Consider the following 122,634-nt stretch of genomic DNA (forward strand, 5'->3'; position numbering starts at 1 on the left):
AAAAAAAATTAGCCGGGCTTGGTGGCCTGTGCCTGTAATCCCAGCTACTCAAGAGGCTGAGGCAGGAGAATGGCTTGAACCTGGGAGGCTGAGGTTGCAGTGAGCCAAGATTGCACCACTGCACTGCAGTCTGGGAGACAGAGTGAGACTCCTTCTCAAAAAGAAAAGAAAAGAAAAGAAAAAGAATAGATTCGAAAGGAGTTCAAATACATTTGTGGACCAAAGATTCATGATGGTGCCCAGGTGCGGTGGCTCACACCTGTGATCCTAGCACTTTGGGAGGCCGAGGGGGGCACATTGCCCGAGCTCAGGAGTTTGAGACCAACCTGGGCAACACGGTGAAACCCCATCTCTACTAAAATACAAAAAAAAAAAAAAAAAGAATTAGCCAGGTGTGGCAGCATGCGCCTGTAGTCCCAGCTACTCGGGAGGCTGAGGCAGGAGAATTGCTTGAACCCCTAGGCAGAGGTTGGAGTGAGCTGAGATTGTGCCACTGCACTCCAGCCTGGCGAGGGAGACTCCATCTCAAAAAAAAAAAAAAAAGAGAGATTAATGATGGCCAATTAGAAGAATTGGTCAGTTGGAGGTTAAATGTCCAGCCTTTTGGAATTCACAGCCTTTCTCGATTCACAGCCTTTCTCAGAAAGGAAACGTTTGACTGATTGGAGAATAAAACAAGTGTGGTATTGCGGGATCTGGCCAGCAGCCTGCAATGCAATGGGGCTCTCTCTTCGTTCCCAGTCGGATCAGCAGGTTGAGAAATAATAGACACACACAAGATAGTGAAAGCTGGGTCCAGGGGGGTCACCACCTTCTGATCCCATGATGCCGCCAATGAACTGGATATACCAGCATTTATTATTAAGTTTAGTGAGGGCGGGAGTAGGTTAGTGAGAGATTTAGGGTCCTTTGATTATGAGGTGAGAGAGTCACATGGGGATGAAGTAATTCTTTAACGTAACATCTGTATGCAGAAGTACAGTATACAGAGATAAGAATTTACAATATAGTGTGTGCATCAGTAATTTCTAACAGAGCCTTAAAACAGAAACAGTCTTTCCATAACCTATGATTAGCAAGATATTAATCAGCAGTAACAGTTGCAGCTAAAGCTGGTTACAAACAATCCATAGAAACAGGACGTGAAGCTAGACAACCTGTTAGACCAGAAATTCTCAGAAGGGAGTATGCCTTAACCCCAAAGAGGCCTAGAAGAGCTGTGGCAAGATGAGGGTGTTTATAGCCTATCTTATCCATATGAACAGATGCCCCTCATGCATCCGTTTATAGGCTCTCCACAAGGGTCGCATTCCATTCCCAGAGCTATGAACATCTGTTTTTCTGGGATAGGAATCTTGGTGATGTGAAACCTCCCTGACTGCACATCATTCATAGGCTCTCTGCAGGGGGAGGTACATCACCCGCTGTTGGCTCATTCTGGCAGTCCAACCTGGCATTTTCTTTACACAATCCTGCATGCAACTTTGTATTTATAATAATCAGGAGCATTTCATCTTTTATTCCACAGCAATAGTTTCAGGGGGTCTCCCTACAGTGTGGCAGTTTTACTGTTCTAATTATAAAAAGTATCAAACACATAGGCCAGGAGTGGTGGCTCATGCCTGTAATCCCAACACTTTGGGAGGCCAAGGTGGCGGATCACTTGAGGCCACGAGTTTGAGACCAGCCTGGCCAATATGGCGAAACCCTCGCTCTACTAAAAATAGAAAAATTAACCTGGCATGGTGGTGTGTGCCTGTAGTCCCAGCTACTCAGGAGGCCGAGGCAGGAGAATCACTTGAACCCAGGAGGCAGAAGTTGCAGTGAGCCCAGATGGTGCCACTGCACTCAAGCCTGGGTGACTGAGCGAGACCCTGTCTCAAAAAACCAAAACAAAACAAAACAAAAACCCACAAAACAAAAAACAGTAAACATTATTTCTTTTCTTTATTATCATTTTTTTCGTAATAGGATCTCCTTCTGTTGCCCAGGCTGGAGTGCCATGGCGCTATCATGGCTCACTGCAACCTCCGTGTCCTGGGCTCAAGCAATCCTCCTGCCTCCATCTCCCAAATAGCTGGGACTACAGATATGGGTGGACACTAGGCCTGGCTAATTTGCTTTCTTTGTTATTTTTTGTTTGTTTGTAGACATGGGGTTGGGGGAAGGGGTGTCTCACTATGTTGCCCATGTTGGTCTTGAACTCCTGGCCTCTAGCAATCTTCCCAAAGTGCTGGGATTACAGGTGTGAGCCCCGCTCCCAGCCTATTTTTGATACTTTTTTCTTTAAAATTTTTTTTCCACTTTCTGCAACTTCAGTTACATATTTTTAATAAAAATTAGATCATAGCATATGCATTGTTTTGTAATCTATTCTTAATAATCATGAATATTTTTCTATCCAAAAAAATAATAATAATCACTTAAGACATAAGGAAACTCTAGATGATACCTTAGGGATGAGGGAAAGTACCCAAAGATTACAGTGGGAAGGCGTTCATATCTCAAGTATAGAAAGCCTTTAGAGAGCATGGGCAGTGCAAAGTGGGGGGTTTACGGAGGAAGCAGCAGCTCTGTATAGACCTCCTGGGCCACAGGTGGGCTTCACAGAGGGGCTTGCAAAAGGATCAACTTCTAGGGTATGATTCTCTGGCCCACAGGCAGCTATATGCAGGCAAGGTGGGAATTTTAGTTTCTCTGTCTAGAAGGCAGTGGACAGGTTATAAACAGGTCAAGGCTACAAAGTCACAGGGAGATCACTTTCTGGGTTGTGACTGAGGTAGGCTCTACCAGATGTTCTCATACCCAAGGCTGACTAGAGACAAACATGAGGTATACAGAATAAGATGTAATCCCAGCATTTGGGGAAGCCAAGGTGGGCATATCACTTGAGGCCAGGAGTTCGAGACCAGCCTGGGCAGCATGGTGAAACCTCATATCTACTAAAAATACAAAAATTAGCCAGGGTGGTGGCACGCACCTGTAATCCCAGCTACTTGGGAGGCTGAGGTATGAATTGCTGCAATGAGCTGACATTGCACTGCTGCATTCCAGCTTGGATGGCAGAGTGAGATGCTGTCTCAAGAAAAAAAAAAAAAAAAAAGAAGTGGTAAAGTCAACTAGATAAAATATATACCCACAAACAAATTTTCTGGGGTTTCCTACTAGATAAAATCCAAGTTCCACATCAAGACTCAACTAAACAGTCATTTTCTCTGTGATTTGGACACTGATTGCTGCAGCAAGTTTGAATAAAGAGTGAGTTTTCTTCCTTTGGTAGGCCAATGGCCCAGTGGATTGTTGCTTGTGTGCTTTTGGTTAAAGAAACCACCAGTGACTTAAGGGGACTTTAGAAACTGATGGAAGACAGCATTTATTTTTATGTATTTGTTTTATTTTATTTTATTTTTGAGACAGAGTCTTGCTCTGTTGCCCAGGTTATAGTGCAATGGTGCCATCTTGGCTTACTGCAACCTCCACCTCCTAGGTTCAATCAATTCTCCTGCCTCAGCCTCCTGAGTAGCTGGGATTACAGCCGCCTGCCACCACGCCCATCTAATTTTTGTATTTTTAGTAGAGACAGGTTTCACCATCTTGACCAGCCTGGTCTCGAACTCCTGACCTCGAGATCTGCCTGCCTCAGCCTCCCAAAGTGCTGGGATTATAGGAGTGAGCCACTGCACCTGGCCCGGAAGAGAGCATTAAACTAACTGTAGAGTCAATTACAGGATTTCATGACAAGCAGCTGGAGTCCCTAGAGAAAACAAACAGAACCATAGAGCAGAGGCCTTCAGAATGTGGTAGTTACCCCCGAACATCCTGGAAGACTATCCAGATGCACTTGCACTTTCTTTTTTTTCCTCTCTCTCTCTGTTTTTTTTTGGCAATGGAGTCTCACTCTGTCGTCCAGGCTGGAGTGCAGTGGCACTATCTCGGCTCACTGCAACCTCTGCCTCCCAGGTTCGAGCGATTCTCCTGCCTCAGCCTCCCGAGTAGCTGGGATTACAGGCATGCACCACCATACCTGGCTAATTTTTGTGTTTTTCATAGAGATGGTTTCACCATGTTGACCAGGCTGATCTTGAACTCCTGAGCTCAGGTGATCTGCCTGCCTGGATCAGCCAAACTGTTGGGATTGCAGGCGTGAGCCACCACACCTGGACAGCTCTTGCAGTTTCAAGGATATGGATTTCCACATTTCAGCTTCCATTTTACTCTTCCCTGAAACTAGTTGGCTTGGGAACAAGTTTGACTATGCAATGGTCCTCCTTCTATTTCTCCTTCTATATTTCACAAGAGAAAAATATACCTTTCTGGCATCCTAATTCAAACTACGGCTCATTGCTCCAGGGTGGTAAAAATCTCTTTGAACTTAAGAGAAGGATATATAAACATATTTGTTTCGGGGAAAACTTTTTAAAAAGTAAGGCATTTTTGTCCACTGACAGGTGAATGGATAAACAAAATGTGACATATACACACAAAGCAATATTTTTCAGCCCAAAAACAGAAGGAAATTCTCGCAACATGGATGAACATTGGCTAAGAGCGATAAGCTGGTAACGAAAAGACAAACATTGCATTATTTCCCTGACATAAAGTACTTAGAGCAGTCAAAATCACAGTCAGAAAGTAGAATGGTGGTTGCCAGGGGCTAGAGAGAGGAGAGAATGAGGAGTTATTGTTTATTGGTACAGAGTTTCAGTTTTGCAAGATGAAGAGTTTGAAGACGAATGATAGTGATGGTTGCACAGGAATGTGAACATACTTAATATCATTGAACTATACATCCCCAAAAAATGGTTCAAATAGTACAAAGGGAAAAAAAGTAGTCAAGGCTTTCTAAACCCAAGAGGTTCTTGTCTAATATGCATTTCTTTTTTTTTTTTCAGACAGAGTCTCGTTCTGTCGCCCAGGCTGGAGTGCAGTGGCAGGATCTTACTCACTGCAACCTCTGTCTCCTGGGTTCAAGCTATTCTCCTGCCTCAGCCTCCCGAGTAACTAGGTTCACAGACATGTGCCATCACACCTGGCTTTTGTATTTTTAGTAGAGACAAAGTTTCATCACGTAGGCCAGGCTGGTCTTAGAATTCCTGACCTCAGCTGATCTAGGGCTCCTAAAGTGCTGGGATTACGGGCATAAGCCACTGTGCCTGACCTCTAATACACATTTATATCAAGGGCTTTAGAAATAGATACTTGAAGGCCAGGCACGGTGGCTCATGCCTGTGATCCCAGCACTTTGGGAGGCCAAAGGGGGCAGATCACCTAAGGTCAGGAGTTCGAGACCAGCCTGGCCAACATGGTGAAACCCCATCCCTACTAAAAAGGTGAAAAAAAACAGCTGGGCCAGGCGCGGTGGCTCACGCCTGTAATCCCAGCACTTTGGGAGGCCGAGGCAGGTGGATCACGAGGTCAAGAGATCGAGACCATCCTGGCTAACAAGGTGAAACCCCGTCTCTACTAAAAACACAAAAAAATTAGCCAGGTGTGGTGGCAGGTGCCTGTAATCCCAGCTACTCAGGAGGCTGAGGCAGGAGAATGGCGTGAACCCAGGAGGCGGAGCTTGCAGTGAGTCAAGATCCTGCCACTGCACTCCAACCTGGGCAACAGAGCAAGACTCCATCTCAAAAAAAAAAAAAAAAAATTAGCTGGGTGTGGTGGCAGGCACATGTAATCCCAGCTACTCTGGAGGTTGAGGCAGGAGAATCACTTGAACCCAGGAGGTGGAGGTTACAGAGAGCCAAGATAGCACCATTGCACTCCAGCCTGGACAACAAAAGTGAAACTCCATCTCAAAAACAACAACAAAAAAGATACTTGAAAGCCTGTATTGAGATGCTCTAGAATCACAACAGCTGAAGCAGTATGAATGATTTAAAACGTAAATGCCAGGTCAGGTGCAGTGGCTCATGTGAGTAACAGCACTTTGGAGGCTGAGGCGGGCAGACAGCTTGTTGGGGACCAGCCTGGGCAACATGGTGAAACCACATCTCTACAAAACCATACAAAAATTAGCTGGGCGTGGTGGGGCATGCCTGTAGTCTCAGCTGCGTGAGAGGCTGAGTCACGAGAATCTCTTGAACCCAGGAGGCGGAGGGTATGGTGAGCTGAGATCGTGCCATTGCACTCCAGCCAGGGCAACAAGAGCAAAACTCCGTCTCAAAAATGAATAAAACAAAATAAAATAAAAAGAGAAAACTTTACACAACGTTTTTTCCCCGTGGGACAGGGTCATTTCTCTGTCATTTTTCATCCTGTCGTCCAGGATGGAGTGCAGAGGCCTGATCTCGGCTCATTGCCACCTCTGCTTCCCCACTTCAAGCGATTCTCCTGCCTCAGCCTCCCAAGTAGCTGGGTTTACAAGCATGGCCACCATACCTGGCTAATTTTTGTATTTTTAGTAGAGATGGGGTTTCACCATGCTGGCCAGGCTGGTCTTGTACTCCTGACCTCAAGTGATCCACCCACCTTGGCCTTCCAAAGTGCTGGAATTACAGGCATGAGTCACCATACCAGGCAGGAACTTTATACAGCATTTTAAAGATTTTCTGTGCTTTTTAAAAAATGTCAAATAAAATGAAGTATTTACTCCAATTGCAGTCAAACTTTGATTAATTCCATCTTGTAAAAGTTGAATATTTTCTATTTCTTATTTTTTCTTTTTTCAAATTATTTTTCATTTCTTATTAATTTTTTATTTTCTTTTTAAAAATTATTTTATTTCTTACTGATTTTTAAAAACCCCTTTTTAAATTTACATTGAAAAAGTTGGCCGGGCATGGTGGCTCACACCTGTAATCCCAACACTTTGGGAGGCCGGGCAGGTGGATCACGAGATCAGGAGTGCCAGACCAGCCCGGCCAATATGGTGAAACCCCTCTGTACTAAAAATACAAAAATTAGCCGGGTGCGGTGGTGCACACCTGTAGCCCCAGCTACTTCGGAGGTTGAGGCAGGAGAATCGCTTGAATCCGGGAGGCGGAGGTTACAGTGAGCCAAGATCGCGCCACTGCACTCCAGCCTAGGTGACAGAGTGAGACTCCGTCTCAAAAAAATAAAAATAAATAAATAAATATAAATAAAAGTTTCTGGCCAGGTGCCATGGCCAACATAGCGAAACTCCGTCTCTACTAAAAATACAAAAAATTAGGCGGGCATAGTGGCGGGCGTCTGTAATCCCAGCTACCCAGAAGGCTGAGGCAGGAGAATTGCTTGAACCCAGGAGGCAGAGGTTGCAGTGAGCCAAGATTGCGCCGTTGCACTCCAGCCTGGGTGACAAGAGCGAAATTCTGCCTCAAAAAAAAAAAAAAAAGAAAGAAAGAAAAGAAAAAGTTTCTGTGGCAGGGCACAGTGGCTCATGCCTACAATCCCAACACTTTGGGAGGCTGAGGAGGGAGAATCACTTGAGTCTAGGAGTTTTGAGACCAGCCTGGGTAACATAGTAAGACCTCCCCATGTATTTAAAAAAAAAAAAAAGAAAGAAAGAAAAGAAAAAAGAAAAGAAAAAGCTAGGCATGGTGTCCGCACCTGTAGTAACAGCTACTCGAGATGCTGAGGTGGGAGGATCGCTTGAGCCCTGGTAGCAGAGGTTGCAGTGAGCCGAGATTGCTCCTCCCTGACTCAAAACAAAATTAAATTAAAAAAACATTTAGGCCGGGCGCTGTGGCTCAAGCCTGTAATCCCAGCACTTTGGGAGGCCGAGACGGGCGGATCACGAGGTCAGGAGATCGAGACCATCCTGGCTAACACGGTGAAACCCCGTCTCTACTAAAAAATACAAAAAACTAGCCGGGCGAGGTGGCGGGCGCCTGTAGTCCCAGCTACTCGGGAGGCTGAGGCAGGAGAATGGCGTGAACCTGGGAGGCGGAGCTTGAAGTGAGCTGAGATCCGGCCACTGCACTCCAGCCTGGGCAACAGAGCGAGACTCCGTCTCAAAAAAAAAAACAAAAACAAAAAACAAAAAACAAAAGCATTTAATTGAAAGAGAAAAGTTTCTCTGTCAATTTTTTTCTTTTTTCTTTCTTTTCTTTTTTTCTTTTTTTTTTTTTCTTTTTCTGTCTTGTGATGGAGTCTTGTTCTGTTGCCCAGGCTGGAGTGCAGTGGCGCAATCTTGGCTTACTGCAACCTCTCCCTCCCAGGTTCAAGCAGTTCTCTGTCTCGGCCTCCGGAGTAGCTAGGACTACAGGCACACGCCACCACGTCCTGCTAATTTTTGTATTTTTAGTAGAGACGAGGTTTCACCATGTTGGCCAGGAAGGTCTCGATCTCTTGACCTTGTGATGCACCCGCCTCGGCCTTCCAAAGTGCTGGGATTATAGACGTGCACCACCCCGCCCGGCCTCTTTTTCTTTTTTGAGACAGAGTCTCGCTCTGTAGTCCAGGCTGGAATGAAGTGGCACGTCTCGGCTCACTGCAACCTCCGCCTCCCGAGTTCAAGTGATTCTCCAGCCTTAGCCTCCCCAGTAGCTGGGATTACAGGTGCCGGCCACCACGCCCAGCTAATCTTTGTATTTTTTTTTTTTTTTTTTTTTTGAGACGGAGTCTCGCTCTGTCGCCCAGGCTGGAGTGCAGTGGCCGGATCTCAGCTCACTGCAAGCTCCGCCTCCCGGGTTTATGCCATTCTCCTGCCTCAGCCTCCCGAGTAGCTGGGACTACAGGCGCCTGCCACCTCGCCCGGCTAGTTTTTTTGTATTTTTAGTAGAGACGGGGTTTCACCATGTTAGCCAGGATGGTCTCGATCTCCTGACCTTGTGATCCGCCCGTCTCGGCCTCCCAAAGTGCTGGGATTACAGGCTTGAGCCACCGCGCCCGGCCCATCTTTGTATTTTTTAGTAGAGACGGGGTTTCGCCTTGATGGCCAGGCTGGTCTTAAACTCCTGACCTCAGGTGATCCGCCCACCTCGGCCTCCCAGATTGCTGGGATTACAGGTGTGAGTCACTGTGCCCAACCAACACACACACACATATATATGTGTGGTGTGTGTGTGTGTGTGTATATATATATATATAATTTATATATATTGCTGGGTTGCCCATGCTGGTCTCAAACTCCTGAGCTCAAGCGACCTGCCCGCCTCGGCCTCTCGGATGCTGAGGTTACAGGCGTGAGCCACCGCGCCCCGCCCTACCTCATCTTCTTAAGACAGGGTCACGGATTGCCCTGGAGGGTTAGAAACTTCGAGACTTTTGTAGCATCAGTAAAGGCCGCGGCCAGCCTCTTCGCGGCATGGGCGTGGCTCGCAGCGACTTCCCAGCCTGGGGTTCCGCTTCGGCTCGCAGACACTGTGTGCCCGCCAGTAGTGGTAGGTTTCCAACAGCTATTGCTGGCTCTTCCTCTTGCGGCCTTTTCTTGAAACGGATTCTTCTTTCCGGGAACAGAAAGCGCCAGCCATGCAGCCTCGGCAAGGAAAGGCCACGCGGAGAGCTTCCGAGGCCGGAGCCACTGTCCCCGAGGCTTCCGCGCGGAGTGCCAGGGGGGCCCGGACGGACCGCAACGAGTCTCCGGCTGCCCCCGAAGCCGCCCTGCCCGAGGCGGGAAAGTTCGGCCCCGCCAGGAAGTCGGGATCCGGGCAGAAGAAGAGCCCCCCGGACACCCAGGAGCGGTCGCCAGTCCGCGCAACTGGGGCCCGCGCTAAAAAGGCCCCTCAGCGCGCCCAGGACGCGCGGCCCTCTGACTCCACCAGCGCCGCTGGGGCGGAGGGGCTGGAGCCTCCTGCGGCTCGGGAACCGGCTCTTTCCAGGGCTGGTTCTCGCCGCCAGAGGGGCGCGCGCTGCTCTTCGAAGCCAAGACCCCCGCCCGGGCCCCGGGATGTGCCCAACCCCGGCCTGCCGGTCTCGGTCCCCATTCTGGTACAGAGGGATGCGGCGCCTGGGGCCAGGAAGCTCCGGGCGGTTTTGGAGAAGTTAAGGCTCAGCCACCAGGACATCTCCAAGGCGGCGAAGGTGGTGAATGGGGTAGTGGGCCACCTGCTGCGCAGATTGAAGTGCGAGCCCGAGTTCGGAGGCGTCGAGCAGCTGCACACCGGGAGCTACTACGAGCACGTGAAGGTGAGCCGCTTGGCGCCCGCCCGCAGGGCCCCGATGCTCAGCCTTCCCGAATCCGCAGTTCGCAGTCCCTACCTCCCCCGGGTCGCGCCCCTCACTTCCCTTCGGAAGTGACTTAGACTCTTGCATGTTTTTCGGTAGCCTGTTCTAAGTAAAACGACAAACCGTTCGTTTACTCATCTACACATCCAACGATCAGACAGCCAACCGGTACTGATTACTGGGTAATTTCAAGACAGTGTTCCCGGGGTAATTCAAATGTAGCGGTTTATTCATGCAAGCCGACATGTATCGAGTTTCCGTAACAGGGCGGTGTTTGATGGTGTGGACCTGAGGTCCCAAGTGAGATATTGACTTGCATAATTTGAAGTGGTCTGTTAAAAATTCCACGTAGACTTTTTCCTATGAGAAAGACCTCTTACTCCATAGAAAAAATACCTTCAATTTCTCTCCCCCTCTTCCTCCCTGCCCTCTCCTGCTGTCCCGTCTATCCCCAATTTCTTATACAGAAATCTTGGGAAGCTCACAGTGTAATGTTAAACAAACAAATACGAATATTCCCTACAGATACTAAAAACTATGCTTTCTAGATACACATTCCGTATAATTGCTTAGACGTGTGTATTACACAGCTCCATTTGTTTGTGGGTGATTGAGTCATTAATCATTTCTGTGTAAATCGAAAGTTTAGAAGCAAGTTCCTGACTGGAGCGTGTTTCCTGCCCAGCAACAGATTTCTTTCTTTTTCTTTCTTTTTTTGAGACGGAGTTTCGCTCTTATTATCCAGGCTGGAGTGCAGTGGAGTGATCTTGGCTCACTGCAACCTCCGCCTCCCAGGTTCAAGCGATTCTCCTGCCTCAGCCTCCTGAGTAGCTGGGATTACAGGCATGAGCCTCCACGCCTGGCTAATTTTGTATTTTTAATAGAGATGGGCTTTCTCCATGTTGGTCAGGCTGGTCTCGAACTCCCGACCTCAGGTGATCCGCCAGCCTTGGCCTCCCAAAGTGCTGGGAGTACAGGTGTGAGCCACCGTGCCCGACTTCTTTTCTATTATTTTCTTTTCTCTTCTTTTCTATTTTCTTCTCTTTCCCTCCCTCCCTCCCTTCCATCCTTTCTCTTTCGTTCTTTCTTTTCTTTCTTCTTTTTCTTTTTTTGACAGAGTTTCACGCTTGTTGCCCAGTCTGTAGTGCAGTGGTGCCATCTAGGTTTCACTGGCACCTCTGGCTCCCGGGTTCAAGCGATTATCCTGCTTCAGCCTCCCAAGTAGCAGGGATTACAGGCACCTGCCACCACTTCCGGATAATTTTTGTATTTTTAGTAGAGACGGGGTTTCACCATGTTAGCCAGGCTGGTCTCAAACTCTGACCTCAGATGATCCACCCGCCTCGGACTCCCCAAGTGCTGGGAGTACAGGCTTGAGCCACCGCGCCCGGCCCAGACTATGTCTTGAGCATGATACTTTTCAATTAACTATTTTACTTTTCAGCATCAGATGTCTCTGATTGAGCATGATTCTTATTACGTGCGTATCAATTCAGTTCAATTACTATATATGGCGGGTCCAAAGGAAAAAGAAAATTACCAGTTAGAGTTAGAGAACAAGACATTCAGAAGACAGTCTCCATTCAGAACCACTTTGTGTGTGGGGGGGGTTTTTTTGTTTGTTTGTTTGTTTGTTTGTTTTGTTTTGGTTTTTTTTTTTTGAGACGGAGTCTCACTCTGTTGCCCAGGCTGGAGTGCAGTGGTGCCATCTCGGCCCACTGCAAGCTCTGCCTACTGGGTTCACACCATTCTCCTGCGTCAGCCTCCCGAGTAGCTGGGACTACAGGCACCCGCCACTATGCCCGGCTAATTTTTGTATTTTTAGTAGAGAAGGAGTTTCACAGTGTTAGCCAGGCAGGTCTCTATCTCCTGACCTCATGATGCACCCGCCTCAGTCTCCCAAAGTGCTGGGATTACAGGCCTGAGCCACCATGTCCGGCCCAGAACCACTTTGTTTTTAAAAATTATGCCAATGAAAAGAAATCCAGTGAAATTTGTTTAATCTAAAACTTTTTCTTTTTCTTTTTTTTTTTTTTTTGAGATGGAGTCTTTCTGTCACCCAGGGTGGAGTGGAATAATGTGATCTTGGCTCACTGTAACCTCCGCCTCTTGGGTTCAAGTGAGTCTCCTGCCTCAGCCTCCTGAGTAACTGGGATTATAGTCAGGTGAGTCAGGTGTCACCTCACCAGGCTAATTTTGTATTTTTAGTAGAGACAAGATTTCAGCATGTTGGCCAGGCTTGAACTTCTGACCTCGATCCACCTGCCTCAGCCTTTCAAAGTGCTGGGATTACAGGCATGAGCCACCGCACCTGGCCTAAAACTTTTTCTGTTACTGATCATGAGATATACGTGGGCCAGGTACAGTGGGCTCATGCCTGTGATCCTAGCACAATGGGAGGCTGAGGCGGGAGGAACTTGAGGCCAGGAGTTTGAGTCCAGCCTGGGCAACATAGTGAGACCCCAGCTCTACCAAAAATAAGTTAAAAATTAGCTGGATGTGGTGGCACACATCTGCAGTCCCAGCTACCTGGGAGACTGAAATGGAAGGGTCATTTGATCTCAGGAGGTCAAGGCTGCAGTGAGGCCTGCTCACATCACTGCACTCCAGCCTGGGCAACAGCGAGATGCTGTCTGAGTGAATGAATGAATGAGATATATGTGTTTCTTGTAGAGCTGACCCACTGTTCATCCACCAGCAGGCTTGTACAGTTCATTAGCTCCCCTCCTCCTTACCCCTCTCCTCAGCCTCTCCCATATTCTCATTTGTCCCATATTTTATTTTATTTTAATTTAATTTTATTTTATTTTATTGTGAGATGGTGTCTTCCTCTGTCACCCAGGCTGGAGTGCAGTGGCATGATCTTGGCTGACTGCAACCTCTGCCTCCTGGGTTTAAGCAATTCTCCTTCCTCAACCTCCCAAGTAGCTGGGATTACAAGCTTGATTAACCATGCCCAGTTAATTTTTGTATTTTTAGTAGAGACGGGGTTTCACTATGTTGGCCAGGTTGGTCTCGAACTCCTGACCTCATGTGATCCGCTTGCCTCGGCCTCCCAAAGTGCTGGGATTATAGGTATGAGCCACGGTGCCCTGCCTCTTGTTCCATATTGATGCTCTAGGAAAGTCAGAAAAGCCTATAGAAGAAAATATTGCTCCTATTTTATTTACTGTTATCATTTTGATGTATTTTCTTCTTTTACACATACACTTGGATCTGTTATATTTATATTTGCATTTCAAAATTGGATTCCAAGTTCTTTTTTATGAGTCAAAGGATAGACAAAATATACTTCTCAGTAATTTATTTACATAGTTCCATATTGACACATTTCTCATTCATATATTTTATTGTAGTTTATCAAATTCTAGGTTAAAAAAAACTTGAAAATATGTGGGAAGTTTCTTGTAGAAATTCCCTGTAGAATTGTTAGTCCATATGTTCTTTTTGTTCTAGGTGTTAATGTACTATTTATATACTTTGGACTGAGTGAAAAGGTTACATGGAAATCAATTAATTTTAGTGTTTGTTTGTTTTTGTTTTGTTTTGTTTGGAGACAGAGTTTCATTCTTGTCACCTGGGCTGGAGTGCAATGGCGTGGGTGGCCTCAGCTCACTGCAACCTCTACCTCCCAGGTTCAAGCGATCCTCCTGCCTCAGCCTCCTGAGTAGCTGGGATTACAGGCATGCACCACCATGCCTGGCTAACTTTTTGTATTTTTAATAGAGATGGGGTTGCTCCATGTTGGTAAGACTGGTCTCGAACTCGACCTCATGTGATCCACCCACGTCGGCCTCCCAAAGTACTGGGATTACAGGCGTGAGCCATCACGCCCGGCCAGTGGTTTTAAGTAATGGTATATTAACTGGTAAAGAATAGGAACAAACTACAGCAACATGAACAGTGAAAATGAATTACGTAAATAATGTTGAACAACAACAACAAAAAGAACGTAAAGGAATACATACAGCTGATGCAGCAAGATAAGGAAAATAAAGGCATAGGATTGGAAAAGGAGTGATGAAATCGTTATGTGTAGATGACTTGATTGGCTTCATTTATAAACTGTTGGAAATAATTAGTAAATTAGCAAAATTGCTGGTTGCAAAGTCAATAAACAAAGATAAAAATATTTCAATATACTAACAAGGTTAAAAACAAAATGAAAATACTATTTAGAATATCATCAAAAATATCAAAGCTAGGTCCATTGGTGCATTCTGATAGTCCCAGCTATTTGGGAGGCTGAGGTAGGAGAATCACATCAGGCCAGGAGTTTGAGGCTGCAGTGCACTGTGATCTATCTGTGAGTAGCCACTGTACTCCAGCCTAGAGACCCCACCTCTAACAAATAAAAATTGAAAACTTTGGCCAGGCATGGTGGCTCACGCCTGTAATCCCAGCACTTTGGGAGGTAGAGGCAGGCAGATCGCTTGAGGTCAGGAGTTTGAGACCAGCCTGGTCAACATGGCAAAACCCTGTCTCTACTAAAAATACAAAAATTAGGCCGGGCACGGTGGCTCAAGCCTGTAATCCCAGCACTTTGGGAGGCCGAGACGGGCAGATCACAAGGTCAGGAGATCGAGACTATCCTGGCTAATCCGGTGAAACCCCGTCTCTACTAAAAAATACAAAAAACTAGCCGGGCGTGATGGCGGGCGCCTGTAGTCCCAGCTACTCCAGGAGGCTGAGGCAGGAGAATGGCGTAAACCCAGGAGGCAGAGCTTGCAGTGAGCTGAGATCCGGCCACTGCACTTCAGCCTGGGCGACAGAGCAAGACTCCGTCTCAAAAAAAAAAAAAAAAAAAGAAAATTAGCTGGGCGTGGTGGCATACGCCTGTAATGCCCAGCTACTGGGGAGGCTGATGCAGGAGAATTGCTTGAGCCCAGGAAGCAGAGGTTGCCGCAAGCCAAGATTGCTCCATTGCACTTCAGCCTCTGTGACAAGAGTGAAACTGTCTCAAAAACAAACAAACAAAAATGGAAAACTTGAAAAACAATTTAAAAATAAAATATTTAGGAATAAATCTCACTAAAGATATTCAAAACTTAAAAACATAACTGGGTAAATTTGAAGAGGAAGTAATTGACAACTATGTCATGTTCATTTTTCCTCAAATTGATCTGGATTTAATGCAATCTCAGTCGAAATCTCATCAGTTTTTTAATTAAATTGACAAACTGATTAAAATATTTATTTATTTATTTATTTATTTATTGAGACAGAGTCTTGCACTGTCACCCAGGCTAGAGTGCAGTGGCGCAATCTCGGCTCACTGTAAGCTCCGCCTGCTGGGTTCACGCCATTCTCCTGCCTCAGCCTCCCAAGTAGCTGGGACTACAGGCTCCTGCCACCACTCCCAGCTAATTTTTTGTATTTTTAGTAGAGACGGGGTTTCAGATTTATTTATTTATTTATTTTTATTTTTATTTTTATTTTGAGACAGAGTTTCACTCTTTTGCCCAGGCTGGAGTGAAGTGGCTCGATTTCGGCTCACTGCAACCTCCTTCTCCCGGGTTCAAGCAATTCTCTTGCCTCAGCCTCCCGAGTAGCTGGGATTATAGGCGCCCGCCACCACACCCAGTTAATGTTTGTATTTTTAGTAGAGACGGGGTTTCACCACTTTGGCCAGGCTAGTCTCAAACTCCTAACCTCAGGTAATCTGCCCGCCTCAGCCTCCTAAAGTGCTGGGATTACAGGTGTGAGCCACTGTGCCCAGCCTGATTAAAAGATTTATATGGAAGTGCAATGAACCTAGAATAGTTTAGGAAATTGTACGGGAAAAAATGTTGGAAGATTTACTCTACCAAAGAGCAAGACTTACCATAAAGCACCCTAATTAAGCAGGTGTTATTGATGCAGTGATAGAAAAATAGGCCAATTGAGGCCAGGCGCAGTGGCTCAAGTCTGTAATCCCAGCACTTTGGGAGGTCGAGACAGGCGGATCACGAGGTCAGGAGATCGAGACCATCCTGGCTAACACGGGGAAACCCCGTCTCTACTGAAAAATACAAAAAACTAGCCGGGCGAAGTGGTGGGCGCCTGTAGTCCCAGTTACTCGGGAGGCTGAGGCAGGAGAATGGCATGAACCCGGGAGACGGAGCTTGCAGTGAGCTGAGATCCGGCCACTGCACTCCAGCCTGGGCGACAGAGCGAGACTCCATCTCAGAAAAAAAAAAAAAGAAAAATAGGCCAATTGAATAGAAAGTTCAGAAAGAATCCTGCACATATAATTCAATATAGTACACAAAATATGCAGCAATGTAATTCAGTAGGAGAAAGGTTTTTTTTTTTTTTTTGAGACAGAGTCTTGTTCTGTCACCCAGATTGGAGTACAGTCGCACCATCTTGGCTCACTGAAACCTCTGCCTCCCGAGTTCAAGCAATTCTCCTGCCTCAGCCTTCTGAGTAGCTGGAACTATAGGCACACACCACCACATCCAGCTAATTTTCATATTTTTAATAGAGACGAGGTTTCACCATGTTGGCCAGGATGGTCTCGATCACTTGACCTTGTGATTCGCCTGCCTCAGCCTCACAAAGTGCTGGGATTACAAGCGTGAGCCACTGTGCCTGGCTGAATAGATGATTTTTTTTTTCTTTCAATGAATAATGCTGGGTCAATTGGGTATCTATATAGGAAAAACATGAACCTTGATTCTCTGCCACATATCATACACGAAAGTTAATTATAGGTGTGAGCCACTGCAGCTGGCCTAAAATCATTTTTAGTTATAAAAATAATGCTAGGTCATGGTAAAAAAAATCGAGTGTAGATCCTACAAAATGAAACAGGTAATACTCTTCCACCTCCTGCCAGCTCCAGTAGTCCCACTCCCAGAGGGAATATATAGACATTATGAATCTTGCTTTTTAAAGTAAAGTTTTAAGTGGAACTTAAAACTTCCAGTCACTTGGAAAACATTCATAAGCAAATATTTCAGTGCTATTTTTACTGTTTCTTAGATTTCTGCACCTAATGAATTCGATGTCATGTTTAAACTGCAAGTCCCCAGAATTCAGCTAGAAGAATATTCTGACACTGGTGCATATTACTTTGTGAAATTTAAAAGAAATCCAGAAGGAAATCCTCTGAGCCTGTTTTTAGAAGATGAAATATTATCAGCTTCTAAGATGTTGTCAAAGTTTAGGAAAATCATTAAGGAAGAAATTAACAACATTAAAGGTAAGATTTTTGCCTTTTGATTCTTAAAGGTTTAATTATACCTAGTAATTGCCAATGTGCACTCACCTCCTCATGTTTCTTGACCTCTCTGCAGTAAGAAAAAGGGCAGTAGTGAGGTCAAGAAACATCAGTAGAGGAGTGTACATTGGCAATTACTAGGTATGACTATTCTCTCCTTCTAGAAACAACACTCTGCTTTTCATTTAGTCTGCTGCTTGTGCCACTGGGTATATGCGCCTGCATAAAATTGATGGGATCCTCTTTAAAGCTCGTAATCTAATAGTGTAAAAACATACAACACAAATTGCAGTGAGTGCTCTGAAGGGAATAAACTGGGAAAAGTGATAGCAATTAGGGTGGAATGGGGTGGTAGAGCCAAGCCCTGAGGCAGAAAAAAGAGCTTGGCAAGATCTAGGAACAAAAAGAGGCTCTTGCAGAAAAGATGAAGTGACATGAAATGAAGCTAAAGAGGAGGCCAGGGACCAGATTCTCTACTGACTTGTAGACCCGGAAAAGGAGTTTAGATTTTGTTTTATTTTATTTTTGAGAAGGAGTCTTGCTCTGTCGCCCAGGCTGGAGTGCAGTGGCACGATCTCGGCTCACTGCAACCTCTGCCTCCCGGGTTCAAGTGATTCTCCTGCCTCAGCCTCCCGAGTAGGGGGGATTACAGGCACCCACCACCACGCCTGGCTAATTTTTGTATTTTTAGTATAGATGGGGTTTTACTATCTTAGCCAGGCTGGTCTTGAACTCCTGACCTCATGATACACCTGCCTCAGCTTCCCAAAGTGCTGGGATTACAGGTGTGAGCCACTATGCCTGGCCAGATTTTATTTTATTTTATTTTATTTATTTTTATTTTATTTTATTTTGAGATGGAGTTTCACTCTTGTCACTTAGGCTGGAGTGCAATGGCCCTGATCTCGGCTTACCTCAACCTCCGCCTCCCAGGTTTAAGCAATTCTCCTGCCTCAGCCTCCCAAGTAGCTGGGATTACAGGCGTGTGCACCACGCCCGGCTAATTTTTGTGTTTTTAGTAGAGATGGGATTTCTCCATGTTGGCCAGGCTGATCTCAAACTCCTGACCTCGGGTGATCCACCCACCTCAGCCTCCCAAAGTTCTGGGATTACAGGAGTGAGCCACCGCGCCCAGCACCAGGTTTCATTATCTGATCATTGAGAAGCCAGGTTTTCATCAGAGAGTAATGACTGGCTTTGTATTTTTAAACATTTACTCTGGCTTCTGAGGATAGATTTTATAAGAAGGCAAATAAGAAGATTAGAAAGGAAAATGATGAAATAGTTCAGGTAAAAGATGGTGGCAGCTTAGATGGGGTGGGAGTAGGGTGCTGGGATTGGAGCAGCAGACAGGTCCAAGCTGTAGCAGCACTTGCAGCTGGATTAAGCATAGTGGGTAAGAGAGAGGATTAAATTAAGATGGTTCCCAGGTTTCTGGATGGTGCATCTGGGTGGATTGATTGTGCCATTTTCTGAGATGGGAAGGACTGAGGCAAAACATACTTTGGTATATGAATTAAGTTATGTTTATTGGCTTTGGATATGTTTGGTTGTAGATTCCTGTGGTACATCAACATCAAAGTGGATGTGTTAAGTTTGTAGCTGGATATAGGTTTGGAGTGCAAAGGATACCTTTGGGCTGCAAGTAAACATTTGGGAGTCATCATCATATAGGTGGCTTTGGGAATGGATGAAATACCTAGGCAGAAAGTTTAAATTCATACATCCATTAATTTAATCAATATTCATCGATTATCTAACGTGTAGGTGTTCTAGTTATTTAGGATTCATTAGTGAACAATTAGATGAAGACCTCTACCCTTCTGTACTTTATAATCTTGCAAGCACAGGCATACAATTAATAACAAATGGAAAAAATGATTATCTTGTATACTAGAAAGTAGTAAGTGCTGTTGTGAAGAAGTATAGCAAAGTGAGAGGGATCAGGAATGTGGGAGATGGAGGTCGGGGGGAAGTTGCAATGTTAAGTAGAGTGGTAAGAAGAGAATTCCATTAGAGTTTGGGAAGAAGAGAATGAGCAAAAGGAGAATATGAATGTTTTGTAGAAGGAGCAGTCAGTGTTTGGAATGCTACTGACATCCAGAAATCCACTGGATTTGGTCTTTGGTCTTGTGGGGTTCTTTGGTCTTCTGGGGTTGACAAGAGAAATGTCAGTGGGGTGATGGATATGGAGTGAAAGGCAGCGTTGCAGTGGAGATAACATGTGTAGGCCACTCTAGAAAGTTCTGACTGGGCTGAGTGTGGTGTCTCAGCACTTTGGGAGGCCAAGGCAGAAGGATCGCTTGAGCCCAGGAGTTAAAGACCAGCCTGGGCAACAAAGTGAGAGTCCATCTCTACAAAAAAAATTTTTAGGCCAGCCGTGGTGGCTCACGCCTGTAATCCCAACACTCTGTGAGGCCGAGGGGGGCGGATCACAAGATAAGGAGTTCGAGACCAGCCTGGCTAAGATGATGAAACCCTGTCTCTACTAAAACTACAAAAATTAGCCAGGCATGTTGGCACACACCTGTAATCCTAGCTACTCAGGAAGTTGAGGCAAGAGAATTGCTTAAGCCCAGGAGGCGGAGGTTGCAGTGAGCTGAGATTGCGCCACTGCACTTCAGTCTGGGCGACAGAGCAAGACTCTGTCTCAGAAAAAAAAGAAAAACAATGTTTTTTAATTAGCCAGGGGTGGTGGCATGTGCCTGTGGTCCCAGCTACATACAATGCTGAGGCAAGAGGATTGCTTGAGCCTAGGAGATTGAGGCTGCAGTGAGCCATGTTCATGCTACTGCACTCCAGCCTGGGTGACAGAATGGGACCCTGTCTCAAAAAAAAAAAAAAAAAAAAAGTTTGGGCTGGAAGGAAGCAGAAGATGGGTGAGTGAAGGGGTGGCCTGCCCCTCCACACCTGTGGGTGTTTCTCGTTAGGTGGAACAAGAGACTTGAGAAAAGAAATAAGACACAGAGACAAAGTATAGAGAAAGAAAAGCGGGGGCCCGGCGCTCAGCTTACAGAGGACCCCGGCACCGGTCTCTGAGTTCCCTTAGTATTTATTGATAATTATCTTTACCATCTTAAAGATAAGGGAGTGGCAGGACAATAGGATCATTGTAGGGAGGAAATCGGCAGTAAGACATATGAACAAAAACCTCTGTGACATGAATAAGTTTAAAGGAAAATGCTGTGCCTTGAGATGCATATGCAAACATCTCCATAAACCTTTTAGCATTATTTCAGCCTATCACATGGGGAGAAACCTTGGACAACACCTAGCTTTCCTAGGCAGAGGTCCCTGCGACCCTTGGCCGTGTACGTGTCCCTGGGTAGTTGAAATTAAGAGAATGGTGATGACTTTTAACCAGCAAGCTGCCTTCAGGCACTTGTTTAACAAAGACACATCCTGCACAACCCAAAATTCATTAAACCTTGAGTCACTGCAGCACATGTCTCTTGCAAGGACAAGGTTGGGGGTAGGGTCACAGATTAACAGCATCTCAAATACAGAACAAAATGGAGTCTCTTACGTCTACTTCTTTCTAAATAGACACAGTAACAGGCTGATCTCTTTCTTTTCCCCACAGGTGAGTATGGAGAGGAGGAAGATATGGGGTGAAAGGAGAGGTATACCCTGTAACCCTCTGTATGAATTTCAGAATAATCTAGCAGGGAGGGAGAGGTTGCTGATGTAGGAGAGGGAATAGTTGAAGAGCATGGTACTTGAGAAGTTGAGAAGGAAGGGATCCAGAGACCATGTGCAGAGGTGGCCTTTGAAAGGTAGATGGAGGGCCAGGTATGGTGGCTCACACCTGTAATCCCAACACTTTGGGAGGCCAAGGCAGGCAGATCATTTGAGCTCAAGAGTTCAAGACAGGCCGGGCGCGGTGGCTCACGCCTGTAATCTCAGCACTTTGGGAGGCCAAGGCAGGCGGATCACAGGGTCAGGAGATCGAGACCATGGTGAAACCCCGTCTCTACTAAAAATACAAAAAATTAGCCGGGCGTGGTGGCGGGCGCCTGTAGTCCCAGCTACTCAGGAGGCTGAGGCAGGAGAATGACGGGAACCCAGGAGGCAGAGCTTGCAGTGAGCCGAGATCGCGCCACTGCAGCTCCAGCCTGGGCGACAGATTAAGATTATATCTCAAAAAAAAAAAAAAAAGGAAAAGAGTTCAAGACCAGCCTGGCCAACATGGTAAAACCCCATCTCTACTAAAAATACAAAAATTAGCCAGGTGTGGTGGTGCTTGCCTGTAATCCCAGCTACTCAGGAGGCTGAGGCAGGAGAATCACTTGAACCTGGGAGGTGGAGGTTGCAGTGAGCTGAGATCACACCACTGTACTCCATCCAGCCTGGGCTACAGAGCCAGACTTTGTCTCAAAAAAAGTAAGGTAGATGGACACTTACTTCCTCAGTGGTAACAGGAGAGGTGGCCAGATTTGGGTAACAGGTGGCCAGGTTTGCAGATTTTTCTAGTGTTTTCTCCTTTGTGTTCTACTTCCTCACTGTGGAAGTCTTATCTGAGAGTAGTAGTCTTTACTGCTTATATACCCCCAACTCCCAAAGCCATCTACATTTCTGACCATAGCCACCAACCCAGCAACCATCCCCACTTGAGTGTCCCATAGGTATCTAGAGCTCATTGTATCTCATGAAGTTCAGCTTGGCCCAATCTTTTTTCTTCCTGCTTATTCTGTTTTGGGGAATGGAACCAACATCAGTCACTTCCTAGGCCAAGATCCTGGGATGGCATCCCAAGGCTCCTACTTTTCTCCTCACATCATACTCAACTCATGACCGGTTATGTTGATTTGTACTTCTTTAGTTGCTCTCATTTCTTCTCCCGTGTCTTGATGCTCACTGCCTTTGTGCTGCCATGGCACCCAGCCTCTGTGCCGGGCTGTTGCTGTGGTTTTTTTGCTGCCTGTCTCTTCCCTCTTGCCCATCTGGCCTCTTCTCTAGGCTTCCCTCCATTCTGCCATCTATAATTTGTAATGAAAATTTAACGAGGCGCTTTGGCACATGCCTGTAATCCCAGCTACTCAGGAGGCTGAGGCAGGAGGATTGCTTGAGCCCGGGAGGCAGAAGTTGCAGTGAGCCAAGATTGTGCCATTGCACTCCAGCCTGGGCAACAAGACAACAAGAGCGAAACTCCGTCTCAAAAAAAAGAAAAGAAAAGAAAATTTAATCACAGCACTCTTAAACCTCAAAGTCTACAGAGACCCCCTCATCATAGATGCCCCACACCATCTTGACAATGCCTCCTGATGGGAGATATCAGTAATTATTGTGTGGGTTTTTTTGTTTTTTTGTTTTTCTTTTTTGAGACATAATCTTAATCTGTCGACCAGGCTGGAGTGCAGTGGTGTGATCTCGGCTCATGGCAACCTCCGCCTCCTGGGTTCAAGTGATTCTCATGCCTCAACCTCCTGAGTAGCTGGGATTACAGGCATTCACCACCATGCCCAGCTAATTTTTGTATTTTTAGTAGAGATGAGGTTTTACCATGTTGGTCAGGCTGGTCTCAAACTCCTGACCTCAAGTGATCATCCCATCTTAGCCTCCCAAAGTGCTGTGATTACAGGCGTGAGCCATCACGCCCAGCCAATATTGGTTTAGTAAAGCATTTTGCCTTTTAGAACCAGTTTCTGTTTTACCACCAATGTTTACTTTATACTTAGCACACCAGAGATCTTCAATTATAGTTATATTATTTCCCCTGTATTTCTAGAGAAAATTGGATTAATACTTTCTTTTCTTTTATATGTTCAACCAGATGCAGATGTCATCATGAAGAGGAAAAGACCAGGGAGCCCTGCTGTAACACTTCTTATTAATAAAGAAATATCTGTGGATATAACCCTGGCTTTGGAATTAAAAACTAGCTGGCCTGCCAGCACCCAAGAAGGCCTGGCCATTAAAAACTGGCTTTCAGCAAAAGTTAGGCAGCAACTAAGACTAAAGCCGTTTTACCTTGTACCCAAGCATGCAAAGGAAGGAAATGGTTTCCAAGGTATTTTAAATATTAAAGTTAACTTAAAGATGTAAAAGAGTTGTTAATGTTATATGTACAGGCAGCAGATCAACAGCCACCCAATGCTGTTGTCATGTCAAGACCATCAGGCGAAACAGGTTATAAGATGGGAGTCTGGTGACAGACAGAATTGAAAAGGGCACAGTTGTAGTATTAATATCAAATACTCAGCTTTGAAATGTCTAGCAATCCACATTTGAATTTTATCTTTTTTTATTTTTATTTTTTCAGTAAAAAAAGCAGTATTGGCCTTGGAGTCAGACTGCCCTGGTTCTGAATCCTGAGGCTCCTTCTAGTAGTTGTGTGACTTTGAGCTAGTTGTGATGCTTTCTAAACCCAGTTGCTCATCTGTACACTGTGTTAAGCAAAACTACTTGAAAAGTTCTGGAATGATAAAATGTGCATGCAGTTCTGTGGCCAGTTTTGTTCATGCCAGTTATATGTTATTACATATTAATATTATCATTAGAGTCTAGACTCTCATTCTCAGCCCTGGTTCTCTCTTTCCTTCATCTTCCCATTCCACTGCTCCTATACAATGTGTCTCAGCCTCACAGATCAGGATGGGTTTTCAGGCTATGCTCTTGGATAAAACTCAACTTCCAAGAACCAGACTGAGTTGGTCTACAGCTAAAACTTTATAATGGTGATATTTTTGAAGGTAGAAGGAAGTAACTTTTTTTTTTTTTTTTTCTGAGACAGAGTTTTGCTCTTGTTGCCCAGGCTGAAGTACAGTGGCACAATCTCAGCTCGCTGCAACCTCTGCCTCCTGGGTTAAAGCAATTCTCCTATCTCATTCTCCCAAGTAGCTGGGACTACAGACGCACACTACCATGCCTGGCTATTTTTTTGTATTTTTAGTAGAGACGGGGTTTCACCATGTTGGCCAGGCTGGTCTTGAACTCCTGGGAGTAGCTTTTTCCCTTGTGATTTAGTCTAAAAAAAAATGAAAGTAGCTGATTATTTTCATTTCCTCCCATAGATTTATGTAGGACTTTTGGCACCTACTACTACTGGATTCCAGGGAAATTGAAGGGGACTGTAAAACAAATGAGCCAAGTTATAAATGAGTATTGCTGAAAAAAGCCCAGAAATAGTCAATCATGCTTAGTTTAATGGTTTGTGTTTCTGTGGACACATATCATAACTTCATATATTGCATACATATAGGAATCATTTTCTGTAAGAAAAATAGTTTATGAAGGGAACTTACATATATCATTATTCATGTTTTTACAAAATGATTATAGCTTTCTGCAAAGAGGTTGTTCTGTAAACTGAACAATTTATAGAATAGCTGCCCCAAGAAACCTTCACTGTAAGTGATACAGAAATCACAACAGGACCCCATACCATCTCTTGCTGACCCCACACTGTCCTGGGGAACACTGGAGGATAAATCACCTTAGAGATGAAGAAGAGTCCTTTGGTGGCCCTGTGGCCTATGTGGCTAGCGAGGTTTTTGTTTTGTTTTGTTTTGTTTTTCTTTTTCTTTTTTTAGACGGATTCTTGCTTTGTCGCCCAGGCTGGAGTGCAGTGGCGTGATCTCGGCTCACTGCAACCACCACCTCCCAGGTTCAAGCGATTCTCCTGCCTCAAACTCCCGAGTAGCTGGGACTACAGGCGCATGCCACCATGCCAGAATAATTTTTGTATTTTTAGTAGAGACAGGATTTCACCATGTTGGCCGGGATGGTCTCCATCTCTTTACCTTGTGATCCACCCGCCTCAGACTCCCAAAGTGCTGGGATTACAGGCGTGAGCCACCATGCCCGGCCATGGTTAGGGAGTTCTTTGCATTCTTCCATTAAGATGAAAGAAAGTGAAGGCTGGTGCTGGATGCTTAGCTTCACTTCTGCTTTCTGTTACCCTTGGCTGTTCTGCATCTCCCATCATTCCAGATTATGTATAATTAGACAAAACTCTGCTTCTGTGTACGTGTGTGAGTGTATGTGAACAGAGGGACTTAGTGAAAATACTTGTACTAGATTGGAGACACTTATAACACCTGCTGTATCTTTTCTTTCTCTATACATTCTACTAGAAATTCCCTGGTCTCACAAATTATATTTTTAAAAATATTATGTTTTTGTTTTTATTTATTTTTATTTGTTTATTTTTTTAGACAATCTCGCTGTGTCGCCCAGGCTGGAGTGCAGTGGTGCAATCTCGGCTCACTGCAACCTCCACCTCCTGGGTTCAAACGATTCTCCCACCTCAGTATCTCAAGTAGCTGGCACTACAGGTGCGTGCCACCATGCCCAGCTACTTTTTTGTATTTTTAGTAGAGACTGGGTTTCACCATGTTGGCCAGGCTGATCTCGAACTCCTGACTTCAGGTGATCCACCCATCTCCATCTCCCAAAGTGCTGGGATTACAGGCATGAGCCACCGTGCCTGGCCTTGTTTTTATTGATTTTTTATTAAAAATTTCAAATTTTAAAAATCTACCTGTTTCAAAATACCAGTTTTATTACCAAGGATATAATTTATTTAAAAAACAGTTTATGATTTACTTGCAGTTTTTTTGTTCTTAAGATAAAAGGACAGTAAAATTTGAGATTTTTAACCCACTCAAAAAAATGTTCAGCCAGGTGCAGTGACCCATGCCTGTAGTCTCAGCTACTCAGGAAGTTGAGGCAGGAGGATTGCTTGAGCCCAGGGGTTCAGGGCTGTAGTGAGCTATGATCATGCCACTGCACTCCATCCTGGGTAACATAGCAAGACGTCCTCTATACCCCACCCACCAAAAAAAAAAAAAATGTCTCTGGACAGTTTAACTCAACGTAGGCAAATTAACTTGTTTCATTATGTTATCTGTTTTTAGATACCGGTTTTTAAATTTTGATTTAATTTTTTTTTTTTTTTTTTTTTTTTTTGAGACGGAGTCTCGCTCTGTCGCCCAGGCTGGAGTGCAGTGGCCGCATCTCAGCTCACTGCAAGCTCTGCCTCCCGGGTCTACGCCATTCTCCTGCCTCAGCCTCCCGAGTAGCTGGGACTACAGGCGCCCGCCACCTCACCCGGCTAGTTTTTTGTATTTTTTAGTAGAGACGGGGTTCCACCGTATTAGCCAGGCTGGTCTCGATCTCCTGACCTTGTGATCCGCCCGTCTCGGCCTCCCAAAGTGCTGGGATTACAGGCTTGAGCCACCGCGCCCGGCCTTGTTTTAATTTGTTTCATACATTTATAAAGTATATACATGGTTCTACAGTCAAAGCTGTGGAAAAAGGTACAATTAGAGAAACATCTTCTGTTCATGTCCTCTCCATGCTCTTCTCTCCTTCCCTGATTAGAAACCTTTCTAATTGTTTTTAGTTTACCCTTCCATGGTTTTTAAATTTTATTTATTTATTTATTTATTTATTTCGAGATGGAGTCTCTTTCTGTTGCCCAGGCTGGAGTGCAGTGGGGTGATCTTGGCTCGCTGCAGTCTCTTCTTCCCAGGTTTAAGTGATTCTCCTGCCTCAGCCTCCCAGAGTAGATGAGATTACAAGTGTGCACCACCATGCCTGGCTAATTTTTGTGTTTTTAGTAGAGACGAGGTTTCACCACATTGGCCAGGCTGGTCTTGAACTCCTGACCTCAGGTGGTCCACTCACCTTGGCCTCCCAAAGTACTGAGATTATAGGCGTGAGCCACCGCGCCTAGCCTTCCGGTTTTAAAAGTGTAAGTAAATATATTCTCTCTCTCTCACTCAGTCATGTAATGGCTCAAACCTATAATCCCAGTACTTTGGGAGGCTGAAGCAGGTGGATCACTTGAGCTCAGGAGTTCGAGACCAGCGTGGGCAACATGGTGAAAGTCTGTCTCTACTAAAATACAAAAATTAGCCAAGTGTGGTGGTGCATGCCTGTAGTCCCAACTATTCAAGAGGCTGATGGGGGGGGGAATCACTTGAGCCCTGGAGTTTGAGGCTGCAGTGAGCCAAGATGGTGCCACTGCACTCCAACCTGGGCAACAGAGTGAGACCCTGTCTCAAAAACAAAGAAAAAGTTGTGCCTTTTATTTTAAAAAGGGAGTAGCATATAAATGTGTATACAGTATATAATATAAATTATATACAATGTTTTATATTATGTAAGGCATATTGCATATAAATTATACATATTACATATAAATACTTATGTAAATATATATTGATATAAATATATTTAATACATATTTTTAAGATAAAGACATCAGGTAAAAACTAAGGAAATCTGGATAAAGTATAAACTTTAGTTAACAATAATGTATCAATACTGGTTTATTGTACCAATGTATTTTACGAATATGGGATGTTAATAATAGGGAAATGGGGGTGCAGTGGCATGTGCTTATAGTCCTAGTTTCCTCAACCTTTGGGAGGCTGAGGCAGGAGGATCATTGAGCCCAGGAGTTAGGGTTGTTCTGCTTGGAGCCGAACTCCTGGGTTCAAGTGATCCTCCCGTCTCAGCTTCCCACCTCCCAAGTAGCTGAGATTACAGGTGCACGACACTGTGCCCAGCTGGATATTTTTTCGAGTGGGTTTAAAACTTGGTATTTTGACTGTCCTTTTATCTTAAGAACAAAAAACTGCAAAAAAATTATAAGCTGTTTTTTATAAGTGTATTATTGGTAATAATACTGGTATTGAAAAAGGCAGATTAAACATGTAAATATTAGATAATATACTAATTTATATGTATATAAAATATATTTGTATGCCACCCCCTTTTTAAAAGAAAAGGTACACCTTTTTTTTTTTTTTTTTTAAAGTGGACACAGAGTCTCGCTGTGTTGCCCAGGCTGGTCTCAAACTCCTGGCCTCAAGCAGTCCTCCCACTGTGGCCTCCTAAAGTGCTGGGATTATAGGCATGAGCCATCACAGCCAGGCCATACATTCTTCTTTTTAATTTAATTAATTTGGTTTATTTTTTTTAATTTTATAGAAGCCCTGCTCTCAGATATAACACGTTTTTACTTTTAACGAGATATTTTCGAGCTCACTCCATACCTCTCTATAGAGATAATACCCATTCCTTTTTAAAGTCTATTTTTGCAGCTAGTCAAAGAGTAAATCCTTATGTAATATTGCTAGGCATTTCCCAGATCTCCATAGGCATCATTCCAATTTGCTTTTCCACAGCAATGTATCAGGAGTACCTGCTTCACCCTCAACCTCACTGACTTGTTAAACTTTTTGCCAACTGAAATTCTTGCCAGTAGTCCAGAAAGTGAGAAAGGATATCTCAATGTAGTTTATTTAAAAATAAACTTTTGGTTTTAGCAAGTTTTACATTTACAGAAAAATTGTGAAGATAGTACAGAGAGTTCCTGTATAACCCCATACCCATTCCCCTGGGGTTTTTTGTTGGGGAGGTAGTAGGGCAGAGTTTCACTGTATTGCCCATGCTGGTCTCGAACTGAGCTCAGTGATCCTCCCGCCTCACCGGATCAAGTAACCGGGACTACAGACACGTGCCACTGCAGCACCCCCATTTTCCTATTATTAATATTTCACATTAATATATTTATACAATTAATAAACCAATATTGATACATTATTGTTAGCTAAGGGCTATATCCGCTGGGCACAGTGGGTCATGCCTGTAATCCCAGCACTTTGGGAGGCCGAGATGGGCAGATCACCTGAAATCATGAGTTCGAAACCACCCTGGCCAACATGGTGAAACCCCATCTCTACTAAAAAAATACAAAAATTAGCCAGGCAAGATGGCATATGCCTTAGTCCCAGCTACTTGGGAGGCTGAGATAGGAGAATCACTTGAACTCGGGGGGTGGAGGTTGCAGTGAGCCAAGATCATGCCACTGCACTCCAGTCTAGGTGACAGAGAGAGAGATTCCATCTCACAAAAAAAAAAAAAAAAAGAAAAGGTCTATACCTTATCCGGATTTCCTTAGTTTTTCTTAATGTCCTTTTACTATTCCAAGATCCCATTTAGGATACCATATTGCATTTAGTTGTCATGTCTCCTTAAGCTACTCTTGACTGTGACAGTTTTTTGGTTTTAACAGTTTTGAGGAGTACTAATTAGGTATTTTGTAGAATGTCCTTTACTTGAGATTTATTATGTTTCTTATTATTATATCAGAGCTATTGGATTTGGGGAAGGAAGGTCACAGAGGCAAAGTGCCATCCTTATCGCATTTTATCAAGGGTACATGCCACCTTTCTTTACAGTCATATACTGTTGACCCTCAGGATTGGCTCCAGGGTACCCTGCAGACACCAAAGTCCACAGATGCTCAAATCCCTTACATAAAGTGATGTAATACAGTTGGCCCTCCATATCTGTGGGTTTCAATCCATGGTTGGTTGAATTCTCAGGTGTGAAACCCTTGGATACAAAGGGCAAACCGTATTGGGTAGCTATCCCTGAACTCTTTATTCTGTCCCATTAAAATCTTTGTCTATCTTTGTACCATGTTGCACATAATGTAGCTTTATAATTAGTCTCAATATCTTTTAGGGTAAGTTCCACCACTTTGTTTTTCTCCAAGGGTGTTTTAGAGAGTCTTGATCCTTTGCATTCTCGTATAAATTTTGAAATCAGCTTGTCAGATTCCACAAAATACTTTTTGGAATTTTGATTGAGATAATGTTGAATCTATAGATAAATTTGGGGCCAGGAATGATGGCTTATGCCTGTCATTCCAGCACTTCAGAAGGCTGAGGAAGGAGAGTTGCTTGAGCTGAGGAGTTCAAGACCATCTTGGACAACACTCTGTAAAAACTCCACCCAGGCGAGGTGACTCACGCCTGTAATCCCAGCACTTTGGGAGGCTGAGGTGGGTGGATTATGAAGTCAAGAGATCGAGACCAGCCTGGCCAACATGGTGAAACCCCATCTCTACTAAAAATACAAAAATTAGCTGGGCATGGTGGCGCACGCCTGTAGTCCTAGCTACTTGGGAGGCTGAGGCGGGAGAATTGCTTGAACCCCGAAGGCAGAGGTTGCAGTGGGCCGAGATCTCGCCATTGCACTCCAGCCTTTCGACAGAGAGATACTCCATCTCAAAAGAAAAATTGAAATTAAAAAAGCTCTCTATAAAAGTTTTTATAGAGGGTTGTGAGTCTTCATCTCTATAAAAACTTTTTAAAAAATTCGCCAGGTATGGTGGTGTGCACTTGTAGCTTGTAGTCTTAGTTATGCAAGAGAATCACTGAAGCTCAGGAGTTTGAGGTGACCGTGAGCTATGATCTTGCCACTGCACTCCAGCCTGGGTAACAGAACAAGACACTGTCTCTATTAAAAAAGAAATAAGTAAACATGGGAGAGAGTTGATATGCTAACAATATTGAGTCTCCCAATCCACTTGTTTAGATCTCCTCTAATACTGCCCAGCTTCACTCATTAGCATTTTCTCTGCAGAGGTTTTGTATATCTTTTGTTAATTTATTCATAGGTAATTGATCTATTTTAAAACTTTTTATTTATCTATTTATTTTGAGATGGAGTCTCGCTCTGTCACCCAGGCTGGAGTGCAGTGATGCGATCTCGGCTCACTGCACCCTCCGCCTCCAGGATTCAAGCGATTCTCCTGCCTCTGCCTCCTGAGTAGCTGGGATTACAGGGCCCACCACCATGGCTGGATAATTTTTGTATTTTTAGTAGAGATAGGGTTTCACCATGTTGTCCAGGCTGCTCTCAAACTCCTGACCTCAGGTGATCTGCTCGGTCTCCCAGAGTGCTGGGATAACAGGTGTGAGCCACTGCGCCTGGCCAAAACTTTTTATTATGAAAATTTTAAACCAGTACCATAGGAGACTGGGCTGGGAGTGGTTGCTCATGCTTGTAATAAATACCAGCATTTTGAGAGGCTGAGATGGGTGGATCACTTGAGCCTAGGAGTTCAAGCCTGGGCCATGTGGCAAAATCGTCTCTTCAAAAAATACAAAATAAATTATCTGGGTATGGTAATATGCACCTGTTGTCCCAGCTATCTGGGGGGCTGAGGTGGGAGAATCACTTGAGCCTAGGAGGTTGAGGCTGCTGTGAGCCGAGATCATGCCACTGCACTCCAGCCTGGGTGACAAAGGGAAACCTTGTCTTAAAAAAATAATAAATGACTGGGAGCGGTGGCTCACACCTGTAATCTAAGTACTTTGGGAGGCCAAGGCGGGTGGATCACCCGAGATCAGGAGTGCGAGACCGGCCAACATGGTGAAACCCCATCTCTACTAAGAATACAAAATTAGCCGGGCATGGTGGCGCATGCCTGTAATCCCAGCTACTCGGGAGACTGAGACAGGAGAATCACTTGAACCCAGAAGGCGGAGGTTGCAGTGAGCTGAGATGGCGTCACTGCACTCCAGCCTGGGCAACAGAGCAAGACTCCATCTCAAAAATAAAAATAAATGCACAAATAATAATTTTCTTATATTGGCTGGGCACAGTGGCTCACACCTGTAATTCCAGTACTTTGGGAAGTGGGAGGATTGCTGGAGTCCAGGAGTTCAAGATCAGCCTGGGCAAGGTGGAGAGACCCCGTCTCTACAAAAAATCTAAAAAGTAGCCAGCTGTGATGGCTATGCTTCTGGTCCCAGCTATGGAAAGGCTGACATGGGAAGATTGCTTGAGGCTGGGAAGTTGAGGTTTCAGTGAGCTGTGTTCACGCACTCCAGCCTGGGTGACAGGGAGATCTTGTCTCAAAAAAAAGAAAAAAAGAAAAGGTAATAATTCCCTAATATCAAACTCTATTCGGTATTAAAATTTCCACCTGTCTTGTAAGTGTCATACATTTTTTTTTTTCAGTTTGCCTGTTTGGATCAGGATTCAAATAAGGTTCATACCTTGTGACTAACCAATATGTCTTTTAAATCTCTTTTAACTCATAACTTCCTCTTTCATACCTTTTTTATTCATTGAATAAAATGTACTCAATTTACTCATTGAAGAAACAGGTTATTTTTCCTGTAGAGTTTCCCAAAGAGAGGATTTTGCAGAGTGCATTCTAGAAGTGTCGTTTAGCATGTTCTGCTTTCATCTATATTTCTTTTTTTTTTTTTTTTTTTTGAGAGGGAGTTTCACTCTTGTTGCCCAGGCTGGAGTGTAATCACCCAATCTCGGCTAACTACAACCTCCACCTCCCAGGTTCAAGTGATTCTCCTGCCTTGGCCTCCAGAGTAGCTAGGATTACAGGCTTGCACCACCATGCCCAGCTAATGTTCGTATTTTTCGTAGAGATAGGGTTTCACTATGTTGGTCTGACTGATCTCGAACTCCTGACCTCAGGTGATCCACCGCCTCAGCCTCCCAAAGTGCTGGGATTACAGGAGTGAGCCACTGCGTCTGACCTCATCCATATTTCATTAGCAGTTAGATCTAGAAGGTAATTGCTACGTGTTTTTTGTTTTTGTTTTTTGAAATTGAGTCTCACTCTGTCATTCAGACTGGAGTGCAATGGAGTGATCTCGGCTCACAGCAACCTCCGCCACCCGGATTCAAGCGATTCCCCTGCCTCAGCCTCCTGAGTAGCTGGGATTACAGTTGTGTGCCACAATGCCCGGCTCATTTTTGTATTTTTAGTAGAGACGGGGTTTTGCCATGTTTGCCAGGCTGCTCTTGAACCCCATACCTCAGTTGATCTGCTCACCTCGGCCTCCCACAGTGCTGGGATTACAGGCATGAGCCACTGCACCCGGCCTACTTGCTAGTTTTTATACTATTGTAAGAAACATCTCCCTCAAAATTTCATTTTTTGTTTACTGTCGTGTATCAACATACCTTTGATTTTCATATCCACAATCTTGGTAACTCTTTTAATTGATTTGGTGAATTTATTTATAGATTTTTTTTTTCTTTTTTCTTTTTCTTTCTTTTTTGAGATGGAGTCTCGCTCTGTTGCCCAGGCTGGAGTGCAGTGGCATGATCTTTACTCACTGCAACCTCAGCATTCCGGGTTCAAAGGATTCTCCTGCCTCAGCCTCCCAAGTAGCTGGGACTGTATACAAATACATACATACATGTGGTATGTGTAGGCACAGGCCACCACACCGGCTAATCTTTGTATTTTTAGTAGATACAATGTTTCACCATGTTGGTCAGGCTGGTCTCCTGTCTCCGCCTCCTGAAGTGCTGGGATTATAGGTGTGAGCCACCATGCCCAGCACTGTAGACTCTTTTGTATTTCCTATATATGCAATTATATCATCTATTAATAATGATAGCTTTGTTTCTCCCTTTCCAGTGTGTAACCCTGTTTTTCCTTCCCTTACTGTGCTTGCTATGACACCCAGTGCATGTTGAACAGAAATAGAGATAGCAGAAGTTTTGCCTTTTTTCTGATTTCTCTCTCCAACTTTTTACCTCACATAATGATTGTTGCTATAGTTTTCTAAAATCTACCTTTTATTGAATCAAGTGTCCCTCTAGACTTAAATTGCTAAGAGGAGTTTTTTTAATGATGAATGACTATAGGATTTTAATAGCTTCATTTTCTTCATCTATCGAGACAATCACGTGTTTCTCCTCTGTTCTATTAATGTGACAGATTATATTGATTGATTTTTCTGGAAAATCCTGCAGATTATAAACCACTTTTACATTACTAGTATAAAACCACTAAGTAACAGGATGTTCAGAGCATAAAAGAGCTAGCCATGGTAAGACTCGGGGAGAAATCTTTTTTTTTCTTTTTGGAGACGGAGTCTTGCTCTGTCACCCAGACTGGAGTGCAGTGGCACGATCTCAGCTCACTGCAAACTCTGCCTCCCGGGTTCGCCATTCTCCTGCCTCAGCCTCCCAAGTAGCTGGGATTACAGGCGCCCGCCACCATGCCCGGCTAATTTTTCGTATTTTTAGTAGAGGCGGGGTTTCACCTTGTTAGCCAGGATGGTCTCGATCTCCCAACCTCGTGATCCGCCTGCCTCAGCCTCCCAAAGTGCTGGGATTACAGGCGTGAGCCACCGCGCCTGGCCAAAATCATTCTATATTTACACAAACTCTCATGAATAAGAAGAAAGGAAATTATCCTCAATTCATTTTGTATTAATACTAAAACCTGTAAGGATGGTACAGAAAAAGTGAATAAATTGATTCAAATTATTATTAAAACAAAATATTTAACAAAGGGAATTTAGCAATATATAAAAGGTAATACATCTTACTATTGCTAACTATATTAAAATGTGACTTCCTTTTTTTTAAAGTTAGGCCCATTTTTTGTCTTAGTGTACTTATTTTTATATGTAATTATTTATCTGTTCACTTCTTTTGATTCACTCCTAGGATTTTTCTAGAATATTTTCTTTTACTTTTTTTTTTTTTTTTTTTGATGGAGTTTTGCTCTTGTTGCCCAGGCTGGAGTGCAATGGTGCGATCTTGGCTCACTGCAGCCTCCGCCTCCCAAGTTCAAGCAGTTCTCCTTCCTCAGCCTCCCGAATAGCTGGGATTACAGGCACGCACTACCATGCCTGGATAATTTTTTTTGTATTTTTAGTAGAGATCGGGTTTTTCCATGTTGATCAGGCTGGTCTCGAACTCCCGACCTCAGCCTCCTCGGCCTCCCAAAGTGCTGGGATTACAGGCGTAAGCCACCATGAGCAGCCCCAAAATATTTTCATGAGGGAAATCACTTAAATATTGTTTAGATATGGATGCTTTGGGTAAAGTGCTTTTCTGTTTTTCTTTTTGAAATTAAGAGGAAACATGGCGGCTATCCTTCTCTCACATCGAAAAGGAAATTTTGAGCAATCATGGAAAATCTAAAACGTGCTGTGAAAACAAAGAAATGAAATGTTGCAGGTAACAGCCTTATTTTGTTAAATGACAGGTTATCTATGGTATGCTTAATTATTTGTTAACTCCATACCTCAAACCTGAAGACCTGAGCTGGGTTGGGTCTGGGGGGCAGGGCAGGATTGGGTTGAGCTGGGGAGTGTCAGTATGAAACCAGAGAAGCTAGATCCAAAGGGCCAAGGAAGGGATGTTGTTAGAAAGCAAGGCCAGGGAATAGTAGTTCTGAACCCTGGATCAGATGAATGTGTTTTTGTATAGATGTATCAGTAGGACAGAGTGAGAGGGTATGAACACTAGGTATGACAATTCGATGGGTCTTAGTATTCTGCTTGTTTAAAAGTAATGGATATTAATGCCATATAATTGGAGGAGGCCAAAGGATCGTTCTTATTGGTTACTGGGCTTACTTTGGGATAGTTGGGTTGTGTTGACGGCTAGGGATTGACTGGCCAAACTGAAAACAACACTACGTGAGTAATTTTTTTTTTTTTTTTCTGGGACAGACTTTCACTCTGTCACCCAGACTGGAGTGCAGTGGCACAATCATGGCTCACCACAGCCTCGATCTCCTAGGCTCAAGCAATCATCCTACCTCAGCCCCCCAAGTAGCTGAGACTACAGGTACATGCCACCATGCTCGGCTAATTTTAAAAAAAGTTTTGTAGAGGGCCTGTTGGCTCACACCTGTAATGCCAGCCTAGCAACATGGTGAGACCCCACCTCCATAAAAAATTTAAAAATTAGCCAGGCATGGTGACTGGTGCCTGTGGTCCCAGCTACTTGGAAGGCTGAGGTGGGAGAATCGCTTGAGCCCAGAAAACCAAGGCTGCAGTGAGCCATGATCATGCCACTGTACTGCAGCCTGGGTGACATAGAGACACAAAGTGTCTCAAAAAAAAATTTTTTTTTATTGGTAGAGATGGTGGTCTCCCTTCGTTGCCCAGGCAGGCTGGCCACCAACTCCTGGGTTCAAGTAATCTTCCCACCTTGGCCTCCCAAAGTCTTGGGATTACAGGGATGAGACACTGCACCCCACCATTTTTTTGTGTGTGATGGCATACACACCATAAATAACTAAAATTGAAAAGGAATTGTTCATTTGAGTTCCTAAGGTTGGCCAGTATTGGCCAGGCGTGGTGGCTCACACCTGTAAATCCAGCACTTTGGGAGGCTGAGGCAGGTAGATCACCTGAGGTCAGGAATTCGAGACCAGCCTGGCCTACATTGCGAAACCCCGTCTCCACTAAAAATACGAAAATTAGCTAGGCACAGTGGTGTGTGCCTGTAATCCCCACTACTCAGGAGACTGAGGCAAGAGAATCACTTGAACCTGGGAGACAGAGGTTGCAGTGAGCCGAGATCGTACCACTGCACTCCAGCCTGGGCAACAGAGCAAGACTCCACCTTAAATAAATAAGTGAAGTTGGCCAGTATAAAGATCACAAAAGTTAAAAAATCAAAACAAAAATGCCCAACATGCAGGCACAGAGGTTCTTTAAGATCTCATATGCAGGCTTTGAAGCGAGCATTAAGAAAAATATATTGTTGGCTAGGCACAGTGGCTCATGCCTGTAATCCCAGCACTTTGGGAGGCTGAGGCAGGTAGATCACCTGAGGTCAGGAGTTTGAGACCAGCCTGGCCAAGATGGTGAAACCCTGTCTCTACAAGAATGCAAAAATTAGCCGGGCGAGGTGGCGTGCGCCTGTAATCCCAGCTACTTAGGAGTTTGAGGCATGAGAATTGCTTGAACCCAGTAGGCAGAGGTTATGGTGAGCTGAGATCATGCCACTGCACTCCAGTCTGGGCAACAGAGCGAGACTCTGTCTCAAAAAAAAAAAAAAAAAAAAGAAAAAGAAAAAGAAATATTGTTGATAAGGCTAGTTTCATAAATAGTACATTTTATCAACTACTGAATAACTAGATGAAACAGCAGATTATCTATGGTATGCTTAATAATGTAAATAATTCTGTGATATAATCAGTGGATTTAAAAAAAGAAAAAAGTTATATTAATTTTGCAGTTCAATAAAGTAAAATAATTTTATAACAAAACAAGATTTTGGATCGCTTGAGGGGGGTAAGGGGAGGGTCAGAGGTTGCAGTGAGCCGAGATTGCATCACTGCACCCCAGCCTGGGTGACACAGCAAGACCCTGTCTCAAAAAAAAAAAAATAGTATAAATATCTGTTAGCTTTATACAGTTGAAGAAATTGATAGAATATATTTAAGCTAAGAATGGGTAAGGGAGGGAAAAATGTGTTTTTGAAACTTCAAACCATATATTTGAAAATATCAGATTTTAGTGTGACTGTTATATTTATGTTATTTATTTTATTTTATTATTATTTTTTTTTTAGATGGAGTCTCACTTGTTGCCCAGGCTGGAGTGCAGTGGCACGGTCTCGGCTCACTGCAACCTCCGCCTCCTGGGTTCAAGCAATTCTCCTGCCTCAGCCTCCCGAGTAGCTGGGATTATAGATGCATGCCACCATGCCTGGCTAATTTTTGTATTTTTAGTAGAGATGGGGTTTCACCATATTGGCCAGGCTGATCTCGAAGTCTTGACCTCGTGATCTGCTCGCCTAGGCCTCCCAAAGTGCTGGGATTACAGGCATGAGCCACCACGCCCGGCTTTTTTTGTTGTTGTTGGTGGTGGTGGTGTTACAGAGTCTCACTCTGTCGCCCAGGCTGGAGTGCAGTGGTGCAATCTCAGCTCACTGCAAGCTCCGCCTCCCGGGTTCACGCCATTCTCCTGCCTCAGCCTCCCGAGTACCTGCGACCACAGGCACTCGCTACCACGCCTGGCTAATCCGCTCGCCTGACCTCCCAAAGTACTGGGATGACAGGCGTGAGCCACCGCGCCCGGCCTTTGTTTTTGTTTTTGTTTTTTGAAACGGAGTTTCACTCTTGTTGCCCAGGCTGGAGTACAATGATGGGATCTTGGCTCACTGCATCCTCCCCGTCCTGGCTTCAAGTGATTCTCATGCCTCGGCCTCCAGAGTAGCTGGGATTACAGATGTGCACCACCAAGCCCAGCTAATTTTGTATTTTTAGTAGAGAAGGGGTTTCACCATATTAGGCTGGTCTCATATTCCTGACCTTTGGTGATCCCCCTGCCTCAGCCTCCCAAAGTGCTGGGATTACAGGCGTGTGTCACCACGCCCGGCCTATATTTATGTTATTATATATCTTTGTTGTTTATGTTTTTGCTATGAGATGCCTAAAATCCTTTGTTGAATGTAAATAAGTAAAAATAACTGTTTTCCTTTTTTATTCAACAGGAAAGATTGTTTAAAACTAATGAAATACCTTTTAGAACAGCTGAAAGAAAAGTTTAAAGACAAAAAACATCTGGATAAATTCTCTTCTTATCATGTGAAAACTGCCTTCTTTCACCTATGTACCGAGAACCCTCAAGACAGTCAGTGGGACCCCAAAGACCTGGGCCTCTGCTTTGATAACTGCGTGACATACTTTCTTGAGTGCCTCAGGACAGAACAACTTAAGAATTATTTTATTCCTGGATTCAATCTATTCTCTAGCAACTTAATTGACAAAACAAGTAAAGAATTTCTGTCAAAGCAAATTGAATATGAAAGAAACAATGAGTTTCCAGTTTTTGGTGAATTTTGAAATTGTATTTTTAGAAAGAGATTGTATTTTTAGAGTGACCCTAAATCCTGGAGAATACAAGAAAACTTTAAAAAGAGGCCAGGCGCTGTGGCTTACACCTGTAATCCCAGCACTTTGAAGGCCAAGGCCACTTGAGGTCAGGAGTTTGAGACCAGCCTGACCAACATGGTGAAACTCTGTCTCTACTAAAAATATAAAAATTAGCTGGGCATGGTGTTGCATACCTGTAATCCCAGCTACTTGGGAGGCTGAGACATGAGAATCACTTGAACTCAGGAGGTGGAGTTTGCAGTGAGTCAAGATGGCACCACTGCAGTCCATCCTGGGTGACACAGCGAGACTGCCTCTCAAAAAATAAATAAATAAGAAAAAAAAATAGGAAATTATTAAAACAATTTTTTAAAAAGCAACAAAATAACAAAAAATTAGAGTGACTGTAATAATTGGAATGTTTGAAATTTGTCACAGCAATAATTGACTAAAATGAATGTAAATAATTATTCAGTTTTCAGTTTGTTGTAATAAACTCTAATCAGTATAAAGGATTGACTATCCTAGGAAAAAGATTACTCAAGGAATAAGAAGCAAAAGGAGTATTTGAAATCTAAAAACATTACCATGCTTGCTTTATCATGCAGGCAAATAAATAAATGACATTTTCAGATTGGAATAAAAAAAGATAAAGTACATATTGCCTTAATTAAATTCATCAAGTACTTACTGAAAAATAGCTCTCCACCGTGCCTGGCCAGGCAATACATAATCTTTTTTTTTTTTTTTTTTTTTTTTGAGACAGAGTCTCACTGTGTTGCCCAGGCTGGAGTCCAGTGGCATGATCTCGGCTCACTGCAAGCTCTGCCTCCTGGGTTCACGCCATTCTCCTGCCTCAGCCTCCTGAGTAGCTGGGACTATTGGTGCCTGCCACCACACCGGGCTCATTTTTTTTAGTATTTTTAGTAGAGACTGGGTTTCACCTTGTTAGCCAGGATGATCTCGATCTCCTGACCTCGTGATCCACCTGCCTTGGCCTCCCAAAGTGCTGGGATTACCGGTGTGAGCCCCTTCGCCAGGCCGAAATACATAATCTTATAAGAAAACATAAGATACTTTATTTTAATATATGTGACTAAATGTAAAACCTAATTTATTTTCTGTTATCTATTTATTTTTACTTTCAGTAACACTTTTTTTTTTATTTTTAGGTAGCATTCAGCCTACAGGCAACTGCTGTTTGTTAAATTTTTCCTGTTCATATATTTTGCACATTTTCTCGTTGGTTAGTATTCTTCTCATTGTTTTGTAGAAGTTCTTAATATTTTTGGGGTACTTATCTTTCATTTGTTGTCTGTGTAACAAATCACTTCTGCATGTGGGTTGTCTGCACCTTTTTTGGTGTCTTTTAGTAAACAAGGTTTTTTGTTTTGTATTGTTTTGTTTATTGTAAAGATTTTAAAATTTTAATGGAGTTGATATTTTTTTCTTATTCAAGCCTTTGAGAATAAATTGGAGTTGAATTTGTTATAGTTTTTGCTTTATACATCTTGTTTAACCTATTGCGTTTGAACATACTAAGAGAAACATTAGACATTTGAAGAGTTTTGGGGACAATTAATGATAAATAGAACACTATGCAAATAAAATAATCTAAGCAATTTTTTTTTTTTTTTTTGGAGACAGAGTCTCGCTCTGTCGCCCAGGCTGGAGTGCAGTGGCATGATCTTGGCTCACTGTAATCTCCCACTTCTGGATTCAAGCAATTCTCCTGCCTCAGCCTCCCAAGTAGCTGGGACTACAATTGTACACCACCACTCCCGGCTAATTTTTTTTGTATTTTTATTAGAGACGGAGTTTCACCATGTTGTCAGCTTGGTCTCCAACTCCTGACCTCGGGTGATTCACCCATCTCAACTTCCCAAAGTGCTGGGATTACAGGCGTGAGCCACCGCGCCCAGCCAATCTAAGCAATGATTAACTCTGTAAAAAAAATGAATGCGTGAAAGAAAAGTCTGATATGAGAATATTGCTCAGCTGTAAGTATTGACAAAGTCCTCGTAATGTAACCATTGACTATTAATCTTATTGAAGTTATGGACTGTTGTCTGACTTTAAAAAAATTTTTTTAAATTTTTTAATGTGAAAAGAAAAAAAGAAATTATGATTACCCACTCTGTGGTTAGGATAGGACAATAGGCTTAGTGCTTGTATGGTGATAGTGGTAGGGGGATTACATTAGTTTCCTGTGTAACAACCGCAACCTTAGAGGCTTAAAACAACACATATTTATTATCTCACATTTTCAATGGGCCAAGTTCTGGGTGTGGCTCTGCTCAGAGTCTCTCAAGGCTATCATTAAGATGTCAGCCAGCGCTGTAGCCTCATCTGAGGCTTGACTGGAGAAGGATCCATTTTTGTTGGCAGAATTTAGTTTCTTACATTTGTAGGACTGAGGGCTTCAGTTTCTTGCTGTCAACCAGAGGTTGCCCTCAGTTCGTAGAAGCTGTCTTCAGTTCCTTACCATCTGAGCCTCCCAACACAGGCAGCCCACAACGGTAGCTCGATTCTTCAAAGCCAGCAAGGGAGGTACTCCAGCAAGAGGAGTGCTACAAACTTGTTTAACACAATTACATATACATAATTATGGACAGCCATTGCCTGTACTGTGTTCTATTGATTAGAAGCAAGTCAGAGGTCCCACTCATACACAAGGGGAGAGGAATCGCTCAAGGGTGTTTTTGTTGTCTCAGGTGCCAGCGATATAGTTAGGGGGAAAACAGTTCCCATAAGAACACCCTCATTTCTGTCAACAATTGCAATTTCAAGGGATTCCTAAAACCGCCCTGAGGTTTGATGAAGGACGCACAGAACTCACTGAAACCACTACGCTCATGGTTGCAGTTTATTATATGGTAAGCATGCAAGTTTAAATCAGCCAAAGAAGTGCATAAGGCAGAGTTTAGGAGAGTACCAAACACAGCACTTTCCGTTGTCTTTTGGTGGAGTCATGGACATGTTATTCTCTTGGCATCAATGTGTACCAATACACACAGAATATTGCCAGCCAGGGAAGTTCACCTGAGCTATGTCCAGAGTTCTTACTGCCGCTCATGGTTGGCTGGCTATATGTCTAACTTCAGTCTCCAGCTCCTCTGGAGGGCAACAAGTATAAGCTGATACCATGACCCAAAGACCCCACCATAAATCACATTTTTATACTTTCTGGCACATTCCAAGAGTTTAGCCATTACCTTTCAGAAGCCAAGGGCAAAAGTGAGACTTTTCTTTGGGTTAAGTTAAATTCTTTACTACATAGATGTGAACTTCAGGAGTTGGGGGGCCACAGGACAACCCTGAGGGCCCGACTGTCGCAGGTATGCAAAAACTGAATTAATCTCTCATAGTGGGAAGTCAGTAGATGTCAAAGTTTTAAAACCAAGAAACTGCAGTATAAGCAAGTTATTAATGGCTAAAAGATGAAAAGGTTACATCTTGGAAGTGGAAAATGAAGAGTGGAAGGGTTCAGGACTACTTTTTTTAAAAATAAAATGATTTATTTTTTTGTAAATATGAATACAGTTGGCAAAAACCAAACCAAAACAGAATAAAACCAAAAAATGATAGTTATATGATGGATCATGCCGAAGTACAACAGCATTTATTAGTAGACTATAAAAAATAAATTTTGTGGCCGGGTGCCATGGCCCACGCCTGTAATTCCAGCACACTGGGAGGCTAAGGCGGGCAGATCACCTAATATCAGGAGTTCAAGACCAGCATGATCAACATGGAGAAACCCTATCTCTACTAAAAATACAAAATTGGCTGGATATGGTGGCACATGCCTGTAATCCTAGCTACTCAGGAAGGCTGAGGCAGGAGAATTGCTTTAACCTGGGAGGCAGAGGTTGCAGTGAGCCGAAATCGTGCCATTGCACTCCAGCCTGGGCAACAAGAGCGAAACTACATCTCAAAATTAATTAATTAAAAATGATAAAAAATTTATTATTATTATTTTTGAGATGGCGTCTTGCTCTGTCACCCAGGCTGGAATGCAGTGGCGTGATCTTGGCTCACTGCAACCTCCGCCTCCCGGGTTCAAGCGATTCTCTTGCCTTAGCCTCCCAAATAGCTGGGATTACAGGCGCCTGCCACCACGCTGGCTAATTTTTTGTATTTTCAGTAGAGATGGGGTTTCACTATATTGGCCAGGCTGGTCTTGAACGCTTGATCTTGTGATCCAACTGCCTCGGCCTTCCAAAGTGCTAGGATTACAGGCGTGAGCCACTGCGCCTGGCCTAAAAATTTTATTATTTCTATGTGCTCTTTTTCCCCCAGCTTTGACTCTCTAGATGCTTTTGAAAGTTTGAGTTCCTAAGAAATTCCACAGCTAGAGGCTCCTACAATGTCACTGAGTGAGGTTAAGGTTCTACTCTTATAGGGAGCATCTTATCCTTGGGGATTCTGGACAACTAGACCCCTAGGAACTTATAAAACAGCTGCTTTCATTAGGATTCTTTTGACATGGGGAAAATACAGCCATTGTCCATTAAAACACAATCCAATTTGGGTACAAGTACTCTTCAGGTTTTCTTTTCTTTTTTTTTTTTTTTGAGATGGAGTCTCGCTCTGTCGTCCAGGCTGGAGTGCAGTGGCCGGATCTCAGCTCACTACAAGCTCTGCCTCTGGGGTTCACGCCATTCTCCTGCCTCAGCCTCCCGAGAAGCTGGGACTACAGGCGCCCACCACCTCACCCGGCTAATTTTTTGTATTTTTTAGTAGAGACGGGGTTTCACCATGTTAGCCAGGATAGTCTCGATCTCCTGACCTCGTGATCCGCCTGTCTCGGCCTCCCAAAGTGCTGGGATTACAGGCTTGAGCCATCGCGCCCGGCCTCTTCAGGTTTTCTAAGTTCTCCATAAGAATACCAAGACTAGGCTACCATCTTTTCTGGCAACAGACTACTTTTTAAATAAGCTTTGTGTAGTCCAAGATTTCTGGAAGGGAAATAGAAATAAAAAATAAAACCAAAAATAAATAACTCTTGTAGAACCATTTGTTTCCATACAGTACATGTATATTTGACTTTGATAAAAATGGAAACAATTTTTTTTTTTTTGAGACAGAATTTGCCTCTTATTGTCCAGGCTGGAGTGCAATGACATGATCTCGGCTCACTGAAACCTCCGCCTCCTGGGTTCAAGAGCTTCTCCTGCCTCAGCCTCCCGAGTAGCTGGGATTATAGGCGCCCGCCACCACGTCTGGCTAATTTTGTATTTTTAATAGAGACCGGGTTTCTCTATGTTGGTCAGGCTGGTCTCGAACTCCTAACCTCAGGTGATCCGCCCGCCTCGTCCTCCCAAAGTGCTGGGATTACAGGCGTGAGCCACCGTGCACAGCCTGAACACATATTATTTTAAAATTTCTTCATTTTGCCAGGTGCAGTGGCCTGAACACATATTACTTTTAATTTTTTTTTTTTTTTTATTTTGCCAGGCGTGGTGGCGGATGCCTGTAATCCCAGCTACTTGGGAGGCTGAGGCAGGAGAATCGCTTGAACCTGGGAGGTGGAGGTTGCGGGTGAGCCAAGATTATGCCATTGCACCCCAGCCTGGGCAACAAGAGTCAAACTCTGTCTAAAAAAAAATAAAAAGAAAAAAGAAATATGTGTTCAATGTGAAAAAATCTGATGTTCACGTTAAAAGTGTAAAAAAAAAAAACAAAAAACAGTGAAAATACAGAGAGCATTATTAATCTAACATTTTGTTACTGGGTAGTGCCATGCAATTCCAGGCTCCTGGTGTCTTGTTTTGTTTGTTCGTTTTTGAGACGGAGTCTCACTCTGTCACCCAGACTGGAGTGCAGTGGCCCAATCCTGGCTCACCGCAACCTCCACCTCCCAGGCTCCAGTGATTCTCCTGCCTCAGCCTCCTGATTGACTGGTACTACAGGCCAGTGCCACCACGACTGGCTAATTTTCATATTTTTGGTAGAGACGGGGTTTCACCATGTTGGGCAGGCTGGTCTCGAAAACCTGACCTCCAGTGTTCTGCCTGCCTCGGCCTCCCAAAGTGCTGGGATTACAGACGTGAGCCACCGTGCCTGACCTGGCACTTGGTGTCTTGAACAAAGACTTGGAAAAGACACACACAGATAGTAAAGCAAAGCAGCAAAAGCTTATTAAGCACTCTTGGAAAGGGGAGAGCTGACTGACTTCTGTGAGATGAGATCAGCCTGGTTTGTTATATTTCATGGCCTGTTTTTTCCTCACTTGCTTACCCTAACTTTATTTCTTGTAAGCGAATTGCTCATCCTTGCTTAACCTTACTCTTTTTTTTTTTTTCTGAGACAAGGTCTCACTCTGTCACCTAGACTGGAGTGCAGTGGCGTGATCTCGGCTCACCACAAACTCTGCCTCCCAGGTTCAAGTGATTCTCCTGCTTCAGCCTCTTGAGTAGCTGGGATTACAGGCATGCCCCACCACCCCTGGGTAATTTTTGCATTTTTAGTAGAGATGGAGTTTCACTATGTTGGTCCGGCTAATCTTGAACTCCTGACCTCAAATGATCCACCCACCTCAGCCCCCCAAAGTGTTAGGATTACAGATGTGAGCCACCGCGCCCGGCTACTCATCTTTACTTTCATTTTTTGTGACCAAATTCCTACTGCAAGTCCTTGTGACTTATTTATCCTGTATGTTTTAACTCACTGCTTACTCCCTTATTTCGTATGTTCTGCTTCTGCTTACATGTTTCTCTTACATATTTCATTTTTGCTATCACTTAAGCTAACCTACATCAAAGGGTTCCCTTTGTCCCTGACTTCCTCTGCTATTCTCCTGCCTCAATTTTTCTCTGATTTTAGGACTTTTGTCTTTGGTATTCCGGAGTTTTATTATGAGATGTCTGTGTATATCTTTATTAAGCAGTTAGGACCACAGGCATGCGCCACCACACCCGGCTAATTTTTGTATTTTTAGAGACAGGGTTTCAGTGTGTTAGCCAGGACGGTCTTGATCTCTTGACGTGATCCTCCTGCCTTGGCCTCCCAAAGTGCTGGGATTACAGGCATGAGCCACCGCACCCAGCAGTGTTCTCATTTTTTAATATCTCTACATCCCTAACTCCCCACTCCCAGACTTACCAGAAACTTATTTGATTGGTCTTACTAAAGAACCTCCTGTTGGTTTTCACTGAACTCTGTTTTCCAATTTATTCATTTCTGCTTTTACCTTTCTTTCCTCTATTAGGTTCTCTATTTAACCTTATCACTAATAACAGGAAGCAATTATTACAGTAATGGAAAATTCACATAATGAAGGCTTAAACTAATTATACACAAATATATACTCATAAATTCTGAAAGTTAATATAAGTTACCCTCATTTGTGGTGGAATACATAACGTAAAACTGTAAGGGAAGGATAATGGTAATTTGATCAAAGAAAATTTCACGGGAAGTGCAATTTGATTTTCCAAGGGTTTTAGCATGAAGCCATAGGCTAAAATGAAAAGATAAACTGTTGTTTCATTTCAAAGTGGGTAAAGGATAATTTAAGAAAAGTATACCCCAATAAAATATTATTTAGCAAACACAAAATTAAAACACTGTAAGAAAGACAAATTATCAACTTGTCATTTTATCACAGAAATGAACATTTATTGTTAACAGTATTTTTTCAGGTTCTGATTCTTTGTTTGAAAACATCTTTTTCACTGCCATGACAAAATCTGAACATTAAATTCTGAAAGACTGGCCTTATGACATATAGCAAAATTACAGGATACAGTTTAAAAGATTAAAAGAAAAACATTCTAATGCTACACTCCTTAATAAAAATCCAGGAAACAACTTCCAAGTTTAAATACTTCTGTTTTTATTAAAGAAAGTATAAAACACTGAATTCTACATTTTCAAACACTATTATTTTAAGAATCAGTCAAATCAGTCCGGTCTCTTCATACTGCCAGCATGTCTAATACTTCCGTCTTATTATATTTCTAAAAAATCTTGAATTCTGAAAAATAGAAACAAAATGTAAATTGCTGACTCCAACATTGTTTTTAAAAAGCTTAATTGTGATGAAATAAACATACCCGAATTTACCATAACCATTTTTAAGTGTGCAGCTCTGTAGTGTATACTCATTGCTGTGCAGTTAATCTCCAAAACTGGAGACAGCGTCCGGCTCTGTTGTCCAGGCTGGACTGGAGTGCAGTGGCCCGATCTCACCTCACTGCAAACTCCACTTCCCAGATTCAAGCGATTCTCCTGCCTCAGCCTCTCGTATAGCTGGGATTACAGGTGGGTGCCACCATGCCTGGCTAATTTTTGTATTTTTAATAGAGATGGAGTTTTTCCATGTTGGCCAGGTTGGTCTCGAACTCTTGACCTCAAGTGATCCACCTGCCTCATCCTCCCAAAGTGCTGGGATTACAGGTGTGAGCCACTGCGTACAGCCTCCAAAACTTTCATGCCATGAAAAACTCTGTGTCCACCAAACAATTCCCCCTTCCCACTTCCCAAGTCCTTGGAGTAACCACCATTCTACTTTCTGTCACTGTGAATTTTACTATTCTAAGTACCTCCTACAAGTGGGATAATATAGTATGTCCTTGTAATTGGCTTATTTCTCCAAGCATAATGTCCTCAAAGTTCATCTATATGACCGAGTTTTCTTCCTTTCTAGGGCTGAATGATATTCCATTGTGTTTATCTACTCATTCACTGATGGACGCTTGGGTTGTATACCTTTGACTATTATGAATAGTGCTGCTATAAACATAAGTACAAAAAGACCTGGCTTTCATTCTTTTTGATGTATACCCAGAAGGATTAAGTAATAGATACGAGTAACACCTAATTTATTATGTTAATGACTTAGAGATAATGCTCATTGCAATAAACATTATTAACAAAACCTAGTTGAAGTAAGCAGGCATTTTAAAGTCCATGTGTTATTGAACTTTTACCTCTACCACACTAGTCCAGAAGACATTAATGAAACTTCTTGGGCCTTCCTTGAGGTCTTTCCATTTTTCTTTCCATTTCCCTTTTCTGTTGATGTGCCTTAAACCTCTCAGCCATTGACACAAGCTCCTCTGGAATACTCTGAAATTATTCAATGTGTTGTTATTAGGATTCTGAGTTCTTTTCTACAACACTAAAATGCATCCAAACCATTTCAGATAATCACACAGCTGGTTACATGACATCCTTTAAACAGCAATAGGTATCTCGATTAAAACCTACATCCATCTACAGGCTACAAAATTTGCTGCTTCAGCTGCTTCCAAGTGTTTTTAATGTGCCTTTATATGGTAGCATTTTCTACATATTCTTTTTTACCTCTGAGCCTGAATATGTTCCCCCTGCTGGAACATTTACCCCATCTTCTACAACTCTCCCACCTCCATTCTACTGATTTCTTCCTCGGTGGGGCTTTCATTGCTCACCCCCATTAGGTTAAGTTTCCCAGTTATATGCTCCCATAGTTTCTTATCATTGCCATGCTAAAGCCCTCAAACGTGTTGAAAACTTATTTGAAGTTTCCTGATAAATAGCAAGCCATAGGACCTGGCATAACTGACTGAGAAACTGGTAAGAAGTAGATTTCTAATGAATTGCATAGTCTCACCTGATTTGCTCTTTCCAGAATATTAATCAATTCAGAGGCAACCCTCCAATCATTTCTAGTCAAAGTTGTAATGGAAACACCAGTCCTCCTTTAGTGTGGGGGAAAAAACTCATGTCATCTCATTTATAATATATATTCATTATTCAGTTAATACAGAATAAGACAAATGAAAACTTTTTCACAGAAGCTGGAATGTATGAAGATTTAGGGTCACACAGATTTGGAATCTAAATCTGCTGTGGTTTAAACAGCAAAGGGGGTATATGATGGAAGCTCCCTTTTATTTATTTATTTATTTATTTATTTATTTTATTTATTTTTTGAGCCGGAGTCTTGCACTGTCACCCAGGCTGGAGTGCAGTGGCGCCATCTCGGCTTACTGCAACCTCTGCCTCACGGGTTCAAGTGGTTCTCCTGCCTCAGCCTCCAGAGTAGCTGGGACTACAGGTGCCTACCACCACGCCTGGGTAAATTTTTTGTATTTTTAGTAGAGACGGGGTTTCACCATGTTAGCCAGGATGGTCTCGATCTCCTGACCTCGTGATCCACCTGCCTAGGCCTCCCAAAATGCTAGGATTACAGGCGTGAGCCACCGTGCCCGGCCCAATGGTAGCTCTCTTTAGAGGAAAAAGGTCTTCTCATATCCATACCAATTTGTCAGTAACCTTCAGAGTAACCACTGGGTACACAGCTCAGTAGTGACACTAGATATAAAACACATAGAACCAGATATAAAAAGCTAATCATGGATTGAATCTGGTTGAGTCTCCGAACAAGCCAAATGAACAGGGATAAACAAAGTACCGACTAGCATCTGGGAAGTAGCTGAAAAATCATAGGTAATAGAATAAAATGGTTCTCTGGGCAAGAAGTTTGTGAGAGGAGTAATGAGAATCTAGAATTGGCCTTTCATGGGTGGACTAAGCTTACTTACCCTGCTCTTCCTGTGCGCCCTATTCGGTGTACATATTCTTCAATGTTCCGTGGAAAGTCAAAATTATAGACATGTGTAACGTCATGGACATCAAGTCCTCTAGAGGCTAGATCAGTTGCAATTAGTATTCTCACTTTGCCTAAAAAGTAAAACCAAATGAACAATGAACCATTCTGGTATAAATCAACCCAAGATCTAAAAAGTATATTTGCCCTAATTTAATCAATTTCATTTCTTACTGTTTACATTAAAATGCCTACTTTGTGAAAATGGAAAAGTAACTGCCGGCAAGTTACAAGATACCATGGTTCAGCAAATGAGTCCTAAACCCTTCGAACCGTGACAGAAAGATACATTTTTCAGATAACTTCAGATATATTTTCTGTTGCATACTAATACCTTGATATCCAGGTTTAAAGTCTTTTTTGTTTACTTAATGCTTAGAGGCAGATTAATGTTTAGAGCTCTAATGAGTGTAGTTTTAGGATACAGAAGGTGAGGACAGATCTTAGACATAAAACGGTTTCGTGAAAAGATGCTGTCACTCAGCCAAGCACAGGTATTGCACTAATTTTAAAATGTATGAAATATTAATTACATAAACATACCTGTTTTAAAGTTCTCTAATGCTTTCTCCCGATCTCTCTGTTCTCTATCTCCATGCAGAGACTCTATTGATATATTTCCAAGTATTAGGTCACTTGATAAGTGATCCGCACTGAAGTAAAAGATAAACTCAGCATTCTTAGGTGCTTATTCTAATACCACCAGTTTTACTTCTATTAGCAAAAATCTAAAGTAACATAACAGACGTATCACCCCCATTTGAAATTAGTATACAAATAGAAATGATCCTAAACTAATCAATTTAATTAATTATAATGGACACACAAGAAAAAATACCTACACAGCTTTTCGAGAAACGAAGACAATGACTTTGTCTGTGGATGACATATTCTGTAGAAAAGTATGCATGTGACTCCATTTCTCTTCCTCGGTGGTTACAATTATATTTTGCTTCACTGAACTTACAGCCTAAAGGATTCAAAGAACATAGTTCATCAAGTTCATCATGATTGAGGGGGAGACCGCATACATCAGCTCAAAATGCATCTTCTCTCTCATTGGTTAATGTGTTTAATAAACTACTAAGCAAAATGGCAGATGTCCTAAAAAAATTACTTGTTTCTACTCAAGATTTGTATCTTAGATTTCACCTAACCTCAAAATACTATTGGTACCATTCCTTCGACCAACTATTTGTCTCTAATCATTTTATTTCATTTGTTTATTTCTGAGACACAGTCTCACTCTGTTGCCCAGGCTGAAGTGCAGTGGCGTGATGTCTGTAATCATTTTATAAAACAAATGTTACTGGATCACCATGTGTAAATCCCTAATGAAATAAGGGGTGTAAGCAATGACCCATTATTACTAATGATTAAATGAAAGGCCAATTTCATTTATTAATGATTAAGCAAAAAGCCAGAGAGAGAACTTTATATATTATAATGGAGGGTTCCCACTGACAACACATAAGCCCAATATTCAGTCTTAACTTCATCAAGGGAACAGACTTATATTTATGTATATACGTAGAGTTATGTTTAGACCCTGATTCTAACAGGGTTAAAATGAGGTATCAGAAAAATATAGGCCGGGCGCGGTGGCTCAAGCCTGTAATCCCAGCACTTTGGGAGGCCGAGACGGGCGGATCACGAGGTCAGGAGATCGAGACCATCCTGGCTAACACGGTGAAACCCCGTCTCTACTAAAAATACAAAAAACTAGCTGGGCGAGGTGGCGGCGCCTGTAGTCCCAGCTACTCGGGAGGCTGAGGCAGGAGAATGGCGGGAACCCGGGAGGCGGAGCTTGCAGTGAGCTGAGATCCGGCCACTGCACTCCAGCCCGGGCAGCAGAGCGAGACTCCGTCTCAAAAAAAAAAGAAAAAAAAAAAAGAAAAATATAAACCCTGACTTTGCTGGGCACGGTGGTTCACGCCTGTAATCCCAGCACTTTGGGAGGCCAAGGGGGGCGATCACCTGAGGTCAGGAGTTTGAGACCAGCCTGGCCAACATGGCAAAACCCTGTCTCTACTAAAATACAAAACTTAGCCGGGAGTGGTAGCCATACTTGTAATCCCAGCTACTCAGGAGGTTGAGGCATAAGAATCACTTGAACCCACTGCACTCCAGCCTGGGCAACAGAGTGAGACTCTGTCTCAAAAAAAAAAAAATAATGTATGTATATATAGGCCTCAACTACAGGTTGATGGTATTAGCTAATTATTGAAATTTCAAATGAGATAATGGCATTGTAGGTCTATTAAAATTATATGCATCTGTGATTTGCCCTAAAATTGGGAAGTGGGCAGACTAGGCACACCAAAATTAGCTAAATCTTCAGAATTTTCATAAGAAATGTTAAACAATAGTAATAAAAAAAGCTTACAACTAGATCCAATGTACCAACATAGACAATCATTGGTTCTTTCAAATAAGATTGTGCGAGGCGATGAACTGAATGAGGCCATGTAGCACTGGGAATACAAGTTACAAACATTACAATTTTGTTGTAAAAACATTACTATGTTTCCTTAAGCATGCTATGAACCAAGTTACTCATGAAAGACAAATTTAGTACTTCTTATTTTTTCAATAAGTAAGGCAAATTTAACAGTTAATTCACTGATTACTCAACTACTGTAAAGCTAGTAGATGAAACAAATATGTTTAATAAATAGGTTTTTGGCCGGGCCCAGTGGCTCACGCCTGTAATCCCAGCACTTTGGGAGGCCAAGGCAGGTGGATCACCTGAGGTCAGGAGTTCAAGACTAGCCTGGCCAACATGATGAAACCCAGTCTCTACTGAAAATACAAAAATTAGCTGGGTGTGATAGCAGGCGCCTATAATCCCAGCTGCTCCGGAGGCTGAGGCAGGCTCACGCCTGTAATCCCAGCACTTTGCGAGGCTGAGGAGAGGCAGATCACTTGAGGTCAGGAGTTCGAGACCAGCCTGGTCAACATGGGAAACTCTGTGCCTACTATAAATACAAAAATAAGTCAGGCATGGTGGTGTGTGCCTATAATCCCAGCTACTCGGGAGGCTGAGGCAGGAGAATCGCTTGAATCTGGGAAGCAGAGGTTGCAGTGAGTAGAGATCACGCCACTACACTCCAGCCTGGGTGACAGAGCGAAACTCTGTCTCAAAAAAGAAAAAAAAAAAAAAGAAAGAAAGAAAAAGGCACTAAAAGGGATTAGTATTAGGTTAATTTTATCTCTTGGCCTTTATAAACGACAAAGAAAAAAATCCGATTTTTCGTTTTTTTTTGTTTTGTTTTTTGTTTTGTTTTTTTTTTTTTTTTTGAGACAGAGTCTCGCTCTGTCGCCCAGGCTGGAGTGCAGTGGCCAGATCTCAGCTCACTGCAAGCTCCGCCTCCCGGGTTCACGCCATTCTCCTGCCTCAGCCTCCCAAGTAGCTGGGACTACAGGCGCCCGCCACCTCGCCCGGCTAGTTTTTTGTACTTTTTAGTAGAGACGGGGTTTCACCGTATTAACCAGGATGGTCTCGATCTCCTGACCTCGTGATCCGCCTGTCTCGGCCTCCCAAAGTGCTGGGATTACAGGCTTGAGCCACCGCGCCCAGCCCGATTTTTCATAGTGTCAGCAGGCAATACCAAATACTTAACCCAAATAAAAACAATTTTTTTTTTTTTTTGAGATAGAGTCTCACTCTGTCGCCCAGGCTGGAGTGCAGTGGCACGATCTCAGCTCTTTGCAAGCTCCGCCTCCCAGGTTCACGCTTGGGTGTGGCGGCATGCACCTGTAGTTCCAGTTACTCAGAAGGCTGAGGTGGGAGAATTGCTTGAGCTGGGAAGGTTGAGACTGCAGTGAGCCAAGATGGTGCCACTGTACTCCATCCTGGGTGACAGAGTGAGACCCTGTCTCAAAAAACAAAACAAACTTTCAAAATATACTGATCAAAGAATATCTACATTTAAATGTTTCTTCAACTATATATAAAATAATGAAAGTGACCACTTTTTATACCTTCACAGTAATTCAGTAAAATCTAAGTTCTCTTTTCTTGGGTTAGGCATCGTGGCTCAGGCTTGCAATCCCAGCACTTTGGGAGGCCGAGACAGGTGGATCACCTGAGGTCAGGAGTTTGAGACCAGCCTGGCCCAACATGGCGAAACCCCATCGGTAAAAATACAATAATTAGCTGGGCATGGTGATGTGTGCCTGTAGTCCCAGCTACTCGGCTGAGACAGGAGAATCGCTTGAACCCAGGAGGCAGAGGTTGCAGTGAGCCAAGATCATGCTGCTGCACTCCAGCCTGGTGTCAGCGAGACTTTGTCTCAAAATAAATAAATAAATTCACTTTTCTTGAAATAGGAAGATTATTTGTAATAAAACTATGTGAGAGGATTTCGTATTTTTTAAATTTTATGTTATTTATACTAATAAAGACAAAGGATATAAGCCCAGGATATGTCATTCTTTTTTTTTTTTTTTTTTGAGACAGATTTTCACTCTTGTTGCCCAGACTAGAGTGCAGGGGCATGATCTCGGCTCACTGCAACCTCTACCTCCCAGGTTCAAACGATCCTCCTGCCTCAGTCTTGCAAGTAGCTGGGACTACAGGCGTGCGTCACTATGCCTGGCTAATTTTTGTGTTTTTAGTAGAGACGAGGTTTCACCATGTTGGCCAGGCTGGCCTCAAACTCCTGACCTCAGGTGATCCACCCACCTCGGCCTCCCAAAGTGCTGGGATTATAGGCATGAGCCTGTGTGCCTGGCCAATTTTGTTATTTATACTAATAAAGAAAAGGATATAGGTCTAGGAGATATCATTCTTTATAGATCACTCTATATTCAAATAATCATTGCTTCCTGTTTTATTGTGAGCAGTAAGTATTCAGTAATCAAATGTTTATCTGCTTAGACAAGTGAACCCTTTATTCAAAAGTGAGACCTTACTATGATAAGTAAATGTTTGTGTTGAAATCCCTATCTGTAATTTAGGAAACCCAATAGTCATGAATAAGTACTTATTGTTACACTGTTCTACTTCCAATGTTATGAGATCTTTCATCTAAAGATTTCAATACTTCCAAGTAATGCTCAAATATTGTGGGAAAAACCAAACAGAATGGGATTCTATTCCACTGATTTCTATTTTGCACACAGTAATTAGGCATATACCTACCTGGTCATAACTGTCTGCCTATCCGGACGCACATCTAACAAAATCTTCATTATCTGGGGTTCAAATCCCATGTCCAACATCTTGTCTGCTTCATCTAAAACCTGCATTGACAAAAAAGAATGTGGCTAGATGAGATATGGGAGGCAGGTAATGACATATATTCTTTCTTTATTAATGGAACACTAAGAAAGGCTTTTCTCATTTCCCCTATTACTTAAGCCACGATTTTAATTTCTCCAGAGGTCAGAATACTAAGCAATTTGTCATTGTATGTTGTCTACATTGATTTTTGTTGGCTTTCCAATAGCTTCCAAATCTCCTTAAACAAAATTTAAGTGTCTAAAATATCCAAGTAGATTTTAATTATTGTGTACCTATCTCTATTTTCCAAAATTTAAAGTAAACATGCATGATAATTTCAAATAGAAGTCTTACTTCTTTCAACATGCTAAAGAGAATGGGAAATATTCCTAGAGCCATTATAAAATCAACAGCCATAGCTGGGCGCGGTGGCTCATGCCTGTCATCCCAGCACTTTGGGAGGCCGAGGCAGGCAGATCACCTGAGGTTAGGAGTTTAAGACCAGCTTGGCCAACATGGTTAAACCTCATCTCTACTAAAAAGAAAAAATTAGCCAGGTATGGTGGCGGGCGCCTGTAGTCCCAGCTACTTGGAAGGCTGAGGCAGGAGAATCGCTTGAACCTGGGAGGCGAAGGTTGCAGTGAGCCAAGATGACGCCACAGCACTCCAGCCTGGGCAACTAGAGCAAAACTGTGTCCTAAAATAAAAAAATAAAAAATAAAATAAAATCGACAGCCATTCTAAAAGAAACTTATACCCAAGCACTTGGGAGTTGATTAAAACTATTAAAAGCTCAAGTGGAGGGAGGAGAAAATAATAGTTCAGTCATTTTTTATATTTTGAGATGGAGTTTCACTCTTGTTGCCCAGGCTGGAGTGCAATGGCATGATCTCGGCTCACTGCAACCTCCGCCTCCCAGGTTCAAGTGATTCTCCTGTCTCAGCCTCCAGAGAAGCTGTGATTACAGGTGCATGCCACCACACCTGGCTAATTTTTGTATCTTTAGTAGAGACGGGGTTTCATCATATTGGTCAGGCTGGTCTCGAACTCCTGACCTTGGGTGATCCACCTGCCGCAGCTTCCCAAAGTGCTGGGATTACAGGTGTGACCCACCACGCCCGGCCAGTTCAGTTATTTTTGAACCCAGCATCCCAAACCCCTATTGCATGATTACCAAGTAGGTTATATTCTTCAGATTGACAAAGTTATTCATTTGCAGATCATTCAATCTTCCGGGAGTTGCAATTATGATATCTACACCTTTTCTAAGCTCTTCTATTTGTTCATCTCTATTTCCACCACCATATACACAAACACTTAAAAAGAAAAAATCTAAAGGTTAATGTTTAGGCACAGAATATCTCATCACAACTTAAAATTCAATAAAAGGGATAAAAATCAATTATCAGGTACCTTTAGGAGCATCTGCCCCTTTCTGAGAATTACGTACACCCATCAATCCCTAATGTTGTATCCTAAAGAGCAATATTTGTACCATCACCTGACCCAGGCTCTGACTGATTAGAGTAGTGCTAAATGCCTGACCCATGTTGAGCCATTTGGATTCTCTGAATGTGTGAAAAATAATGGGGAAGATGTATAAAGCCACAAATGATTAAAATATGATACTGGTGAAGGAATGGGAAAAAAAATCACCTACCTCCGAAGCCCTTTATATGAATACTTGCAACATTCTCCTTCTACTTGAAGTGCTAATTCCCGAGTGGGAGTTAGAACTAACATGCCGGGTCTATTCCTTTGACCTTTAAGGCTTTGGAGAGAAAACAGATTAATATTAAATTATTTGTCTCACATGCACGGTACATTCATTCAGTGCCATCAAGATTTGTAGCAACAAGCCAGGCGTGGTGGCTCACGCCTATAATCCCAGCACTTTGGGAGGCCAAGGCGGTCGGATTACCTGAGGTCACGAGTTTGAGACCAGCCTACCCAACATGGTGAAACCTCGTCTCAACTAAAAATACAAAAAATTAGCCAGATATGGTGGCAGAAGCTTGTAATCCCAGCTACTCAGGAGGCTGAGGCAGGAGAATCACTTGAACCCAGGAGGTGGAGGTTGCAGTGAGCCAAGATCGCACCACTGCACTCCAGCCTGGGCAATAAGAGTGAAACTCTGACTCAAAAAAAAAAAAAATTTGTAGCAACGAGTATCAGTTAGACATAGTCAGACTATGCGTTTTTGTGAGAAGGTATATGATTAAAAGTAGTCTCTATATATTACAGACTTTGCTAATTATGATCTACGTACCTAAAAAATGACTAATATTATATATAATATGCCAAATTCCCCATATGAAAATGTATTATTATTTTCTCAGATTTAAGATTGCTTTACTGAGAGATCAGTGTTAGTTTCTATATACTTTTTCTTATTATAAAAGCAATACATATTTACCATAAAGTAGGGAAATTTAAAAAAGCCATACACCCTAAAACCCAACTTCCCAATACCAGCCTTTTGTTTAAGATGGTCTTTTCATTAACATTTAAAATGTCAAATATTTTATCATGGAATAGATAAGTGTATTGGACATAGTTTAAACAGTTTCCACTGTTTCACTACTGAGGCTTTTGGTAAATATTACTTATTGCCTCCTAAAAATGTTTTGCCAATTTATACTTTCACCAGCACAATCTAAGTGTCTAATTCCTTGCATTTTCTCTGCAGGTAGGCATTATCTTTGGATCAAGCGATAGGTAAAGAAATTGCAATTATATTTTTGATATCTAAATCTATCAAACCTCTATAAGAAGAAACCAGCCATAGGAATTCTTACGTGGGTTGAAGGTCCAGATGAATAAATCCAGGCATTAAATAACACAATGTCTTTCCTGTTCCAGTCTGGGCTACTCCTATAAGATCTATTCCTTGCAACACAATGGGCCATGCCTGTGACTGAAACGGAATGATAAACATTAACACAAAAAGTACATCTTTTGCTGGGCGTGGGAGCACATGCCTGTAATCCCAGCACTTTGGGAGGCTGAGGCGGGCGGATCTCCTGAGGTCGGGAGTTCGAGACCAGCCTGATCAACAGAGAGACACCCCGTCTTTACTAAAAACACAAAAATTAGCTGGGTGTGGTGGCACGTGTCTGTAATCACAGTTACTAGGGAAGCTGAGGCAGGAGAATTGCTTGAACGCAGGAGATAGAGGTTGTGGTGAGCCAAGACTGTACCACTGCATTCCAGCCTGGGCAAAAAGAGCAAAACTCTGTCTCAAAAAAAAAAAAGTACATATTTTTTGCCAACTGTTCCTTCTTTCCCAGCTCCAAACTTCTTTCAATAAAGATTTTTTGAACTCTAGGGAGAAGGTGCTGGGGGAATGCAAAGAGACAGTTGCTCCCTCGTGTCTTCTAACAATCAGATATCACTGGTTTCAAAGAGAAATGCTGAGTGAAATATTGTAATTAATGCAAGCATACCTGAATAGGTGTTGGCTTTTGAAAACCTGCCTTTTTAATGTTTTCCATAACCTCAGGATAACATTGAAAGGCGTCATCAAATGTGCAGGTAGGATTGGGGATGGTTCGTTTCTCCCCATCTTTCAAGTCATCCCACGTTATATTAAAATTTTCTTTCCTTCAAAGAATAAAAAACGTCAGTGGTTTTCCTCACTTTACTCCCCAATCAAGACATTCTCCAAAATCAGTTCTGGTCTTATCTAGAAATTCAACTGCAATTGATTAAAATGAAACTGTCAGGGAAATTATAATGAAATGCATAAAGAAATAGAAGCAAGAGTCCATCTGTCTCTTATCTGAGAATAGTTGCAATGGGAAGGTTAAACACATTATACATTAGTAGGTCAATGAAGATTTCATGGATCAAAGATGAGGAGCCTGAAAATCATGCTTCATAAATTAAAACCAGATTTGGCAAATGCTGAGGGCCTACGATGTTCCACACATATTTCATTAATGCATCCTTAACAATCTTATGTGTTAGAAAGTATTCTCAATTTGACAGGTGATCATACAGTAAGTTCCCCTGCTCCTCACCTTAACCATTCTGCTATTCCATGAATCTCTTAGTTTTATCAGACTTTAATAGTAAGAAAAACCACTACAATTAAAACCTTCTAATTTCAGGTAATAAGGACTGAAGAGTTTAAGAAATTAACAAGATTAGATCTTTTTTTTTTCAATTCAACTATTAGAGCAATAATTCTCTAAAATTGCTGTCCAATATAGTAGGGACTAGCCACACACGGCTATTTCAGTTTAATATAAACATTCATTTGCTCAATCACACCAGCCATACTTTAAGTGCCAGTCAACTCCATTAGACACAAATATAGACTATTTTCCAACACTGCAGGAAGTTTTACTAGAAAACAATGTTCTAAAATATCATGTAAGTTGACACATTTTCATTTGAATATTGAAGGCATAGTCTTCAAATATCTTTTCACATTTGCCCAAAGTGTTAATACCAATAACGTAACTATACAAATACTTATACAACTAGGTAATAAAACTACCCACCTCCAACTATCTGCTTGTACTTTTGACATGGCACTTGTGGCAGTGGACTCTTTATAAAAGTTTTTCTTAATTGGTGGTAAATCTGGGACAAAGATGAAAATCCACACTTTGATAAATTTTACAGCATCATTAATACTTAGTCAAAGCTACAGAAATCATACTACAATATATTTTTTTTACCATGCATACCATTTGATAGTTCTACACTTTGCCAACGAGGCTTGCTCCCATCGAAAAGATCTCCCTTATAGGCACAGTAGCTTACACCTGTAATCCCCGCACTTGGGAGGCTGGCATGGGAGGATCACTTGAGCCTGGGCAAAATAGTGACACCCTGTCTCTATGAAAATTTTTAAAGATTAGCCTGGCAGCCAAGCACAGTGGCTAACACCTGTAATCTCGGCACTTCGGGAGGTTGAGGCAGGCGGATCACCTGAGGTCAGGAGTTTGAGACCAGCCTGACCAACATGGTGAAACCCATCTCCACTAAAAAAAAAAAAAAAAAAAAAAAAAAAAAAAACCACACACACACACAAAAATTCTCCCGGCACAGTGGCGCACGCCTATAATCCCAGCTACTCAGGGAGGCGGAGGGTGCAGTGAGCCAAGACTGCGCCATTGCACTCCAGCCAGGGCAACAAGAGTGAAACTCCATCTCAAAAAAAAAAAAAAAAAAAAAAAAGGAACTGGGCGCGGTGGCTCATGCCTGTAATCCTAGCACTTTGGGAGGCTGAAGCAGGTGGATCACCTGAAGTCAGGAGTTCGAGACCAGCCTGACCAACATAGTGAAACCCCATCTCTACTAAAAATACAAAAAATCAGCCGAGCATGGCGGCGGACGCCTGTAATCCTGGCTATTCAGGAGCCTGAGGCAGGAGAATCACTTGAACCCAGGAGGCAGAGGTTGCAGTGTGCCGAGACTGCACACTGCACTGCAGCCTAGGCAACAACAGTGAAACTCCATCTAAAAAAAAAAAAAAATTAGCCTGGCATGGTGGTATGTGCCTGTAGTCCCAACTACTAGAGAGGCTGAGGTGGGAGGATCACTTGAGCCTGAGAGATGGAGGTTGCAACGAACTGTGATTTTGCCACTGCACTCTAGCCTAGGCAACAGAGTGAAACCCTCAAAAAAAATTTAATAAAAATTAAAATGAAGCATGCTTTGTAAGGCATCAACCACCACAATGGATAAATATACTCTCACAATAATAGTTTGGTTATCTTTTCTTTGAAGGTCCATCCAATTACTTTTTTAGGAATTACATTTATATCCTTGGTCTATTCTCTTAAGCTACATTTCTTTTCTTTTTTCTTTTTGAGATGGAGTCTCACTCTGTCACTCAGGCTGGAGGGCAATGACTCAATCTTGGCTCACTGCTACCTCCACCTCTGGGGGTCAAGCGATTCTCCTGCCTCAGCCTCCCAAGTAGCTGGGATTACAGGCATGCGCCACCATGCCCAGCTAATTTTTGTATTTTTAGTGGAGATGGGGTTTCACCATGTTGCCCAAGCTGGTCTTGAACTCCTGACCTCAGGTGATCCACCAGCCTCAGCCTCCCAAAGTGCTGGGATTACAGGCATGAGCTGCCGCACCCGGCCTAGCTACATTTCTTAAAAGCCTATTATACCTCTTCCAAACTTAAATCCTTTCCCTGGTCCCTGATCCTAAATCTTCTCAACACATACTGTTTAGGCAGCACAGGAAACTTAACATGCAGAGGTCCTGACCAACACAGTAGCAATAACTGTCAATATTTTTGTAACATATTCATGCTTTTACATTTTAAATAAAAGATGTCCTACTGCTGCCTCCTCCCGAGAGCCAAGGCCAGCGCTTGAATAATGAAGCATTATCCTCCACATATAATGTTCCACATGAGAAATCTCATTTAAATTCAAACAAAAGGGCTGGGCGGGGTGGCTCACGCCTGTAATCCCAGCACTTTGGGAGGCCAAGGCAGGTGGATCACTTGAGGCCAGGGGTTTGAGACCAGCTTGGCCAACATGACGAAAACCCGTATCTACTAAAAATATAAAAATCAGCTGGGCATGCTGGCACACACCTGTAATGCCAGGTACTCGGGAGGCTGAGGCATGGGAATCACTTGAGCCTGGGAGATGGAGGTTGTGGTGATCTGAGATCACGCCACTGTACTTCAGCCTGGGTGACAGAGCAAAACTCTGTCTCAAAAAATAAAACAAAATAAAATTCAAACAAGGCTGGGCACTATGCCTGACATCTGTTATCCCAACACTTTGGGAGGGTGAGGAGAGGATCACTTGAAGCCAGGAGTTTGAGACTAACCTGGGCAGGATAGTGAGACCTCATCTTTAAATTAAAAAATTTAAATCTAAAACAAAATTAAACAAACAAACAAACAAAACTCTGCCAAGAACTGTAATGCTTCTTATCATTTAATGGCTTTCCCTTTTTTTTTTTTGCTCTTGTCAACCAGGATACTCCAAGATCTATTTCTACTCAATCATAGCAACAACGTTAACTTACGGTTTGCATGTTTACTCCCTTCCTATTTTCCCACTGGGACTGTTTTTTTCCCATTTTATTATTAGCCTTTTGCAGTGAGTTACCGCTGACAGACTATAAATAGGTTTAATATTTCCCTTATAGCATAAATGACAGCTGACAACATAGAAACTATCATAACCTAGGGACTAATTGCAGCATTTTAGATTTTACTATTTTCATATACATTTCCTTACTAAAAATAAAGCACAGACATTGTACAGAGGATAAAAACTGCGGTTAACAGAAACAATGTATGTAAATGTTAGGAAGCAGCACTGACCTGCCCACTTTGTTTTTTGCCATTTCAAACCTTCCTCTCTAATTTGATCCCAATCTATCAATGGCCGATCTCCTGCAACAACATTGTTATCTGTGCTTCGATCTTTTCCAACAGAAGGTTGGAATGCAGTATCTGTTAAAAATATTTTTATCGATTAGTTTTTTTCTATTTTGTTTTTAATAACCAGACAATACTTAAAATATAAAATTTGGGGTTTCTGTACTACATTAACATGATAATCTTGTCATTTGTTATCGTTCAACAACTTACAAAAATTTAATTTTATTGGAGAAGGTAAGTAAAATAGCACAAGTCTAATGTTTGCTAAAATATTGTCATATCCATTACTCAGTCGTTACAATAATACTCCGGGGAAGCAGATATTATCCCAGATGAATGGATGAAGAGCCAGGCTTTGTAGCTCACTCCTATAGTACCAGCACTTTGTGAGGCTGGCGGGTAGGATCACTTGAACTCAGGCCTCAAGACCAGCCTAGGCAACGTGGTGAAACCCCATCTCTACTTTATAAAAAATTTAATTAGCTGGGTGTGGTGGCACACACCTGTGGTCCCAGCTACTTGAGAGGCTGAGGTGGGAGAATCACTCCCGCCCAGGAGGTCAAGGTTATAATGAGCCATGATCACACCACTGCACTCCAGCCTGGAAAACACAGTGAGAACCTGTCTCAAAACAATTTTAAAAATAAAAGAAAAAGAAAAAGAAACAAATAAAAGTTACAAAAATAGAATCTTAGACCTTGTCTTTTTCCCCAAGAAACACTAAAAGGCAGTGGTGCCTTCTAAACCCAAGTGTCTCTATTCTACTTTACACTGCATCGAGGTATGATTCAGGAATTTTTTCTCTATTCTACACAGATCTGAGATTTTTTAAATAACCAAATATTTAAGCCATTTTCAATGTCAGCCATGAATCTGAAGACAGGACTAGGGTTAGGATCCTGGGACCAATCCTTACTCTACCACTAACACGAAAGTGTATGTATTAAAGGATTATTTCACTGCTTGCCAGAACTAGATTAATACAAAGACAAAAAATAAATACATAAAAATAAAGGGTTATTTCATTTTCACGTACCTGTGGCTAAAAGTAAAATTGCTAGGCATGAACATAGAGATTTGGCATTTGGCATTTTAATTTGAGGAAAAATATTCTGGGCTTTCATTCACAGTAAAAAATCATTAAGACTACATTTATGGCAGCCTAATGCTTTGAATCAGAAAAGGAAATCAGGTATAATGGCTTATAACACTGAATGAAATTAAACATTTTAAAGGGCTTCAGTGGGGGAAAATTACTTACCAACTCCACATTCTGAATTGTAATTTTCTTCTAGCTTTTTAACAAAATTATCTATCGCTGCTTTTGCTTTTGTTTGCATTGCCTTGCTGCCAAAAATTTTGACTAATGATTCTGGTTGTTCTTGTATTATCTAGGTACAAGGGGAAAAACAGTGAGACTTAAAAGTGAGACTTACTAAGGTGAGACTTAACAAGTTCCCTAAAAAAAAAAAGTTCCCTAAGCCCCTAACCCCTTCCAACAATCACTCAACTTCAAAAACCATTACAGTAGAAAGTAAATATAGTGTTACTAGCAATCAAGGTCTAAATTTCTAGTTAGAGAGGAATACTATTTATATTTACTCTGGGATTTACCTCCTGGTCAGATGGAGAGGGGCAGGACAACCTGAACATTTAAAACTGGATAGCCGGGGAATAAACTCAGCAAATAGTGTAGAGAAATAATTAAGGCATCAACCTGACAGGTAATATTATTTTGATTCTGAGGTCTCCAACCTATAAAATGGTATTTATTTTGCTAATTTTACAGAATGGTAGGGCTGAAATGACATAATCTATGTGCTATATAGACAGTTTATTGAACTGCCAGGTTACTTAGGTAAATTTTTAACTTGATGGGATTCTATACTTAACTCATGTATACCGTTAAGGGTTTACATTTACAAAACGGATACATCTTATGAATAGAATCTACAAGTAACACCTATAAACATCCGTAATTTCAAATACCCTAATGGATTCAATGTTTATCTAAAACACAATATACACCAAATTTTGTCTTCAGTTGGTAATTCAAACAATGTTTATCATCTACAGTATTTACAGGCACTACAACTCTGTATGAGTGCTGAAACAAGGCCATTATGGGATGCTATGGAAAGGGACAGCTACACAGAATGGGGGCCTCAGACTGAGCAAAAAGCTATGGTAGCAGGGTGTGTCAGGAAGTGGGTGGAGTACTCAAGGAATTAGGTGAAAGGACAATGGAAAGAGTGAACAGGCCAGATCAAGTCAACAATTTTAAGGAGTCTAGACTTACAGGCCTGAGATACTATGAAAGGCTTTTACATAGGAAAGGGACACAAATAATTTGTGTTTTAAAATGATTGTTCTAGCCAAACGCGGTGGCTAACACCTGTAATCCCAGCACTTTGTGAGGCTGAGGAGGGTGGATTATTTGAGGTCAGGAGTTCTAGACCAGCCTGGCCAACATGGTGAAACCCTGTCTCTACTGAAAGTACAAAAATTAGCCAGGTGAGCTGGCGGGCACCTGTAATCCCAGCTACTCTGGAAGCTGAGGCAGGAGAATCTTTTGAATCCGGGAGGCAGTGGTTGCAGCTAAGATCGCACTGGAGCTAAGATCGCACCAGTGCACTTCAGCCTGGGCAACAGAGCAAGACTTCATCCCAAAAAAATATAAAAAAATAAAATTATTGTTCTGACCACAGTGGAGAATGATTAGAGGATACAAATGGAAGCCGGACATAAAGTTGGGGAGAAGGCAAATGATGACATTCCCCTTGAGAAGTACAAGAAATAGTCAAGACCTAGCGGTGAATGAGAATAAGGAAATACCAATATGGATAGTCAGATTACAGACTTGTAAACTCAGTGAATGTTGCCACCATTCACTAAGATTGAGAATATAAAAGCTAGCCAAAGTTTGAGGAAAGGGGTTTTCTCTGGAAGACATTTTGGACATGATGAATATTCCAGTGATCTATTCTTATGCAGATTATCTCTAAAGATTTTTACCTCTGGCTGGGCCTGGTGGCTCATGCCTGTAATCCCAGCACTCTGGGAGGCAGAAGTGGGCGGATCACCTGAGGTCCCGCGCTTGAGACCAGCCTGGCCAACATGGTGAAACCCCGTCTCTACTAAAAATACAAAAATTAGCCAGGCGTGGTGGCGCATGCCTGTAATTCCAGCTACTCCAGAGGTTGAGGCAGGAGAATTGCTTGAACCTGGGAGGCGGAGGTTGCCGTGAGCCAAGATCGTGCCACTGCACTCCAGCCTGGGCAACAGAGCGAGACTCTGTCTCAAAAAAAAAAAAAAAAAAAAAGATTTTTACCTCCAAGAGTCCCAAAACCTACACCTGGAACAGCTTAAAATTCAGGTGGCTTCTTGAGAATCAGGAGTATGAAGAGCTTTGGCAATTTATCTAATCTACCACAGTATGTTAATAATTCGGCAGAAATTAAGAGTTAAGGCCTGGTGCGGTAGCTCATGCCTGTAATCCCAACACTTTGGGAGGCCAAGGCAGGTGGATCACTTGAGGCCAGGAGTTGAGAGCAGCCTGGCCAACATCGTAAAACCCCATCTCTACTAAAAATAAAAAATAAAATTAAAAAATTAGCTGGGCTTGGTGGTGGGAGCCTGTAATCCCAGCTACTCGGGAGGCTGAAGCAGGAGAATTGCTTGAACCCGGGAGGCAGAGGTTGTAGTGACTTGTTATCACGTCACTGCACTCCAGCTTGGGAGACAGAATGAAGCTGTCTTAAAAAGAAGAGTTAGGTGCTCCCTTAGAAATGCATGATGCTCTCTTAAGGGCCGAAGAACACAGATGGCTTACTTGGATTGTGGTGTTTGTTGTACTTTGTATATTCTTTATTTTTGACCCACCACGACCTGTTTTTAAAAATAAAGGAATATATTATTATTATAAGTTGAAATTAGTAAGTTGAAAATTTACCCATTTTCCTCAACAAACATTCTCTAGTTCTTCCCCCAAAATGCTCCTAGGGTTCAACAATCATTTTTTGTTTGGAAAGAGGGAAGAGGTTCTATTCCAAATTTTGGTGGGTTTTAGCAGACTCTTACCCAGAGAGGTGGAGACTATAGATTCTGTATCAGCTTGCACAAAACCTAATTGGGTCCAAATTAGTGGAGAGGATGCAGAAATTGGAACTCTTTCATACAACTCAACAAATTTTCAAAAATTGGCAAACAGTTGAATAGACATTTCTCCAATGACATACAAATGGCCAACAGGCATGAGATGTTCAACATCACTAATCAGGTCCACGCAAATCAAAACCACAAAATGATTGTCACCTCACATCTGGTAGGATGGCCATTACCAAAAACAGAAAACACGTGTTGGTAAGAATGTGGAGAAATTGGAACCCCTGTGTACTGTTGATGGGATTGTAAAATGGTGCTGCCACTATGGAAAACAGTATAGATTTCCTAAAAAATTAAAAATAGAATTAACATATGATCCAGCAGTCTCACTTGGGGTATACATCCAAAATAATTTAAAGCAGAGTCTCAAAGATATATTGCACTCCCATTTTCATAATAACACTACTCAAGTCAAAAGGTGGAAGCCACCCATTTATCATAGACTGATTAACAGATAAAGTAAGGTATATACTTAATAATGGAATACCACTCAGCCTTAGTAAGGAAGAAAATCCTGTCTCATGCTACAAAATGGATAAGGCTGGAGGATATTATTCTTAGAGAAATGAGCCAATTACAAAGACAATTAGTGCATGATTCTACTTATATGGATTATCTAAAGTAATCTAACTCAGAAACAATGTAAATGGTGGTTCCCTGGGATGGAGCAGGAAAAAAATGGGGAGCTGTTCAAGGAGTATACAGTTTTAGTCATGCAAGTTCCAGAGATCTGGGATACAAGATTGTGCGTATTGTTAGTATTGTGATATACATTTAAAAGAGGGTATTTCATTTTTTACAATAAAAAAGTTGGATCCAGATCCAACATCAAGTGAGTGCTCAGTAGCACAGTGCCCTTTCATCTGCTAAGTGCTAACTTCAGTGATTTTTATTGCAAACCTAGTGGCTTTCTTTCATGGAGCATCATTCTTCAGATCTGGAGCCCAAGCCTTCTGAAAGGCCAATGAATCTCTGGGTAGTATAGCAATTAGTCTTATAATGTACTATTTTATAGCAGACTCCATCTGTTCATTTTTCTCAGGTTTTAAAAATGGTAAAATATACCTAATAGGTAAAATGTGGCAATTTATACTCGGACTTAATGGCAATCAATGGGGCAATCATTCTAATCATTTTTAAATGCCTTTCAAAAAAAATTCAGAAATGGGCAGGGCACAGTGGCTTACGTCTGTAATCCCAGCATTTTGAGAGGCTGAGGTGGGTAGATCCACAGTTCGAGACCATCCTGGGTAATGTGAAAACTCATCTTTACTAAAAACACAAAAATTAGCTGGGCATGGTGGCACACGTCTATAATTTCAGCTACTAGGGAGGCTGAGGTGTGAGAATCGCTTGAGCCCAGGAGGTAGAGGTTGTAGTGAGCCGAGATCACACCACACTGCACTCCAGCCAGGGCCACAGAGCTGTCTCAAAAAAAAAAAAAAAAAAAAAAAAAAATCAAAAGTAAAAAAATTAAAAAATGCAGAATTGAATGTTAACACACAAGATGTAAGAAAAAGTTTTTTCTTTTTTTAACTTTTTAAAAATTAAGGAAACTAAAAGCAAGGTACAACTGCTCTAGGCAGCCCTATAAATGATCTTACAGTTTTTCTTTGATTCCTGGCTCTAAATGGTACTCATAGAAAGACTGATTAAGTTTTGTTTTTCATTCTGGGGTTAGCTGTCTGTTAAAAGGCCTGTTCTAAGCATCCCTCTTCAGCCCTAAGATTTTGTAAGTCTTCTAGGAGTTGCTCTCCCAAATACATTGTCTGTATAAACACCAAAAGGTGAATTACTTTTTTTTTTTTAATTGAGCAGGAGTCTTGCTCTGTCACCCAGGCTGGAGTGCAGTGGTGCGATCTCAGCTCACTGCCAACCTCAGCCGCCGGGTTCAAGCGATTCTCGTGCCTCAGCCTCCGGAGTATCTGGGGGCGCCACCAAGCCCAGCTTTTATTTATTTATTTTTTTAAGTAAAGACGGGGATTTCGCCATGTTGGCCAGGCTGGTCTCGAACTCCTGACCTCGGGTGATCCGCCCGCCTCGGCCTCCCAACGTGCTGGGATTACAGGCGTGAGCCACCGCTCCCGGTCAGATTAAATTATACTCTATCCCCAGGTTTTACAAATAGCTCTGGGAGAGACCTGAACCTCATTAGGTGGCAGCTGATTGGAGGTGAGGCAGTGGGGCGGGAATGCCTTCGCCCAGGCTCCGCCCCTGGCCCCACCTATCCTGCCCTGCCAGCCACACCCATTCTCACCGATCACCGCGCCGACAAAGTGGTTCTTCAAAGCAAAACAAAGCGGCGGTTCCTCGTGACCAGCGGCCACGGCCTCCGGGGGCCTACAGGGGCCTCTCCAGCGGCTACCTCTGCCGACACTATATCCCTCAGGACCTCTTCGATTCAACTCCTCCACCGGCCTCCTCTCTGGTGCTCGGGGCACTGTCGAGCTTCGCCGACTAGCAACGACCCATGTAGAGGCCTTGGGAGTTCCTCCGTGGTGGGACATTCTTCCAAGAAGGGGCGCGTCCGACGTCGTTGCCGTCCGACTCTGCACCACTTGACCGTGCCGTCGTAACACTAGCGTGCCAGGGAAGCCACGCAGCCGCTACTTAAGGAGCCCGCGCGAGGCTAGCCCTCCCGCCCACTTCGCCCCGCTTTCACACAGCCATTGGCCAGCGAGCGTTGTGGGCGGGACTTTCCCATTTTTAGCCAATCGGCCTTCTGAACCGTGGGAGCGTGCCTTGAAGCAGTCAATGTGCCGGACCGTGTATTCCTTTCCAGGCGTGGGACTTTTTCCAAACGCCCACTTTGCTCCCGCCCCTACCGGACACACACCTCGGGTTCTTAGCATCTCAGTGCCTTGGAAACTTTTTTTTTTTTCTTTTTAAATAGAGACGAGGTGAAGCCGTGTTGCCCAGGCTGCTCTTGAACTCCTGGCTTCTGGTTTCAAGTGAACTTCCAGCCTCGGCCTTACAAAGTGCTGGGATTACAGTCAGCCACTGCACCGGAAATGTTTTCAATCGTGACCCATAAAGGTAAGTCACTGTTACAAGGTGACCCAATCCACACATAAAAAACTTGAAACAACAGATTGACAAAACAGCATTTATCCTCGCTAGGTAAGCAGCGTTTTGATATATTTAAGCTTATTTTAGTTTAGTTTTTTAAATGGTTGTAATCCACAAAATTAAAAAATTTTTTTATTTAAATAGAGACGGGGGGTTCCCAGGATGTTGCCCAGGCTGGTCTCGAACTCCTGGACTCAAGTGATCCTCCCACCTCCACCTCCCATAGTGCTGGGGTTACAGGCCTGAGCCACTGCGCTCAGCTCACAAAATGTATTTAATGGCCCACAGCTTAAAGATCGAGGCGGGCGGATCACAAGGTCAGGAGATCGAAACCACAGTGAAACCCCGTCTCTACTAAAAATTACAAAAAATTAGCCGGGCGCGGTTGTGGGCGCCTGTAGTCCCAGCTACTCGGGAGGCTGAGGCAGGAGAATGGTGTGAACCCGGGAGGCGGAGCTTGCAGTGAGCCGAGATCGCGCCACTGCACTCCAACCTGGGCTGGGCGACAGAGCGAGACTCCGTCTCAAAAAAAAAAAAAGATCACTGACTTGATCCTTTTGGAAGTCATAAGTGTGATTGGGTTTTCATGCCCTTGTGTCAAACGTGTCTCCCTCAAACCGTGTTACAAAGTGGGCACACTACCTGCCTGACGTGAAAAATAAAGAGAAAAAGATCGCTGGCTTGAGAGACATTAATTGCTCTACACAGTCTTCTGGATGTTTGCTATAGTTTTTTTTGTTTTATTTTGTTTTGTTTTTGACCTCTGTCGCCTAAGCTGGAGTGCAGTGGTGCCATCACTGCTCACTGTAGATTCAACCTGTTGGACTCAAGCAATACTCCCACCACAGCCCCCCGAATAGTTAGGACTACAGGTGTGTGCCACCACGCCAGGCTAATTTTTTTGTAAAGACAAGACCTCCCTATGTTGCCCAGGCTGGTATCCAACTTCTCCTGCCTTGGCCTCACACAGTTCAGGGATTACAGGCATGAGCCATAGTTCCTGGCCTGCCATAATTTTAGAGCTAAGGAAATAAATTGAATAGATTCCTGAAGTATTACCGTCAGTGCAGCCTGGTTCTGTGGCCGGACATACTACTCCAGGGCTTCAGGCCAGCTGCAAGTGCACTCCTTTGATTAGGGGCTTTGAATTATCTGAACAAATTTCAGTTTAGGCCAGGAGGGATAGCTCATACCTGTAATCTCAACACTTTAGGAGGCCTGGGCGGAGGATCTCTTGAGTCCCAAGGTTCAACACCAGTCTGGGTAACATAGTGAGTCCCTGCCGGGTGTGGTGGTACAGGCTGTAGTTCCAGCTACTCAGGAGGCTGAGCTGGGAGGATCACTTGAGCCAGGGAGATTGAGGCTACAGTGAGCCGAAATGCCGAAATGGTGTCACTGCACTCCAGTATGGGCAACAGAGTAGAGACCCTATCTCAAAAAAAAAAAAAAAAAAAATTTTTTTTAGTTCAATCATCCATCAAACACAGTGGACACCAGGCCAGCGTGGTGTGGCTCATGTCTGTAATCCCAGCACCTTGGGAAGGTGAGGTAGGCAGATCACTTGAGGTCAGGAGCTCGCGACCAGCCTGGCCAACATGGTGAAACCCCATCTCTAATAAAAATGCAAAAAATATTGACTGGGCGCAGTGGCTCATGCCTATACTCCCAGCATTTTGGGAGGCTGCGGCGGGCAGATCACAAGGTCAAGAGATCAAGACCATCCTGGCCAACATGGTGAAACTCCATCTCTATTAAAATTACAAAAATTAGCTGGGCGTGGGGGCATGCGCCTGTAGTCCCAGCTACTTGGGAGGCTGAGGCAGGAGAATTGCTTGAACCCAGGAGGCGGAGGTTGCAGTGAGCCGAGATCATGCCACTGCACTCCAGCCTGGCGACAGAGTGAAACTCTACCTCAAAAAATAAATAAATAATACAAAAAAATAATTAGCCAGGCATGGTGGTGGGTGCCTTGTAATCCCAGCTACTTGGGAGGCTGAGGCAGAAGAATTGCTTGTACCTGGGAGGCGGAAGTTGCAGTGAGCTGAGATCGCGCCACTGCACTCCAGCCTAGGTGACAGAATGAGACTGTCAGAAAAAAAAACAAACCTAACAACCCACAGTGGACACCTATTTTAATGCTATTTCAATCACAGTGCCTCAGATTGAAAAAAGAAAGTACAAGACCTGGTCCATCCTGAGTTGAATGGGTTAACTCATATTCAATTAACTATATTAGCTCTTAATGCCATCATCTCTGGAGAAATATGAATAAAACGCTATTACCTACGAAAAGGTCGGGCGGGGTGGCTCACACCTGTAATCCCAGCACTTTGGGAGGCCCAGGCGGGCAGAGCATGAGGTCAAGAAATCGAGACTATCCTGGCCAACACAGTGAAACCCCATCTCTACTAAAAATACAAAAATTACCTGGGTGTGGTGGTGTGCACCTGTAGTCCCAGCTACTTGAGAGGCTGAGGCAGGAGAATTGCTTGAACCCAGAAGGCAGAGTTGCAATGAGCCGAGATTGTGCCACTGCGACAGAGCGAGACTCCATCTCAAAAAAAAAAGAAAAAAAAGGATTACCTAGGAAATAGGCCAGACGCTGTGGCTCACGCCTGTGATCTCAGCACCTTGGGAGGTTGAGGTGGGTGGATCACCCGAGGTCAGGAGTTCAAGACCAGCCTGACCAACATGGTGAAACCCCATCTCTACTTAATACAAAAAATTAGCCAGGCATGGTGGCACATGCCTGTAATCCCAGCTACGTGAGAGGAGAATTGCTTGAACCTGGGAGGCAAAAGTTAGCAGTGAGCCAAGATTGCGCCATTGCGCTCCAGCCTGGGCAACAAGAGCGAAATTCCATCTCAAAGAAAAAAAAAAAAAGATAAAAAACATTAAATAAATGTTAGGCATTTAATCTCCATTCTCTAATCTTTAATCTGAAATGGGTAGTATTAACAATCTTTAGAAAGGAATTTTATTTTTTATTTTTTATTTTTTATTTTTATTTTTTTTTGAGACGGAGTCTCGCTCTGTCACCCAGGCTGGAGTACAGTGGCCGGATCTCAGCTCACTGCAAGCTCTGTCTCCCAGGTTTATGCCATTCTCCTGCCTCAGCCTCCCGAGTAGCTGGGACTACAGGCGCCCGCCACCTCGCCCGGCTAGTTTTTTTGTGTTTTGTAGTAGAGACGGGGTTTCACCGTGTTAGCCAGGATGGTCTCGATCTCCTGACCTCGTGATCCGCCCGTCTCGGCCTCCCAAAGTGCTGGGATTACAGGCTTGAGCCACTGCGCCCGGCCAGAAAGGAATTTTGTTGGATTCAACTTGCTGGGATTTTGTTGAGGATTTTTGCATCTATGTTAGTCAGAAATATTGGTCTGTACTTTTCTTGTAATGTCTTTGATTGGTTTTAGTATTAGGGTAATGCTGGCCTCATAGAATCTCTTCCAGAAAGCAGAAGCAGAGGGATACTTCCTAACTCATTCTATGAGGCCAAAATTATCCTAACACTGAGAGTGAACCTTCATGTAAACTAGGAACTTTCAACAGCCAGGAAGGAGATACCCATCAAAGACAATAACCATGACTCATAAACAATGGCTTCCAGTGCTTTGAAGAAACCTCAGGTGCTTGTCACCGACCTGTGTTCCTTAACTAAGAAATGGGAATATGTGGGCTAAGAAATAGTTTCTCTTCATAAACAATTAACGCTTAAGAAAACCTCTCCTTTTCATGGGGCCTCAGAGGCAATCAGCTGCTTCAAGATGAAGCTGAATGTCTCCTTCCCAGCCTCTGGCTGCCAGAATCTCTTTGAAGTGGATGAAGATTGCACACATCATACTCTTTCTGAGAAGCTATAACGACAGATGTTGATGCTGATGCTCTAGGTGAAGAATGGAAGGGTTATATGGTCAGAATCAGTGTTGGGGACAACTGATGAGGCTTCCTCATGAAGCAGGGTATTTTGACCGAAGACTGTGTCCGCCTGCTACTGAATAAGGGGTATTCCTGTCCTCCAAGGAGAACTGAAGAAAGAATGCACAAATCTGTTCAAGGTTGTATTGTGGATGCCAGTCTGAGTATTCTTAACTCAGTTATAGTTAAAGAGAGAGAGAGAAGGCTAATCCTGAACTGCCTGATAATATATGCTGCCTCATTCCCTGGGACCCAAAAGAGCAAGCAGAATCCAAAAACTTCAATTTCTCTAAAAAGATGATGTCCACCAATATGTTATAAGAAAGCTCTTTGTTATAACAAAGGTGAGACACATAGGGCCAAAGCACCCAAGACTCAGTGTCTTGTTACTCCTCATGTCCCACAACACAAACACCTGGCTTATTGCTCTGAAGAAACAACCTACTAAAAAAAAAAATAAGGAAGAGGCCACAGAATATGCTAAACTTTTGGACAAGAGAATAAAGGAAGCCAAAGAAAAACACCAGGAACAAATTGCCAAGAGACACAGACTATCCTCTCTGAGAGCTTCTACTTCTGAGTCCAGTCAAAAATAAGAGTTTTGGCCAAGTGCAGTGGCTGACGCCTGTAATCCCAGCCTTTGGGAGACCAAGGCAGGTGGATCACCTGAGGTCAGGAGTTCGAGACCAGCCTGGCCAACATGGTGAAACTCCCTCTCTACTAAAAACACCAAAAAAAAAAAAAAAAAAAAAATTAGCTGGGCATGGTGGTGCATGCCTGTAGTCCCAGCTACTTGAGAGTCTGAGGCAGGAGAATCACCTGAACCCAGGAGGCGGAGGTTGCAGTGACCCGAGATCGCACCATCACACTCCAACCTGGGCGACAAGAATGAAACTCCGTCTCAAAAAAAAAAGAGTTTTTGGGTAACAGGGTAACAAATAAGATCAAACCTCGTAAAAACAAAACAAAAAAGCAAAATAACCAATAAAGTAGAGTAACTATTTACATAGTATTAGATATTACAGGTAATCCAGAGATGATTTACAGTATAAGGGAAGCTCTGCTTTTACATGAAGAATTTGAGCAACCCTGGGATTAAGTATCTTTGGAGTCTGGGACCAATACCCCCAGAATCTCGAGAGGACAATACTTGCTGTGAACCTAAAATTGTTCTAAAAGATAAGTCTAAAAAAGGAATTTTGTGTCTGTCAAGCTTTTCATTTTTGTTTTGTTTTTAATTGGATCAGCTATTTCCTTGAGTTTGGGCAGTGGATTAGTAAATAACTTTTTTTTTATTTTTTATTTTTCTGTCAGCCAGTCTGGAGTGCAGTGGTGGGATCTGGGCTCAGCACAATCTCCACCTCCTGGATTCAAGTGATTCTCCTGCCTCAGCCTCCTGAGCTGCTGGAACCACAGGCGCGCCACCACACCGGCTAATTTTTGTATTTTTACTAGAGAGGGGGTTTCACTGTGCCGACCAGCCTGGTCTCTAACTCGTGGCCCCAAGTGATCTGCGCCCGCGGATTTAACATTTTGATACTGTGTTCTCACGTGGTGAGGAAAGATATCTAAAACGGTAATTCCAGGTAACACGAATATTTTTAGTTCTGTGTTTTAAATTTTTCACAACATAGAGCAAAATGAGTTGCTTTTTTAGACCTGTGACAGCCTAAGCCTAAGCCTTTTGCGATAAAAAGCAGTGGAATCTCTTATCCTAAATCCCAGCTTGGTCTAGCACCTAGAAAAGCATTCACTAAGCAAGTAGAAATTGGATATGACTGCGGGGCTTTCAAGTTCCATCTACCACCTACTTTTCCCCACCAGACACGCAAAAAAAAAAAAAAAAAAAAAAAAAAAAAAAAAAAGGATGAAAAGGAGGAGTTCACGCCCAATTTTGACCTGAAGGCAGAACATTTCCACCAGCTTGCATTTTTGCCTCGGGTGTGACCTGAGGGAGTTGACCGCCAGTTCCCGAGTACAGCGGGGACTTCTGCTCCTGGGGTAGAAGCTGAATCAGTCGCCCCAGGTCCTCGATGCCATTTCCCTCCGGCAAGCCTCAGTCTCAGAAGGGGAGCCCTGGCCTTTCTCCTCCGCCTGCCGGGCGGTTTCTTCTGATCCTCCGGCTTCCTCAAAGCTCCCGGGTCTGCATTGGGGCTAAGTGGCCTGCCTTCTCCACGTAGCTCCCCTGGATAGCTACGCGCCAGAGGCACCGCCCCAGGTTCCAGGTCGCGTCATGACTTTCCTTAGCATTTGCACCGCTGCGGGATCCCTGAGTGAGTACCCCAATGTGGGTGTGGCGCAGCTAGGAGAAGGAATGGTCCCTCTACCCTCCGAGAACTTACTCCTCCGACTCCGCCGGGCAAGGAGCCACTTTGCCACAAGGAGGCAGCAAACACCGCACCCTTGGCTCTCGGAGCAGCAGGTGCTGATTTTGGAAAATCTCCTTAGGTTTTCACTTATCACCTGGGCTAGAGAATGTGGCACTGTCTTATATTGGACACCTACAACCTGCCAGACTCATTTAATTCTTAGGAAACTCCTGTGAGATGGATGTGGGTATCCCCATTTCACGATGAAGAAACTGAAGTCAGAGGAGCCCAGTACTTGGGAACCGAAGTGGAGGTGATGCCAAAGCTGAGCATTTTCTGTTCTGCCACTTTGCCTCTCAGGAGCCCATGGGTGCACTTCCCAGGAGGAAGGGGATTCCAGCCTCCAGCTGCCATCCCTTTTTCAAGGAAAAAAGCCATGGTTACTGGCATTAGGATAGATAACTTTGGCTTTAAGGTGATTTTACAATTAACGTTCACTGTATACATTTGGAAAAATAAAAATATTACCCAGAGATAAATTTAGTCCTTCTGAGTTTTCTTATAGGCAAACTTTTGAGATTCTACTAGATATTCAATTTTGCACTCTTGACTTTTCCCCTTAAATTTTATAAAATAAACATTTCCTATGTTGTTAGACATATAATTTTTTGTTATACATTCTTCACTTTTTATAATTTGTATTTTCATTTCACTTTGGGGGAGGGTGAGGCATAAGGATTTTTTTTTTCTCACTAAAAGAAGTTTTAATTCCATTTTTGTCAGGCCCAGTGCAGTGGCTCACGCCTGTAATCCCAGCACTTTGGGAGGCCGAGACAGGCGGATCACCTGAGGTCAGGAGTTCGAGACCAGCCTGGCCAACATGGCAAAATCCTGTCTCTACTAAAAATACAAAAATTAGCTTGGTGTGGTGCCGCATGCTGTTGTCCCAGCTAATCGCATGGCTGAGGCACGAGAATCACTGGAACACGGGAGGCGGAAGTTGCAGGTGAGCTCAGACTGTGCTACTGCACTCCAGCATGAGCAACAGAGCAAGACCCTGTCTCAAAATAAGTAAAATAAAATAAAATAAAATTCTAATGTTATCAGAACTATCATCGTTCCCTTATGGTGGCAGCCTTTGGAGCCATGATTTGGAAGGGTCTGTTTTTACCCTCAAATTATATAAACATTAATACAAAAAATTAGCTGGGTGTGGTGGCACGTGCCTGTAGTCCCAGCTACTCAGGAGGCTGAGGCAGAGAATCATTTGAACCCAGGAGGTGGAGGTTGCAGTGAGCCAAGACCATGCCATTACACTCCAGCCTGGGAGACAGTGGGAGATTCCGTCTCAATCAATTAATCAATAGGTTAAATAAATAATTATATAAACATGAATACTCACATTAATCCAGCACTGCTTTTATTTTTATATTTATTTTGTTTTTGAGACAGAGTTTTGCTCTTGTCACTCAGGCTGGAGTGCAGTGGTGCTATCTCGGCTCACTGCAACCTCCGCCTACCATGTTCAAGCGATTCTCCTACCTCGGCCTCCGGAGTAGCTGGGATTACAGGCAACTGCCACCACACCTGGCTGATTTTTTTTGTTGTACTTTTGTTAGAGACAGGGTTTCACCATGTTGGCCACGCTGGTCTCAAACTCCTGACCTCAAGTTATCCATCCACCTCGGCCTCCCAAAATACTGGGATTGTAGGTATGAGCCACCATGCCTGGTGGCTGATATTTTTGCTTTCTTAATAGTTATAAAGTTTTGAATTTTGATGGGCTCCGACTTACTAATTTTTAAAATCAGTTTTGCTTTTTACGTTCTATGTTGTTAAATATATATGTGTGTGTGTGTGTGTGTGTAGCTATCTTTAAGCCATGAGCATGAAGGTTTACTTTTCTGTTTCTGTTTTCTGTTAAGAGTTTTGGTTTTAGCCCTTTCATTGAGCTCTGCCGTTTTTGTTTTGTTTTTTTTTTTTTTTTGAGACGGAATTTTACTCTTTACTCGTCGCCCAGGCTGGAGTGCAACGGTGCGATCTTGGCTCACTGCAACTTCCGCCTCCCGGGTTCAAGTGATTCTCCTGCCTCAGCCTCCCGAGTAGCTGGGATTACAGGCGCTTGCCACCATGCCTGGCAAATTTTTAATAGAGATAGGATTTCACCACGTTGGCCATGCTGGTCTTGAACTCATGACCTCAGGTGATCCACCCGCCTTGGCCTCCCAAAGTGCTGGGATTACAGGCGTGAGCCATCGCACCTGGCTGCAGTTCTTTTTTGAGTTAATTTTTATGTCTTGAGGTAAGGGTCTAAATTCATCTTCTGAGTCTTCTAGTCCATGAATGAAATAACTCTCCATTTATTTACATCTTTAATTCTTTTATCAATGTTTTGTAGTTTTCAAGTTATATACTTATTAAACTTGTAAAAGTATTTAGATTTTGTGTATATTGATTTTGTATTCTGCAACCTTACTGAACTCATTCTATTTGTTTGTTTTTTGGTGGATTCCTTAGGATTTCCTACATAGAAGAGCATGTTGCTGGCCCAGTGTGGTGGCTCATGCCTGTAATCCCAGCACTTTGGGAGGCCAAGGCAGGCAGATCACCTGAGGTGGGGAGTTCGATACCAGCCTGACCAACATGGAGAAACCCTGTCTCCACTAAAAATACAGAATTAGTCGGGTGTGGTGGCACATGCCTGTAATCCCTGCTACTCAGGCGACTGAGGCAGGAGAATCGCTTGAACCTGGGAGGCAGAGGTTGCAGTGAGCCAAGATCATGCCGTTGCACTCCAGCCTGGGCAACAAGAGCAAACCTCTGTCTCAGAAAAAAAAAAAAAAAGAAAAGCATGTTGTTGGTATTCTTTAGTATGCGTGGCTTCTATTTCTTGCCTGATTGCACTGGCTAGAACCTTCAGTACAATATTGAATAAAAGTGAAAGTGGCCATCTTTGCCTTCTTCCTGATCTTTCAGGGGAAGGAATTCAGTCTTTTTACCATTAAGTATCATATGTAATGTTAGCTGTGGGCTTTTTGAAAATAGCTTTTGGCGGAGCACAGTGGCTCACACCCGTAATCCCAGCACTTTGGGAGACTGAGGTGGGTGGATCACGAGGTCAGGAGTTCGAGACCAGCCTGGCCAACATGGTGAAACCCCATCTCCACTAAAAATACAAAACATTAGCCAGGCGTGGTGGCAGGCACCTGTAATCCCAGCTACTTAGGAGGATGAGGCAGGAGAATCGCTTGAACTCGGAATGCGGAGGTTGCAGTGAGCCAAAACCGCGCCACTGAACTCCAGCCTGGTCAATAAAGCGAGACTCCACTCCACCTCAAAAAAAAAAATAACAGAAAGAAACAAAGAAAAAGAAAATAGCTTTTATTTAGGCTGGGGAAGAGACTTTGTATTCCTAGAAGTAGGTGTTGATTTTGTAAAATGCATTTGCTGCATCTCTTGAAATGTTCATGTAGTTTTTGTCCTTTATTCTATTAATATGGCATATTAATTGACTTTTTATTTAATCAAGCCATGCATTCCTGGGATAAATCCCCTTGCTCATGATATATAATTTTTGTTTTAATAATGCTGAATTGGCCGGGCGCGGTGGCTCAAGCCTGTAATCCCAGCACTTTGGGAGGCCGAGACGGGCGGATCACGAGGTCAGGAGATCGAGACCATCCTGGCTAACACGGTGAAACCCCCGTCTCTATTAAGAAATACAAAAAAAACTAGCCGGGCGAGGTGGCGGGCGCCTGTAGTCCCAGCTACTCGGGAGGCTGAGGCCGGAGAATGGCGTGAACCCGGGAGGCGGAGCTTGCAGTGAGCTGAGATCCGGCCACTGCACTCCAGCCTGGGTGACAGAGCAAGACTCCGTCTCAAAAAAAAAAAAAAAAAAAAAAAAAAAAAATAATAATAATAATAATAATAATGCTGAATTCCATTTGCTTTTTTTTTTTTTTTTTTTTTTTTTTGAGACACAGTCTCGCTCTGTCGCCCAGGCTAGAGTGCAGTGGTGCGATCTCGGCTCAATGCAAGCTCTGCCTCCTGGGTTCACGCCATTATTCTGCCTCAGCCTCCCGAGTAGCTGGAACTACAGGCACCCACCACCACACCCGGCTAATTTTTTTTGTATTTTTAGTAGAGACGGGGTTTTACCATGTTAGCCAGGATGGTCTCAATCTCCTGACCTCGTGATTCGCCAGCCTCAGCCTCCCACAATGCTGAGATTACAGGCATGAGCCACCGCGCCTGGCCTCCATTTGCCTTTTTTAAGACAGGTTTGAGGCTGGGCATGGTGGCTACACCTGTAATCCCAGCACTTTGGGAGGCCGAGGAGAGTGGATCACCTGAGGTCAGGAGTTCGAGAGCAGCCTAGCCAACATGATAAAACCCTGTCTCTACTAAAAATACAAAAATTAGCCAGGCGCGGTAGCACGTGCCTGTAATCCCAGCTACTCAGGAGGCTGAGACAGGAGAATCGCTTGAACCCGGGAGGCAGAGGTTGCAGTGAGCCGAGATTGAGCCACCGCACTTCACTCTAGGTGACAGAGTAAGACTCCGTCTCAAAAAAAAAAAAAGACAGGTTTGTTTGTCTTGTTGCCAAGGCTGGGAGGCTGAGGCAGGCTGATCACTTGAGCCCACGAGTTCAAGTGATGGAGGGCAGTGGCACAATCATGGCTCAACACCTGGAACTCCTGGGCTCAAGTGATCCTCCCACCTAGGCCTCCTGAAGTGCTGAGATTGCAAAAAAGCCACCATACCCAAGTTTGCTCATTTTTTTATTTAAGATTTTTGCATTTTTATTAATCAGGAATATTGGTCTGTAGTGTTTCTTTTCTTGTGATGACTTTGATTATGGTATTAAGGTGATGCTGACATAATGAATGGGAAGTGTTCTCTCATCTATTTTTTGGAAGAGTTTGAAAGATTGGCATTAGTTCTCCTTTAAATACTTGGTTGGATTCATCAGTAAAACCATCTGGGCTTGAGGGAAATGTTGTCATTACTAATTCAATCTCTTATGACAGGTTTATTCAGATTTTCTATTTATTCTGAGTAGTTTATGTTTTTCTAGGAACTTATTCATTCCATCTAGGTTATCTAATTTATGTCATATAGTTGTTCATATCTGTAAGGTCAGTAAGGTGAGTAATAATGTCCTCCATTCATTCATTTATGTTTTATTTTTACTATATTTATTTATTTAGAGACAGGGTCTCACTCTTGCCTGGGCTGGAGTGCACTGTCATGATTTTGGCTCACTGCAGCCTTGACCTCCTTGGCTCAAGTGATCCTCCTGCCTCAGTCTCCCAAGTAGCTAGGATTACAGGCATGTGCCACCACACCTGGCTAATTGTTGTATTTTTTGTAGAGATAAGGTTTCATTATGTTGCCCAGGCTGGTCTTGAATTCCTGGGCTCAAGTGATCTGCCTACCTCAGCCTCCCAAAGTGTGATTACAGGTGTGACCCACTGCACCGGACTCTCACATTCATTTCTGATCTGAGTAATTTGAGTCTTTCCTTGGTTATTCTGTCTAAAGGCTTGTCAGTTTTATCTTTTTAAAGAACCCAGTTTTTATTTTTCTCTATTTTCTAAATAATTTTTACTCTAATCTTTATTACTTCCTTCTTGCACTGACTGCATTGATTTTATTTTATTTTAAGAATGAGTCTCGCTCTGTCACCCAGGCTGGAATGTGGTGGCACAATCTCAGCTCACTGCAACCTGTGCCTCCCAGGTTCAAGTGATTCTCCTGCCTCAGCCTTCTGAGCAGCTGTGACTACAGGCGTGCACCACCACACCCAGTTAATTTTGTATTTTTAGTAGAGAGAGGGTTTCATCATGTTGACCAAGCTGGTCTCAAACTCCTGACCTCAAGTGATCCACCCACCTCATCCTCCCAAAGTGCTGGGATTACAGGTGTGAGCCACTGTGCCCGGCCCCTGCATTGATTTTAGTTTGTTCTTCCTTCCTGGTCATTTTCCCTGTTGTTAGCCCACACTAAATAAGACTATGTCTCCTGGCTCCTGGATGATTTTGTCAACTACTTGATCAAGAAACTAGAAGCAGTTTCTACAATTCCCTTAGTGTTACCGGCCCTAAGAAATCTTTTAGGTGACCTGCTTGTATAGATGGTTTCTTCTACTTCAGATTTACAGCCAGGTGTGGTGGCTCACACCTATAATCCCAGCACTTTGGGAGGCCCAGGTGGGCAGATCTCTTGAGGCCAGGAGTTGAGACCAACTTGGCCAACAGGGGGAAACCCCTTCTTTATTTAAAAAAATACAAAAATCAGACATGCATGGTCACTCATGCCTGTAGTTCCAGTTACTTGGAAGGCTAAGCATGGGAGGTGGAGGCTGCAGTGAGCTGAGATTGTGCCACTGCACCCAATCCTGGGTGACAGAGTCAGATCCTGTCTCAAAAAAAAAAAAAAGTTAAAAACCACTGAGCATATTGGCTCACCACACTTTGGGAGGCTGAGGCAGGAGGATTGCTTGAGGCCGGGAGTTCAAGCCCAGCCTGGGCAACATAGTGAGATGCCATCTCTATAAAAACAAAAACTAGCAGGGCATGGTGGTACATGCCTGTAGCCCTAGCTACAACAAACAAACATAGTAGGCTGGGTGTGGTGGCTCATGCCTATAATCTTCACACTTTGGAAGGCCAGGGCAGGAGGATCACTTGAGCCCAGGAGTTCGAGACCAGTCTGGACAACATGGTGAGACCAGCTCTCTACAAAAAAGTTAAAAATTAGCCAGGTGTGGCTGGGCACGGCTCATGCCTGTAATCCCAGCACTTTGGGAGGCTGAGGCAGGTGGATCACTAGGTCAGGAGTTCGAGACCAGCCTGGCCAATATAGCAAAACCCCATCTCTACTGAAAATACAGAAATTAGCTGGGCATGGTGGCGTGTGCCTGTAATCCCAGCTACTTGGGAGGCTGAGGCAGGAGAATCACTTGAACCCGGGAGGCAGAGGTTTTGGTGAGCTGAGATCACGCCACTACATTCCAGCCTGGGCAACAGAGCGAGACTCTAGCTCAAAAAAAAAAAAAAAAAAAAAAGAAATTAGCCAGGTGTGGTAGTGCATGCCTGTGGTCGCAGGTACTAGGGAGGTTGAGGTGGGGGGATCACTTGAGGTGGGGAGGTTAAGGCTGCAGTGAGCCATGATCACACCACTGCACTGCAGCCTGAGTGACAGAGCAAATCCCTATCTCAAAAATAAAACAAACCAAAAAGAAAAACAAAAACAAAAACCCAAAGTTACAATCCTTTGTTTTTTGTTTGTTTTGTTTTGTTTTTGAGATGGAGTCTCACTCTATCACCCAGGCTAGAATACTGTGGCGCAATCTCGGTTCACTGCAACCTCTGCCTCCCAGGTTCAAGTGATTCTCCTGCCTCAGCTTCCCAAGTAGCTGGGATTACAGGCACGGCACCACCACACTCGGCTAATTTTTGCCTTTTCAGTAGACATGGGTTTCGCCACGTCGGCCAGGCTGGTCTCGAACTCCTGACTTCAAATGATCCACCCACCACGGCCTTCCAAAGTGCTGGGATTATAGGTGTGAGCCACTGTGCCCGGCCTGGTTTTTTATATTAATTGTCCCCCCATGCCAGCCCACCTCTTTCCCTGGACATTCAGGCTACCAAGAAGAGTATACTGGCCATCCTGAATTCCTCAGCCCATGCTTACCTTTAGTCCTCTGCAAAGTAATGTCTGTTCCTGCTATACTGGAACACTGCAGTTTTTGGCAAAGTGAGGACTAACTTTCTCGACTTTTCCTTCCCCACCTAAAACACCTTCAACTAGCTTTCAATTTTGAGATTTGCCAACATCTTGGTCTTGGCCTTCAGCTCTTCCTCCAGGCTACTCTAGGTATTCGGAGTAAAGCTTTCTGGTGCCTGAAGGCATACCTCAAAGACTCAGCCTGAAATCCAAGTAGCCTGAATTCTAAATCTTGTGAGTGAACTTGGGCCTATCCACCTCCCTTCTCATTCACTACTATTTTTATGTTCTGGAACTTACTCCATCTTTTTTTTTTTTTTTTAAACACTTTTTTGTTTTGTTTATTCTTTTTGATTTTTTTTTTTCTTTTTTGAAATGGAATTTCACTCTTGTTGTCCAGGTTGGAGTGCAATGTTGTAATCTTGGCCCACTGCAACCTCCACCTCCTGGGTTCAAGTGATTCTCCTGCCTTGGTCTCCAAAGGAGCTGGGATTACAGGCGCTCTCCACCATGCCTAGCTAAAATTTTTTTTTTTTTTTAATTTTTAGTAGAGATAGGGTTTAACCATGTTGGCCAGGCTGGTCTCGAACTCCTAACCCCAGGTGATCCACCTGCCTAAACCTCCCAAAGTGCTGGGATTACAAGCATGAGCCACCGCACCTGGTCTTGATTATATCAATCAACATCCAAATGTTACTCAACTTACTTCATCTTCTCTAGCCTCTATACCATATGGTTTCTCATGTGTAGATAAATCACAATCTCACAATCTGTTGAGACTAATTGTATTTGGTGTCTAGATCTCTAAAGTCCTCTTTAAAAACAAAAAACAACTCAAAGTTTAATCTGCTTACTAAAAACTATATCAATCATAAGTGTGAAGCTCAAGAAAATTTCAAAGTAATAGTGATGTAACAACCACCCAGATCAAACTTGCTTTCTGAACTTCATATAAATGGAATCCTACAGTGTCTTTTAGCTCACTCATGTTGGGAGTAGTTTATTAATTTTCAATGGTATATAACATTTAATTGTATGGATCTGCCACAATTTATCCATTCTATTATAGACATTTGGTCACTTCTGTTTATTTCCATGTTAAATAACACTGCTATGAACACTCATTAGCAGTGTTATTAGTGCATTTCTGTTGGATATGTGTTGTTTGGGTTTGCTTGTTTGAGACAGGGTTTTACTCTCTCACTCAGGCTGGAGTGCAGTGACACCATCAGGGCTCACTGAACCTTTGACCTACAGATTTAAGCAATCTGCTAAATTTTTTTTTGTATTTTTTTAGTAGAGACAGGGTTTCACCATGTTGCCCAGGCTGGTCTTGAATGCCTGCACTCATGCGATCCACCAGCCTTGGCCTCCCAAAGCGCTGAGATTACAGGCATGAGCCACCGTGCTCAGCCTGGGCATTTATTTAGGAGTAAAAGTACTGAATCAGAAGGTGGTATGTCCAATCCTAGTAGATATGGTCTCCAAATTATATCAACTGAAACCTGCTACCACCACCACCAGCAGCAGCAGTAGCAGTAGAGAGTTTTGTTTTACACTGGGGCTGTTGGCAAACTATACACTTTCTACAAATAAAGTGTTATTAAGGCTGGGTGCAGTGGCTCATGCCTATAATCCTAGGACTTTGGGAGACAGGGAAGGGCGATTGCTAGAGCTCAGGCATTCCAGAACAGCCTGGCCAACATGGCAAAACCCCGTCTCTACAAAAAATAACAAAAATTAGGCCAGGCGTGGTGGCTCACACCTGTAATCCCAGCACTTTGGGAGGCCAAGGCAGGCAGATCCCTTGAGGTTAGGAGTTTGAGACCAACCTGGCCAAAATGGTGAAACCATCTCTACCAAAAAATACAGGCCTGGTGCGGTGGCTCATGCCTCTAATCCCAGCAATTTGGGAGGATGAGGCAGGTGAATCACGAGGTCAGGAGATGGAGACCATCCTGGTTAACACGGTGAAACCCCATCTCTACTAAAAATATAAAAATTAGCTGGGCATGGTGGCATATGCCTGTAATCCCAGCTACTGGGGAGGCTGAGGCAGGAGAATCACTTGAACCCAAGAGGCAGAGGTTGCAGTGAGCCCAGATCACACCATTATACTCCATCCTGGGCAAAAAGAGCAAAACTCCGTCTCAACAAAAACCCACAAAAAACAAAAATTAGCTGGGCGTGGTGGCATGCACCTGTAGTTCCAACTACTCAGGAGGCTGAGGTGAGAGAATCCTTTGAACCTAGGAGGTGGAGATGACAGTGAGCCGAGATTGTGTCACTGCACTCCAGCCTGGGCGACAGGGCAAGACCCTGTCTTAAAAAAAAAAAAAAAAAAAGCTGACTGGGCACAGTGGCTCACGCCTGTAATCCCAGCACTTTGGGAAGCCACGGCGGGCAGATCACCTGAGGTCAGGAGTTTGAGACCAGCTTGACCAACATGGAGAAACCCTGTCTCTACTAAAAATACAGAATTGGCAGGGCGTGATGGCACATGCCTGTATTCCCAGCTACTCAGGAGGCTGAGGCAGGAGAATGGCTTGAACCCAGGAGGTAGAGGTTGCGGTGAGCCGAGATCGCGGCATTGCACTCCAGCCTGGGCAACTAGAGTGAAACTCTGTCTCAAAAGAAAACAAAAAAAGCCAGGCATGGTGGTGCATACCTGTGGTCCCAGCTACTCAGGAGGCTGAGATGAGAGAATCACTTAAGCCCAGGAGGTAGAGGTTGCAGTGAGTGGAGACTGCACCACCACACTCCAGCCTGGGCAACAGAACGAGACCCTGTCTCAAAAAAAAAAAAAAAAAAAAAAAGGGCCGGGCGCGGTGGCTCAAGCCTGTAATCCCAGCACTTTGGGAGGCCGAGACGGGCGGATCACGAGGTCAGGAGATCAAGACCATCCTGGCTAGCACGGTGAAACCCCGTCTCTACTAAAAAATACAAAAAACTAGCCGGGCGAGGTGGCTGGCGCCTGTAGTCCCAGCTACTCGGGAGGCTGAGGCAGGAGAATAGCGTAAACCCGGGAGGTGGAGCTTGCAGTGAGCTGAGATCCGGCCACTGCACTCCAGTCTGGGCGACAGAGCGAGACTCCGTCTCAAAAAAAAAAAATAAATAATAATTTGGGAAACTTGTATCACCACTGTCTTGACACCTTCCAAATTATTACATTTTTCTGATGACATTGGTGGTGGTACTAATAAATGTGATTTTTTTATTATATTATGTAATGAAATGAATCAATATTTTGAAAATTAAATATTTCAATAAACTGATATTTTCCTAATTAATGAGTGATGTTATAAAATCATGCATGAATAAAAAAGCCGTTCAAAGTGTAAGAAGCTACCATTTGCTGAGTGTTGGTATAGTAGAAAGAGTAGTGTCCACAATTATCTAAATATCTGTGTCAGGCTGGATTTTCTTCAATCAAAACAACATATTGCAACAGATTTAATCTGGAGTAGGATATGAGGCTGGGCATGGTGGCTGATGCCTGTAATCCCAGCACTTTCGGAGTTGGAAGTGGGCAGCTGCTTGAGCTCAAGCTCTGGAGTTTAATACCAGGTTGGGCAACATAGCAAAACCCCGTCTCAATTTTTAAAAACCATTAAAAAACAAAAAAAGATATGAGAAACCAGCTGTTTTCTATTAGGCCAGACATTAAACAGATTTACAAACATGTAAAATAAGGCCACTTTTCTTTTCTTTCTTTTTTTTTTCTTTTTTTTTTTGAGATAGAGTCTCACTCTGTTGCCCAGAATGGAGTGCAGTGGCACAATCTCGACTCACTGCAACCTCCACCTCGTGGGATCAAGCAGTTCTCCTGCCTCAGCCTCCTGAGTAACTGGGATTACAGGTGCACACTACCACGTCTGGCTAACTTTGTTTTTTTTTTTTTTTTTTTTTTTTGAGATGGAGTCTCACTTTGTCACCCAGGCTGGAGTACAGTGGCGTGATCTCGGCTCACTGCAACCTCCACCTCCCAGGTCCAAGCAATTCTCCTGCCTCAGCCTCCCAAGTAGCTGGGATTACAGGAGCCCACCACCACGCCCAGCTAATTTTATGTATTTTTAGTAGAGACAGGGTTTCACCATGTTAGCCAGGCTGGTCTCGAACTCCTGACCTCAGGTGATCCACCCGCCTCGGCCTCCCAAAGTGCTGGGATTACAGGCGTGAGCCACCGCGCCCGGCCTAACTTTGTATTTTTAGTAGAGATAGGGTTTCACCATGTTGGCCAGGTTGATCTCAAACTTCTGACCTCAAGTGATCCACCCACCTTGGCCTCCAAAGTGCTGGGATTACAGGCGTGAGCCACCATGCCCGGCTAGGCCACAGAATTTTTTGTTTTGAGAAACAAATTATTTTTCAGGCCAGGCATGGTGGCTCACGCCTATAATCCTAGCACTTTGGAAGGCTGAGGTGGGAAGATTGCTTGAGCCCAGGAGTTCAAGACCAGCCTGGGCAACATGGTGAAACCCTGTCTCTATAAAAACATAAAAATTAGCCGGACGTGGTAGCGCATGCCTGTAGTCCCAGCTACTCAGGAGGCTAAGGCAGGATAATTGCTTGAACCTGGGAGGTAGAGGTTGCAGTGAGCCGAGATCGTGCCACTGCACTCCAGCCTGGGTGACAGAGAGAAACCCTGTCTCAAAAAATCATAATCATAATCATTTTTAATTAAAAGGTTATCTATGTTAACATGAGTTATAGTCATTGAATTAGGTTTCTCAGTTTTAATTTCTAATATAGTAAATATCAGTATCTATACCTTAAAAGCTCTTTAGAGTACTCAATAATTTTTTTTTTTTTTTTTTTTGAGACAGGGTATGGCTCTGTTGCCCAGGCTGGCTGGAGTGCAGTGGTGAGATCTCGGCCCACTGTAACCTCCACCTCCTGGGCTCAAGCGATTCTCCTACCTCAGCCTCCCAAGTAGCTGGGACCACAGGCACATGTCACTATGCCCGGCTAATTTTTGGATTTTTTAGTAGAGATGGGGTTTCACCATGTTGGCCAGGCTGGTCTTAAACTCCTGACCTCAAGGGATCCACCTGCCTTGGCCACCCAAAGTGCTGGGATTACAGGCCTGAGCCACCACGCCCTGCCAGTACTCAATATATATATATATAGATTTTTTTTTTTGAGTCAGAGTTTCATTCTGTCACCTCGGCTGGAGTACAGTGGCATGATCAGGCATGAGCCACCATGTGCAGCCTCAATAATTTTTAAGAGAAGTGGGACCCAAACATTTGAGAACTTCTGGCTCAGATGATCTTCAGAGTTTGTAGCTGGGCCCCATGGCTCAGGCCTATAATCCCAGCATTTTGGGAGGCTGAGGTGGGTGGATTGCTTGAGCTCAGGAGTTCAAGACCAGGCTGGCCAACATGGAGAAACCCTATCTCTACAACAAAATACAAAAACATTAGCTGGGCATGGTGGCACGCACCTGTCATCCCAGCTACTCTAAAGGCTAAGGTGGGAAGATCACTTGAGCCCTGGAAGTAGAGGTTGTAGTGAGCCAAGATCACACCACTGCACTCCAGTCTGGATGTCAGAGTGAGATACTATCTCAAAAAAAAGGAAGAAGAAGAATTTGTAACAATAATATATGCAGGCTGGAGCCTTTGGCATAAATCAAACGGGGTTACTTGGTTAAAACTCAGGTTTTTAACTTGAAAGCTGCCTGGTACAGCTATTGGTCATAGGTGTGATGGTGGGTGGCTGACACCCATAGTCCTAGCACTTCAGGAAGGCCAAGGTAGAAGGCTCATTTGCAGCCAAGGGTTCGAGACCAACCTTGGCAACACAGCAAGAACTCGTTTCTACAAAACATAATTTTAAAAAATATTAGCTAGGTGTGGTTGTACTTACCTGTAGTCCCAGCTCCTCAGGAGACTGAGGCAGGAGAATTGCTTGAGCCCAGAAGGTACAGGTTACAGTGAGCTGTGATAATGCCACTGCACTCTCATCTAGGTAACAGAGTAAGACTCTGTCAATGAATGAATGAATGAATGAATGAATGAATGAATGTAAATATAAATAAATAAATTAAAAAAAATATTTCTGACTTTTTTTTTTTTTTTTTTTTGAGACAGAGTCTCGGTCTGTCGCCCAGGCTGGAGTGCAGTGGCTGGATCTCAGCTCACTGCAAGCTCCGCCTCCCAGGTTTACGCCATTCTCCTGCCTCAGCCTCCCGAGTATCTGGGACTACAGGCGCCCGCCACCTCGCCCGGCTGGTTTTTTGTATTTTTTAGTAGAGACGGGGTTTCACCATGTCAGCCAGGATGGTCTCAATCTCCTGACCTCGTGATCTGCCCATCTCGGCCTCCCAAAGTGCTGGGATTACAGGCTTGAGCCACCGCGCCCGGCCTGCTGACTTTTTACAGTATGTTCAAAACCAAACCCACCAAACTCACTTACATGAGTTAATTTTGAGGCCACAAATACCTATCACATATTGGGTGATATCAGAGAAACATTTGAGTAGAGAGGAAATTGCATAGCACAGTTCACTCAAAAAGTAGAAATGATATATTCTCAAGAACTTGAGAAAGTTCGAGGTGTGGTGACTCTACTGCATGCATGAGCAGGTTGTTTACTCCTGAGGCAGATAATAAAGCCCTCCCAGAAACTAATCACCCCTATTGCTTTGTGAGCAGAGCCCTATAGTTCTGTCTCAGCTGAAGCAAAACATGCTGCCTACATTTAAAAGGGGTCTTGAGGTTTTGGCTCCAGTTTCTGTCTCATCTTTATAGCTTTCACAGGATTATATTTTCAGCAAATAGAACAGCTCTAGAAACTTCCTTGGATGTTCCTTTAAAGTTTACACCAAGGCTGGCTTAAGATTGTAGTCAGTTTCTCTCTCCCATGGTAATAGGACTACATATGTCTGGCTAATTGTGTTAACTGACAATGGCAGAATGAAAGAAAATGGAATTCTAATGGTAAAGCACAATTATATAAGGATGTAGCCAAAGAACCATAGGGCATCTCACCAACAATAAAGTTTTTTACAATTTTGGGGAAGAGAGAAATAAACTAAATAAAATCATGGGCTGGGTGCAGTGGCTCACGCCTGTAATCCCAGCACTTTGGGAGGCCAAGGCAGGTGGATCACCTGAGGTCAGGAGTTCGAGACCAGCCTGGCCAACACGGTGAAACCTCTTCTCTACTAAAATACAAAAATTAGCCGGGCATGGTAGCAGATGCCTGTAATCCCAGCTACTTGGGAGGCTGAGGCAGGAGAATCACCTGAACCTGGGAGCCAGAGGTTGTGGTGAGCCAAGATCGTGCCACTGCACTCCAACCTGGATGACAGAGTGAGACTCTGTCTCAAAATAAATAAAAAAATAAAATAAATAAATAAATACAAAAACCAGCCAGGCTTGGTGGTGGGTGCCTGAAATCCCAGCTACTCTGGAGGCTAAGGCAGGAGAGTTGCTTGAACTCGGGAGGTGGAGGTTGCAGTAAGCTGAGATCTCACCATTGTACTCCAGCCTGAGTGACAGACTCTGTCTCAAATAAAAAAATTAATTAATTAATTAATTAAAATCATGTTTCTTTGGGCTGTATGTATAAGGATCAACATCAGATCTTGACAGTGAAGTGAACCCAGGGTCCTTAATTGAGATAGATGTGGAATGTTGTATTCGAAAAACCCCTTGTCCAAAACAGCTGCGACTGAGTTGTAAATTAAGGCTGTTTCTCTGTATCAGAGTGACTTAGGAAAACAAACAAAAAAAGAAAAACAAAATTAAAAAATAAAGTGACTTAGATCCTCCAGGCAAGAATGGATGTTTCATTGTTACTGATATACACATTTAAATAGTACCTTTTCTGATAGTCTGTAATTTTAGAGAATACTGTTCCTCATTGAGTAAGAACATAATAGTCATTCAAAAATGGGAGATCAGCCGCCTTGTGGTGGCTCACACCTGTAATCACAACACTTTGAGAGGCTGAGGTGGGTGGATTACTTAAGGTCAGGAGTTCGAGACCAGCCTGGCCAACATGGTAAAACCCCGTCTCTACAAAAATTCACCTGGCCATGGTGGCAGGTGCCTGTAATCCTAGCTACTCTGGAGGCTGAGGCAGGAGAATCAGTTGAACCCGGGAGGCGGAGGTTGCAGTGAGCCGAGATCGTGCCACTGCACTCCAGCCCAGGCAACAGAGTGAGACTCCATCTCAAAAAAATAAATAAATAAAAGGGGAGAGATCACTATGACAATTTACAGCTGCAGCATGTCTTTGGGAGAAACTTAATTTTGTAGCTGGTTTTATCTGTGTCTGTCTCAACCTGCTATAAATGATGGCAGATTTATCTTTTCTCTCATGGATATAGTTATATAATATAAAATTTAATTTTATATAAATATATACTATATATAAGAATGTATAAATTATATATATTATATATAAGTATATATATGTTTTATATATATATATAAAAAAAAGAGAGAGTCCAGGCTGGAGTACAATGGTGCCATCATAGCTCATTGCAGCCTCTAACTCCTGGACTAAAGGGATCCTTCTGCCTGCAGCTCCCAGAGTAGTTGGGACTACAAGGCATGAGACACCACACTGGATTAATTTTTAATTTTTTTGTAGAGACAGGGCCTCCTTATGCTGCCCAGGCTGGTCTACAACTCCTGGCCTCAGGCAGTCCTCCCACCTCCCATAGTATTGGGATTACACACCTGAGCCATCCCTCTAGGCTCACTAATCTAATTTTTACTTTCTCTTCTCTTAGCTGGGAAAAGGTAGTTCTCTTTGTAAAGAGGTGGCTTGGAGGGGATTCTAGAAATGCTTAGAAAGCTCAGCTTCACCTTAAATACGACCAAAGCTACTCAAGTATGTCAGCAAGGAAAGTCTGTTTTTTAAAAGAAGAGTTGGCTGGGTGCGGTGGCTCATGCCTGTAATCCCAGCACTTTGGGAGGCTGAAGCGGGTGGATCACCTGAGGTCAGGAGTTCAAGACCAGCCTGGCCAACATGGTGAAACCCCACCTCTACTAAAAGTACAAAAATTAGCTGGGCATGGATGGCAGAAACCTGTAATCCCAGCTACTCAGGAGGCTGCGGCAGGAGAATGGCGTAAACTCGGGAGGCGGAGCTTGCAGTAAGCTGAGATCCGGCCACTGCGCTCCAGCCTGGGCAACAGAGCAAGACTCCGTCTCAAAATAAATAAATAAATAAATAAATAAATAAATAAAGAGTCAAGTATGAGATCAGTCTCCCTTCCCCCATCAATAAATTAAAACAAAGATTAGGAGACATATTTTAACAGTTCCAGTAAAAACTCCAGACTAGGCTGGGCACAGCTCATGTTGTAATCCCAGCACTTTGGGAGACCAAGGCAGGAGGGTTGCTTGAGCCCAGGAGTTCTAGACCAGCCTGGACAATATGGTGAAACCACATCTCAAAAAACAAAACCAAAAAATTCCAGACTATGATCACACAGGCAAATATACAGAAAAGGTAAGGTGAAAGGAGAATTATGTGTTTGACTACAATTTCAGGGCTGGGGGCAGGCCTGGAATCTGAGTCTTTTTTACCATCTCTGCACCCATCATCTTTTGTTGCTGGTAGGATTGGGGTTGGCTTCAAGTTTTGGTCCTGTAGATCTGATTGGCTCTGTACCACAGAAGTGGAGGGCTGGGCAACACATGGGAGTGGGTCCTGGAAAGGGCCTAGTCATACAGGGGCCTCTGGGGTTCCACATCACTGGATGAAGGCAGCCAGGCATTATGACTTTCGTAGACTCCAGGTACTTTTAGTGGAGCCCCTTTTCCTCCATTAAAAAAATACATAAAATTGTACGTTATTTTTATTTTATTTTTTTAGAGATGGGGTCTTGCTCTGTCACTCACACTAGAGTGCAATCATAGCTCACTGCAGCATCAACCTTGTGCACTCAGGCTATCCTTCCTCAGCCTCCCAAGTAGCTGGGACTACAGGCGCATGTCACCAAAACCAGCTAATTATTTTATTTTTTGTAGAGACAGGTTCTCTCTATTTTGCCCAGGGTGGTCTCAAACTCCTAAGCTCAAGTGATCCTCCTGCCTCAGCCTCCCAAAGTGATGGGATTAGAGGCATGTATATATATTTTTAAAATATATTTTAAAAATATATTTTCAGCAAGGCGCAGTGGCTCAAGGCTGTAATCTCAGCACTTTGGGAGGCTGAAGTGGGTAGATCACCTGAGGTCAGGAGTTCGAGACCAGCCTGGACAACATAGTGGAACTCCACCTCTACTAAAAATACAAAATTAGCCAGGCGTGGTGGTGCATGCCTATAATCCCAGCTACTTGGGAGGCCTAGGCAGGAGAATCACTTGAACCCAGGAGGCGGAGGTTGCAGTGAGCTGAGATTCGCCATTGTACTCCAGCCTGAGCAACAAGAGCAAAACTCTGTCTCTAAATAAATAAATAAATAAATAATTGCATACTTAAAATATTCTGGCCCTGGCCAGCTGCAGTGGCTCATGCCTATAATCTAACATTTTGGGAGGCCAAGGCAGGAGAACTGCTTGAGCCCAGGAGTTTGAGACCAGCCTGGGCAACATAGGGAGACCTCTGTCTCTACAATGAGTGTGATGGCATGCACCTGCCCCAGCTACTCAGTGAGCTGAGATCGTGCCACTGCACTCCAGCCTGGGTAACAGAGTGAGACCCTGTCTCAAAAAAGAAAACAAAAGAAGAGAAGGAAAGAAAAAGAGAGAGAAAGTGAGAAAGAATCTTCCAGACCGTAAGAGCTCTAGGGAACATCAATTTGCTCTGGCTGCTTTCCCATTTTGATCTCGGGCTGGCATCAGGCCCACTGGAGGATCCCTGGCACCCCGAGACGCTAACCCAGATGGTGGGAGAAGTGTTCTATTAACCCGGCCAGGTTGACTCAGTGCATCTCTCCACCTCAGTCTCTGGTGTTGGCTTCTATGCACTCGGGAAAACTGCCCACTTGTCCCCAGGCTTCCAAGGAGGCCCACATGACCATCTGAGTTCCCAAAAGGTTTCCTTGCGCAATAGCCCTCTCATTTTGGCAGGCTCAGGTGCAAAGGCTTATCGGTCTCCCCAAAGCTGGGATCTTCTTTGTGGCAGAAGATCCCCACAAGATAATGGGATACTAGCTTTTTCACACCAGGAAATGGAATTTGAGAGAAGTTAACTTATTGTGTGGCTCAGATCACCACAGTCCCCCTGAAGAAGCCGTTAAAATTCTATACATGCTGGGTAAAATATTCTTTATCTACAGCAGTGTAAGTGCATCTCATGATTAGATTGAGGTTTTAAATTTTTTTAGATTTATTTTTGGAGTCTCGCTCTGTCACCCAAGCAGGAGTACAGTGGTGTGATCATGGCTCACTGCATCCTCAAACCCCTTGGCTCAAGCGATCTGCTGGCCTCTGCCTCATAAAGTGCTGGGATTACAGGCGTGAGCCACAATATCTGACCTTGATTAGGTTAAGGTGTTTTTCTGTTTTTGTTTTTTGTGTTTTTTTTGAGATGGACTCTCACTCTGTCGTCCAGGCTGGAGTGTAGTGGTGCCATCTTGGCTCACTGCAACCTCTGCCTCTGGGGTTCAAGCAATTCTCCTGCCTCAGCCTCTCGTGTAGCTGGGATTGCAGGTAACCACCACACACCCGGCTTTTTCTTTTTTTTCTGAGATGGAGTTTTGCTGTTGTTGCCCAGGCTGGAGTGCAATGGTGTGATCTCGGCTCACCGCAACCTCCGCCTCCTGGGTTCAAGCGATTCTCCTGCCCCAGCCTCCCGAGTAGCTAGGATTATAGGCATGCGCCACTATGCCCGGTTAATTTTTTGTATTTTTAGTAGAGACTAGGTTTCTCCATGTTGGTCAGGCTGGTCTCGAACTCCTGACCTCAGGTGATCCACCCGCCTCAGTCTCCCAAAGTGCTGGGATTACAGGCGTGAGCCACTGTGTCTGGCCCACACCCATCTAATTTTTGTATTTTTAGTAGAGATGGGTTTTCTCCATGTTGGTCAGGCTGGTCTCAAACTCCTGACCTCAAGTGATCCTCCTGCCTTGGCCTCCCAAAGTGCTGGGATTATAGGCGTGAGTCACCTTGCCTGGCCAGGTTAAGGTTTTAAATGTTCATTGCATCACAGCCATAGCTAAATCTAGTTTTCCTGTAAGTATGCCCTACACATCTGATAGTAAGGTTTTCTCAGCAACCATTGAGGGTGAGAGGGGGTGGGCTCAGGGGCAGAAAACTGGAGCCTCCACACAGTCCTAGATGATCATGTGGAATCTGGAACATGCTTTCCACTATTTTGAGTTTTTTCCTCTAGGCTGGCTGTGGTGGCTCACACCTGTAATCCCAGCACTTTGGGAGGCCAAAGTGAGAGAGGACTGCTTGAGCCTAGGAGTTCAAAACCAGCCTGGCAACATAGTGGGACCCTGTCTCTACAAACAGACAGACAACAACAACAGAAGAGCTGGAAAATAGCTGGGTGTGGTGGCAGGCACCTGTGGTCTCAGCTACTCAGGAGGCTGAGACAGGAGGGTCACTTAGGCCTGGGAGGTCGAGGCTTCAGTGAACCGAGATCATGCCACTGCATTCCAGCCCAGGCAACAGACTGAGACCTATCTCAGAAAAATAGAAAATAGTTTTAAAACAAACACATAGTTAATCGTAAGAACAAAATAGTATTTTCAGCAGATACTATCTATTCTGAAACAACTACAAAACAATATTTCTAGAAATATAGTAGAAAATGTGTAAAGACATGCATGGGGATGATATATACACACTAGCTTCAAGATAATTTCCTCTGGAGAGGAAAAGGAAAGATGCTTGAGTAATATCTATTTTAAAAACAGAGAAGTGAGGCAAATGTGGGGAAATGTCAATATCTGTTAAACTGGGGGAGGGTACAGGGCTGTGCTATATTACTTTTTTGGATGTGTGAAACCTTTCTTTTTTTTTTTAATTAAAAAAAATTTTTAATTAAAATTACGAACACTGGGAAAAAATTCATTGATACTGGTTGTCTTAGGATACTGGAAATAAAGGAAAATTGTCTAACTTGCTACATGTTCTATAAGACCACCTCCGACGTTTTGTTTAAAACATGATACACTTGCTTGAATGATTTAAAAATGGTAACCATCCGGAGAGTCAGAAGATAACAGCATGGGGCAGAAGAGAGAAAACCGACACATTCAACAAGCCTGCCCTGGGTCCAATCTACCTATCTCTGGGAGGTAACGATGAAACCTTAACCTATCCAGCAAAGGCGATTCCCAGTCAGCAGAGTCGTCAATTCAAACTCACAGTGTTAATCAGCTATAAGGTGGGCAGAAGTCTTTCAGGCTAAGTATATCTTACGAGGCAAAGATGACGAAGGAGAGCGTTGGAGACCCAACAGGAGGCCAGATGCATACTAGTTCAAAGTCAAAGAGGCAATCCCGGCGACTGAGGCAGCACAGGAAGTGCCCGATGTGCCGCTAGGCCAGGGCGTCGATTGCACCAGCTCACCCCGACGCGGTGCTAGGCGCCGCCGGAAGGGGCGGAGCGGGTGGAATATGGTAAAAGAGAGTCCGAGCTTCGCGCCTGGGTCTGGAGGAGGTCCCGCGAAAGCCACCTCGAGCGCGCTCCGCGGCTGCTGGTCCCAGTATGGTCGATGACGCTGGTGCTGCTGAGTCCCAGCGGGGCAAACAGACCCCGGCCGACTCCCTGGAGCAGCTGCGTATGTTACCACTTCCGCCGCCGCAGATTCGCATCCGGCCTTGGTGGTTTCCGGTGCAGGAACTGGGAGACCCTTTGGTGTTCTACCTGGAGGCATGGCTGGCAGACGAGCTCTTTGGTGAGCGACCCCAGGTGTGCTAGTGGGCTGTCCACCTCCAGTCTGAGAGAAACTCGGCAGAGCAGCTCTCTACAGCTTCTTTCCCAGATTCGCAAGCCAAAAGTGTTGCAGTGATTGCCCACCTTCCAGCTCTTCCCTTCCCTGGCCAACGTTCCCTTAAAATTCAGCTTGTAACTTGCCACCGTGCGGCCCCTCAGAGTCTTTCCTTACTTGTTTAGGCCCGGACCGAGCCATGATTCCAGAAATGGAATGGACGAGCCAGGCCCTGATGACAGTGGACATAGTGGACTCTGGGAACCTAGTCGAAATCACCGTTTTTGGACGGCCCAGTGTACAGAATCGGGTGAAGAGCATGCTCCTGTGCCTGGCATCGTTTCACCGAGAACATCGTGCCCGAGGTGAGGGTCTTTGAGAACCTGCATGTGGAGGAAGCCACGAGTGACTGTACTGGCCTTGCTCGGTTTCCTTCCATCCTCCCTTAACCTTCTCAGAATTTCTTGGTTTCCAGACCCCAGGGGCTGCACGAAGTTTGTTGGGAGGGGATCCCGGGGTAGGACCTTGGGAAAGTCAGCGGAGATCTGATACATTCAGGCCCATCACTGCCCAAGTCAGCCTCAGCTGGGTTACGACGCTATCGCAGATCCCAGGTTCGGAGCCTCCACCGCAGGTCTTTCTCTCCTCCCCAACTCCCAATCACTGAGTAGTTCGAAACAGCGAACCGTTTTCCCTGTCCATGGTTAGCATCAACTGCTTCTCTTCCAGCTGAGAAGATGAAACACCTTGAGAAGAACTTGAAGGCCCATGCATCAGACCCCCACTCTCCCCAGGATCCTGTTGCTTAAGACAACATAGTTACTGTCGGGAACATCTTAAGAACTTTCCAACTTTTTCTGCTAAAGTTGAAGAGAAGCAAGTATAGCATTCCTAAATCCCTGCATTCCTTTTTCCTGTGTCTTGATGGAATGTGGTTTATTTTGTTGCAAGAGTGAGCTTGAACTATTCTAATAAAGAAATGGCTATTTTGCCAATGGCATTAAGATCTTCACACACTTATAATAAAGCAAATTTATAAAAGATTGACTCTTATGTTTTGATATGAAGGGTGGGCAGAAGGCTGGCAGGTTGTAGTTTTGTAGGTTTTTGTTTTTGTTTTTTTGTTTTTGTTTTGTTTTTTTCTTCCTGAATTCCCATCATTTTGAAACTCCTAATCCTTCTATGATTTTATGGTCAGAATGAGGCCCTCACCCACAGGGGGCAGATATGCAGGGGCAGATAACCTCCCAAATGGTGATCTGTTTTGTTTTTACATAATTGGCTCTCAAACTTTAAAGCTTGTAAAAAATCACCTTGGGAGCTTGTTAAAACACAATTTCCTAGGCTCATTCTCCAGAGAATTCTGATTCAGTACTGTTGGGGTGGGGCTTGTAATTTGCATTTCTGATGAGCTCACAGGTACTACCAAAGCAGCTTATCTGAGGCTCTCACTTTGCAGCTGGTAATTGACCCTCCAAAGAGCACCAGCTGTGCGTTTTCCTGGAGTGGGCTGTCCGTCTGGCACAGGATGACATTCCAACAAGCAGGCCTGGGCGGTCAGCATTCATTAATGGTAGCTTTGTGATTCACCACGGAAGAAAAGGGATCCCTGGCACCTTGGCTTGTGGATGGCGCCCTGCCTTGGAGCCGGCTGTCTCCCTTTTTCTGCAAGGCGAGGCTGCACAGGTGTCCAGCATGGGCAAGATTGTTTTTCCATTACGTGTTGTACTGAGATTACCAATCTCTGCAAAACAGCTCCTATCCTTGCTGCCCCACTTTCTGGAAGTAGAATTTTTGGGGTGAAAGGTGTCAAAAGCCCTGTGGCTTCAAGCGCAATTAGGATTGGTTTGAGACTCATGGAATTTATGCATTCCTTGGCAATAAAGTGTTCTAGCCTTTTGCAAGCGTTTTAAACTCAAGTCTCTTTAATTGTACATTTTTGATTAGAGGTGATGTTGAATGTTTTCTTTGTTTCAGTTTTACATTTTTCTGTATTAATTCCTTTCTTGACTTCTTTCAACTGGTGAAGATAAGGATTTTTATTTATCTCTATAAGCTTTTGTAACAATGGTCTGTTATTACCAGCATTTTCCACCCTCTTACATTTTTTTTTTGCATGTGAAAGATTTTTATTTTATGTAGTTAAATCAATTACTGTTTCCTGTGTGTTCTCCCATATCCCCACCCTCTTAAGTTTAAGAGCTCCTAATTTTCTCCCATAGAAATTTGATTCTTTCAAGTTTTTCCTGGTGTGATTTTTAATGTATGTTTGTTTATTTATTTATTTATTTAGAGATGGAGTCTTGCTCTGTCATCCAGGCTGGAGTGCAGTGGTGTGATCTCAGCTCACTACAACCTCTGCCTCCCTGATTTAAGCAATTCTTCTGGCTCAGCCTCCCAAGTAGCTGGGATTACTGGCATGTGCCACCACACCTAGCTAATTTTCGTATTTTTAGTAGAGACGGGGTTTCACCATGTTGGCAAGGGTAGTCTCAAACTCCTGACCTCAGGTGATTCTCCCACCTTGGCATCCGAAAGTGCTGGGATTAGAGGCATGAGCCACTGCACCTGGCCCTGGTGGGGTTTTTATTTTTATTTATTTATTTTTATTTTATTTTATTTTACTTTTTGAGATGGAGTCTCACATTGTCGCCCAGGCTGGAGTGCAGTGGCACAATCTCGGCTCACTGCAACCTCCATCTCCCAGGTTCAAGCAATTCTCCTGCCTCAGCCTCCAGTGTGGCAACCTCTCCTGTTCCTCCACGCCAAGCAGCTGGCTTGGCTTGATGACATCTATAATTCCAGCATGATATAGAGTTTCCATTTATTGGGTGTTTAGAGAAAGAAGCAGCCATATGAATAGGTGAAACTTAAAGTGTCAGTTCCAGGAAAGATGTTCATAGATGTTTTGGATGAGTTGAAAAGGTTGTGAGGGCCGGACACGGTGGCTCAGGCCTGTATTCCCAGAACTTTGGGAGGCTGAGGCAGGTGGATCACCTGAGGTCAGGAGTTCAAGACCAGCCTGGCCAACATGGTGAAACCCCGTCTCTACTAAAAATACAAAAATCAGCCAGGCGTGGTGGTGGGCGCCTGTAATTCCAGCTGCTTGGGAGGCTGAGGCAGTAAAATTGCTTAGACCCCGGAGGTGAAGATTGCAGTGGAATGCCATTGCATTTCAGCCTAGGTGACAGAGCGAGACTCTGTCTCAAAAAAAAAAAAAAGTAGACTTGCCCTCTTAAATGTTAAAACAGTCTACAAAGCTACTTAATTAAAATAGGAGGTAGACAGCAGAAAAAGTAGAAAAGTTACACATGAACATAGATTGGTTAACACTGAATTTGGTCAAGGACAATGAAAACAGCTTGTAGGCCGGGCGCGGTGGCTCAAGCCTGTAATCCCAGCACTTTGGGAGGCCGAGACGGGCGGATCACGAGGTCAGGAGATCGAGACCATCCTGGCTGACACGGTGAAACCCCGTCTCTACTAAAAAATACAAAAAACTAGCCGGGCGGGCGCCTGTAGTCCCAGCTACTTGGGAGGCTGAGGCAGGAGAATGGCGTGAACCTGGGAGGCGGAGCTTGCAGTGAGCTGAGATCCGGCCACTGCACTCCAGCCTGGGTGGCAGAGCGAGACTCCGTCTTAAAAAAAAAAAAAAAAAAGAAAACAGCTTGTAAAGAAGAGAATCCAACATTCTGGTAAAGTGGGTATTACACAGAGAAAAACAACATACACATTGAGTTTTAGTTCTGTGATGTATCCTCATCTGAAACTGATTTTGTGTTGATTTTGAATTTAAAATGTTCTAAAGTTCTTCTAAAATTAGTCAACTATTTTAATAAAATGATTACCGGTTAAAAGTTGCTAATAAGTTTTTGTAAATTCAGCTTTATGTCGTAATTCCCTTATTGTAAGGTACATGATTATTTTAAACTCGAGTGATAATTAGTGGTGACAAAAAGTTTGTGATAGATATTCCCCTGATATTTAAAGTTAGCTTTGAACTTTTAAAAATTACTAGTGATTGGCGGGGCGTGGTGGCTCACACCTGTAATCCCAGCACTTTGGGAGGCCCAGGCGGCGGGCGGATAACCTGAGGTCAGACCAGTCTGGCCAACATGGTGAAGCCCCTTCTGTACCCAAAACGCAAAAATTAGCTGGGCGTGGTGGCGCGGGCCTGTAGTCCCAGCAACTGGGGAGGCTGAGGCAGGAGAATTGTTTGAAACCGGGAGGCAGAGGTTGTGTTGAGGTGAGATGGGGCCACTGCACTCCAGCCTGGGGGACAGAGCGAGACTCCATCTCCAAAATAAAATGAAAATTATCAGTGATTCTTGGTTAAAAAAAAAAAATCCTAATTAAATCCTAATTACAGAATTACTGCATGCTATTGTTTAATCCTAGCACCCAGCTGTTGGCTTGCATTCTTCTAGATTAATTCGCAGGCTCAGGGACCTGCATCCCAGTGCCCTGACCAGAGCTGTGACCCGGGAAGCCAAAGTGTTCTCTGCTCAGGCTCCTCGCTGCCGTAGTAACTGAGGAAAGAGTAGCCGGTGCCTGTATCTTGCTGGTGTCCAAGACCTTCCTGGAAGGTGGGTGACCCAAGCAAGACCTGAAGACGGCAACAGTGCAGCCGGAGAGTGCAGCTCGGCTCTCTTCGTTTCCCCCTTCCCCGAGGTAATTTTCCCCAGCGGGGAAAGTGTTCTGTGGCAGCGTCGCCATACACGCAGGGCCTTCCAAATCCAGCTGGCCCCCAAGCGACCCGGTTTTCTCATCCCAAGTCACCTTGAGTAGAACCACAGCGGGCTTGGAGAGGTTTCCTAGTGGGCCAGAGAAGCTTCTCACCTGTTAAAGCCAGATGCGCGCGGTTAAGGAGTACAAGTGGCACAGCGGACCACAGCCAGGGAAGATTGCGACCCCGGGCGGCTGGGAGCCAGAAGCCCCACCTGTCTCGAGGTAAAGAGCGGCGCAGGGCAGAACTGGGCTGTTGGAGGAATACGCCTTTCCCTCCCCTCTACCTTCCAAAATACAGACGTCAGGGAAATGCAATTGTTTATCAGAACTCAAGTTTGTGTTGACAACCACTCAACAGAAGGTGTAAAACAAAAACAATCCACGTCAACCTCCCCCGCCACCCCGGCTTCCTGGTCTAAAGTAGCGGGGGGCTTCCACTTTGCAATTATTTATTAGAACTCAGGTTTGTGTTTGCAGCCATTCAACAGAAGGGGTAAAAAAAACCAATCCACATCATCCACCCTTACCCCGGCTTCAGGGGCTGAAGTAGGGGGCGGCTTCTAGTTTGCAATTTTTTATTAGAACTCAAGTTTGTGTTTGCAACCATTCAACAGAAGGGGTAAAACAAAAAATCCACATCATCCTCCTCCCAACCGCAGCTTCTGGGCGAAGTACGGGCTTTCACTTTAACCCCTGACTGGCTCTGGCTCCAGGGCCCGAGATGCCTTCATAATCTGGTAACTGGGGCCCGGGTATCCTCGCGAAACCGCTGGGTCACTGCCTTGCTGGCAGCTTCGGGGGATCGCTGGGTCCCGGACTGGTTGGCAGCCTCGAGAGACTGCTGGGTCCCGGTCTCCCGCACCTCCACCGGAGAACCCTGTGTCCCGACCTCCCGGACCTCCACCGAACGCTGGGTCCCGGCCTCCCGGACTTCTGCTGAAGACAGCTGGATCTCGGCCTTCTTAGTGGCGACATCCTGGGCGAGGGCCTTTCCTGAGCCTGAAAGAAGAGCAGTGTGCGGAGGCCACAGCTGTGTCCCTATATCCTCTCCAAAAAAGGACAGTCACCCAAGCGGCCTGCGGGAGTAGGAACCAGGAATCCCAGAACGCGGGTTCACTTTGGCCTTCTGGATCCATGGCAACCGCCCCGTCTCCCACCCACTAACCGGGGGCAGACTGGGAGGGCGAGACTGCAGCCCCAGCAGCCAGGAAACCCCAGGATCACTCCTACGGAGCCAGGGTTTGCTCCAGGTAGCCCCATTCCCAGCCCCGTACCTTTCGCCTGGAGCTGTCGGTGATAGTCAGCCAAGTTCATGATCATCTTGATTGTGTCCTCCTGGTAAGAAGGCCTCCCAAATACCAAGATCTCAGCCTCGCCGTTAGGGTCCAACCGATTCACATGAATCAAGATTTGGGACATACCCTGGACGTGCGGGATGCGTTCTCGGTCCCTGCCTGCGCGGGTAGTAGAGAGGCTGTGAGGGTTGGGTGGCTCCCGGGGGTCTTGGGAGGGGAAAGTGGAAGGAGGAGACAGCCAGAGGGCATTGGCTACTGGGGAGGCTTGCCCTGGAACGCAGTGGGATGTGGGTGTGGGCGGCAGAAAGAAGCCGCATAGGGGCTGCCCCTCCTTGCTCCACTCACCGAAGATCTTTTCCACCAGCCAAACCTCCAGGCGAACTACCTTCGGATTCTTCAGGAACTCAGAGTGGAACCAGGAGAACCGCTTAGGAAGGTGACCAAGCACCTCGACTGGCATTGCTTTTGGCTGCATCAGTTGCACGAGCGTCGGAAACCGCCTGGGAGTGTCCATGCTGCGCCCGGTCCTGCAGGAGACAAGACCACCACAGCAAACCCAAAGGCCAAGCTGGAGCTAGGCGACTAGAACTGCGGTTTCGCCTGGGCCTTATTTAAAGTGCTTTTGGCCAGCCCCTCCTCTCCAACCGCGCCCTTCTCATTGGGTCCCAGGCCTCGCCTCCGCCTCCAGGAGCCCCGGCTTTTTCCGAGGCAGCGCAAGTGCACCGGTTCCTGCGTTGCTCTCAGTGTCTCTTCTGTCAGGAGCAGCCCTTTCCCCAGCGCACCCGGTAGGAGGAACCGGGCTCTGGGCACCAGGAATCCGCTGGTGCCCAGCGGGAGTCTTAACCATGGACTCAGGAAGGCGTGGACAAGCCCAGTATCTCTCCCAGAGGAAGGAACTGATACTTGCAGAATGAATACTTCATACGTCCCTCACTCGCTTCTGATCCCTGGCCACTACGTTTTCTCCCTCTGGCACCAGGTTTTCAGATTATTCTGTCACTTGCCTGAGACAGCTGAGTACAGAGCAGAATAAGCGCCCGCCTTTTTGTTTTGTTTTGTTTTGCTATAGGGTCTGTGTAGTGAGATTTGCATAGTAAAAAAAAGGGGGGGATAGAAAAAAAGTTATGGGGTCTGGCTATGTTGCCCAGGTTGGCTTTGAACTCCAGGGCTGAAAAAAATCCTCCCTCTTTAGCCTCCCCAGTGGTGGGACTATAAAGCGCTTTTAATTAATGCAGCAATGAACACACCTAACCACAGATGGTTCTCGTGGTTTGGACACCAGAGGAGATTCCTTGAAAATTTTTGACATCTCTGTTCTTTTTTATTTTTAATTTTTTAAATTGGAGACAGGATCTCTGTCACCCAGGCTAGAGGGCAGTGGTGTGATTATAGCTCACTGCAGCCTCCAACTCCTGGGCTCAAGAGATCCTCCCTCTTCAGCTGCCCCAGTAGCAGGGACTACAAGCCTCTGACACCATGCCCAGTGATGCCTCTGTTCTCTAAATAACACAATTATATTTGTCTCATCCTTCCTTTCCTTTCTCCTTTCCCTTTTCCTTTCCTTTCTTTTCCCCTTCTCTTTCTGACAAGGGTTCATTATGTTGCCCAAGCTGGTCTCAAGCAATCCTTCTGGCCTGGGCAAAATGATAAAACCCTATCGCTACAAAAAAAATACAAAAATTAGCTGGGCGAAGTTGCACACCCCTGTAGTCCCAGCTACTGGGAAGGCTGAGGTGGGACAATCACCTGATCCCAGAGAGGCTGAGGCTACAGTAAGCAGTGATGGTGCCTCTGCACTCCCCGCGGGGTGACAGAGTAAGACCCTGTCTCAAAAAATAATAATAACTGAGCCAGGTGCGGCGGCTCACGCCTGTAATCCTAGCACCTTGGGAGGCTGAGGCGGGTGGATCATGAGGTCAGGAGATCGAGACCATCCTGGCTAACACGGTGAAACTCCACCTCTACTAAAACAAAACAAAAAAAAAAAGTGTGAAAATAATAACTTTTAACTGTGTTGCTATAAGATAAATAATAATTTATAATTTATTTTTATTCAGTATTGAAACACTAAAGAGAACTTCAGGTTTGCCACATTAATAGACCAAATGTATATATTCAGGCCGCGCCCAGCCGGCCGAATATATTTAATATATAGGAATGATTTAGTAGTTGGGAAATTCTTACTTGCTAATTGAGACAATTAAAGTACTTTGCAAAACAACAAGAAAAAACAACCCCATTAAAAACTGGGCAAAGCCGGATGCGGTGGCTCACGCCAGCAGTTCTAGAGCAGCCTGGCCAACATGGCGAAATCCTTTCTCTACTAAAAATACAAAAATTAGCCAGGCGTGCTGACTGGCGCCTGTAATCCCAGCTACTCCGAAAGCTGAGGCATGAGAATCGCTTGAACGTGGGAGGCAGAGGTTGCAATGAGCCTGTATTCCAGTCTGCGGGATAGAGTGAGACTCTGTCTCCACAAAACAAAGAAACAAACAAACAAAACTGGACAAGGAACATGAAGAAATGTTTCTCCAAAGAAGAAATACAGGCAGCCAACAAACACATGAAAAATGCTCAGTATCACTAATCAGAAGAGGAATGCAAATTAAAATCACACCGATATACCATCATACACCAGTCACAATGGCTTTTATTAAAAAGTCAAAAAACAAGCCGGGGCCGGGCGCGGTGGCTCAAGCCTGTAAGCCCAGCACTTTGGGAGGCCGAGACGGGCAGATCACAAGGTCAGGAGATCGAGACCATCCTGGCTAACACGGCGAAACCCCGTCTCTACTAAAAACACAAAAAATTAGCCGGGCGAGGTGGCGGCGCCTGTGGTCCCAGCTACTCGGGAGGCTGAGGCAGGAGAATGGCGGGAACCCGGGAGGCGGAGCTTGCAGTGAGCTGAAATCTGGCCACTGCACTCCAGCCTGGGTGACAGAGCGAGACTCCGTCTCAAAAAAAAAAAAAAAAAAAAAAAACAAGCCGGGTGTAGTGGCTCATGCATGTAATCCCAGCAATTTGGGAGGCCAAGGCGGGCACATCACCTGAGGCCAGCAGTTCAAGACTAGCCTGGCCAACATGGTGAAACCCCATCTCTACTAAAAATACAAAAATTAGCCAGGCATGATGGCAGGGGCCTGTAATTCGAGCTACTCGCGAGGCTGAGGCAGGAGGATCGCTTGAACCCGGGAGGCGGAGGTTGCGGTGAGCCAAGATCGTACCATTGCACTCCATCCTGGGCGACAGGGCGAGACTCCCTCTCAAAAAACAAACAACCCCCCCCAAAACAAAAACAAAAACAAACAAACAAAAAAACAAAAAACAAAAAAAATGACAGGGCATGGTGGTTCACGCCTGTAATCCTAGCACTTTGGGAGGCTAGGATTTATATATCTACCACTGTCTTTCACCCTCTTCCAACCCAAGTAAGCTGGGACTTAACTACATGCATCAGACCTAGATCCTCTTAAAACAGAGATATGATTTTGTTAAATCAATATTCAATGTTTGCACTATTAGGACTTTGTAAACTATTCATAGCTGTATATACTTTACTATGATTTCTTTCCTTGACAAAGTTTTGTTTTTCTAGATATTAATAATGGATTTATTTATTTATTTATTTTTTATGAGACAGCGTCTCACTCTGTCACCCAGGCTAGAATGCAGTAACCCATCATAGTTCACCACAGCCTCCAACTTCTGGGCTCAAGTGATCCTCCCACCTCAGCTTCCTAAGTAGCTAAGATCACCGGCATGTGCCACCACAACTAATTCATTTTAATTTTTTTTTTAGGACAGGCTAGTCTTTGTTTTTTGTTTTTTGGTTTTTTTGTTTGTTTGTTTGTTTTGAGACGGAGTCTTGCTCTGTCGACAGGCTGGAGTACGGTGGTGCGATCTCGGCTCACTGCAACCTCTACCTCCTGGGTTCAAGTGATTCTCGTGCCTCAGCCTCCTGAGTAGCTGGGATTACAGGCACCTGCCACCATGCCCAGCTAATTTTTGTATTTTTAATAGAGACAGGCTTTACTATGTCTCAGTGCCTGCAACATGGCCACTGTATGCCCAGGCTGGTCTCAAACTCCTGGGCTCAAGCGATTCTCCCACCTCAGCCTCCCAAAGTGTTGGGATTACAGGCATGAGCCACAGAAACCAGCCTTATTTCTTTAGTATGTATTTTTTCCCAATCTTCAGGAATATTTATCTTGCATGCTATCTTTACTTGTGCCAGTACTGCTATTGGAATCAGTACCCTACATGTCATTTCTTACAACGGGGAGTATAACTATAGGATTAAATTTCAAATGGAGAATTTCTGAGTCAAAGGATCTGTAAATTTCCAATTGATAAGATATTGCCAAATGGCATCCCATTGAGGTCGAACCAACCTATATACTCACCAGCCTTGTTGCTAACATTATAATGTGATAAACATTGACATTAATTTTGGGTAAAACCAATGCATATGCTTGTAAGTGTTCCTCCTTTCTAAAAAATCATTATTGAGAAATGCAAGTAGGGATGGGTGGCAAGCAGAGCCCATGCAATGGCCAGATGTTCTCTACGACACTTGCTGCAACCCAGACCTACAGCAGAAGTGACCTTTAACATTCGGTTATAAAAATTTTCTCCAGGGCCGGGTATGGTGGCTCACACCTGTAATCCCAGCACTTTGGGAGGCCGAGGCTGGAGGATTGCTTGAGGCTAGGAGTTCTAGACCAACCTGGGCAACATAGGGAAAGCCCCATCTCTATAAAAACTAAAAAATTAGTCATGCATGGTGGTGCGTGCCTGTGGTCTCAGCTACTTGGAAGACTGAGGTGGGAGGATCGCTTGAACCAGGGAGGCCAAAGCTGCAGTGAGCTGAGATCACCACACTGTACTCAACCTGGACAACAGAGTGAGACATTGTCTCAAAAATAAATAAATAAATAAATAAAACTTTTTCTCCAAATAATTTGTTGAAATAACTCAAGTCTTCAAAGTTTAACTTTCCAACTGTTGGTTCAAACCTGCACTGAAATTCTGGCCTTCAGTATCCTAGCAAAAAATCCCCCTTTGCAAGATGTTGAGGTGTATTGGAGAAACCGCAATTTTAAACAACAGAAATCGAGCTCAGATCGAAGTTGACAGAGGGCAAGGCAGGCATTCCTAAGGACCAAGTGGAACCCAAATGGAGAGGAAGAGGACACATTCAACATGCTGTGGAGGAGGGAGAGTGGGTTTTATCCAGGATCACATGGGATAAATGCAAGGACAGGCTCAAGTTTCCCACATGCAGCATTTCTCAATCCCATTTTCCTTGGCAAGAGTTCTTCTCGTTACTAGGCTCTTCCAATATAGACTAAGCTCTTGCCCTGGAAGGATTCTCTGTACTTTACAGATTTCCTAAGAAGGAAAAAGCCACTGTCTGTGGAGCTGGAAGGGGGCGTGACAGGACCCAGTCAGCCAAGGTCCCCCGACCCCTCCCCAGCTGGGACCTCGGGCTGCACCCAGGCTGCGCTGGGTGGGGTGGAAGCGCCCCCTAGCTGAACAGAGTCCCTCCCATACGCCCTGCACTCCGGGCCCTGTGGCCGGCTAGGCCGCCTAAGAGCGCAGAAGGACGCAGGAGCCGAGGGGCCTCCAGACCGCACGCCTAGTTCAGACCGCCCGCCAGGACCCCTAGTGCTGTTGGCCATGCCGGCCTCCCCACCCTCCGGCTCTTACGGGAGGTGATCAGGATCCTGGAGTCCTTGCCTGAATGCAAAGTAAATGTATAAAAGTAATCACAGTTTAAAAAATCTCATAGTACTGAGGTGTACAAAGTGAAGAGAGGCCGGGCGTAGTGGCTCACGCCTGTAATCCTAGCACTTTGGGAGGCTGAGGCGGACAGATTGCCTGTGCTCAGGAGTTCGAGACCAGCCTGGGCAACACGGTGGAAGCTCGTCTCTACTAAAAATACAAAAAAATTAGCCGGGCGTGGTGGCGCGCGCCTGCAATCTCAGCTACTCGGGAGACTGAGGCAGGAGAATCGCTTGAACCTGGGAGGAGGCTGCAGTGAGCCGAGATGGTGCCAGTGCACTCCAACCTGGGCGACAGAATGAGACTCCATCTCAAAATAAACAAACAAAAAACAAAATCCAAAATAAGCGGAGGAGCCAAAGGGGAGACAAGAAGCCAATGTGTTTATTTTGGGACGTGTAGAAGCCTCGAGAACATGAAGATGAAAAAGTATAGGGCAGGGGTGGTGGCTCACGCCTCTAATCACAGCACTTTGGGAGAAGGCCAAGAAGGGAGGATTGCTTGAGTCCAGGAGTTCAAGAACAGTCTGGGCAACATGGCGAAACTCTGTCTCTACAAAAACAAAATAAAACAAAACAGAAACAGAAACAAACAAACAAAAAACCCACAAAAATTAACTGGGCGCGGTGTTTTGTGCCTGTAGTCCCAGCTACTGGGGGCTGAGGTGGGAGGATCACTTAAACCTAGGAGGTGGGGCCGGGTACGGTGGTTCACGCCTGTAATCCCAGCACTTTGGGAGGCCGAGGTGGGCGGATCACCTGAGGTTGGGAGTTCGAGACCAGCCTGACCAACACGGAGAAACCCTGTCTCTATTAAAAATACAAAATTAGCCGGGTGTGGTGATGAATGCCTGTAATCCCAGCTACTTAGGCAGGAGAATCACTTGAACCCGGGAGGCAGAGGTTGCAGTAAGCTGAGATCACGCCATTGCACTCCAGCCTGGGCAACAAGAGCAAAACTCTCTCTCAAAAAATAAAATAAAATAAAATAAATTAGCTAGGCATGATGAATTATGTATATATAAAAGAGTTTTGGATTAGACACTTAGAAAGTTGTAGGAAACCATCTAGAGCAACACTGTCCAACTGAAATAGAATGAGAGACAAATAATACTAACTTTCTCATAGCCTCAGTAGAAAGAAACGTGTGAAATGAATTTGAATATTATATCTTATTTACCTTAATAGATCCAAAATATTATCATTTCGGCTGGGCGCAGTGGCTTGTGCCTGTAACCCCAGCACTTTGGGAAGCTGAGGTGGGTGGATCCCTTGAGTGCAGGAGTTTGAGACCAGCCTGGGCAACATAGCATGACCCTGTCTCTTTTTTTTTTGAGACAGGATCTCACTCTGTCACCCAGGCTATAGTGCAATAGCATAATCTTGTCTCACTGCAACCTCCACCCCCTGGGCTCAACCAATTCCTTGTGCCTCAGTTTCCCCAGTAGCTAGGGCTACAAGCATGCACCCCCCCACGGCTAATTTTTGTCTTTTTTGTAGATACTGGGTTTCACCACGTTGCCCAGGCTAGTCTTCAACCCCTGAGGTCAGACGATCCACCAGCCTTGGCCTCTCAAAGTGCTGGGATTACAGGCATGAGCCACCCCATCCAGCCAACAAGACCCTGTTTTAACTGAAAAAATGAAAAATAAAAAAAGGAAAAAACAAAATATTGTAATTTTAACATAAAATCAGTCTAAAATTATCAATGAGAATATCTAAATTTTTGGTATTAATGTCATCAAAATCTTACAAGTAGCTTACACTTACAGCACATCTCAAATCAGACTAGACACATTTCCAGTCCTCATGTGACTAGTGACTTTTGTATTGGACAGTGCAGGTCCAGAGTGACTTTTCTTGAAATGCAAAGGAAGGTACCATGGAATAACATGTTTAGGAATAAGTAAGGTATACAGAAGTAGAAGTGAGGGTTGCTTTTCATAAAAGTCTGGGTGACAGGAAAAATGGAGCTTGGGCAGCAGGTGGAATGGGAGATGGGAAATTGAAAGTTTATTATGGCTGGGCATGGTGACTCACACCTGTAATCCCAGCACTTTGGGAGGCTGAGGCAGGAGGATCAGGAGGTCAGGAGTTTGAGACCAGCCTGGCCAACATGATGCAACTCCATCTCTACTAAAAATACAAAAATTAACCGATGTGGTGATGGGTGCCTGTAATCCCAGCTACTCAGGAAGCTGAGGCAGTAGAATTGCTTGAACCCGGGAGGTGGAGGTTGCAGTGAGCTGAGAATATATATATATATTGCACTCAGCCTGGGCAACAAGAGCGAAACACCATCTCAGAAATAAAATAAAATAAAATAAAATAAAATAAATTAGCTAGGCACGATGAATTATATATAATATGTACATATATACATACATACATATATATATATATATATATATATATATATATATATATATATGAAGAGAGAGAGAGAGTTGATTATTTGGCCAGCTGTGGTGGCTCACACCTGTAATCCTGTAATCCCAGCAGTTTGGGAGGCCAAGGTGGGCAGATCACTTGAGGTCAGGAGTTCGAGTTCGAGACCAGCCTGGTCAACATAATAAAACCCTGTCTCTACTAAAAATACAAAAATTAGCCGGGCATGGTAGCTGGCACCTGTAATCCCAGCTACTGGGGAGGCTGAAGCAGAACCGCTTGAACCCGGGAGGTGGAGGTTGCAGTGAGCAGAGATCGTGCCACTGCACTCCAGCCTGAGCAATAGAGTGAGGCTCTGTCTCAAAAAAATTAAATTTAATTTAAAAAATAATAAAAATAAAAACAAAGAAACCCAATTCACTCTACATACTTTAGCATTATTCCTGAGAATAATGACCTTATCTTTTTTTTTTTTTTTTTGAGACGGAGTCTCACGCTGTTGCCCAGGCTGGAGTGCAGTGGCGCGATCTCGGCTCACTGCAAGCTCCGCCACCCGGGTTCCCGCCATTCTCCTGCCTCAGCCTCCTGAGTAGCTGGGACTACAGGCGTCCGCCACCGCGCCCGGCTAATTTTTTGTATTTTTAGTAGAGACGGGGTTTCACTGTGGTCTCGATCTCCTGACCTTGTGATCCGCCCGCCTCGGCCTCCCAAAGTGCTGGGATTACAGGCTTGAGCCACCGCGCCCGGCCGACCTTATCTTACATAATTGTAGTACACTTATCCCACTCTAGAAGTTTCTAAATTTTAGAAGTTTCTAATACTACTTTGAAACATAGGGCATATTACAATTTCCTTCATTGTCCTGAAATGCACCTCCAATCTTTGATTCAGAATTATTTGAACTATGCACACAGCATTTAGTGTCTCTTTAGTAAATTAATAAAACAGTCCTCTTTTTGTTTTCAGATATTGAACCAGAAGTCCATTTGTCCCATTATTGGTGATGCTAACTTGGGTTAACTAGTTCCTCAACAGTCTTCATCTGATAGTTTTAGCTATTGATGATCATTTTCTAAATTAACTATACTGGTGATTGCAAAAGAACCCATAGTTTGTGTGTGTGTGTGAAGAGGTCTGCCTTAAGAAACCGTAAATAATGTACAGCTGAGGGGGTATTAGGTGTTACTAGGACTGGAAATGCCAGCTTAATCACCATCTGTAAAGCCATAAAACAGTGAAATCACACTCTCATCGAGTGAATCCAGTGCATCGCTCCAAACACTATGTTTAAAAAACGAATAAACCAAATTTATTTACAGACGAGCCAGAAGCCTGGACCGGTTTTGGCCGGAGTGCGCAGGCAGGGCCCAGGCGAGCTTTGAAATCCGGGTAGGTTCAAAGGCTCTAGAGCCAGGGGCTTGGAGGAACGCTAATCCCTTCAGGTAAGACAATCAATTTCCGAATTTCGGGTTTCTCTTTTGTTCAATGGCAAGAGTTCCTCCAGAGCTCCAGGGACGTTCTCCGGGTCGCCAGCAAAGTGGAGCCGCGGGTCCTGCTCCTTACGGCCGAGGGGATACGGACCCTTCTTTGGAACGTGTGAGGCAGGAACTCCATTCGGCAGCTACTGGGTGGTCCTCGCACCATCAAGCCGGAACGCCCGCTTTCCGAAGTTCAGGTCCCACCGGTTGTTCCCTAGGGGAAGGGTCAAGAGCGCCCTGCCCCCAGCCATTCCCAAGCCCATGGGATTCTGGTGCGAAAGACACAGGTCAATGCAGGTGGAAACCCTAGTTAACTTGGAGACAGCTGGGCCCGGGTGAGGCTCTCCCGAAGTCGCGGGAAGCGGAGGAGATGGCAACCCGCTGGACCGCAGCCAGGGCGGCCGGGCGCGGACCCAGGGTCCTGGCCTGAGTCCTGGCTCGGATCGGGGGGCGGGGCCGGGCCGGGGGCGGGGCCACCAGGTGCGAGGCTTTACCAGCCCTGAGGCTCGGCCCGCGTGGGAAGGCCTGGCGTGCGCTGGAGCGTGGTTTTGGTTCTGAGGGTCATAAGATGGGAACTCTCCCGGCACGTAGAAATATCCCGCCGTGGGTGAAAGTTCCCGAAGACCTGAAAGATCCAGAGGTGTTCCAGGTCCAGACGCGGCTGCTGAAAGCCATGTTTGGTGAGTGTGCCCAGTACTGGCGGGCTGCCCCGGCTCGGGAGTCTCCGCCGGCCCGGGGCTCTCACCTCTTTCCCCCAACAGGCCCGGACGGATCTCGAATCCCTTACATCGAGCAAGTGAGCAAGGCCATGCTCGAGCTGAAGGCTCTGGAGTCTTCAGACCTCACCGAGGTCGTGGTTTACGGTTCCTATTTGTACAAGCTCCGGACCAAGTGGATGCTCCAGTCCATGGCTGAGTGGCACCGCCAGCGCCAGGAGCGAGGTGAGAGGCCCGGGGACTGGGTACGCGGAACACAGGCTCGCGAGGGCCGCTTCGCGCCTCTCCTTCAGCGTTCTCCTCTTTCTCCTCTCTCTTGCTCACCAGGGATGCCCTTGGCGTCTGGGCCTTCCCGAGACCCCTTTGGGAGTGGGGGCCCCAGAGTGCCGGCCGTCGGTCTTGGAGACCCAAGGGTGAGACTAATGAGAGGCGGCCGATGCTGGACCCACTGGGCAGGGTTATCTGAGCTATCTTAACCGTCTCCTTGCCCCCTTCAGTTTCTTGGAGAATGTTCGAATGGGCCGAGTAGGTTCGGTTTACCAGGTCAGGCCCAGAACGCCTGGATCAGAAGTCCCAGAAACGAACCCTGAAAGAGGCGGAGAACAGTCCGGGCGCTTACTATCTTCCCCCAGACTCACGCCGTTGTTGCTATTTCTGGTGCAGGGATGCTCAAACTTGCGGAAGCCATGACTGCCCTCGAACTAGGCCCTTGGATGAAGTGAACCAGCTTCCAGCCAATGCAATGAAGGCCAGGATGCAGAGATTAGGTTGTGGCCAGAGCTGGAGTGATTCCTTCAGCTTGGTTTAAAATCTGCTCCAGCCTAAAGAGTTAAGGAAAACGATCTGTTTAGGGGTCTCTGCCCTTAGCTCTGAGTCTTGTTATGAATATCTCTTTGATGGTTGCCAATAAAAAAAAAGTGGTTTTTTTTTTCATTTTTTCTCATTTTAAAAAATAAGAGTTCTTTGTAGTGACATGGATGCAGCTGGAAACCATCATTCTCAGCAAACTATCACAAGAACAGAAAACCAAACACTGCATGTTCTCACTCATAGGTGAAAATTGAACAATGAGATCACTTGGACACGGGAAGGGGAACATCACACACCGGGGCCTATTATGGGGAGGGCGGAGGGGGGAGGGATGGCATTGGGAGTTATACCTGATGTAAATGACGAGTTGATGGGTGCTGACGAGTTGATGGGTGCAGCACACCAACAGGGCACAAGTATACATATGTAACAAACCTGCACGTTGTGCACATGTACCCTAGAACTTAAAGTATAATAAAAAAAGTCAAAAAAAAATAAGAATAAAGTTTTAAATAAGTTGATAGTTCAGTATGGTTGGATTGTAGGTACTACCTTTAAATATCTCTGAAGCACAGCTGAGGTGTGGACCTGAGCTTAACCCTTAATTGAAAACCTCCAAAGACAAAAGGAGGGTCGAAAGGCACACTTGGCTAGGGTCCTGAGATGCAGCACTGAACTAAAAACCTGTGGGAGATGGGATGATTGCCTCAAGTGACCTGGACTCACTTGAAAACAACCTTATAATAGGTTGATATTTTGTATATAAGCTGAAAAGCAAATGTCTCCAACAACAATATGGGAAGTCAGGACCATTGTCAGTGTAGCAGGTTTTGTGTGTGTGTTTTTGTTTTGTTTTCTTTTTTTCTTTTCTTCTTTTTTTTTTTTTTTGGAGACGAGTTTCGCTCTCATCTCCCAGGCAATGGAGCGATCTCGGCTCACTGCAACCTCCCCCACCCCCAAACCCAGGTAGTCTAGCTGCTGTCCGTTTCTTACAACACTATCCTTAACCAGTATGTACTATACCATATTGCCCCTCTTAAGAACAAAAAATCAACATCCCTGCCTTGGAGTTTAAATATTAGGAGTAGAGAGGAGGAAAATGAGCAGCTAACACTATCAGTTGAGTTTATAAATGCCATAAAGAAAAAACAAAGCAGGTTAAGCTAGGTTTTTGTATTTTTTAGTAGAGACGGGGTTTCACCATGTTAGCCAGGATGGTCTCGATCTCCTGACCTCGTGATCCACCCGTCTCAGCCTCCCAAAGTGCTGGGATTACAGGCTTGAGCCACCGCGCCCGGCCGGGCATTATTTCTTGAATCTGTGAATTACAGGCTATTCATGCTCTACTGCAGGACTGGAGTAGACTCATCTATTCCAGGTTCTGAGCAAGGAGGGACTCCAGCTTCCAGTCCTATCCTCTAAGGTTCTCATCATTGAAGACTCAAAGAGGGAAGGCCATGAGTCTTGTAAATGCATTGTTTTCCTACCCCCTGGAAGTCCCGGGTGCAGTTTCTGGGACCATTAGATGCCATACCGCTTGTGGGTCCCTGAGAAGACAAAGGTATGTTTGGCATACTATTGAGGTTTATTTGGAGTGGAGACCAAGGGATCAGTCATATACCCTGTTGGCATTTTGACCCTCCTCCCACCCCAGCCCTGAGAACTGTGCCTGGAAGGTCCTAGACCACTCAGCCTGGCTCCTGCTCAAGATTTTGAAGGAAAACCAGGCACGGTGGCTCACGCCTGTACTCCCAGCACTTTGGGAGGCCAAGGCAGGTGGATCATGAGGTGAGGAGTTCAAGACAACCTGGCCAACATGATGAAACCCCATCTCTACTAAAAATACAAAAATTAGCTACGTGTTGTGGCGGGCACTTGTAGTCCCAGCTACGTGGAAGTCTGAGGCAGGAGAATCGCTTGAACCGGGGAGGCTGAGGTTGCAGTGAGCTGAGGCTGTGCTGCTACACTCCAGCCTGGGTGACAGAGAGACTCCGTCTCAAAAAAAAAAAAGAATTATCTGGGCCCAGTGGCACATGCTTGTAGGCCTAACTACTCAAGAGGCTGAGGCAGGAGGTTCGCTTGAGTTCAGGAACTTGGGGTTACAGTGAGCTATGATCGTACCAGTGCATTCCACCCTGGGCGAAAGGAGACTGTCTCAAAAAAAAAAAAAAAAAAAAAAAAAAAAACGAAAGTGATGGAAGTCTCCCTCCTATCTCATTTTATATTCATACATTTCCTACTTCCCAGAAATAAGCAATATTTTCTTGAATGTCCATTCAAGAGTTTTAAAATAAATGTAAATATAAGGAATTATACGTGTAGATTATTTTCCCTCCTTTACAGCTGGGTATTATTCCATTTAATTCCATTTAATTCTCTACAAAATGACTTTTGAGTTTATTCCCAATCTTTTGCATTTACAAAGGTGAGAGGAATACCTTGAATACTTTTTTTTTCTATTTTTTTTTTTTGAGACAGAATTTTACTTTTGTCACAGGCTACAGTGCAATGGCGCAATCTCGGCTCACTGCAACCTCTACCTCCTAGGTTCAAGTGATTCTCCTGCCTCAGCCTTCTGAGTAGCTGGGATCACAGGTGTGGGCCACTACACACTGCTAATTTTGTATTTTTAGTAGAGACAGAGTTTCACCATATTGGCCAGACTGATCTCCAGCTCCTGACCTCATGTGATTCACCTGCCTCAGCCTCCCAAAGTGCTGGAATTACCGGTGTGAGCCACTGCGCCCAGCCTGAATACCATTGTTTTGCAAGTCTGCCACTAGTATGTCTGTAGGGTAAATTCCCAGAGGGAGAATTGCTGGTCCAAAGGGGAAAAACATGATTTTGCTAAATATTTTCATAGAGACTGCCTATTTCCCCATTGCCTCACCCTTTTTTGTTGAATCTGATGAAGTTTCCCTGTCTTTTATGTTGATAGCTTGAATTTGCTTATGGACTAATGGTTGTTAGCACCCTCAGATGACCCTCATCTAGTGCACCCTTCAGAGAATCAGTTGGCTACGAAAGATTCTATGTGGGAATGTAGACCAGATACTTTTGAAACCCCAGTTCTCTAGTGTAAATCAAGCATATAAAAGTAACTGCCCTTATCCTTTAAGTCTAGAATTCTTTTTTCTTTTTTTTTTTTTGAGACGGAATCTTGCTCTGTCACCCAGCTGGAGTGCAGTGGCATGATCTCAGCTTACTGCAGCCTCCGCCTCCCAGGTTCAAGTGATTCTCTTGCCTCAGCCTCCTGAGTAGCTGGGATCACAGGCATGCACCACCATGTCCAGCTTTTTTTTTTTTTTGTATTTGTAGTAGACATGGGGTTTCATCATGTTGGCCAGGCTGGTCTCGAACTCCATATCTCAAGTGATCCACCTGCCTTGGCTTCCCAAAGCACTGAGAGTACAGGTGTGAGACACTGTGACTGGCCTAGAGTTCCCTCTTAAAGGCAGAGTTTCTAAATGCAGAAAAATTTAAGTGAATAGGTGTCAATTATGGTATCAAAAGAGGGAAATTTAAGAATCTGCCACAAATTCCATGCATGTCCTGGACTGAAAAATTTTCAGCTCCCCTACCCCAACCCCCCAAACCAAAAGTAACTGCAATAAAATACTTTAAGAAAATTCATAGGTAAAATTTTGGAAGTAAAAGTCTGAAGGTGAAAAGCAGTATTTGCCTTGGAGCGGTTTTCTTTTTGTGAGCTTGCAGCTGGTGATCAGATTTCCACCAAGGTTAAATGCTACCATTACCGGAAACCACAAGCTTTCTTGTAATGGAGATGAAAGGGGTCCGCCCTGAGGAAGGTCTGACAATGGGATTGAAGAGTTTTGGAGAGGAGGTAAAACAAGTGCTTAGTCCAAGAAAACCTTTAAATAACAAGCGATGAACACCCAATCAAGTGTAATCATCCGACCCTGAAGTGGCTAATATTAATGACAATTGCCAACGCTGATTGAGAGCTTCTAGTTCCGCGGGACTAGAAGCTAGGCTCTTCCTTTTATTAAACAAATTCTCAAAATATTATCATTCTCATTGTCCATTTAAAGAAATCGAGATCCCACCAATCACACCACCTCCCAGTATTTATGTATTTACACTTAAATGTGTACGTGATTTCTTTGGGGGCCCTATGAAACGTTTTTATTTTTAATTTATTTTATGAGACGGAGTCTCGCCCTGTGGTCAGGCTGGAGTGCAGTGGTGCAATCTCGGCTCACTGCAACTTCCAACACCGGGTTCAAGCGATTCTCTTGCCGCAGCCTTCCCAGTAGCTGGGATTACAGGCACGCGCCTCCATGCCCGGCTAATTTCTGTATTTTGAGTAGAGACGGCGTTTCGCCACGTTGGCTAGGATGGTCTCCAACTCCTAACCTCAGGTGATCCGCCCGCCTCGGCCTCCCAAAACGCTGGGATTACAGGCGTGAGCCACCGCGCCCTTCCGGGCCCTATGAGAGTTTTTACCCTGTGGGTGGGCTGATACAGGGGGAGAGGGGAAATCGGAGTGGGTGTGGATGTTCCTCGCAGGGCCCCGCGGGGTCACCTATGCCCAACTCATTCCCAAGTGGGCTCCGAGGCAGGCGCTGTTAGGTCTCTTGGGACCGAAGCCGCCTGCAGGGTGGTCTGAGGCAAGTCTCCCACCTCTGTAGACAGGCGGGCCCTCCGGGAGCTTCCGGTCCGGTTAGGAGCCACGTGGATGTAAGAATCTGAGAAATGAACGTTAGTGCTGTGCTGGGAGGCTGAAATGTTGGGAACTAGACCTGGGCAGGGAGGTCAGGGATGGTCCCCCAAGGAAGTCACCTCTGTTGAGATCTGAGTGACCGGCAGCAGCGCGCCAGATGAGGAGGAAGGGAAGTGCAGCCCTGGGAACAGAGGAGGATGGTGGCTAGGCCAGAAGGTTGAGCGGGCTGGGGCATGGCCGGAATGGGAGCGAGGCGGTTCCCCCCGAGGCCTCGCAGACCTCGCCGAGAGCAAGGGTAAGCCGTCCAAGGGTTTTGAGCAGAAGGTGACTATGGAACCACCCGGAACCACTCAGATAAGCTGTTTCCCTGTCCCCGGCAGCTAGGATCCTAGGATCCGTTAGGATCCTGATTCTTCTCTAATGGCTCTGCCCTGCCTCTCCACTGTTTCCAACGACTCATTTGTTGATTATATTCGTTGAATGCCGTTATTGAAATATTTGTTGAAGGCCGGGCGCGGTGGCTCACTCCTGTAATTCCAGCACTTTGGGAGGCTGAGGCGGGCGGATCACGAGGTCAGGAGTTCGAGACCAGCCTAACCAACATAGTGAAACCCCGTCTCTACTAAAAATAGAAAAATTAGCTGGGCATGGTGGAGGGCGCCTGTAGTCCCAGCTACTCGGGAGGTTGAGGCAGGAGAATTGCTTGAACCTAGGAGGCAGAGGTTGTGGTGAACCGAGATTGCACCACTGCACTCCACTGTGGGCGACAGAGCGAGACTCCTTCTCAAAAAAAAAAAAAAGAAAGAAAGAAAATAAATATTTGTTGAGTGTCTGCTTTGCTACATACTCAGAAGTGGTGTTTTAGGAAGGAAACAAAAATGAAAATGTGGCCCGGGAACATTTTCAGGATTTCAGAGAATATTTTCATGAAACAAGTGCCTGGAGTGTTACTTACATGAAAGAAATTTGGAATATTAAATTGTATGGTAACTAATCAAAGGCAGAAATTTTTTTTCGAGAAGTTATCTGTATGGCACTAGAATTCCAGCGTTGGAATTTGTCCAGAGAGGGACTGCTGCACCAAATCTTGTAGCCATTTTGAAATCTCTGCTGCAGAAAGGGAAGGATCAGGTTATCCAAACTTCAATTGTCAAAAGCTGGTCCTAGTTTCATGGGATTTCTCTTTTCCTTCTAGCTTCAACGGTCTAAATAGTGTTGCATTGGGGATAGATAAGATTTACCTTCATGAAAATGCCAAATTAGCCGACCCTGTGATCACTGCCCATGAGTTAGCGCTGTTCTGCAAGGAGCAGTACTGTAAAACAAAACAAAACAGCCAAATTAACTACAATCAAACCTTTGTAGCTGCTGTTCGGCATCCATGGATTCAACCAACCTCCCATCAAAAATATTCAGAAAGAAAACAATAACAATACAACAGGAAAGATAAAAACGAAAACAAACGAAACCCAACACAATGTAACTATTTACATAGCATTTGCACTGTTAGTAATCTAGAGATTATTAAAAGGTATAGGGGAGGATGTTCATAGGTTATATGTAAACATGACATTTTACATTAAGAACTGGAACATCTGTGGATTTTGGTATGGGAGAGGGGGTCCTGAAACAAATCTCTCAGATACGGAGAGATGACTGTAATATTTCATTCTGCCACTATAAAAGGAGAAGAAAATGTACAACATAGGGCTCCTGGCCTAAAATTCTTTCACAGGCATGGGAATTTAATGGGGACAAGTAGGGCAAAAGAAACAGGAGTATCAGGGCAAAAGAAAACAGGGCTTGGGGTCTGTGGAAGGGAAAAGAACTAAAAAGAGGAACAGATACACAATTTATCTCTTTTTGAAATTTTAGTAAATTTTGATGAGAAGAGTCCCAGATCCATCTGTCTTTTGAAGAATACAGACAATCAAGTGCTGGGGTCAGGGGCTCTCCCATGTTCAGGATGGTGATTTTGTGGGTGGGGTAGGCTGGCAGAGCCCACTGACATCTGGGTAATGAGAAGATGTTGGTTGGTTAGGATGGCATTCCTCACCCAAGCCCTATAACTTGATTTTCCAAGATTAATGATTACTTAGGATTATTTGATTTATCCCTCTACCTCCAGGTTCCTGTTGTAAACTAAAAATAAAATTGTGGCTCACATCTGTAATCTCAGCACTTTGGGAGGCCAAGGTGGAAGGATTGCTTGAGGCTAGGAGTTCTAGACCAGCCTGGGCAACATAGCAAGACCTGATCTCTACAAAAATTAATAAATTAGCTGGGTGTGGTAGAATATTCCTGTAGTACCAGCTGTTCAGGAAAGCTGATATGGGTGGGAGGATTGCTTGAGCCCAGGAGATGGAGGCTGGCAGTGAGCTGTGATTGTACCATTGTACTCCAGCCTGGGCGATGGAGCAAGACCCTGTCTCTAAAAATTAAATTTAAAAATTAATTAAAAATGTAAATGTAAGAACTGGTAGAAAAGGCCAGGTGCGGTGACTCACGCCTGTAATCCCAGCACGTTGGGAGGCCGAGGTGGGTGGATCACAAGGTCAGGAGATTGAGACCAACATGGCTAACAGGATGAAACCCCGTCTCTACTAAAAATACAAAAAATTAGCCGGGCGTGGTTGTGGGCACCTGTAGTCCCAGCTGCTTGGGAGGCTGAGGCAGGAGAATAGCGAGAACCCAAGAGGCGGAGCTTGCAGTGAGCCAAGATGGCACCACTACTCCAGCCTGGACGCCAGTGTGAGACTCTGTCTCAAAAAAAAAAAAAAAAAAAAAAAAGAACTGGTAGAAAAAAGAAAATATTTAAATAATAAATTATATAATCAGGCTTCTATAAACCCAACCTCAAAGGCAGAAATCATAAATCAAAATAATACTAGATCAGGGAGCTAAAAAAATTGGAAAGTCCCATTCTTTTTTTATATTTTTAATGTTTTTGAGATGGAGTCTCACTCTGTTGCCCAGGCTAGAGTGCAGTGGCACGATCTCAGCTCACAGCAACCTCCACCTCCTGGTTCAAGCGATTCTCCTGCCATAGGCTCCCGACTAGCTGGGATTATAGGTGTGAGCCATCATGCCCAGCTAATTTTTGTGTTTTTAGTAGAGGGGGAGGGGGTTTCACCATGTTGGCCAGGTTGGTCTCGAACTCCTGACCTCAGGTGATCTGTCTGCCTTAGCCTCTCAAAGTGCTGGGATTACAGGCATGAGCCACTATGCCTGGCCTCTATTCTTTTAAAAAGGTCAAAATGAGGTGGGGTGAGGGGCAAATCAGCAATATAAGGACCAGCAAGTGGCTAATACATGAATAGTTAAATAGTTCTCACAAATCAGTAAGTAGGCCCAGCGAGGTGGCTCACGCCTATAATCCCAGCACTTTGGGAGGCCGAGGTGGGCAGATCACCTGAAGTCAGGAGTTTGAGATCAGCCTGACCAACATGGAGAAACCCCCTCTCTCTACTAAAAAATACAAAATTAGCTGGGCGTGGTGGCACATGCCTGTAATCCCAGCTCCTTGGGAGGCTGAATCAGGAGAATTGCTTGAACCCAGGACACAGAGGTTGTGGTGAGCTGAGATAGCGCCATTGCACTCCAGCCAGGGCAACAAGAGCAAAACTCCGTCTCAAAAAAATCAGTAAGTGTATCTTTTTTTTTTTTCTCTCTCTCTCTTTTTTTTTTTCTTCAGAGTCTTGCTCTGTCATCCAGGCTGGAGTGCAGTGGCTCAATCTTGGCTCACTGCAAACTCCCTGTCTCCTGGGTTCAAGTGATTCTCCTGCCTCAGTCTCCCGA

At 44.3% G+C, this 122,634-nt stretch overlaps 5 protein-coding genes and 1 non-coding gene across 18 annotated transcripts; 4 read left to right on the plus strand and 2 right to left on the minus strand.

The window, feature by feature from the left end:
* The first annotated feature begins 9,280 nt into the window (after window positions 1-9,280).
* CGAS (cyclic GMP-AMP synthase) lies at window positions 9,281-40,204 on the plus strand. Of its 3 annotated transcripts, XM_015449182.3 has the most exons (5): window positions 9,281-10,050; window positions 17,056-17,275; window positions 23,067-23,303; window positions 34,951-35,053; window positions 38,330-40,204. In XM_015449182.3, exons 1-5 carry the CDS (start codon window positions 9,394-9,396, stop codon window positions 38,679-38,681), a joined length of 1,569 nt encoding a protein of 522 aa, XP_015304668.3. In that variant the 5' UTR covers window positions 9,281-9,393; the 3' UTR covers window positions 38,682-40,204. The 3 variants fall into 3 exon arrangements, with proteins under 3 accessions (XP_015304668.3, XP_045247073.2, XP_073893764.1); XM_045391138.2 differs by lacking the exon at window positions 23,067-23,303; XM_074037663.1 differs by lacking the exon at window positions 34,951-35,053 and having other exon boundaries at window positions 38,330-39,368.
* A 6,108-nt stretch (window positions 40,205-46,312) lies between these two features.
* DDX43 (DEAD-box helicase 43) lies at window positions 46,313-68,662 on the minus strand. 7 transcript variants are annotated; one of them, XM_005552556.5, is made up of 17 exons: window positions 68,335-68,662; window positions 65,746-65,801; window positions 63,175-63,304; window positions 61,854-61,985; window positions 59,047-59,128; window positions 57,985-58,141; window positions 57,337-57,455; window positions 56,199-56,309; window positions 55,713-55,854; window positions 54,458-54,558; window positions 51,698-51,785; window positions 50,154-50,281; window positions 49,855-49,964; window positions 49,247-49,385; window positions 48,313-48,400; window positions 47,648-47,786; window positions 46,313-46,692 (listed from the first exon to the last, which is right to left on the minus strand). In XM_005552556.5, exons 1-16 carry the CDS (start codon window positions 68,582-68,584, stop codon window positions 47,673-47,675), a joined length of 1,947 nt encoding a protein of 648 aa, XP_005552613.1. In that variant the 5' UTR covers window positions 68,585-68,662; the 3' UTR covers window positions 46,313-46,692; window positions 47,648-47,672. The 7 variants fall into 7 exon arrangements, 4 of the variants coding, with proteins under 4 accessions (XP_005552613.1, XP_045247072.1, XP_065399895.1 ...); XM_045391137.3 differs by lacking the exon at window positions 65,746-65,801; XM_065543823.2 differs by lacking the exons at window positions 65,746-65,801; window positions 68,335-68,662 and adding an exon at window positions 64,929-65,197.
* Window positions 68,321-97,997, plus strand: OOEP (oocyte expressed protein). 3 transcript variants are annotated; one of them, XM_074037665.1, is made up of 3 exons: window positions 68,321-69,113; window positions 97,140-97,319; window positions 97,684-97,997. In XM_074037665.1, the coding sequence occupies exons 1-3, from the start codon at window positions 69,089-69,091 to the stop codon at window positions 97,761-97,763; spliced, it is 285 nt and encodes a 94-aa protein (XP_073893766.1). In that variant the 5' UTR covers window positions 68,321-69,088; the 3' UTR covers window positions 97,764-97,997. The 3 variants fall into 3 exon arrangements, with proteins under 3 accessions (XP_073893766.1, XP_005552615.3, XP_073893767.1); XM_005552558.5 differs by lacking the exon at window positions 68,321-69,113 and adding an exon at window positions 96,672-96,921; XM_074037666.1 differs by lacking the exon at window positions 68,321-69,113 and adding an exon at window positions 96,871-96,935.
* On the plus strand, window positions 69,698-69,798 carry LOC123573265 (small nucleolar RNA U13). The gene has a single exon (XR_006697991.2). It is a non-coding gene; the product is annotated as a small nucleolar RNA U13 (small nucleolar RNA).
* Window positions 97,998-102,243: 4,246 nt separating the features above from the next.
* On the minus strand, window positions 102,244-103,563 carry KHDC3L (KH domain containing 3 like, subcortical maternal complex member). Its single transcript, XM_005552561.5, has 3 exons — window positions 103,323-103,563; window positions 102,957-103,136; window positions 102,244-102,681 (listed from the first exon to the last, which is right to left on the minus strand). The coding sequence occupies exons 1-3, from the start codon at window positions 103,489-103,491 to the stop codon at window positions 102,410-102,412; spliced, it is 621 nt and encodes a 206-aa protein (XP_005552618.2). The 5' UTR covers window positions 103,492-103,563; the 3' UTR covers window positions 102,244-102,409.
* Window positions 103,564-112,379: 8,816 nt separating this feature from the next.
* DPPA5 (developmental pluripotency associated 5) lies at window positions 112,380-114,602 on the plus strand. 3 transcript variants are annotated; one of them, XM_045391136.3, is made up of 5 exons: window positions 112,380-112,590; window positions 113,218-113,306; window positions 113,388-113,567; window positions 113,670-113,755; window positions 114,006-114,602. In XM_045391136.3, exons 2-5 carry the CDS (start codon window positions 113,300-113,302, stop codon window positions 114,030-114,032), a joined length of 300 nt encoding a protein of 99 aa, XP_045247071.1. In that variant the 5' UTR covers window positions 112,380-112,590; window positions 113,218-113,299; the 3' UTR covers window positions 114,033-114,602. The 3 variants fall into 3 exon arrangements, with proteins under 3 accessions (XP_045247071.1, XP_045247070.1, XP_005552617.1); XM_045391135.3 differs by lacking the exon at window positions 112,380-112,590 and having other exon boundaries at window positions 113,144-113,306; window positions 114,006-114,599; XM_005552560.5 differs by lacking the exons at window positions 112,380-112,590; window positions 113,670-113,755 and having other exon boundaries at window positions 113,144-113,306; window positions 114,006-114,584.
* Window positions 114,603-122,634: the final 8,032 nt, after the last annotated feature.

Source organism: Macaca fascicularis, chromosome 4, assembly GCF_037993035.2.
Source record: "Macaca fascicularis isolate 582-1 chromosome 4, T2T-MFA8v1.1".
NCBI classification, from domain to species: Eukaryota; Metazoa; Chordata; class Mammalia; order Primates; family Cercopithecidae; genus Macaca; species Macaca fascicularis.

Coding starts and splice junctions, on each gene's coding strand:
- DDX43 (XM_005552556.5), bottom strand. CDS start 68,584: ATGTCCCACCACGGAGGAACTCCCAAGGCCTCTACATGGGTCGTTGCT. Junction 56,310..57,336: donor CATCTGGACCTTCAACCCAC/GTAAGAATTCCT, acceptor TTCTCTCCAAAG/CCTTAAAGGTCAAAGGAATA. Junction 48,401..49,246: donor GGGCGCACAGGAAGAGCAGG/GTAAGTAAGCTT, acceptor CCCACACTAAAG/GAGGACTGGTGTTTCCATTA.
- OOEP (XM_005552558.5), top strand. CDS start 96,732: ATGGTCGATGACGCTGGTGCTGCTGAGTCCCAGCGGGGCAAACAGACC. Junction 96,922..97,139: donor GCTGGCAGACGAGCTCTTTG/GTGAGCGACCCC, acceptor TTACTTGTTTAG/GCCCGGACCGAGCCATGATT. Junction 97,320..97,683: donor CCGAGAACATCGTGCCCGAG/GTGAGGGTCTTT, acceptor CTTCTCTTCCAG/CTGAGAAGATGAAACACCTT.
- DPPA5 (XM_045391135.3), top strand. CDS start 113,195: ATGGGAACTCTCCCGGCACGTAGAAATATCCCGCCGTGGGTGAAAGTT. Junction 113,307..113,387: donor GCTGCTGAAAGCCATGTTTG/GTGAGTGTGCCC, acceptor TTCCCCCAACAG/GCCCGGACGGATCTCGAATC. Junction 113,568..113,669: donor CCGCCAGCGCCAGGAGCGAG/GTGAGAGGCCCG, acceptor CTTGCTCACCAG/GGATGCCCTTGGCGTCTGGG.
- KHDC3L (XM_005552561.5), bottom strand. CDS start 103,491: ATGGACACTCCCAGGCGGTTTCCGACGCTCGTGCAACTGATGCAGCCA. Junction 103,137..103,322: donor GCTGGTGGAAAAGATCTTCG/GTGAGTGGAGCA, acceptor CTACCCGCGCAG/GCAGGGACCGAGAACGCATC. Junction 102,682..102,956: donor CCGACAGCTCCAGGCGAAAG/GTACGGGGCTGG, acceptor CTCTTCTTTCAG/GCTCAGGAAAGGCCCTCGCC.
- CGAS (XM_015449182.3), top strand. CDS start 9,394: ATGCAGCCTCGGCAAGGAAAGGCCACGCGGAGAGCTTCCGAGGCCGGA. Junction 17,276..23,066: donor AGAAATTAACAACATTAAAG/GTAAGATTTTTG, acceptor ATGTTCAACCAG/ATGCAGATGTCATCATGAAG. Junction 23,304..34,950: donor GGAAGGAAATGGTTTCCAAG/GTATTTTAAATA, acceptor TTTGAAATTAAG/AGGAAACATGGCGGCTATCC.